Source organism: Solea solea, chromosome 15 (genome assembly GCF_958295425.1).
Source record: "Solea solea chromosome 15, fSolSol10.1, whole genome shotgun sequence".
Lineage (NCBI taxonomy): Eukaryota > Metazoa > Chordata > Actinopteri > Pleuronectiformes > Soleidae > Solea > Solea solea.
In genome coordinates, this window is record NC_081148.1 from 12,084,130 (window position 1) to 12,220,744 (window position 136,615).

Consider the following 136,615-nt stretch of genomic DNA (forward strand, 5'->3'; position numbering starts at 1 on the left):
CCATGGTCGAAAAACACCTACTCCAGTGATTTAAATAAGTCCATACCTGCCTTGTTTTATTTTAATAGCCTTGCCTATAGGCACCACTGGTAGAGTTTAAAGCACAGTTCTCTAGAATTAATCAAGGTGATATATGTGAGAAATGTATTATATTAAGTTACAAATAGACCAGAGATTGAGGAAACATGTCAAATTAAAACACTGGCTTCACTGATAACAATGGCGCCAACAGTATAGTTACAAAATACCTTTTGATTCGTGGGCCACAAACTGTGTTTATGGTCAATGGTTCACAACCGGCTGCCAAATAACACAGCTCGTAGCACTTCAAGATGCCATGGAGCTGCCAGCTGCTAGCATTAGAAATGCTTACTGGATTAAGAAAGCCCCAGTGCCCCTTTCTAAAATGGCTCCACCAGAAAAAAGGAAAAACAAGGGTCTGCAGTGGAGATGCGTTAGAATACAGACATGAAGGTGACTGACGACGAGTGGCTGCAGACCCAGGGCATAAGAAGTCGAGATTGAGAGCAGGTGTGCTCCCGACGCAGGTGAGGTGATTGCATGCAGGAGGAGACGCAGGCGGAGACAAGGAGGAGCTTGACAAAACAAGCTTAAATTGTGCTTAAAAATTGGGGCTAAAAGAGGCAAAAAAGTTTCTATAAAAAGGAGAACTCTAAAAGTGCAAGCTGAAACAGGGGAGTTGGATGATGTGCCCATCATCTGTCCTGGGGAGGGCACGTTGGTCGACAGTTCAGCGTCTTCCACCCTCTACCGCACTGTGTATCCATCGGGGATGTGTGGCTGGGCAGAGCTCCTCACATCAAACCACTCTGGCTTTTCTTCCACTCCACTGGCTGGTGTCTCGTCCCGGATGCCTCTGTGGTGGCCTGGTCTACAGCAGTATTTCTGAATCCTGGTGCTGGGGACCCACTGCCCTGCATATTTAAGATGTTTCCCTGCTCCAACACACCTGATTCAAATGGTGAGCTGGTCAGCAAGCTCCACAAAAGCCTGATAACCAATTCATTTGAAACAGGTACGTTGGAGGAGGGAAACGTCTATAACATGCAGGTTGAATCAGGAAGAGTATCCGGCTTAAAAATATATTTATAAACTTGCCTCCAAAATTGGGAGCAGCTGAAAGAAAAAGCCCTCTTACGTCTTTGGCAAGTATCCAACTGCAATTCTTCACTAATACTTCAAAACAATCACTAATACATGTCTTATTAAACCTATAGTGCTATTTTGGACAAGATGGGTAACATGGCAAACTGATTTTTATTCCCTTTGCTCCCTTTGCACTGATCACCCTCCTCCTGCCTGTGGGGTTAACAATAAGACAGAAAGGTGTGAAGGAAAGTGTAAATTAAAATCCCTGTCACCACACTGTGCACGTCTGTGTGTCATATCTCCAGTTGGGTGCTTTGTTGTTAGATTCAGGAAAGTAGAAACGTTTATTCACTGCAATATTCATCCTGATTTCGAACTTGTTTCACAGGTGCACGTTGTTTGGGTGGTGTGCAAACATCATAGAGTGAGACATGGACTATAATACTGCCATTGGAAAAATGTAAGCCAAGTATTTTAACCATCGTTGGACTCACCATCACACAAAGAAACATTACCTGTGGTTGCCATGGTACTCAGTGGCAGTAATTAATTAAGGAGTGACACAGACTAGGGACCACTTGTATTTTTTTTGCTGAATGATAATATGAGGATTTACCCTGTGATCTGTATTTAAATGTAGAAAAGAGAACAGGTACAGTGTCATTGAAGGTCTAACAAGGAATTAGCATTAAAAAAAAGAAGTGCGTAGGTCGAAACAAACACAGCGACTGTAGCAGTGAGCTCTTGTGTGTTGATAATGTAAGTCAAATAAATTAGGGCAGGGACTCATTTTGTGCCTGTCTGACAATTACAGATGCCTTGGGATTCACCCAGTGATAACATCAATGTCCTCTTTTAAATCCATTAAACACGAGCAATCATCCAGACTGACACAATGAGTGCTCGTGGAAAAAAAAAGGAGATCATGGCTTCATGTTCGCTTCAGTTCAGCAACCTCAATAATGTTCAATAATATTCTGGCGGTTTCCGATGAAGTTTGACATTTCGGGGAATATCTCTCAGTTTCTAAAGGTTTTTTATTGAAACACAATGGTATGGCCATTGTGTTTATATCGAGGGTTGCTTTTTATCTTTCTGTGTCTCTGCTCAGCATTATTACCCCCTGCTGACTGATGCTTTAGTGTCCACATGAAAACGAGTCTAGGTGAATCCGCTGAAGTTTTTATCGTATAGGCGTTTTATCCACAAGGAAAAAGCATTTTGGGAGCCCTGAAATGGCATTTTTTGAAAACGAGTCCCAAAATCTCAAAATACCACCATGCGCTTTTTTGTGTAGACGACCAATCTATACCACCTCTGTCTTGCGCTTGCATTTGCTGTCGCTTATCTTCGCCATCATCATTCTCTTCGACTGTTTGGTCTGTTTACTTTATGATAACTTTTATTTTATTTTAGTTCCCCTCACTTGCTTCATCCTGTCTCTGTTTCTGTGATAGTAATTCTAATGTATAATTATATACAATATATCAAATACAATGCTCAAAAACTTCAAGGGTTCAATGGAAACATTTTGTAACAGTTTATACTTAAGTTATTGTTTTCTGTTGCTGTAGATTTTCTGTTGTTATTTCCAGTTTTGTTTTGTTGCCCATATATAACTACCTCTCTTTTCAAGTCACTTCCTTTCCTCCCCTCCTGCGTCTTCCTGCCGGTCTCTGTCTTCCCCACCTGTGCTGATTGTCTGCCCCGCCCTAATTACCTACACCTGTGTCTTGTTAACCGTCCTCCCCTGGTCTGATTGGTTGAATATGCCTCAGTGTTTTATTGGATACCTCATCTTATTGGACTGTCTTTCTGTTTACCAACCTTATAACACCGAAGCCTCAAAATGTCCGTCTGGACTTTTTTTTTGCTTGTTAAATCTGCTAAAATTTCCTGTGACTAAGTGCTTTTGTCCATTTTTCCAGAATAATTTTCAATATCTGACAGTTATTTACAATTTACTACATGTTAAAATAGTGTATTAACACTTTTGTTTTATTTGGAAAAAAACATTGTCGTTGTACTTTTGCGTGTTTATTAGAAATGTGAACATTATAACACATATTTAAAATAACAGATACCGATAACGTGTTGTCTGCGTTACGCTCTGTGTTAAAGGGTTAAACTGACTTATCTGAGCCTTTGTAGTCTGTTGACTATCAGGGTGTCTGACGAGATGCTGCACATTAAGTTTATGTACAGTATGTCATGTTCCATTAACTTTCCTGATCTGTAGCAACACCATAAATCACATAAGCACCCCCATTGTCACAAAGTAAATACGTATTAATGTTACCAAGGGAGTCTATTGCTAAAGATCATGGTGAAGTTTTAAAAGAAACCACTGCAGACTGTAGAAGGAGAAAAACATGATTTCTTTGAATAAAACTCCAATTTTGCTATGCCATATTAAACCATCAAATCACAAACTTTGACACCAACTGTCTTATCTTGTTACTTTTGCAAATTTGGTATTAGAATCTAACAATACCATTGACTTATAGCATGTTGTCACCATCTTCCTGGTGGTAATGTTGCATTAGTGCCATATATAACATTTTCCATTATCCATTGCTGAGACCTGTTAATTGGCTCTGGCTTTAACACATTGACAGTCAGTGCTGCACAGTCACTGATTGATGTTCTGGAGCTGCTTAATTTTTGTGTCTTTAAGCTGTTTATTCTTGTTTGCGGTCCTTGCTGTGTTGCCTGTGTAATGTTGCCTAAAATTGTTGCTAAAGGCTCTGTTAAAAAGTAGTAGCAGGGCTTGAGCGATTCAAGCGCTCGACTCGTTTATAACACAAGTTATGTCGCAGTTTTCTGGTGAGGACGGCCTCGTTATAAAAGGCAGGGGCTCTGCAATGATCAAGAAGTGATGCAACAGTGACAATGGTAATGAAACAGACTAGAGAGTTTTACAATAATCAAACGTGGTGCAGTAAAATAATCCTGTATTTCACAACTACTCGTCCTCCCCGGAGCAAAAGTCCTTGTCCGTCACAGATGTGTGTTTTTGTCCAACGTTTTTCTCTGACTTTCTCTGTAACTGTGAGCCTGCTTGGCATTTCCTGTCCTTCCCAACACCATAACTGATTAAATGAATTGTCAGATTATCAATTAACACACGGCGTACAAAACTCTTGTTTGAGGAATCTTGGCTTTTAAAATTTTAAAATTTTGTATGCTTGTTATGCACCAATGACACCAGAACAAATTCCTTATGTGCAAATCATACTTGGCAATAAAGCTCTTCTGATTCTGATTCTGATTCTTTTAGAATCTCACTGACTCCAGTCAAATCTGTTCACTTTAGTAGAATTTCTGGCTTGGGTTTTTGAAAAAGCTTCTTCATAGAAATATTATCAACTGGTTCAATCTTTTTTTTTTTTTTTCTCTTCTAATCTTAAGGAATGACATGTGGCTTGGCCTTACAGGTCACCAAGCACAGGTGTTTATTCAGCATGAAATGAGGTGAAGACTAAAAATACACTGGGGTTGAGGGTGGTGTGTGGGGTTAAATGGTTGGCTCTTCATTCAAATATCCACAGAACGAACAGCACCACCTCATTAGCGGGCCGATATGGAAGTAGGTCCTTCTGGAATAGCCGGCAGAGCAACTGGAGAGACTGGGACAGAAGAAGGTTGAGGGTGGGGTCAGAGAAAGATGGAGACACGCTCACCACACACTCACACACAGGCTTGCACACTTGCTCTATACAGTCAAGAAACATGCAAAACCTTCTTCACTACACACAGACACAATAGAATTTTCTTATTGTCATATCCTGTAGTTGTTACTTATATTTTTTTTTCCCCCATGATTTATGTATGACTTGATGCAAAAGTGCAATCCAGTAGGAGAAGAATGTGTTTCCTCATGGTTTCGGCTCTACTCAAGGTGAGGTCAGGATGAGTTCAAGTGTAACTGTATGAATACATGTATGGAATGGAACTCGTCAATAATGATCACTGCACATCTTTCTCTTAGTGTCACTGAATGCTGTCATTTGCATTTGTTGTACCTTATTTAAATAAGTACGAGTTAGTGATGCATTTCTAAATAAGTTAGATTTTTTTCACTGGATAAAATCAATGCAGAGGCTCCTAGTTATGGCTCCACAAATCCTACATTTCCCATAAATGCAGCCGACAACATGTTTTTATGAGACTCTCCCTGCCTGTAAACTCAGACAAAGACACTGTTCGACTTTACTTCCTGGACTGAATAATATTCAGAACTACTAAAATTCAAATATAAAATTGCAGGATTTACTCTTTGAGAAATTAATTGTGTCTAATTTAAAGTTCCCATTTGTATAATATTTAAGACTCGGAAGCATTTTAACAATTAGGAAAGCAATTGACTATTAGGAAAAGCTCATTTCATTACAGCTGTATCCTTTAATGCAGACGTGCAGGCACGTACAGTGCATGAGCAACTGCTCACGCTGAAAGGTAAGCTGTGCATGAACACATTTGTACAAAGACGGATCTCTTCCCCCTTGCCTGTTTTCTGCCACAAAGCAGAAAGTAGAGGGATCAGTGTGGTGACATGTTACAGCAGATGGCTCATCTCCTCCTTCTAATCCTCTCATTCCTCAGCTACCTGCGGAGGAGGACACCCACACTCTGAAACGTCCGCCCTCGCTGAAATCTAAGGATGCAGGTCATTTATCATGAAGGGAGCAGGTCACCTTAAATTAAATTTTGTTGAGTGCGTGTGCCCGATCCTTCTCATGCTAACGCAGATGCAGCACATCACTCCATGTCAGACCGAGTGAGTCTGAAAGTCACGGCATCGCTGATAAGAATTTGTCTTTGTGAGCAAATCTCTGTTCCCACAAACTCTCAATTTCATGTTTTTTTTTCTTCAGGCAAATTTAAATGGGCTCGTGTTTTGCAGAAACTCCGTGGAAACACAGCAACAGAAGCCGTATATCAGCTTCACTTCTCTCCGGCTGAGCTGACGTTGTGACAGGCCTTGAGAGGCAAGGATACGGCATGTCCTTATTCTGTCACCCTCCCCTATTGGCTTTGACTGGCCCCAACACATGCATTCAAGCCCTCACTGCACAGCCAATAAATCACTGTCTTCTGATACAATACAAGAAAAAGTTTGCCCGAGGAGCTCGGCACAGACATTATCAGTGTTTGGTCCCAATCTATTTTAGTCTTCTGCTTTTCAGTTGCTAGATGCCTGACATGAAAGGATAGATATGCCAATGGCTCAAACTGTGATGAAAACTGTGATGTTCTTTGCAGCACTGACAGTTCGGATAGTAATCACACGGATCCAGTTCTGCGTCTGCTCTGCTTCGTTTTTAGTATTTCATTCACAGATGCTTGCTCTCACCTCTAAGGCATGTGTTCACACCGTTGTTCACATTACACACCTACTCACTCATCGTCCATCACAGCCTTTTGTCGCATCATTTTCCAAGGGAAAAGTGACACTTCATATTCTATCTGCAGGCCGTCTCTAGGGAAGCTTTATGGTTGACGCATGCTCCCCCAGGTGCATGTGTCCTCCTCAAAGAGTCACCCATTAATCTTTGAGCACTGCCCATCAATGCAAACCCTCCACCCACCATCAGCTCTTTCAATCCACCCCATAATATGCGCAGTGACAAACTGTCAACGTTACAGCGTAATGACCTTACGCCATTTTTTTTTTTTTTACAATGCAGTGTATTCGTGTTACGAGACAACGTGCTCTTGGGCTTCAGAAGGCCCCCACAACCTTTTTGGATGTGACAAGACACTCAGACAAGGAGAAAAAAAAATGCAATATGAATACAAAACGATGCAGCCATTTTTAGATCTATTTTTGTGATCATTCAGCGTTGTGATTGTTTACATGTATTTGCATTTGTGGGGTGACAAATCAAAGGTTGTGGGTTCAATTCCCGCCTCTGCTAATCTACATACGGATGTGCCAATTTGCTCCTGAAGGCTCTGTCGGCAGCGTGTGAATGGTTATGAAAGATGAGTGATAGAAATGTAGGATATGAAAGACTAGAAAAGCACTATATAAATAAAACCCAGTTGACTTTCAAATGCCGGACTACAGTTACAGCTCTGTGTTTATTTGGAATTTATTTATTTTACGACAGGAGAAATATCACTTTCAGGAAAATGTGAGGGAGAATTAGCTAAAAATAAATCTCTAGGGGCCTGAAAATCAGCATTATCCTGTGATCATATTTTAGGAAATAGTTACAATTCTCAGTGTATTCAAAACATAATTAAAAAAAATGCACAAATAAACCTAACCTAGCATAGTATTATGCGGTAAAAAAAAAGTCTGTCACACATGTAAAGTACAGTCAGACATCAAAAGAGGAAAACAGGATAAAACAACAGCATTACAATTACATATATATATATAGATTACTTGATAGGTCTGCTGGGGAGTGTCATGGGGCCTCAGTGCCTGATAGATGTTTGCATACTCGTCCACATGCTTATTAAAAGGTTGAGAGTGAGGCACAGACTGAGTAAAGACCCGGCTGCTATACCGCCAAAGTGTCAATATAAAGATCCGGTGCCATGATTGATCTGGCTGAGTTAAAAGAATCAGTATCAGACACTGATTATCAAAGGCTTTCGCTTGCTTGCATGTCAGTGAGAGAGAGAAAACTGAGGATTAAAATGAGAATGATGGACATTTGTCAGGATATTGAGCAATTTTATGCAAATTCCTTGCAAAGAATTTTTCACGCCTCTGTCAACTCAAGTCAGACCTCAGACATCAAACATGCAAAATAGGGAGTGTCTGCCAGAATGCCAAAGGCCATCATTTGCCTAGAAAATGGCCACATGTGATTGGTTGAAAGAGAAATAAACAAATTAGTTAGATTTCGCAATTTAACCAAAGCTAAAACTATATCTCTAGGTGGAATTAAACATTGAAATCATTCAGTTGTTTAGCTTGCTTTGGTAAGGGAAGACCCCTCCAAAAACACAGTTGTGTATGAAGTTAGTATGTCACACAAAAAGCTTCCCTGATTGTCCCAAACCATCTTCAAACCTCTGAGATGCTCAACAAAAAAAAAAGCATTTTATTTACCAAAGCCATCAAGCCGAAAATCTGGTTTTCGTCTAGAGCACAACAGCTCTGAAACAGGAGGACCAGCCTATCTCCAGATTAAAGAAACGTGTCATTTATCATTCCTTATATCACACTTTGTTAATCTCAATTACATGACATTAACACTGGTGGAGAAACATAACACCGGCATTTGTTAGATATTTGTTAGATTTGTTACCATTAAAAAGTCATTTTTTTTATTCCTTATGTATTCCGTAAAACTAATGAAAACTAAAATGTATGTTTATTTATGTGCTGTCCAAATAAGTGGTTGCATTATACAATAGGCAATTAACACAGATCACTGGGGTTAAGTGTTTAAGTACTCTCGTAGAATAATGCATTATTATGTGTGCACAGCGATCTCGTATTGACGGAAACAGTAACTGTGTTCTCACTTAAAATTGCGTGTGAGACCTTGCAAATGAATTGCCCCATCTGCATTTAATTCTTGGCTTTTTCAGCTAGACAAACAGTTTAGAGATCCCAAAGACCAAAACAACAACAATGTGCAAGTTCTTAAAGTGAATGCTACAGCCTGTAAATCCCTTTACACTGGTGAATATTTAATGTGAAAATAAAAAGAAATCCCACGTGCACTTGAAAAACAATTAAGAAAAAGACAGCAGGACAAATGTAAATGTATTTAGGTCAGCTTGATTTGGTTTTACTCTGGAGGGATCGCTCATGTTTTTCTTCTAAGGTAAAAAAAATAATCTTTATCTTTGCAGTGGTGTAGCTTGTGTTGGATCTTGCTCCCCCTGATTAACACTGCAAATTTAAAGTTTGTTTTGAGTCAGCTAGGTTGAAAGAGCAGCGCGGCAGGAGAGTAAGAAAGACAGAGGGGTTAAAGGAGGAGAGGAAAACAAAGAAGGGGAAAGGGAGGAGCCCAGGTCAGTGCTGGACTGTGCTACTTCAAAATCTTTAAATAGTGTATTTTTACAAGAAGGCCTTGCGCTCATCTATCTCTGCTCTCATTTAGGCACCATGGGATAAACCAGAGTAGGAGCATCGTGGGAAAGTGGGTTGTGTGTGTGGACAGCAGGACGGTGTGTATCACCGGATAAACTAGTCGGACTTACCCAAATTGCTCACAAGGATCAATAAAATATCTTCATTTGGGGACCTTGAAAAATAAGGATACAAAACAACTGTCATACATAAAACATAAGCCCAAGTCAAAGCAATATGAAAATTGATGTTTTATGCACCCGAGCCAAAGGCGCTTCCAGTGCCAAGATCCATATTCTTTACGGTTAGCAGACTAATTTACCTTCCGTCTGGATTCTTCATAATTTCCCAGTGAAGCTTAGTGCCTCTTATTTCAGCTCAGCATCTGAGGAAGGGGACTCATTGTGAAACAAGAGCGGCGGCTATGGGTCTTTTCATCACAGAATGCCAGCTAAATAAACTCCAGTGGACGGAGATTTTAAATGGAGGCTAAATGGCGATGCCAAACACTCCTCCATCTGACGCTCATTACCCACCTCCCGATTCCCTGGAGACCTGGCTCAGCTTCATGCTGAGCACTTTCCTGCCAGGAGGAGGGTGATTACAACATTTTGCTCAACAAAAGCTCTCCTCCCCCTCACTTTTCCCACCGTTTCCTGTTTTTCTCTCCCTCGCCATCCTTCTCTCGCCGTCTGTGGTCACCCTCTTCCCTCTTCTGCTTCTCTCTGCACTTCTTTTACAATCTCCCTTTCTTTCCTGCACTGTAGCGGCTCCCCGAGTGATGCATACTCCGAATGCTTCCTCTTTGTGCCTCTCCCTATAATTGCAACACTTACACCGAGCGAGACAAGAGTGACAAAGGGGTGTTTATGTTGAAAAAGACAATAGTGAATAAGAAGTATAATGAATCACACAGCAGACAAAAACAGCAAAAAAATAATGGCACATAAGTGTATAGAAATCAAAAGCTATTTGGAAGTGAATCACAGCAGAGCCGAGCAAACAGATGGGAAGAACACTGATGTAATGCAAAGGGTATCATCCAGGCAGGAAGGGAGGAGCAGAGGCCTACGCATTTCTCTGCCATGGCTCAATGTACTCGAGACCCAGATGGGCAAAGATGTCCTTTTCAGTCTGTGCTGCCAGGAACTCTTTCTGGAGAAAGGACAAACAAACAGAAAGTCAAAGAGTTGGGTGGAAATGTGCAGGATTTTTTGTCTGAGTGACACCAGAGCACATGCACAGATTTCCGGCTTCACTATTCCTGACGATACACACAATCTTTGACTGCGATTGTATTTTAACTCCATCTCAAACTGTGCATTTCAATTAGACTTTTTCTATTCGCCCACTTTGTACCACGGCCCACTCGTGCTGTGAGTGTGTAGACTTAAAATTGAGCGTCCACCTCCCCTCTAAGCCTTAAACACTCCGGAGCAGATAAGTATTTTCACAGACAAATCACAATGAAGCTATTATATGCTGGACATAGACCAACGGCATGTGATGGGTTATCTCTCTATTGAGTGGTGACGAGGCTTGACTCACTCTGAGAGTAAGAAGGCTGGAGAAAAAGAGAGAGAGGGCTGCGATTCTGACACATCCTGCCTTCAAGTGTTGAACTAGACTGGACATAATGCCGAGAGAAGGCTGAAAAACCTAGAGCACGTCAGCTCCAACTGCCAGCACATAACCAAGAGCAAGAGCACAAAAACACTCTTTTTTTGAGTGTTACTTGGACTATAGTGCAGTGTTGATGTGATCTGATAGGGTGAGAAAAATTGGTATTTGTATGAGCAACCTAAACCTAACTATCTAATCACCATTTCAAAAGTGTGCACACAAAGGACTGAATATAGACTTATTTACAGAAAAACAATGGACCAAGGGAGGTAGTATGTGTCCTTGAGAAAGTAGCATCAACCAGCATTGGTTTGCACCACTGAACGATCAAGTAGACAAATCCCGTCCTCTCGTCTCTCAGTCAGTCAAATGTCTCCAATGATCAGTTGAGGTGGAAAGCTTTAAGGAACGCAGGTGTGAATGTTTCAAAGACATGCTGAGGAGGTAACGAGATGCTGGTTTTGGTGACATTTTTAGCAGTGTCGATAATAGGACAGCCTCATTAAGGCTGAAAGTATTTTTGCATCCCTCTCCCTCTCTCTCTGTGTTTCCCTTGTATTGATTTATTTTGGGACACCAGACAACATCAAACCAAAAATATTGATTACCTCATGCATTTTTTTTTTTTTTTTTGTGTAATATTTCAAATGATTAAAATGTCATTTATTCCTGGCCTTTATGCGAGAAAACGTCCTAAAGAGGTGACAATTACAAGCACACACACAAAAACACATACACAGTGTTAGTGAACACACTCCTAGACATAATGCATCCCCTAAGTGCCTAACCCTGACCTTTCACCTAACCTAAACAAATCACAATCATATTTTGTCATCATAGTCTACAATAGACATGAGTATACACACACACAGACACACACACACAAAACAAACCTGTCTGGCATAGTCCGACCGGCTAAAAACAACAACGCATTTGTTTTTGGTTGGAATAGTAAAACGATGCATGTGTTTATTTGCATATAGAGTGGGAACGTGAAGTGATCACTGGAGACACGTGTGGAAATACAATGTATAATGCCAGGTGTGAACTAACATGAACCTGTCCACATCTGATGCATGTGAATGTCTGGTCTCAGCAGAGCTGCACACTGGAAAAGGTAAGAAAACAGTCTGTTGTATCAGAAATACAGGTCAAATAATTACTGTATGCCAACTATTATGAGATTACTAAGAAAATAAGTAGAATATATGGTGATTATTAGACATTATTGTGTCGTTTTAGAATTGCTCTGGTAGGAATTGTCGATTTGATACGGTTATGGAAAAACATTCTGGTTCAGGTTCAAAGAGTATCATATTTATGATTGCTTGTATTCTTTGCTTTTAGAATTATTTTTTTTTTTATTAATCCCCTTAGGGAAAGTATTCCTCTGCATTTGACCCATCCTAGCAGTGGGCTGCCACACTGAGTAGTGCCCGGGGAGCATTGGGGGTTGGGTACCTTGCTCAGGGGTACCCCAGCCCTTTTTGGCCGGGCCGGCGACCCTCCGGTTACAAGTCAAGTTCCCTTTCCACTTGGCCACGGGCTGCCCTATGGACCTGATGGTGTAATACCTTGGGGTTGATAGACAGTTTGGCCAAAACAAACAAAAAATAAGTTCAAGAAATGTGTGGATTCTGAGCCGAGGTGAATATCTGAGGTTACTCCTGTTTGTTTTCTCCTGCACGCAAACACTTTTCAGCGCTGTCCTGGGAAACATTATCAAAAAAACGGTGAAACTATATTATATATGAGCCAAACTATAGACCACACTTTAGTGCATAGTAGACTGGCACAAACATGAGAGCAGGCATAACATATTTAGGGGCTTGTCATAGTGACAGCTCCCCCTCGGATGGCTGCAGATTAGAGTCCAAGGAAATTAATAAAAATATCTCTTCTGACTTTGTCACCCCCCAAGGAAAATGCGTTACTAATCACCTTGCCAAATTTAAATGATTAAAAGAGTTGCTAAGTGTTGAAAAATTTGGTTTCAAATCGTGTCAAATTCAGCAACATTCTGCGATCTGAGATGCTGGGGGGGCGTGTCCACTGGAGGAGTTCTGTCCTCTCCTCTCTTAAAACAATAATCTCACACACACACACACATACATACACACACACACAGGCATTTGCTCTTTAGTGGGGACCGACCATGAGCTGCTCAAATCATCATGCCACATTTTTCTTTATCTACCAGCAGCCTATGAACACATTCTGGGAGTCAGTCTGCACCACCTGAGCTGATCAGATCCTCTACTCCATCTCCCTCTTTCCACAGAGTGCACAGACTCACAGACACATCCTTCAGATCTAAAAGGCAAGGTAACAGGACTCATGGCGGCTGCTGTGGTTCAGGTTCTTCTTCACCTCCATCGGTAAGTTGTTCTACTGCTGCTTCAGATGAGAATTAAAAAATAACCAGCAAAGTGTCTCACACATTAGTGTAATCTTGACTTGATCTCAGCAATTGTTTGTATTGCAACCAAACATCACGTAGGACTATGTGCACCTGCTGCATCACCACCAATCATCTTCAAACCTGACATTGGCTCATTTCTTTCAAGCTCCTTAAGCTTGTGAACCTTTCATGGAGGAAGATCATTGTTATTCTGGTCACCCACAAATAATTAACTGTAACTTGTTCAAAACTTCTTTTAAATCAAACAGACCTATTTGCATCATTGACAGTGTGTTATAATTGGGAAATGGAAACGGTTTTAGGTACAAATGTAGATTTAAAACAATCTTAATTGTATTTGCACGAAAGCCAGTCAACTGTAAATAAAAGGGCTTTGGAGTCAGTCTTCACATCTTGGAAAAATGTACATTTCAATAAGAAAAATAAGGCCATACCTAACCCAACAGGCTACCCAGCTCTTAGTAACACCCTGCTACGCTACAGATGGTCTTCAATCGGCCTAAAAGAGCACATGTCGTACCTGTCTATCTTCAAGAAGCTCTTGAAGACCCAACTCTTCCAAGAGCATCTTCTGTCCTAGCACTTACCTTACCCCCTCCCCTGCATGATTTCCTTCTGCACTTCTGCATTCTCACCCTCTGTCAGTCCACTGTTCCTTGTTCCTAGTTCTTGTAGGTTAGTCCTCTGTTAAAAGTCGCTTTAGATAAAAGTGTCTGCTAAATGCTTTAATGTAAATGTACATTAGTTTGACAGAGAATGTGCTTGATTATAATATTTCTGTTTGGCCCTGACATCCGAGGATCTGTGCATTTAATGAATAAATGAAAAATATTAATTTCTGCTTATATTCAGCAAGTAAGAAAACTGAAAAAAAGGGTTGAAGGAGGAATGGAGAAGAACAGGAAAGGAAGACACTGTCAAAGGCTTTGCAGAAAATCCACATTTCTAACAACACAGCTTATGGTTCATTGGAAACTCAGGGTCCAGATCGGATTCTCAACATTACCATTTTGGCTATTGTCTTGGATCAGTGCTAAAGCCCTCTCTCTGCTGCACTGTCCACTTTGCTCAATTCCTGCAATCCTTACGCTCCCTCGGGGAGACGCCACTTTATTTACTTAGCACAACACAGTGTGGCTTCTCTAAGAACTAAATCCACAAACATGGTGTACCTCTGAGTTCCCACTTTTGGGTGAATACAAGCAAAGTACAGTTGAAATGGCAAAATCGGCTTTTATCCCACAGGATAAAGGAGCTGAGGAACAGAGCAATTAGACAAAAAGGTCTTCTATCTGAGACAGTCGGACAGTGACTGGCTAAACATCGGCACTGTGGTCGTGTATGGTGGAGAGGTGTATGGTACTGGGAGCCAGTGTCCTTGACTCAATAAGCTGCTAATCAGCAACACGTTTCTCTGTCCACATCGTAATGACATCCCTTATGGACGTGAACACAAATCAGTCCCCGCAAAACATCTGCCCAGTCTCTGCTGCCCGTCATCCTCTCTCTGCCACCCGGGCCCACTGCATGATGGATGGAGCTGATGGACATGGCTGTTTGCCTGACTCCAGCCTGACTCATCTGACACATCAAAGAGAGAGAACGAGACACAGGGGCAACGTGGAACGCTGTTCAACTCTATTAGCCAAACTGCCAGCAAATATGGACAGAAACATGAAGGCTGACATGATGACTTCATACTGAATTCTCTCAAATCCAAAAACCTCATATTTAGCACAATATAAATACATCTTTTATGTTTTTTATGTCACGACTGAGGTTGGAAAAGTGCCTTTCTGAGGTGTAAGAATGAATGCCATCTAATGGTAAGACTCCAGAAGAAAGAAACAGTGGATTCCTCATCTCACTCCTCCATTGCCCAAGTGCTTCAAGGTGGCTTTCACAAACGTGAGGAGATGTTCTGGTAAATCTCTGTAAAGCATGGTCCTCGCCTAAAAAAAGGCTTATTCTAAGGTCATGATAGCCATACAATATTTTTCTTAAAGCCATTACACACATAACATAGGTATGGGTAGCCTCACATATTCAATTTCTGCCAATAAACCCCCATAAAAAATAAATTAAAATATTACACACTGGACGTTTAACTCGTAAAATTAAGTTTCCACAGTTGCCTTGCGATTCCCAATCTCTCATTAGCTTTTAGAAAATGTGAACAAATACGGAGGAAATTACCTCATACAGACACAAATGAGCCTTAATAAAGCTAAAGCATTTCATGGCCATTCAATGCCCTCAAGCGCTCCAGCTGCCAGTCACTTATCATTGTCAGTGAAGAGCACTTACATCCCCAGACCCTGGATGTCCAAAATAGTTTCTTCCACTTCACATTCCCCAACTCCAGATGGATCTATCTTGACTGGCAGGTTGAGGAGTTGTCACAAATTATTAGAGCTGCAGTCATTGGAAGTAAAAACTGAGCCTGTGTATTATGCTAAACGAATAAACAAAGTTCAGTTCTGCAGCAATATCATTTTTAAAGTTAAATGAACCTGCGGTGAAGGTGATCCATATTTATTTCAGTGATTAAATTAGATGTATGTCTATACAGGGATTCAAGTCCACATTAGCTTTACTAGGTTAACGAGATTTTTTGTGTTTGAATGTTAACATCTGGTGCCGACAGCTCAACTGAACAAATCATCATTTAATATTCATCATATATTATTCAAAAAAATGTTATTGACAACAGCTGCACCGTACTATGTCCCATACACCTTTTCCAAGTCCAAATTCAAGCCCTTTTTACATTTTTCCAGCACCATACAGCTGTGATATATGATGTACGGTACTTTAAAAATACATTCATACTCCTTCTTACTTTTTTTTATTGACTTTAAAAGAGAGGTTAATATGCTACAGACAACCATAATCATGTTTTATAAAAGTCGCAATCATCCATGCCAGCAAGGTTTTATTTAGACTGGCAAAGCATGTTTTAGTCCTCCATCTAATAAACAAACTATTAAGTCAGAGAGCAATTTGTTGTGAAAGACAAAAAGTCCATAGCTGGAGCAGTTTCATGTACTACGTCTTTTAATCTTTAATCCAAGTACCTTTCATTTTCAAGGATTTCCGTCACTCTGATGAACTGCGTCGATTCAAAGTTTAAAGTGCATGATTTTTTTTACGTAAAGACACAGGGAAGTGGTCAGGCTTCCTCACAAACAAAGAGCAGTGCGCTACAGATTTCTGGAGGCCATATCTGAAAAGCTCTGCAATTCATCAAGGATGATTAAGCATATATTGTATTTTCACATTAACCAGCTTTGTGTGGGCACACTGTAAATGCTGGATGGATGCTAATGATTTTTTTTATATAAAGTAAACACATTATGAAAACAATATTAGTCACTGCAGATGCTTAAAACATTTTATGGATGCAGATCGTAATTAAAAAAGGGTGCTAAACTCTCCTTGATATCTTTAACAGACTCGACGGACACTTCGAAAGCCAACTGTAACAATGAAACAAAGGTTAAACAAATTTGTGTTGTGAATTGTGTGAAGAGTGTAACTTTAACTACAAGACAAAGAGACGCGTCTTTTGAAACTAAAAGAGAGAGAGCCAGACAAAAGGTCACACAGAGCAGTGTATGCAAACACAACTTGAAAATCCATGCAAATGTAAACTCAGTGGTAGGAAAATGGATCCGAACAACAACAAAAAAGCCTCTGTAAGTGTGCTATCCTCTCACTTTTAGCTCAGTCTGCTCAGCCACATCAACCAATTACCTGTATCGAGAATGTGGGTGTGGAGGTCACGCTGAACGGCAGACACAAAATTTCAACGTGGTGTTAAAGTGAGTGTTGATTTCACAGTTTTTATATATTGAATTGTCTGATGGCATGAAGGAAGTGATTCTTCCTTCCGGTTATCAAACACAGATAATGTTCTCAGTTTGCTTTTTTTTTTATGTGGACTTTCTTTCTCTGACAGTTAAAAATATATCACTGAGGAAAAAAAAAAAAAAAATCATCTGATTGCCTCTAAGTTAATTTGTCTTTATTGCAGCACACAAGAAAGGGCTGACAAGGGCAAGAAAAAGTGAGAAATCGATTAAGCCCCCGTGTCTTCCTGCTGTAATGATCCACTGCACACCCACACGTCCCCTGTGCTCCAGTCTGCAAGAGCTCAGTTCAGAGGACACGCAGAGTTTCCAGAGAGGGCACAGACACCTCACTAATCACACCAGCAATTAGTGCAAGCATCGTAAAGCACCACTGCCTATAAAACAGCTATTGAGTTTAGTGTTATCGTCATTACCTATCCTTCCCGGCTTGCTAATCAGCCGATGCACTGGGCAGGGAGGGAGACAGGTCGCAAATAATGAATTCTTAATCAGAAACAATGGGATCCTTAGCCAGTGTCTCTGGTGTTATGGCTCTTTGCTCCTGTGGAGGGATAAACATTTGCAAATTAAAGTTTTTTAGGTGATTAGGCTGCCCAAAGGTAAGGAACAGTTACTGTTTTTTTTTGGGGGGGGGGGGTCCTAATCATTTAGATTAGGAATATTTTATCACCATATTGTGTTGTTGTACAACAGTTTCTAGTATCTGTATTTTTTTAGTGTATTTATGTTACTTCAGGTGTTTTATTACTTTAATAACAACCTTCAAATGTTCTTAACAAGGTCAATGACTATATAAATCGTCTGCACCTTCCCTCTGATACAACCCACGGGAGCACTTCCTGACTTAGTGACCCTACAGCAGCAGGAAGTATTGACTCAGGCACGAAAAATAAAAAGCTCTTTTTATATGTGGTTAAGATTAGTTATACTGAAAGACTGTACCTTTCAGCATTGTGGCTACAAAAGTGAGGATGTGGTCGTGGTTAGATGGAAACAAACATCAGTTGCCAATGTTTTGTTTGACGTATTCATCCATTTTGACCTGCTGCGGAAAAGTGTAATTATATTAATAAGTAGATTTACTTTTTTACTAATTATGTTAACAACGTCGGCATTAATTACATTTAATTCATGTAAATTATGACTTGTAAAATGCTGAAACACTGATACTGACATGTATTTAAGTCTAGTTCTCAGTCAGATTGCCTAAAGCTAAAAGACAGTTGAATTATTGATCACTTCTCCATTTTTAATGCATTTACTTTAAATATAGTATTATTCGTCCTGAACACACAAAATATGTCAAGTTCCTAAAGTTCATTAAAATCCAGAGGCATCTTGTGAACTTGTGATGTGAGACTGGCCGTCTGCCACAGATGTCTGAAGTTCTCTCTAATCTGCAGAGCCAGTAATTGTAGCCCGACTCTTCTTCATATGGACACAAACAGAACACTCTTCTAATGATAACAATAAATTAAGTTTCTCTGCTCCTCCGAATCCCATAAATAATTAATTGGTTTGTTAAAGAAGAGCTGGTTCTGCATGACTGATTTTTTTTTTTTTCTTCCTGCACCAGAGACGGTGCGATCAGATGCTGCTTCCTCAGCAATCATTCCATTCAGCTCAATTAAAAAAGCACAATGGCAAAATATGAGCTTTATGTGGGGATTTCTACATTAGGTCTTCTTATTGATATGAACCTGGATGATATTTTGAGTCACACCACTGGAGAGGCATGGACTCATGGGATGCTACAAGGTTCGACATGGAGGATGTGGCCAGCAACAATACTAGAAAATAGAAACAGTAAGATTCTGTGTAATAGTATCATATTTTGATGACATAAAAATCTAGACATTACCCTATTTCAAGAGTGAAGTTTGTCTGAGGTGCCTTAACGTCTCTCTCTCTCTTTGGATGAGTAAGATTTTGTATAATTCCACTGTTGCAACTGCACATTTTGGAACACTGTCCTGTAAACTGTGTGTTTGCCAGAAACCAGACTACAGAGAAGAGAGGTTTACAGAGAGGAAGGAGAGAAAAAAAAGAGCTGGGACTTGTCATTATAAAACTGATTGTATAGTTTAAGAGTAAAAACAAAAGTACATCATCTATCCATCATCTACCACTTTGACCCTCCACATAAATGTCGCAGGGCCAATCCGAGCTGACTTAGTGTGAATGAAGGGTAGACCCGGGACAGGTCACCAGTCCACCACAGGACCAACACAGAGACAAACAACCATGGTGAACTTAAGAGTGTCCAATTAACCCTTTGGACAGTTGGAGGACACCGGAAAACTCGGAGAAAACCCATGAACACACGGGAGAACATGTAAACCACTACTCCGCCGTGTGGCCCACCAAATTACGCCATTTGTGTTTACATTACTCTCCTATAAGCATTGCTTTCACTGATGTTTTCTGAGAAAAAATACATCTCTGAATCCTAAAGAATTAAAAGAATAGCATTCAACCTATAGTCTTTTCATGAAATGACATGACACAACATAACACTGGCTCTTTGTCTCTGCAGAAAAATGTCCTTACTAGTGTCTCACTACTGTTGCATCAACCACAAGGGAAACAAAGGTTGTCGTTGCCTCTTTATTGAGCGGCGATGCAGGTTATTGTAGCTGAACTCAAAATGTCATCATTTGCACACACTATGGGCCTTTTTCATGGGGTCACGGTAGGAAAAGCACAGGCATAAATAATTACAGTTAGTTATAGTCAGTTGTCAGCGATGTCAGCTGTTTTTTGCACATGTTGGGGGATTCTCAAAAGGTTTCTCCTAGATTTTGTTGCTGACCCTTGAGACAAAACACTCTGGATCAGTGACAGCTCTCGATATACAGATCTATTTAACGCATGTTTTTTTAAAAAGTGTTTCACTGACATCAGCTCTAAGCCATCAGCTATAATCATGCCAACTGAGAGTAATTACAGAACTTTCACATCAGGCACCTGGAGGTAAAACTTCAACATTTATTCATGTGACAGAGGCAGTAAATACTGTCTGTGATCAACCCAAATATCAGCGCTCCCCCACTGTCAGTGCATTTGTTCAGTTTGTCTCTGGAAACACAAAAACTGGAGGAAATGAGAGCACGACACACACACGCACGCACACACACATTTTCCATTCCCTGGAATTTGTGGAGACACTTTTTTAGATGCACTGTTTCTTGATGGCACTCATTTTATACTTTAGTAAGTTGCTATGGTCACTGTGATGTGAATGAGCCACTGGGGTGTCAAAGGTGCAATATAGTATGTGTCAGGAATAATCAAGCAGTGTAGGGTAATTGCTGTGTCGGCGCCCTGAGACTTGGTCAGAGTGTAATGATAGAACAAGCAGTCATTTTATGTGTTATTGCTTTACCATGAATATCAATTTATTCCTAAAATAAACATGTGTAATTTTCACCACTTTACCTTTTTTTTTTGGCTGTGCTTTTAATGACTATCATCAGACACAGAGAAACTTTGTAAAAGCTGGCAAATGCCACATGTGTTTCAAAACACTGAATAATTCCCTCCACTATGAAACTGTTACTCTAATGCTTTGGGAACATTGTGATATCTGCTCCCAAACCAATTTAATTTAAATAGTCAGCGCATTCAGAGCACCCTGCTTTTACAAAGGAATCAAAAAAATGATGATTTATTTGTCATGACTCAACAAAAGTCCCAAAACCTGAACAAAGTACTTATTTTATCCCAAACCACATCATCACCACCAGCCTGAACCACTAAATGGGCGTCCCTGCTCTGAAATGGGATCATAGGACATACAGGTGCCTCTGCTACCACAAGATCTGTATCAATGAATGTTGCACGACAAGCAGTCCATTCAGAAAAAAAGGTCAACGACAGGGCTGGTATATGCTGATCGTCATTCAGATCGGTGTTCACAATTCCAATCGGAACAAATCTTTTCAGAACGAAGACATGGTTGCACTTGTAAACATAGTGAGTATGTTGAATCTTTGTAACAAACATTGTGTGTTGAGGAGGAGGATGGAATAGTGAAGTACAGTGAGTGACATGGAAGTACAGAAAGTATGATGAAAGAAAGGCAGGTAGTAGAGCTGAAGTAAATAAAAAAATATCTTGCCCACACAATATTTATACAATAATTCTAAAACTCCCTCTCCCCTAAATGTAACCACTCGTCTTTGGTCACCACTTCCAGTACATTTTGTGCCACATCCCCTCCTCTATCATACCGCCCTCCCCTCCCCTTCTGTCAGGATAAAGCTGTCAATATGATTTATCATTGATGCTAACTGATGTGGTTGTCCCACTATGAAGGCTGATTAGCTGACCATTCTGCTGATACAGCCCCCATCATCACTGATAGCAAGCGGCGGGAAATGTGACAGAGCCACCGTGTCTCTTCCTTTCTCTTTTTCCGTCACTCTGTCCGTTGTTGTCTCTCTCCTGATTTATCATCATCGCCTTCCTTTATCACATTCTCCTACTCCACTGGCCTTTTAAAGCTTCACTAGGCAGCTGTTTTGTGGGAAAACTTACTTGTGCTGTCAACATAAATGACAATTCCCGGCTTCTTCCTTTTTTTTAAATGACCCTTTCCCTGTGATGCTATAAAGTTGCCCCATTTGCCCCAGAAAAAGTGCTGTGTCAGCCACAAAAAAAAAACATTTTTCCATCTAGAGAAAGTGATGAGTTGAAAAATAAGGCAGACGCAAGAACTGTTTGGCAAAGAGCAAAGATAAGCATTCCATAAAGTTGAAGTCAGCACTCACGTTTTTCAGTTCCATCCCTTTACTTACTCACACACTATATGCTACCAAGGCTACATGCTATCACTGGTGCTTTTACGTGGAAGTTAGAAATCAGAAATGTTCTCTGGAACATGATTAACATTTCACCAAATTCAAAGTAAATTCATCAAATTCAAAGAGAATAAAAATAAGTCATTTAATTAGCATAAAACTGAACCTAGCGGACATTTTACTGACATCACTAAGGCATCACTCATGAAATAAGCCATCGTGCCTCCACATCAATTTAAATGTCTGCAAGGATTCCACTCGGCTTCCATTTTACAATCGGAACCTCTAAAGACCAACTCGGGGATGTGGCAGAGAAAATGTCCAACCTGACGTGATCAAAGCAAATCCCTGAAAATGAGAATTCCTTGAACATTTTTTGACTGGCAGACAGAAAAAGGAGGAAATATGTGCACATTTTTTGTAAGTCTTTGTAATGCTGAGTGGCAGCTCCCTCAGGGGAGAGCGTTTTTTTGGGCTTTTTTTATTTTGCAGAATGAATGCAAGAAGACACTCAGACCGGTTGCATGCCTCCAGCACTGACACAGACAGAACTGAACACTGCAGCCGTGTAGAAGAGATTCTGATTATAGCACCGTAACTGTACCGTAAACAAGTAACTGTCAAAGACGTGATAATTGAACAAACAATGACTTTGCTTTCGTGTTTAAGTACACAATTTAAATGTAAGTATACAAGAGTATACGCTCTGTTGTAGTCAGCTCTCTTAACTTAAAAGCTCTCTTAACTTAAACGATAACTTCAAAGAGACCTCAATGTTTGATTGTGCAATTATCATTACAGTGAACAAGTAAATAATCCATGTTTTGACACAGGTGGAATACCCAGATAAAATGTGTGACTGGGAATAAAAGAAAGCAACAAAAAAAAACACTTCTCTGTTCAGTTCTTCTTGACCAGATTTGGCCCTGACATGTCGCCACACGTCAGTGCAGTGACTCAGAAAGAGTGTCCCACTGTTTGAGCGCATAAGGGTTATATGGACACAGAAACCTGATCTTCAATTCAGACTTTCAAATCATCATATGTGTGTCACTCCAGCATGTGGTCCTCCATCAGACATATATCCATGCTTTTAAGGCAAGACAGTCCATGTGCACGCACTGAGCACTGGCAGTGCAACCAAACCTCCCTGTGTAGCTACATCTCACACACAGATGCTCCAATACCTTCTATTTCTCACAAAGGATCTCACAGATGTGACATTTCCTGTTGTTGACACGTGCAAAAAGGTATCCATACGCACATCCGTGCCACAGAACACTTGTAGTAATGCATGTGGATCATCAAATCTGATCTGTAATGAATCAGAATTGAATCTGATTTAAATTTCAATGTGGCTGATGAACTGAATATAGCCACAGTTGATGGGAGGATGCTGTTTCCATGGTTGAGATAGATAGATAGATAGATACTTTATTCATCTCACAGAGAAATTCACATTGCTTTGTTGTCCCGAAGAATAGACGCCACTGTCGTATGATATACGGGAACAGTACTGCAGTTTATACGCCGTCTCCTTCTACTTCTATTACTTCTACTACGAAGACCAGGCAGGAAACTTTGGTGAATGTGCAGAACGCCAAGTCCCACTCCAGTCCGACTAAGCGCATTCATGAAGGAGTAATCGGACTATGAATCGCATTATCCAGGTATGTTAGTCCGACTAAGCCTAGTTCGATTTAGTCAGACTAAAGTGTTTACATGTGGTCTCCAATTCAAGAAAAAAAAATGTGTATTGCCTGTTAGTGCTGGTAGAAAAGACATCCGGATATAATTCACGTGTGTTGTCCAAGTAGGAAAGATGTTTTGCAAAGAGACACAGTTTGAATGGGACAACACAACACAGCACTAGCCATACACGGTAAAATCCTCACAAAACAACAGAAAACAAATAACAGAAGTATCACCAAAGCAAGCATCAGCTTAAGAAAAAAAAAACATAAAATAAGTATTAAGTGTTTCCTGCTCTTGCAGTAAAACCAACACTTTGTGGTTTCCACACCAGCAGAGCTCTTCTGTCCATCCACATGTTTCTCACTTTTATTTTCCTCCACAAATTATGACTGCAGAAGGATTTTAACTGTTGGCAATCCCTGCTTGCTTTGGGTCTGTCACCAAACATTCCTAAAAATGCAATGTTGCAACATTATAAATGGTCCAATTTTGCAAATCCTATTTACAAATCCACAGGAATCTTCTAATCTGTAATTTCCTGTTCTTATCTCATAACTCGATGGGGGGGGAGCTCCTCTTGAAAGTAAAACAAGGTTTTATGAGAGAAAACCTAGAGCGGACAGCCTGTAAATATGAGATATGTTGAGATTCTTTAAATCCTGCAGTCTGATCCCAGCTTCAGAAAGTATACTTCACATCCAGCTCAGCTCTGCTCTATGATGTCTTCCTGCAGTAAAGCACTCTTTTATATATATACATATATATATATATATATATATATATATATATATATATATATATATATATTTCTGGAGAGTGCCGTCATATCACTTGATGATATTTTTTTACAGTTTATTGTTGGCTGCGGGGATAATAATCACACATTTATTTTATGTGAACAGTTAATACCATTATCACCTTGGATGACATTTCTACCTGCAGTGATGACATCGATTGCCATGGTGATGACATTTCACATTTGCACCCACGTTCATAACTATTCTATCCACAGCCAGGAGGTTTCCAGCCACAGTGATGACATATCTGCATTGCATTCCCCTGGCAAACAAGTGATCCAATGCAAACAGTGATACAAATTTAACTCACGGCTGTGACGGAGACTCAATTAGTGAAACAAGCTATGAATGTGAAGTGAGTGTCTTCGGGTTGGGATAGAATCTATGTAAATAAAGAAGTCTGATAGGAGTTCAGAAATGATGTGTTTTTGTTTGTTTGCGTGTTCATTTGTTTGTACACCTGACTAATTTTACATGTTGGACATTTCATGTGCTTTCTCTCATTTGTGAAATATGTAAAAAAAAAGTAAAAGTCGTGTGTGGCTCCAGATGGAGCTGATAATCTGATAAATATCTCCAAGTTATGTCACTTCAATCAATTGATTTGAGCTGAAGACTAAAGCGCTATTCAAACAGGATTAGTTTTACATGGGGAGGTGGGGTAAAGTTTCAGTTATTTTAGTCCCGTCCGAATGTGCCATGTAAGTAATCATTACCCGACGATGTCAGTAAAGATTACGACTTCTACCTGGGGTAAAAAGGTAATGCTAATGTCATGCAAATAGACCAGCAGTAAATATGTGTGTAAATATTCCACCATCTCCTGTTTACAAGAGGTTTTCCAATGATTTTCATGCATGAATCGAGGCGCTATCAAGAAGCAGTGTAGTAGGCACATGACAGGAGTTGACGGTGGAGCATAAATCGAGTGGCACTCGATGTCCGGGAAGTCGGGGTGAAGTTGTTTGTGGGTCAGGGATCACCATGCTACCCCCCTTTACCCTCCCACATCAGGGCCCTTGTTGGCACCCTGGGTTACTGGGTGGGACGACAGAACTTGTCGGGGGGGGTCACCCGCCGCTGGAGTGCATGGAGCTGGTCATAGGCCCAGTAAAGGGCTCATGAGAAAGATTTACTCCGATTTACACCTCCCAATTGTGGTAGTTTTACTGAGATTTTGTATCAGTGCTAACTGACCATTGACATTACAGATGTGCTGTGGTAAAATTACATTACTCCATCTCCCCATGTAAAACTAATCCTGTCCCAATAGGGCTTAAGTTTGTAAATTGAGAAAATATGAGGCAATTATGGAACAGGTGAGTTATTTAACCTCACCTGTACCATAACAGCACCAGCCCTGCCTGTGAGAGACTGTGTGGACTCAAACTCACCACCAGCAATCTGTCCCACATCCACTCATGCGGTGTTGTCGCAGAACCATTCCCTCGGTCGGTCAGTGTGTCCGACTGTTGTAGAAACCTTGTTTTAGTTTGTATGCATCTTCCAGTGAATGGTAGTGTGCTGTTTTGTCTTCAATCGTCTACAATGTCTTTGACTTCCAGCGTGTCTCTCGCTGTGACACGTCAGCCTTGCTGGCTCAATGCTGTTCATTTCCCCACTCTCACAACCCCACACCAGGTGAACCTCGTCTGCTAAATTAGCTGTCAAGCCACGCCTCCCACATGTGATGTCTATAGGTCCCTCACCTCTGCCTGACTAAAAATAAAAATGCATAAAAACCTTAACTCTAACCATAACCCAATCCAGTCTTGTACAAAATCTACCACTAACCACTAAAATCTGCCACACACAGCCTACAATAAAACAGACCATCCATAAACTCGGAGGACAATTACACAAAGAAAGGAAAGAAAGAAAAAAAAAAAACTTTAATTAAATTTTTGTTCCTGAAAATAGAACAACCAGTGTAGCAATTACCAATGTGAAGTTTCTGGAATACGCTTTCTTTTACAACAATAACACAATAATCAACTTGTAATCCACTTACTGTGCTTAATGAGACACTACGTACGGTTTGTATCTATGCAAACTCTCTCTTCGCCTTCTACATTCATCTTCTCTTATATTTCTCATCAATTATATCGTGTAAACACAGGGCAAAATTTGGTCACACGTCTTATTTTTAGATGACTAATTCTTCCTGCATTATTGGTTGCCTGGAATGTCAGAAATGAACTGGAATAATTAAAGATATTTTTTTTTTATTGCACTGGATTAAATCTGTCTATAATGAAAACCGAAAGAATGATAAAGTAGCATGAAATGTGTTCTCTCATAATCACAGGCAGAGGGGGTTGGTGGTGATATTACCTTCATTAATGATTCTCATTTACTTCAGGGAGTTTTACTGTGTCTCCATTTAGAAGCTAAAGATGGTATATGTGGACAAATATATCAAAATATATGCAAAATATCTCTTCTGTCAGATTTTCTGTAAATTGATTAGCAACATATTGCTATCTATAAGGGTGAAGTTATATCAAGCAGCTAACTGGATCCTGGTGGACATGGAGGACCTGCTAAGTGATAATTATAGGGTAATAAAACATAAAATTCCTATTTTTCCAGGCAATAATACATGAAATGAAAACATAATTTTAGCTATGGAATTCAATTGTTGTTATTAAACATAATGTTTACTTACTGGCCCTTTAACTACTAAGGCAAGGTTGAGAATTTAAAGCTATTTGATTGTTTGAAACAAGTATGCATTTTAAAAAAATTGCATAAAACCAAATTGAACAATCAAATTGCAGTCTTTACAATTAGCCAATTAGACTGATTTAAATTGCAGTTTTAATTTGAAAATGATTTACTGTTCAGACCTAGTGCAACATATTTGTTGGAGTGCACCAACATGTGTAAAATAACAAATATCCTCTCCTAACATTTCCTCCTTTTTGCCATCATCACATGTAAAAATGCCGCGTGTTGACAGCTCTGAATGAACCGCATGCATGTTCTGACCTTGAAAAGGCAAAACATCAAGATGCATTCTTCCTCTTTAAAATGCCGCCACACCAAGTCTATTTATCCGACTCTGTTAATTAAAATCCAGCAGACATGCCACCAAGGTCGAGAAAAAAACACATTTGTAAATGTGCGTACTTATTGAACAACACAATTCCCCTCCCCCGCCTTCACTCACTCTGTACACACACACACTCACACTTCCACTGCACATATTACTCCGTTTATAAATCCCTGCTCACCAAGCCCACCACCAGGATGTTTGGAGGACAGAGACCGCACCTTCTTCAGCTCTCTCGTCTGTCACAGCGTAAGCTCACTCGGGTTGTGTGAGTGTGTATTACAGTATGTGACACCCTGAGGGTCCCTGTGCCGCCATCCACTGCATTTAACTCCTCCGCCCCTTCCTCTGCTTGCTGAGAGGGGCTTCCTTCCATTCTGAGCGCAAACACTGCCCGTGTGAACGTCAGCTGGGGAAGTGTTTGAAACCACTTCTCCCCAAAGCCCAGTGCAATTGCCCCGTTATTGTCCATTCATCCACTGCTCAGAGGCTGATGGAGGGCGGGGGTCATAGAAGCTATGAGTGCTCTACATCCAAAATAGTGTAATTGGACAGAGCTTCATATAAATTCTGCCAGTGGACAGATGGTGAGAGGTAGTCGTGGTGGAACTCATCTTGGTGGTATTTATTTTTGACTATGCTGTCACTTTTAATTTTGATTATTTGGGATTTTCAGGGACAACTGGAGGAACAATCTCAAAATAATATTCCTTTAATTTATAGATTTGTTTATTAAATAACTCACTTGTTACAATTAATGTTTTTTTTTTTTAAATATTAATTAGGGCTGAAACAATTACTCGAATAATCGATGTATTGGTTTGAGGGGTTTTTCATTATTAAAACAAGATTTCTGATCATTTCAGCTTCTTAAATGTCAATATTATCTTTGGTTTTCTTGTTGCAAATAACAAAGGAATCATTAACTGAATAATTGTCGTTTGTGGCCGAAACAAGACATTTGAGAATGTCATCATTTCCAGGTTTGACACTGATCAATATTTTCATGGACCAAATGATTACTCGATTAATAGAGAAAATATTTGATAGATTAATCGATTATGAATACAATCGTTAGCTGTAGCTCTAATATGGATGTAAAACATCACAATTGGCAAATTGCAAAGGCATTGCGAATCGTGCCGTCAGTGAATGACATAACTATTTCACTGTAAGAAATAGTTTAAAGCCAGGTCCTCTATTAACACATTCACATCATTTGTAAAGTTATATTATTTTTGGTGTTTCCGTGTTCTATACCAATAAAAATGTAAATACATGCTGGAAGCAATTCCTATCTTAACGTTCTTAAGTTTGACACAGTGGGTTTTTAACAGAAACTTGATCCGAAATCAAATAGAAATTGCAATATCTCCCAGAAAAATCTAAAGTACATATTGTCCCCAAATCGTTCAGTCCTACCTCTTAGTAATCCCTGTCTCACAATTGAATGCAAAAGCTCCAAAGCTTCTTTTTTTTGACAAATCAAAGTATAAAATTGGTGAAAAACAGAAAAACTCACCCTCCTTAAGATTTCTAGGGGTTACGGTGTTAAAAATAAATTCCTTTATATAGAACACACACCTAAAGGCCAAGAGTCACTGATCAACTGGACATGCATGTGTTTTGTCTATTTCATATGAATAATTATGTAATCACTCAAGATTTGTGAATATATGCTGCTTTATACAGGCCTTTTGGTTTGTTTATGTATATATTTGTTAATAGTAAGCACAATAGAGGAATGTGGATTAAACAAATGTCAGTCCTTTTTATCTCAGACAAGAAATCTCATGAATGCCCATAGAACGGTGTATGTTTCTCATAACTGACGCCGCAAAGGAGAATAAGAACGAGGCAGTAATGCAATATTATGGATGCAAACCGCTGTAAAACAACAACAACAACACCGGGTTCATCAAAAACCCACAGTGGAGTGTCAGGAAAAGATTGAATAAGGTCCTCTCATATCTGTAACTGGGCTTCAGGACTAAGGCCAGGGCATCTATGCTCAAAGCCTTTTGACCAGAACCTCATTAATCACACTCCAACCACATGACAGTGAGTAATTACCCTGTGGGAAAGACACATAATGAAACACACACACACGCAATATATAGCACCTTTTATACACAAGGTATATGAAAGTGTGCATAAATAGGCAGAAAAATGACAGTGAACTGGCATTTACACAAGCACATTTTGAACAGATGCAGGTTATGCTTTGCAGTCTGGGAACACCTAAGCTGCACTGCTGAGTATATTACCACACACACACACACACACACACACACACACTGAGTGAGTTTCAAGGGTAGATACTGCCACACAGAGGGTTGTGTTTTTTCAAGGTGTTGGGCAGGTCATCAATGTCTCATGCCTGGGGAGGGAGTCAGTCTGTCTAAGCATGATGAAATCCTCCACCTGTCCTCATTCATCAAGCCCACTACACATATTAATTATTACAAACCCTCGGACTTACAGCAGAGGACACGCGGACCCTCCCATCTCTGTCAGAACTACACTCCGGTTAAAATTCAACGGTGGTTCCCGGAAACCGATGCTGGTCAGCGGTGTATTTTCAGAGGACACCTAGATGTCAGTTGTTGCCAGCAGGGCATCCCAACCCAAAACCTGCCAGTGCAGGTGCAGTCATCAATCACACCAGGCTGGAAACGCTTTCCTGGGTTGCAATCCTTGTATTTTGTCCAGCAAAGGGAAAACCAAAGCGACTAAGCAGCTTATTTATCGGGAAAGCATTATAATTATGAAGCAATATGTGGACAATTAGCAAACACTAAAAGCTGTCAGCCACAGCTAGTGTAATTTCAATCACTGTTATATCGAGCGATTGCCGCAACAGTTCCCATTCGCCCCTTACAATTAAGTGATTGAATTTCGCTGGACTCTATTTAAAGAACTGAAATGTGTTGTGTTTATTGTATTCATTCCCTCGTATGTCATCGTAGACTAAGGAAACGTTTTAAATTGAAATACTGGCTGTGGCTCATCGCTAAGGTTTTACACACAGCCACCTTAAGAACTACAGATCTGACATTTAAAAAAGAAGAAATCTGCTCATTACAAAGAGTCTCAAGGTTTGCTTTTATCTTTACACAGGATCGGAAAGGTTGGAGGCCATTCTCACAGGAGACATTCTGTCACAGGGGAAAAAGTGTGAGCGATTGTATTAACGTTGGCTGAATTACATTTAGCTGCTGCCGCTGTTTCAGATTCTTGACATTCGACACGCTCATTGTCACACTCTCATGCCTCACTGGGCCAAGTGAATCAAAGACAGCCATTGTTAAGGTTTTTTAGTAACAGCTACGCTTTCCCTTCTGTGACAAGTCAATACATCTGTTGTGGAAAAGTATCTAAATCTTGTAATTAGTGAAACACATTTCTGATGCATATGCAGAAAATAGTCTTAGAAGAGGGATTTATCACTTAAACATTTCACATTACATGATGGTCTAAATCTGCAGCTCCCCTCAGCTTAACAGAGATTTATGGTGAACTTCAGCTGATTGTAAGATTGTAAAACACTGTCTTACAACTGTCTCTCTGCTCAGAGGATTATTTTCTAGTAGTCAAAGAAAAGGCTGAAAACTCTCTGATAAGGTTAGTAGCTATCTGAAAAAAAAAAAAAATCAAAAGATGAGCCTGAAGAAACCCTCATTATTACAGTTGAAATTGAAGTTGTTGCAGTATCTGTTGTTCTGGTATTTTCAGCTTCTTCAACTAAATGAGTAACTGACAAACTACACAATCATTGGTGTTGCTTTGTGTTAAAACTGCCTTTCTGCAAACAAAAGGTTTCTGATTTGGCTTGAGCTTTGTATTTACTTCTTTTTTCACTGTCTGGTAAAAAGAAGAAAGAAACTGTCAGGAGGATTTAGCAGGAGAAGGAAACAAACTCAGCCTGGCATCACATTACAGCTGTAGTCAGTTTACTTTCAAAGAGCTGAGAACAGTGCTCTTCCTTCTATTGTCTCAACACAGGTTTTAGTCTGCTTATTTTGCTATGCAAGGCTTTATGAGTATGAGAAACTCCGGCTGTCACCGATCCCCTCCTGATACCCATAAAGCCTCTGTGTTGTGGGGCCATTCTCTGTAATTAGTTTGTATTATACAGTACGTCGCCACAACAGATCAGAACCTGCAGCTTCAGCCATTTCATCGCTATTTTTTGGGTGTTCAAATAATAAAAATGTTTTCACCAATGCAAGCAAACTGAGAAACAGCAAGTGCTTCAAAGAGGAGGGGAAAAATATGTCTGTGGTGCATGAAACTTAAAGTCATTGTTGCCGTGTGACAGATGTGTGACAGCCTCCTCACAAAGCGACGCAAGGATTCCCCCTGAGCCTGTTCTTAATTGGGAAGAGATCATTAGAGTGAGTGTAGCCCTCTGATCTTTTTTTAAGCATTTTATAATAAGAACAAGACCAGCGTGTGTCCGCTGAGAGCCTGTCTGCAGCCCACAAAATGAAAGTCCTCTAAATGACCGTCCTGACGTCCAATCCGAGATGTCTCCAAGTCCTGCACGCATCAGTCCGCATCGCTCCGCTCGTTGTCTGGTATACCAGCCACATGAGTTTCACAGAATCTCTCCAAAACCACTGGGCAATTAGAGGAGACGGGGGTAAAAGTTGAAAGCGCCATCATTGCGCCGCCCTAAGCTGTACACTACATTAATTAATGACGATGAGTGCAGACAATAAAAAGGAGGGGACACTCATCCTTTCCTGTCCAAGGCAGTCAGCATTGTGTGAGGGCGGTGACAGGACAGACACCGGAGCAATTGATTGATCTTCAGTATGTTAATTACAAGGGTGATACGGAGCGAGGGATGAAAAACGGGTCACACCGTTGGGTAAGTCTCTTTACATCTTTACATTGTCTGCTGACCTTGAAGCTCGCCTGGGAAAGGATGGCACAGCTTAAGGGTGGTGTCTATTTTACTGCACTTATCGTCAACCTCATCAAAGTTGACAGTTATCTGCTTGAGTCTCCTGTTTTTTTCCTCACATTTTTTACCCCCCCCCGTCACAAATCACGTAAAGGGATCGACTGCTTTACTTTCTCGACTTAGACTCAAAACACCAGCAAAAATCATGCAACACGTCTGCACGAATGAGCGCGTTAGTGTGTGACTCCCCCGTCCACTTCAGTCCACGGATGCCTGCACTGTCAGCGAGCTATGCTCTGCCCTTGCATTTTAATAAACACCATCTGAGTTGGCTGTGTGTGTCTATCTGTCAGGAAGCTGCCACCCAGTGATCCCTGGGACTCTGACCTCTGCCCACAGGGAGCCAGTGATTGGACATCACAAAGACAGGGTACTTTCTCCTGTCGATCCATGCGATGATACGCCTTACACCCTTGTCCCGGTCCACTCACAACTCAAGCAGCATGCCCGCTCTACCCTATGCATTGGAAATGAGATAGGGGGGGAGGGGGCTGCCTTACAGGATGCGATGAATAGGCAAAGGGATTGGATAAACACAAGCTTCAGAGAGGTCTGTCACAAAGATTGATGCTTCCCTGAAAATTTCTTGTTGTCTTGCCAGTACTATAAACTTTTCCTGCTGAATAATTGAGTTCTTCAGCTGAATAGCAATGTCAATCTTTGCACTCGGGCACTTTCATGAGTGTATCTCGTGAGAACAGCAGACAGCTGAGCTTGTGCTATATTCCAGGTGACGTATGACACACAAGACGAGACGACAGGAGGCAAAAAGGTATCGAAACATGTCAGACGTGTGTCCCTTCTCTCCGCAGATAGCTATGTCTTAATAACATGTATATTGCAGGCTATTCAACCTCTCTTATGTGTTGCTTTATGCATTAAAACTGTAAAAGTCACAGCTATCAGTCACCTTGTGCCTTCAAACTCTTTTCACCTGTTGTCAAACCTGATGAGAGGGGAAATACAACATCAGTTAGTCTATAAGGTCACTTTATTAGCTACTGGGTTTTATTAAGGCATGAGCACAGAGTGGTGAGATGGACCTTGCACGAAAATAAACCAGACTTGACACATAGGTCCAGGGAGCCAATAATCCAGGCAATCAGCAGTCTCCTGAACTTCAAGAGTTTGACAACCCCTAACAAATCATCTGTATGTGATACAACTTAAGAACATTCACTAATAAAGTCCTTTTCTATACTTCTATGTGGTAGAGAATATGATGTTCATCTTTATGAACTGCAAAATTTGCTCAATTGACCTCAAACTTGCTCCAGTCCATGTTCAGACTTCACACAAGCCAACATGCACATTTTTTTGGAATAATAGGGGTTCCTAGTCAATGACCCCATTACTTTAGGGGTTGTGGGGTGGAAAGTTTAGGAACCCTGGTTGTTAAGGAGCAAATAGGAAAAATGAAAGCTTGGGTTGTGCACTTCCAGCTATAGCATACAAGGACTTGGATTAAAGAATAACCTGCCAAACAAATGGTTGCAGCTAATTTGCGTATCAATTCTATCACATGTTATTCAAACTCCTTCACTTGCACGGAAACTGTAAAAAAAATCCAAGCCATCTGTCACTGCTGCCTCCAAACTCACACCTGATATCAAAATGGATTTTCACACATGGAAAATGACTTCTCCACATAGCTAAAAATACCAAGTATGCTGTGACTGAATGTCTGACTTTGTCATAGGTTAGACCTTTTGACAGCCCATCTTAACATAACACTGTATCCCAGCTCTGCATGAGGCTTTCAACCACCAGAAAACACACCAAACCCCTGCTTTATTCCTCCTGAAGGCAATTATATATATATATATATATATATATATATATATATATATATATATACAGGTGTTCCCACACACTATCTAATTAGCTTTTGCCAGGTTATGATGTAGGCTAACTGCTTTTACCACCTTTTAAAAGCAGTTTAAAGGTGGTAAATGCACTAAAGTATTGCGTATTTGGGGCGATGGTAGCTCAGTGGTAGAGCGAGTTGTCCTTCAAACCGAAGGTTGTGGGTTCGATTCCTTGCTCCACTAGTTCGGCAAGACAGTCAACCCACGTTGCCCCCCTGTGCAAAGTGATAGGAGTGCACTTTATGAGTGGCAAAACTATAGTGTAGAGCAGCTTTGAGAGGTCACCAAGACTAGGAAAATGCTATATAAATACAGAGCTGCATCAGGTGTTTACTATAGAAACATGTAGGTTAAATCCACATTGCGTTACCATTCTATTTATAAGCCTATACTGACAAATTAGCCATGTGTGTGTGTGTATTTGGTCTGCTAACCCTGTCGACCTCCCATTAAGCATGTTGCTCTTGAACTTTGAACTCAATCAAATTGTAAACGTCACTGTACAGAATTGTATTTTTCCTGCATGCAGGTCCTAATCTTTAATAACCTTTAAGGACTCGTGCTTTGGCAGTAATTCACTCACATTCATGAACACACACTCAGAGAGGGGAGATGTTGTAAAGCCCAACTCTGCGGGAAACACTGACATGATTGCCTTTGCTCTCACTACTGCTGCTGCTGCTGCTGCTGCTGCTGCATTTCAGTTCACCCTCTATTGCTATGTCTTTGTGTGGTATATTAACACTTTATTAACAATTAATTAGCTGAGCTGGTAAGCTCTCATTACTAGAAAAATGTGTGGATACATTATGAAATCAAATAAAAAAAAACATCTAACCTAACTGAGCATTGGGATAGACCATAATGCAATTACTGACGGTAGCAGCTGCTCTTCCAGTGTACTGGACACATGTTTTAAGTAATAAGTGAATAAACTGCGTCTAGTTAAATAAGGTATGCTTGTTTCGAGACACAGTAGAAAAAAATGTCCTCATTAGGTGAATAAATGAGTACCTTTGTTTTGTCGTACAGGGTGTGGTTGTCCAAAACCATCTGCCGCTCAAATCGAGCAAACCTCCTCAGGTCTCTCTCAAACTGCTGTGGATGAGAAAGATTAACAGTCTGAAATCAAACATCTGTTTTAACGGCAGTGAAAGGATATGGACACACGTTACTCTTATAATGCTGAAAACATACAGGAAATATCCTAAAAATCAATTTGTTATTAATTTACGTTCAGGGTGATCGGTGCAACCTTGACTTTATCGCACACTGTTGGCACACACCATGAATAACTTATAAACATAGCAACTTGGACTTGTTTTGTTTTTTTTCTACTCGTGAAATCCAGCCGCATGCAGCGTCATTCAGTCTCTATAATCCTTCATACCCTGGAGCCGGTCCAGCCCAGTAGAGCGAAAGCATAACGATCCACAGGTGGTGACACCAAGTCGACACGCACCGCCTTCCATCCCCTGCCGCCCTCCTTAGATCTGCTCAAACCGCCCTCCACTTTGCTTCCCTCCAGCTGGAGGATCAGGAAGCACTTTGCAAAATGGTCCATGGCCTCAAATCTCAGGCAGGGAAGCTTGGATATATCAAGGGTGGAGGCCTGGTAGTCACAATAAAGCAAAATGCCCTGGTAGAGAGAAACAAACAAGTATTAGGCTATAGCATAAATATCTGCAAAGGTTAATTTTACATCTTTTAAGGGTATTAGTAGTGAATACTGTATTACAATACACAACAAGGAACATGACATGACTGTGAACCAGCGTTATACCACAGCGTAAATCATTATTCAAAAATATGCAGGTGACAGTCTGACAGAAAAGATATGTTTATTAAAATGAGTCACATTTACTGAATGTGGCTAACCCCTTGAATTTTAGTATTTATTACCCAAATTAAATTGTGCAAATTACCCATTTAAAAATGACTTGTTCAGGGTCTATTTCATTGTTTTAGCACACTAGTTTTGTGTATTTGTAAAAAAAAAAAATAAAAATAAAACTTGATGATGTTTTAATCAAAGAGCCATTTGTGAGGTGCAGCAGTAAACCACATTGACATGTGTGAAAGTAAAACAGGAATGAAAGTCGAATCAAAAGCTCCATAAATTAAATTTCAAAACTTGACCAGTGAAAAGATAAGGACTATACTCTGCTGAGCCTCGTCAACACTCTCATTTACGGTGAGTGAAGAAAGAGGATGACTGGGTGTTGAGTTCCAATACAGAGATGAGCCTCCAGTCAGCCATAGTAGATGACTGAAGTCCATTCCCTGGCAAATGGCTCCACTCCTTAGATAATGGAAATCTGTGCCAATTGAGATGTCAGTGTGTTGAAGGGGAGAAGAAGTGAGGGCCACAGATGAGAAACTAAGCCGTCAGTGTGGAGAAAAGTGAAATGGAGTGAGCGTGAGAGAGTTAGAGAATGAAACCCGTGAAAGAATATAAAGAAACAGGTGAAGGCGTAGATTGCGGGATCGACATAAGAGAAGAGAGAATGAAAAGACAAAAACCTGTGAATGGATTTAGCTCCAGGCCTCACCCTGACTGATCATGCCTCTCCCTGGATGCGGGAGTATTAAAACGATTAAGATGACCACTTGTCGATTTAATCCGGGCGCCCATTATAACTGTATGGATACTACTCCGGTCTCCCTGGTCATGAATCTGCCACACAATCCTTAAAGAGCAATAATTAGAGAAGCAAGTGCACCAAGTAGCCACTCTGTCTTTCCGGGCCGATGACTTCGGTTAATCACCAAACGTCAAACACCTTGTCAGCACAGCCTGTGTAGCTGCCAACAAACTGTCCAAATGCACAAGTTATCGGATGAGGACAGTGTTTCCCGGAGGGCACTGATGGAAGGAGATGAGATGGTGGTGGTGAAAACCCTGAGTGACACAATGAGGGAGCAGATCTCAAAGAAATCACCACCCCCTTCTCTCGCTCCCTCCTCTAATTATCTTCAGGGGTGGACTCGTTTGTCGTGTACTTGCAGGCAAAAAATATACTAGATGTCACCCTCCGCTGCACCCGCGGACCACTCTCACTCTGCAATTACAGATAACCACTCACCTTTCAATGGTAGGCAGGGGGAAGGATTCTTTAAGTTCCCCTCACATTCTGTAATAGCTTAGCTAAAGGCAGTGTCAGCGCCCACTCAGATAATGAGGGAATGACAGCATAAAAACCGCTTAAACGCTAACTAATCTGAAATTAAAATCCCCTCGAGTCACACTTCAGACAAGTTTAGTGGGAGAAGGTCTACAATCCATCTGCTGTGAATGTAGGTCACTTCATATAACAGCGCTCCAGCAGATACTATAGTTAGGTCTGTATGTCAGAAGCCCTGGTTTTTTTTTTTCAGGTTTTGACTCTTATTGACGCCCTCAGAGAAAAGCATTCCAGTTTGGTTTTCTTCTTCCAAATCCTAACAACACTGAAGACACATTCAGACAAACAAAATCCCCCCCAAAAAACACACTGTATTTACAGGAAAGTTTTTGAATGCCAACACTAGAAAACACTCAAAACGGAATAATACATTTTCTGCAGGAGCCAAGTAGAAATGTATAGACAATCGTAGCAGAATATTTACCAAAATGAGATAAGAATAATAACTGTAATGTGTTATGGTGACAACAGCGTAGACCATCGAGTACTTTAGTTTAATGAGGACTGTACGTGCTGCGGCACAATGCCACGCTCGGCCTGATACACATAAATCCACCATAAAGACCGAACATCATGAAGTTCCCCCCGTCGCAGCATCGCTGGGGGCTGTTTAGCCCAATAGCTCTCTGTAATCATCTCGCACACAGCAGGTAATGTCAGCGAGCATCTGAGAGGAAGCTGATTCCACCAAAAACTGTTTATAGAGGGAATTACAGAAGAGGACAGCAGTACGATAATCTTTCCCCCTGAAGCTTCGCCTCTGAAAAAAGAAGCAAAAAAAAAAGCCAGATGTGAAAGCTTTTATCTCTTTGATTATTTACTCCAAGTCATTTCTTGTGAATGTAAGAAGAGCGGTCATAGCGGCCTACACAGCCGTCTGCATCCACAGGACGAGCGTGAGGTGCTCCGATCTCATCTTGCATTCTCTTTTAAACAGAGAGAGAGAGAGAGACTTCAAAACTGCCTTCAAGTCGCGGATTAGTGTGTGTTAGCCAGCACTGCTGGAACTGCACTTTGACTTTGATTCACAGCTTCGCCAGAATGAAGGAGACTGATTGCTGGAATTGAAGTGCGGCAGTTAGTGTGTCCTCTCACTGTCAGTCAAAGTAGTCCTTGCTGGTCAGACTTTATTTCGTTCTCCGACTGACTAACTCTGTGTGACTGCCAAATAATCTCAGCTGTGCATGCAGCTCTGTCTAAATCACTTAGTTAACCCGAAAGGGAAAACACTCAGAATTATGAACTGCACTGACTCAGACTAAGCGCAGAACAATTAACGCGTGAGCCGAATGGCATCACATCCCGGGCCTCTGGAACGAGACACTTATACAGTATTCAGAGACAGCGATGACAGATGCATGGAGGATGAAACTTTGCTCCCTTTGTCTTTCTCTTACCATTAAGAGGGCCAAGCTGAATCTCATCTGTCTGCCACAGGAGCTGGTGACTGACCTTGCTCTGCCCCCGAGTTATGCTTTCAGAATATCAGCAGGGGGAGTAGGAGGAGGAGGGGGGGGGGAAGTGATGAGCCTAAATTTACAAGGACGTTTTTCGATAGATGTATTTTTAACTCCCTGCAGGCAGAAAGGGGGTACTGAATGTGTGAGGGTATAAGGGTGCAGATGATATTAGGCCTGAGTGAAGACATGTGGGGAGCCCCAAGGGCCTCGGTTGCAGATGACAAGGTTACACGACTTAAGAGTCGACCTCTGCTACCGCCACTTAATCATGATCTCTTGTGTCCACGTCCCTGCAGACCGGTCCTCTCTCCATCCCCGTTCCATCAGCCTGCTGAGAGGAAAGGCTTCCGGTTGTATCACACTGGCCCTTCTTAGGCTGCTAAAGCCTTTTTATCACCTGCCCCACTTGCCTAATTCACTGTCTCACATCCATTCTGCCTCCTCATTCCCACACATTCTCACACGCTTGCACACCTTCACCCTGTTCCCCGTACCCATAGTAAATTGAAGACGCAAGAGCGTCCCGTGATAATGTGGGAGGTAATTATCATCAGGATGGACCTCTAAAGGAGCGGAAGCTGGACAGAATGTGTAAAAGGAGGAGGGGCCGAGGACTGGGGGGTTTATTTTTAAACCCGGCTGATGACAAAAAAGAAGCCGACAGCTAGACTAGACAGCCTGGCCCTGCGCTTCATCAAACCCTTCCCTCATCTCGTGACTGTCTCCAAATACACATTCATCTGAGGGAGAAGTCTGTGTTTTAAAAAAAAAAAGTTCTTCCTCATCCATATGCTCTGTGCTTTTTTCTGTAAGTGATATTGTCAATAATGTATTTTCATTTGGCTTTGGAGATCCAGTTTTGCTGTATCATTATGTTGAGTGGAAAGTGAGCGCTCTGAAAAGTAAAGGGTATTTTTTATGTGTAGAAAAGAGTCTGTTTTTAATCCCAGAATCACTGCCCAAATGTGACACTGTGCTGTTATCTGGACTTCACCGACCGAAATTTTTATTTAATTGACTTCCATATTTTTATCATTATCAGATTTGGCTCTTCTGATATTTTGAACAGAGATAATCTTAGATCTTAAAGTCTTCTGCTGGCTGCCAAAGAATTTGAGGCAAGACACACACGAGTGAACGAATAATTATAATAAATCAGTCATTACGACAGTCTTGCTTTGCAGGTCACCAACGTCCCTCAATAATGAATGCAATTCTACTTCCTCAAAATGATTACAAGTTGATAAAAATGCAATAAACATACAGGATGTGTTAATTTGGGTGTGACATTCTGGGAGCATGAGAGAGACTCATTTGAGGTGCAACCGTCTCTAATCCCACTGAATTTTAGAGATCACGGTGGCAAAATCACCATCATGGATGAAAAACAACCATCCATATTCATATTGAAAAAAAAAACTCTGGTTCACGTTTAATGAATATTAAATATGCATTTCATTAATCGGTGTAAAACTGAACCATCAATATTTTTTTTACACAAACTCTGATTTCCCTTTTCAGTCAAATGTAAATGCAATGCATTTTCCATCCTAATAAATACCTTGTGAAACCGGCCGGACTGTTGTGTGCACAATTGTTAAGACCTCAGTTCAATGTAATTAATGTGTCCACACGTACCGGGTCTTAATTGGACACTTCTGAAGCACATTGACATTTGTCACACGAGTGTGATTATTAGCAACAAATAATTGTCATCATTTAAGTGCAGCTGATAATTACACCATTAGCTGTATGCAAACATAGCCTCTCATTAACATCGTTTGTGTTTTATCTCCAGTTCACACGTTTCCTCACTCTTCTCACTTTCTACGTGATTTTTGTTTTCTCTCGACTTCAACCACCTGCTATCTGTCTCTCTCTCTCCCCCGTCTCTCTCTCTCTCTCTTCCGCAGTCATCTCCTTCTTCTCTCCACTCGCTCCATTAGAGGATCCATTTTCCCGCCCATCGTCCTTGAAAGCACTGATAAAAGTTGCTTTAAGTAATCGCCCAAATTGTATCACTTCTCCTTCACTTGAATCGCTCACCTTTGCACACGGTCTTTCCATTAAATGGAGCTCACTACACATTTTTTAAGTGAAGGCTACTGTAATTTTCCAAGGACAAGTTTATGAATGAGGAAGAAACACAGGATACCCTTAAGGAAACTAGTGCTTCATGTTTAAAGCAAGCGAGTGCAGAAGTGAAAGTACAAAGGAGTTGCGTTAATAAATACAACCAGCGAGTCATGTCAGTGAAGCATGACAACAGCAACAACAACTGCACAAACAAACAAAAAGAAGGCTCCTCACAGAAATAGTGTTATCAGGAGGGTGAATGTGAACACACGGCGTGTTTTTATTTTATAAAAACTCCTACTGTCTCACATGGTAGAGCAACTTTTACAGTGCAACTCATCAACAGAATATAAAATGCAAAATTGGTTCTAAAAAAAATGCTAGAATGCTAGAAATCAGACATTAGACAATTGAGCCAATGTAATAAAAACAATATACACGGCTGTCATAATGTGCAATAGATTGAAGGGTTTTAAGGTTTATTTTTACCTTTTCCTACCTAATTATTAACCCACACAATTTGACTTTCCAAACTAGATTCAAATTAAATTCAGTGGTTTGTATCGAAACCATTTGTCATATATATTTATTTTCAAATTCTAGGGAAATGACTACTTTCAATGTATTCCCAAAAGGTCAACATCCTCTTTACTTCCATCTGGTGCAAAAATAAAAATAAAACATACATACTTCTTGTTTCAGTCTTTCAATGATGTCAGGTAGCAGACTATTCTCTCTCCCTGGTTCTGGTGTGGTCACAATAAAATCCACATCGTGACCAAACTCCTTCCCCCTGGATAAAAGGGATAAAAACACAGCAGTTACACACTGATGGCGTCCAGGAAAAATTAAAATAATCACCTTTCAGTCACAAAAGGAGCAATTAAATCCCACAAGCTCACCTAATTACATTGATTTTGCATTTTCTGCATGAATTGAATTAATTTCTGCTAAGTTGTTGAGTGTAAATCCTCCACTCAAATAACCACTCATTAGCATTCATTATCTCTGAATGCACAACGCGTTAAACCTTAACGGTGATATATACTGTATGTAAGAAGTTAATTTTCAGTAAGGGAGAACATGCAAACTCCACGCAAGCATAGTTTCAATGTTTATAAAAATAATATAAGACAGATATGCGTCTTATTTCCTTCTTTTTTTTTGGAGAATCTGGCAACCACGCCCCTGCAACGTTTTCATTTGGGATTGCAATAATTGTTTTAGATGACAAAAGCGGTTGTACATATGGTGTACATGTACTCCGGCCCTGTGTATCTCTAAAGTACTCAGTGAGTGTATTTACCAGGTAATAAACCCACTGAGTTTTCACAATGCACTAAATGCATGCCCTGTTGGGAGCTGACTGAAAGAATTACACAGCCAACGTACAGGCAGGTTTTGTTGAGCATACATTCCAGGAGTAAACGCTGTCTGTGTTCACAGTAAAAGATTTTGGACATTTGCAACAAACCAGGCCAATGTGATTTATCTAAATCAGTCAATAATTCACAATCAGACGGAACTCGCTTATAATCTGATTCAAGCAATAAGTCCAATGTTGATGGATTTAAAGTGGAGGCCTATAGGCCCAGGTATTCATCCAATGCGCACGGTGCGCATGATGCGAATCGCGTCATCAACACTCAGATTTTGGCAACAGAAGAAGTAGTCGCCAAGGATAGTGACCAATGGTGAATTGGGATACTAGGGGACCCTGACGTATACCAAGGTCAGCGACATGCGACGCACACTTGGGCCTTATGACAAAAGCACAGTGTTTGAGCTGGGTACAAAATGTTTCAAATACATTCACCAGCCTCTTTGTCAGGTACATCTGTTCAAACCGAGTGTGAGAATGGGGGGAAGAAATGTCAAGTTGAGTGACTTTGAAAGTGGCTTGGTTGTTGGAGCCTGATGGCCACGACAGAAAGGCAGCAGTTATTCAAATAAGCTCTCTTTAGAAGATAATCTCTTAACACACATGTCAGACCTTGAGGCGGGAGGAGGAGGGGGGGGGGATGCTACAACAGCAGCAGAAGACCGCACCGGGTGCCACTCATGGCACTTAATTAGCTGTCCGGTGACCGGTGACCATATGCAAAACAACACGATAATCAAATCTTCAGCGCTCATCAGAATGGAGACTTTCCTAATTGAGATACCAGTGTCAGAAACAGCTTGTAAACAAGCTGGCATCACCTGCACTATAGGAGGCAGCTTTGAAGAACAGGAAGCCACAGGGTAATCATTGTTCACCACTAGATCAAAATAGATGAGAAACAATAGTGATGTGTTAGAAATTGCATTAAGCATAATTATCCAATCCAGCTGACTTCAGGACCTATTGACTTCTTTTATGACCTTTGCTTTAGCAACGTGACAACGACAGGCTACTCACAACGGGATGTAAAAGTGGCATAGATAGTTTTGTTATGATGAAAGGAGAAAAATACATGAATCACTGCTTAATCACAATCAAAAGGTCATTAACCTCTGACACCACAGACTGTACATTTGGGAAGATTGCAGCCTTAAGTTTTACAACTAAATGCTCAGGGAACATAGTTGTGCTTTGAAGGTCATAAGAGAAGCTGATGCTTGCTGCAACTCCACCTGCTCATAATGTATTCCTCCTACTTGTCTTATTTTCATCCTGTTGGAGCCACTTCTCCAGATTGATCCACGCCGTGCCAGGATTACACATGAACCTCCAGGCGGCACAATTATAAAACAGCAGTTGGCCACACCCACCTGTGGCTACAAACTGAGCTTGGGTATTTCGGACACCCACATTCATGTAAACAAAGCAAAGAAGTTGAAATTCTCAAAGAAATAATAAGTTGGCTTCATTTGTAATTTGGTGCAGAAGAAAAAAAATTAAAAAAGCGTAAAAAACAGCAAAATCAAAACCATGTAACTCAAAAAAACTACGTCTGTGTGCGACAGACAGGCCACCTGCTTCTCACACGCTACATAAAAAGAAGACAGAATGACTCAAACAGCAGTCAGATGGCATGATGAAAAAGGACCAGTGGGTTCCTGTGATTACAGTAACCCAACAACACAGGCTCATATGGCGAGTTCACAGCAAACACCAACAACCAGAGCTGAAGTTGCCCCACAAATGAAAGAACTTTGCTCCTGTTTGTACGTGCAAAGGGTCAGGCATTACAAAAACACCCTCACAGACCGTCATTAACAAAAGAGGCAGCAACAGCAGCAGCAGCAGCAGCAGCAGCAGTGAGTCACAGAGATTGATTTATCCTTGTCACTTCTAAGGATACATGGACACATAAATTCAATGTTCCACACGACCCAAGGCGAGTGCACCTCCAGTTTAAGTCCATGTGGACATTAATGATGTTCCCTATAGCACAATACCTCCCAGTCCAGTTGGTGGTGCTCTTTTTTGTTTGGTCAAAAGAGACAACAAAGACAATGGTAACCATGGAAACTTATTTGAGGTTACATAATGGAGGTCTGCTGGTATCCACACTACAACTCCACAGTAAAAGTTAAAGTAAGGACATACAAAAGATGGCAAACTCATTGTGAGGAAAGTGAATGTGACAGCCAGTGCATTTAGCTAAAGCCGTAGTCCAACTACGACAGGCAACCGGACAACTTGCCAAGTCTGAGTTTAAACGTGGAGGAGAAAATGGATTTATTGGCTGTGTACGTCTGACTCCGCCTCCGTAGGTGGCGTGGTATCTCTCTATAGGCTAGTGCATATTGGATCGCGCTGTGGTTCTGTATGTTTCCTACCTGCTGTACATGTTAATCCTGATATAAATCAGATCTCTTGTGGTTGCTGTTGTCCGAATAAAGACGCCACCGCCATATGATTCCGGCAACTGTACGTCTACTCCTTCTACGACTAAGTGTAATTGGACTATGAAAAACATTACCCAGGCATGTAAGTAAGTCCGACTAATTCTAGTATGATTTTAGTCGGACTAACATGTTTACATGACATGAGGAAAGCCAAATTATTGTCTTAGTCCGACTAAAATCAGACTTTTAACATGCATGTAAACTGGGAACACGTGTGTGGAACGCTAGACTGACGCAAAGCTTTGTTTTAGTACGATAAAAAAAACACAGGCATTCAGAAATGCATAGCAGCATTCTGCAAAACACCGTATGTAAGTATGACCTGGCGCTCACAAATAAGACAGAGGAACATTAAAGGAATGGAGGGAAGCACAAATGGCTTTGGGAAAGCTTCAAAGGTCACCATAGCTTTAAGGAGGAAAACAGTCATTATAACTCCACGATGCTTTATAATGTTAATGTTTAGTGAAAGTGGCTTATAGATTCACTCAGCAGATGGTGCTTTTGTCACAGACGGTGTATAATGTATTCTCTATCTAAAATAATACGAGATATGAGAGTCTTCACTCATTTTTTTGGTTGGACGTTTGCACGTCTTTAATCAGTTGACTGGTAGCTGTTTAAGAATGCATCACAGATTTCCATGTGCTGAACGAGCACCTTTCCGCCATCCCTCCTAACTGGCAAAGCTGAGATTCTGCAACACTTACAGCTCGTACGGGGCACTCGAGTTGTTGAGTGAACATCGCTGCTAGCCTCTGCTGCGCTGGCAAAACTCACTCATGTGCACTGCATAAATGTGTGCCGTGAATAGCAAAAAAAAAACAAAAAACAAAGCAGAAGAGACACAGACCATCAGCATAAATTCAGCTTACCACCAATTAGCATTAAGCAGCCTGATTTCATCACAGTGCGGTTGCATAGAGCAGGAATCAGTGTTTTCAGTTCCTTGCTGCACCACACCAGCATGTGTCAAGACTCTGCATGCTCTAATTTAACACCCTTCAGAGGAAATTAGACAACACCATGTCAGATATATTCTCTGCAGCATGGTGGGTGTTTTTCTTCCTCTCTGCTTCTATTGCTGCACCTTTACAACACTGGGTTTTATTCAGCCTTACTCGCCCTACACTCCCCTCAGCAGGTGATATACTAGCTGGGGAGATTCAGCTGAAAATATAAGCCTTAATGGAATGTGCACATATAAACACTGCCGGTTGTGTTTTGTTTTATTCTTAAATTAAGTGCTGCGCCGAGCTGAGCAGTAGATCTATAAATGTCTGGTGTGAATTTAGCCAGTCCTACTCTCTCTTTTATTGTGCCGGGGAAAAAAATGTTAAATTATTAAATGCTTCTGCACAAAGCCCATGAAATATACATGGTTATTTACAAATTTGTGTGGACGACAGTGTGACATGTATGAATAATACAGATGTGGGGCGTGTTGTGTTGATGCAACTGGAAATTTCACAGTATGCATTCATCTGCCGGAAGCACAGGGTTCAGCAGAAGTTAAAAGTAGCCGGTCAGGAAAAAAGAAACAGCCTTGTTTGTGGCAAATGCATTTCACCGTCTTCCGTCTTTGATCCGGTGGTATTTAGGACAAAGCCGCAGTTTGGGCTCATTACCAGGGGGGCACGTTGGGCTCTTTTGTCTACACGGTGATGATAAACGGATAATAGACTTCTGACTGACAAGGATTACTTATCTCATTTATTGTTCAATGGAAACAATGCTGCGAGACTCAGCCCCAGTTTGAGGATTTGAAAGCTGACACCATCAAGCCCCTCATCAGTGTCACTTTGAGTCGTATTCCAGACAATCTGATGTTAAATAAGATCCACACTGGGGACTTCTTACAGGAATAAATACAGTGCTCCGCTGACACTGCGCGAGCTTCTCACACATTCAAGCCTAATCTATTTTTAATCCCCCCCTCACCCACTCCGACAAAACATCTTTAAGAATTGTCACCCGCCTTCCACAGCTGTCCTTTCAATAATGTCGGCGGCGTCGACGAATAACCGCCATGTTTTTCCTCTGATGTGGGTGACAGATGGAGTTTACTGGGGAACGGTGCTTATTTAATCAAACTTTGGAGAGCAGAGTTATTTTGTAGTGCAGCGATGAAAGACAAGCCAGCGCCAGATACATCTATTTAAAGAGGTATGGGGAGTTTAAGTGTATCGCTATGTCTGACAAGGGCTATTGGCCGGAAAAGATGAAGCCAATAAGAGACTCTACATCTCGCTGGAAATTATAGTAATTAAATTGAGCTTTGACAGGCCTTTAGAAGTGAACATTTTCAGATATGTCTCACAGAAGAGAATTAGAGGGTTATTAGTGATGCTGCTGGCATCCTGGAAAGCATCCCCCCCCCCCCTACATTTAAACCATGTCTGGAGAATCAGCTTTTCAACAAAATAAAGGTAAATGAGTTGCTTACTGACTGATAGCGTACAAGTCATCGTTCTTCAATTATAGCTCTGCATGAAGCCAATTAGGTCTCACGTAATACTCCCCGAGCCTGCATCAAACATGAGGTGGAATAAATGTCTGCTTCATTGGCCTGAGTTTGCTATAAAAACCGTCTCACAGGCCCTTTACACTGTGCAGCAGACTCCTGGCCCCTAAATCATACACACTTCCTCCCCTTCATACTTGATGTTAACTATCAAGGATGCACTAATCACTTTCCTCATCCCTTTTACAACATTTTCCTCTTGAGGAGCAGTTGTTTACATAATGAGATATCATTCTCTGACGGTTGAGACGAGAAGTAAAGTGAAAGGTTGAATTCAGCGCCAGTAAATCATACATTGGCCCAATTCAGTGTGTTGTTTAGTCAGGCAAAGTCTTACTACACAATAGCTCTCAGCAGGTTTTGGGCGTTTGCTCTGTTTGTTTCTGAGTGAGACAAATAGCATCACATTAATGAAATATTTAAAGTTACAGACTATTCTTTGTCAGTGCACACAAGTGAGTCAATTCAAGAGAATAAGCTAAAAAACAATACAGTAGTGTGGTGGTGAAACTGCTCTAAAAACACTTCACATAACAACTCTTTTTTCTCTCTCTCTCTCTGTATAGTGTGTTTTAAAGTAGCAGTCAGTGTGAAAGAGAGTTCTTGAAAATGCACCAGGAAATGGAAGCTGTTGGAAGCCGACATAGTGTTAGCAGCTTGTAGCTCCCACTCTGTGATTACTAATGTGTAATCAGGCCCTTATAGTGTCTCTCTCCCTCACAGTGTCTGTGTCTTTTAGAGGTGTATTTATGTACTCTCTCCCTGAATATTTAGTAAACCTAGTGCTCCAGCTGTTGTTTGCTTGTTGTGTTAACCTTACTTGACTCCTATCTTTAAAGTGTTGCATTTCCAAGGCAACCATAGCCGACTCTTACGTGAAATGAAAGGTTTATTTTTGTCACAGTCCAAGATTTACATAGTTGTCATAACCTCCTTCACATACTGCACTGCCACTGGCTTTTGTTGCACTTTTGTTTATTGAGATTGGTGCCAGTTTATTCTAAGGCTTGTTGCACGTGGTTAAAATGGGCCTGCTTCCACACATACATACTTTTCCCTCTAGAAAGAGAGTTCGGTTTTATGTTTGCATGTAAAATGATTGCTGTATATCTGTATCGCTCTGTGTGTGACACTGTATTTTTAAATACTTTTAACACCACAGGCGCAGTGGTGAGGGTAAGCCTATATCCATGCCCTCCCTGATTTATTAGAATTGTGAAATTCAACTGAAATTGGGTTTTGTCTGTTGGTGTATAGGTGAGACTGCTCTTCACCTAGTATTATTAGCATAATGGCTTGGATTAAATCCATATCAATTTAGAGGTAATCACCACTGGTTGTGTTAAACAGTAGTGATGTCGCCCATAAGAATCTGAATTCCTGTTTTGAAGGCTCGAGATTTGGCCAACACCATGTCGAAGTTTTGCAAATGGAAATTCACAGACATCACGTGCAACTTTAAGAACTATATTATGAGCTTTCACTCACATCCGCTCATATGTTTCTCTATTTTCCTCTAAATGGGAAACAAATTTACAAAATTGACATCGTGTTCCACCGAACACGCCATTCGTTCTAATGTGTAGTGTTAGTTATCTGCAACAAAGCGTCATTATCATTTTGGTAAACGGAAGAGACAAAACTTTCAGAAAGTCTTTGGAGTAAAAAAAGATATCTTTCCCTGGCAACATGTAAACGCTTGTAGCCCCGGCTCTATTAAAGATCGCGAGCTGAGCCGAGGCAGCTCTGTCACCCCTGCTGAGAGACAAGCCCCTGTCCTTACTGCCAGACTGCCTTTGAATTATTTACCACACACACCACTGGTTATGGCTGGATTTTTTACAACACCACACAGCAGAGTGCCCCGTACTTACTCAGGCTCAAAGCAATGCACTTTTTCAAAAAAAAAAAAGAGCTGGCAATGTCGGCACCAGCTGTGAACGACCAGTCACACTCAGTGGGTTGCTTCACAAGAACACACTCAATGACTGACGATGTAACGCATCTATGCATCTCAGTGCTAAGCATGAGCGACCTGGGCACTCCAGTTTTGACCTTTTATGATTAAGAATAAAGTGACGAAAATAACATGCAGTGTTACACCTGAGGTAACACATAAGTGTTATTTATTTTTATTTTTTTTGCTTATTTTAACAATAAAAGGACCAGAAAATGTCCTGTGACTAAGTGCGTTCATCCATTTTACCAGAATAACTTTCAGTATCTGGCAGTTATTTACAATTTACTGCATGTTAAAGTAGTGCATTAACAATTTAAAATAAAGAAAATACACTGTCGTTGTACATGAATGATACATTTGAAATTTGAAACACTATAACACATGTTTAAAATAACATTTGTTTGAGTTTTTGTCTCAATGTCAGCAAAAACAGGTCAAACTATGCACACGTGTTCTTCCAACTCTCCTCTCTGGTGACAAAGACGCCGCTTCACCGGAACAACCACACGTTGGCTTTGACGTGCAGCTTTTTAGCCTGTGCTTGCACAAGTGTATTGTCTGTGATACCCTTTGTTTTAAAGAGTTAATTAAATGTCAATAAATTGCAGACACCACACACACACACACACACACACACACGTACAGTAACATGCATGCAGTGACAGTAGGACGAGCCACACAGGGTTTCAAGCAGACCTCCTGAGACCTTACTGATATCTTTGCATCTCCTTGTGCAAAACCAATAGTTAACAGCAATGGAAGAAGAAAAGGTGTTGTTCTGTTTCAACTACTTTATCAACACTGAGCAGAGGAGACAAGTCTTGTACCTCCGAAAGCCACCTGTCAGTGCTAATATGGCGTCCGGTGTGACCGCACGGACAGCTTCGTCAATAATGCTCCCCAGTGCTCGGGCCTCTGCCTTGCTGACAGCCCTGGAGATGTCTTCATAATACAGAAAACCTGCAGGGAAAAGACCACATAGTTATTAGTCTGGCAGTCAGCCATCAATCATAGCCGTTTGCGCTGGGGAAGTGAAGCGTCATGGTGAATTAAAAGTAAGACTCCTGGTGCACATACGCTGCAGACACAAGGAGATTATGGCCAGTGCAGAGACAGAGCTGAATTCTGATTTATGGACAGATGGGTATCTTGTTGATCTCATGCATCTTGCTTTGTGTTTTCTCATTTTCCGAGCAATATAAAAAGCATCAATTTCCTTTTTTTCAACCCCCCCCCCCCCCTTTAGGACAGACATAGCAACACCAACGTGATATTTCTGTCTGTGCTGCAGTAAAATAAATGGGATGATTCATGTTTTTGCCCTTTTCAGATTTACAGAATACAGTGGCGAGATCAGGGTACAAACACATTTTCCATGTCAAGGAAAAAAAAAAGAAAAGAAAATCATATTATTTCCTTCACACGGCAGGGAGACCGCACTGTTCTGAGTGATGGATTATGACCCGTTTGATGAACATGTCCGTCAGCATAATGCATTACAAGACGGAGTTTCACAACTGAATGGGAACCTGCGAGCGGTGTAATATAATGTTTTGAATTACATCCCTGTGCTAGTGCCGGAGTACAGTATGTGCGACCAGCAACATCCTCAACAGCAGAGGAAGCAGAGAAAAGATGAAAAGCTGCACATCAGTGTGTCCCTTTGAGCCATTAAGCCACATGCTGTATGTAACACGCTATGTGCGATTTCTATCAGTCACAGCAATTGAAGACGATGTTTTCTGTATTGCTGTATTTCTGTTCGCCGAGCTCTTAGAATAATCACTCCAAACGTGCGGCAGAACAAACGGCACTGTGTAAATTAGTGACATTTACGCACAATAGAATGCAGAAACAACATAGGTTTATATTTTTAGTCTGTACAGTTAGCTTAAATTTTATTCTAGTTTTTTTAAATTATATTTTTTCTGGTACTGTTTTTTTTTTTAATTGTTTACTTTATATAAATATTTTGTTTTTGTAGTGATTATGGGGAACGTGCAAATTAAGACTTTCATTGTGCAGTGTGACAGTCTGTTTTAACTAAACATATGTCAATAAATATCTTGAATCTTGAATTAAATTCAGTCAAGTGGAGACGGGTAAAGCAGATGACATCATAAAATGGTGACATAAATGAATCGGTATATTACCTTGAATATTTATATGGGTTTTAACAGCGTCGGGAATCTTTTGGCTAATTTAAGTGCACTACTCAAAAATAAATCTAACAATATACTTATCATTTTTGGGTTTTGTTACCTTAAAGAAATCATTTTTGGGGTTTTTACTTCAGCAATGCTCATTTGCCACAGTCTGACCCCGACTTCTGTTTTGTCTGTTCTGCCATGTTGCTCCAGGCTGATACATATCTTAGCACCTGTTTCATATATTACCGTTACATTTGTGTACAGACGTTCATCGTCTCCAGAAGATGAAGCTCAAAGGCTGCGTTGATATCCTGACTCTCCCTCCAGTGACACCAGCCGGTTGAGCGAAATTGCAAAAAAATTGCTGTATAAGTGTAATGCTGCTTTTTGGTGTGACTGAGCCAATAGTTAAAAGATTTCTTCAGAAGAGAAACCAAAGGGTTTGGTTGAACCAATACAAAATTAAACAGCTCCAAAGAGAACGTGTCAGCATATCAGAGTGGATTATTGATGTGACATGTTACTTGGGGAAAAAAACACTGTAGAAAAAGATTTCAAAAATGTTCTCTCTGGTCTGCGATAAAACAAACATGCGCAGGCCAACGTGTGGGTTTGATGAAGGGAGCAGTCGTTGTCTTTGCTGCACAAAAGCCTAATTCAATTATACAGGAAAAACGTTTCCCTATTCCTGCTTTGCAAATAATATTCTTTACAAATCATAACTCTCTCACTGTCTACAATAATACAATAAGTATTCACATTCAAAGTCACTATTTGTTGATTTTTATAAAAATAAAAACCTGCTGCCATATGCATTATGTTGTCACGTTTCATCTGGGATAGAACTTTAAAAAAAAAAGAAAAGCCAAATGATATGCAGGCCTCCCCGAGAGAAATCTTTAGATTCAGGTCTTTGAAGGAAACTCGATTTGTCCTTTTCAGTCTATCATAAGTGAAGTGGAGAATAGACGCGACGTTGATGTACCCATTTGCTGCATCCGGTTCAGCTGAATGCCGGGCTCCGTCAGAACGTCGCTGAATGAGCGCAGCCCCTGGCGGTACCACTTGTCTGCCGTCTTAGGTCCAACCCCAAACACACTCGTGAACAGCTGGCAGGAAACGAGGTAAGGAGGTAATCAAGAAGACATACTCTGAAATGACAGGCTCTTCTCAGAAGTGGTTAGCGTTTAAAAAGTTTTGAAGAGCTTTATGTAAGAGACAGCACAGATTTCCTCAGTGATTCCAAAAAAATAAATGTTGTTCTTCATTTACTGACCTTCAGCGTTTGATACTTTTTGTCAGAGAGCATTCTCTCAACTTCAAACGAATGCCCATATTGAAGTATATCCTGCAAAATATGAAAGCAAATGATATGAAAAACACTGGCATCAGCGTTGGCGTGTTTCCCACTCACTTTCTCCTCCATCAGCAGATGACAAAATGGCCTAAATTGCTGCACATTTTAAAAACAGTTTCTGCTTGAATCAGGTTTCCTCATGTTCGTTTCTTTTCAGGAAATAATGACTTTGTTGTTGTGAAACCTGGGATTAATACTGATTTTATGGCATTCATAAAAAGCTGAAGGTAATGTTCCCCCCCCCCCCCCCCCCCGCTTTTATTGTTTGCTCTGCAACAACTTTCGCTCGGCGCTTAATTGTCTGCCGTTCTCAGCAGAGCACAAACAATTTGCTGGTCACATTTTAAATGTCTTCATTACGTGAAGGCATAAAATGAGACAGTAGTTAGCTGGTTAATATCAACCATTTTCCATGGGGGGAAACTGGCGAGGCTGCTGATGTTGAAAATGAACGCGCGCCTTTGTGTGTAAAAACGTATCCGTGTGCATTTTAAGCTTTGGCATGAAGTGATGACATCTTCAATGAAGCAGTGAACTTCAGATCCAGACTTTTGAGTACAGAGCAGCCTTCACTGTTCAATGATGCAGCCAACTCTGCTTTTCAACCCTAAAGCTAAGTCCAACCTCAAACACAAGGATAATTCTTCAGCACACTCCCTGCTCCAGGGAACACACACACACACACACACACACACACACGCACGCATAGAAGAAATACATTCTGTCTATTCATTCCCAATTCTGCCTCAATGCTCCCACACTTTCATCTCAGTAGTTTCATATCTTTCCCCCACTTTGGATGTTCAGTCCACAGTTAGCGGTTCAGTCGCTGCTGACAGTGTCACTCCGATGTTCAAAGGCATATCAGGTGTTTTGTTTTTACTCTGTGCTTTTTCACGTCATGTCATCTTCTTGTTTTGAGCAGTGATCTGTTCAAAGAGACAACCAGCCCAAAAAAAAAAAAAAAAAAGTTTTAAAAAAATAAATAAAACTGCCCCCCCCCCCCTCCCCGGGGCATACGTCTGAGTCACGAAAGAACAAAAACAGTGAGAGGTCATTCACGGGCAGTAGAATTTGGCCTGCCTGGCGCGTTCATGTTGCTTTGTTTAATAAATCAGCCGGAGTGGTGAGAGATGTGACAGATTTCGCAAGTCTGCTCTGAGACCTGCTGTGCGAATGTTAGCTCTAATGTTTCGGCGAGTCAGACTGCAGGGCTCACCTTGTTCTCCACCAGGAATTGAGCGTTCTCTCCAAGCAAACATTCTTCAACACTTTCCCTGACAACCTGCCATGATTTCTGCCCTGAGCGTCTCTGTCGGTGATGGGATGATTGCCCAGCGACCCAATAAGAACCCCCCCGCCCCAAAAAAATAAAAAAAAAAGATGAGGTAAATTTGTGTGATGCGTGTCAGTGTGTGCTCGAGTGTGAACATCGCTGTAGCAAGTTTGGTTAGTGTTGGAATATCAAAACTCTTCTTGACATTTTTTTTTTGTAGAAACATTGACTTCAGCTTTTATTACTTTGCCCTCCTTACTCCTTTCAGTATATATTCAGCGAGATGAGATGCAAGCTCATTGTCCCAGAAAGCACATTTGTGCGTGTTGTTATCATTGATGAAAAAAGATCCGTAGCTATGCACCGCTGGGCAAAATTTAAAGACATTCTTCCCCAAAAATCGGTTTGTTTGGTTGGTTGGTTGTGAAATACTTTTTCTACGGAGCCCCAGACATGACATGGGAAAAAATAAATACATTTGTGCACATAATATTAATAACAGAGAGCTGCTGCAAGTAAAGCGAGCGAAGCGGAGCTGAAGCTTCAGGGTGGAGATAGTGTGATTGAATTTTATTTTAGGCTGAGAAGGAGTTAAAAAGGTATTCTCAAAAGCCTAAAATAAAACTCAATTACACTATCTCTGTCCATCCCGAAGCTTTAGCCCTCTTGGCTCACACTACTCGTGCAGCTCTCCCGGTATTAAATGAGAACGTTATTAATATTATTCATATTCGTGCGCACATCATACCTATTTCTCCCCGTGTGTGCGTGTGTTTTCTCCGGGTTCTCCAGCTTCCTCCCACAGTCTAAAAACATGCAATGTGGGGACTAGGTAAATTGGATACTCACTAAAATTGACCATAGGTGCGAGTGTGAGAGTGGATGGTTGTCTGTCTCTATGTGACCCTGCGATGGACTGGCGTTCTGTCCAGGCTGTACCCCACCTATCGCCCTGTCAGCTGAGATTGGCACAGCTCCCCCCGCGACCCTCATGTGGAGGATAAAGCGGTAGAAGATGGATGGTTGATACCTATTTATACCTATACACCTATTTCGTGGGAGTTTTTTTCCCATGTCATGTCTGTTGCTCCGTATATACAGTGTGTTTAAAAAATAAGGATGTTCAGTACGTTGCAAACAGCATAGTTAAATGTATTACCCCAGCATCATAACATCTCCTGATTATAGTCGGTGAACCACATAAGGTCTAGCTGACATTTTCTCCAATTTCTAAACATTTGCTTACTTTACTGTCATATTAATGACAAGTCATGATAAAATACTGCAGATAGATGCTTTTGTTGTACAGAACTACAGAATGAAAGAACACGATTTAATTAAAACAAACAGTAATTAAACCTTTATAGCCCACTGTTGTCTATTCGTATAGGTCCCGTATTGCACACACGTTGCATGTGTTCCTATTACTCTAAATCCCCAGCACAAATGAAGTGTGATAGGAACATCTTTGCAGCAGCATTAAGTGCACGTATACATACTTTTTCCTTAAATTACGATTAAAAAAAGTGGTCAGTGTTTTTATTTTACACTGAGAGTTGGTCACTTCTCGCAGCACTGCGGCAGTTCATATCAGTCAGCAATGAAATCGGTCAATAAAGGTCACAGTTTATTGCTACAATTAACAGCCGTCCCATTGGTTTTTATTTTCAAGGTGGGCTCTGATTTCAGCTAATTTCATAGGAGTGTGAAAATGAAGTTTATGTGACCCTGAAAGTTGCATCACGAGCGGTCGTGCAGTACACAAAACCAGAGGTCTCAAACTTGCGGCCCGGGTGCCAAATGCAGCCCACCAATCGATTTCATGCCACCTGCTGCTTAACCCTTTAACACCTACCCTTCAAAATGTCCATCTGGACTTTTTTTTTGCTTATTTTAACCGTAAAAGGACCAGAGAATGTCCTGGAACTTAGTGCTTTTGCCCATTTTTACAGAATAACTTCCAATATTTGTTTAAATATGTTTGTTTTAACAAAAACCTATGGGTTTATTTAGAAAAACACTGCCGTTTTTGCGTGTTAAATTTGAAATTTGAACAGTATAGAACATCCTTTTTTGTTTCTTTGTCTCTCAATGTGCAAAAACAGGCCAAGAAATGGAAACTATGTACAGGTGTTCTTCCCACACGCTGATTTGATGGCTTCCTGAAACAGTGCAAGTTAAATTACCATACTAACCACAGCTTTCACAGCTCTCAGCTTTCAGAAACCGTCGGGATTTTTCCGATAGCGCAAACTGTCACATAACTACGGTAATGCAAAGTGCGCTTGTGCAAACGTGTATCTGATCTGACCAACTTTCAGTCACATCATTTCAATCCAAGATTTGACAGACATAAAAACAACAAAGCTGGAGTTGCACAGTGTTGTATGTTAGTTATCGACAGGCATAAACAGTGAACAGTATTTGTATAATTAATAATAATACATTAGGCGGTATTTATCACATTATCAACTGTACTACATTACATCCACACAAGGTTATTTATTCAATTTTTGATTCTTATTTCTGTCTAGTCTTAGTTCTGTTATTTATAGATTCTGCTCCATATCAAAGCAAAGCACTTCATTTATTTTCATTTTCATGAAATATCATCATTGTTGCGACATCACGACGGAAGATTGTGATAGAATTTTAAGCGCTCATCACGCACCTCTCCTAAAACAGTTGCTATTTCCTCAAACAGTGGGATATTTCCTCACTTGACTGATCAAACTGAACTCTCCGTCAAACCCCTGCAATAAACACTGCAACAATTAGCGTTTTCTCTTGGTTAGAAATATTGAGTCAGCTCAACTCTCAGAACCAGACAAATTCACATATTGTATGTTGTCAAAGGATGAAAAGAATTTAGTACTATTTTTATGGCCTATCAATTTGTGGCTCCCAAATTACACATGACACCATGTTTCAAACCATTACTGTCAACTCGTACAATGACTGGCTGTCATTGCAGCCTTTACCTCCATCACTGCTTTAGTATGTTCTCCTATACAAGGCAGATCTCGGATGTCCTCCTGACGCCGCACCTCACAGGGGAGACTCTTCAGGACTGACGCGGCTCTCCTGAAGGCCAGACATTGACCCTCAAACTCACTGAATTCATAGCTCTCTGCCAAAACCTCGAACGCATCCTATAAAGAAAAGCAGAGGAGAAGCAGGTTGTTATAATGTTTACATAGTAAAAAAAGAAATTTAAGGCACAAGTCACTAGTTCAAATGTACTTACACAAGAGAAGGGAGGAGAAAAGCATTGAAAGTAAGAGCAAGTAAAACTGTGTCAGGTGTGACCCCGACAGAAAACCAGACACGGGAAAAGCAGGGACAAGTCCCCCCGTCCCCCGTCCCCCGTCTCCCCCACAATCATCCCCCCGTTCTTCCCTCTTGTCTCTGTCACCATGTCGTTTTTCTTCTGGATGACTGGACAGAGATATTTGAGGCTGACGAACACCGAACTGGAACCTGTCATTTTCCACTTGTTCACATCAAGGCTCCCCAGACGGGCAGCCGCTGACTTTCCCTTCACAAAGGCACCACGTTTAGAAAGTTTGGCGAATGAATGACAATTATATGCCTCGTCAAATTTGCCCAAAATGTCGTGCCAGTGAACATTTAACACAATAAACTGCACCACATTGATGAATAGATGTAGGATTTCAAAAAAATAAAAATAAAAAAAATAGTTTTAATTGCACAGGTAATTGATTTTTTATTTTTTTATATAAAAAAAATATCTATGAAGTTACATTTGAAACATCCTGGTACTAAATGTGGCTTAAAGGGACGACGCAATGAAAAACAGTACAATGTGAAATGTCTTCAATGTGTGTATATGCATATGTTTTTAAGAATTTAGAGATTTCTTTATTATTTTATCGTAACTTTTTATGCAGGCGGATTTTGCAATGATAGGACTGCATCCAATTGTGTTGTACAGTGTGAAATATATTGTATTCTATTCAATTATTTACTTTAAATTTAAGGCACTAGGGTTGTTATTGCAGAGAAAACACACTTCAGGAAACAAGTTCTCTGTCACACTTACTGATATTGGCATGCAGCTGAACATTTGGTGCCATGTTCGGCTCGACTGCTTTCTGGTTTGCTGCTGCTGCTGCTGCTGCTGCTGAAGTGATGAGCTACTGTTGCAGAACCAAGTGAAGGAAAACATGTCTCCACAGGACAGTTGGATCATCCCTATCACCATTCATTGGCCAAACAGGCAATACTTCGGTGGGTTATGACAAAATAATTCACAATTAGAATGAAATTTGCTGTCTGGGTGTCTCTGACATGGGAAAAGGTTGTTCCAGTAAGAGATAAAGAGCAGCTGGTGAGCTTTGGGCCTATTAAACTGTATGATGAGAAGTTTACTGAAAAAGTATCTTTTTTTTTATTGGAAAGAGAAAATGTTTAAAGGGCTGTTTCACCCAATTCAGATAGGATTAGAGTTGAATTGACTTATTTTTTCAGATCTTTTACTCATAAAACGTGTTATAATTGACAGGAACACAGTGAAGAACAGTGTGGGGCTTTTATTTTCTTTGAAGGCAGTCATTTAGATGTCAAATAACACATTTATCTCTGGAAATTAGTAAAAAAAAGTGATGAAGTGGCCTTTACCACTTACCTCAGGCCCTAATGAATTGGTGCCTGAGTTATAGTAAAAGCAGATTTAAAAGTGATAAACAACAAATAGTCATAACATTAAGGACATTAAATATTTTACTCAAAGTATTCAGAAAAGTCACAATTTTAAGGAAAAAAAAGGGACTTTCCACAGAAAATGCTAGTGTCAAATGACAAAAAGTAATCTTGCCAAAAACCCCAAGCATATTCGTGTTGTGAGCTTTTCTAAATGAGAAGACATGTGATACCTGACTGAAAAATTGATGCGCTATATTAAATTTGGTATTTTTTCCCACTGTGAACGCCTTATACAAAGATTCTTCCCTGACCTGCAAATTTTATAATTAACTTCAAAGAGGAAGAAGGGACCACTTTCTTGCCACTTATCTTCTTCGACTTCAATATTCTTCTTTCTAAGTGTTTTTTTTTTTTCTTTTTTTAATCTCTGTGAGGTCAATTTCCATGAGCAGTATATTAATAATGTTTGAAACTTCTTGTGTATGCCACAAGTGCTTTTTACGCTCAGAGTCAAACTGAAAGAGCTGAATTAAATGACGCCCGTCATGGTGACGGATGCAGATAATTGAACAAACTCCAAACTCTGTGATACAGTGTAGTACCAGTTTACAGACAATATTCACACTGCAACATGCAATGCGGTGCTCTTACACTTTGAAAACTGTGTAAATGCTAAAATGCAGCTGGAATGCCAACATGTGCGAGGTTTCCTGCGTCAATGAAATAATATTTACACACTTTTTTTGCAGCTCGGCCAACACGTAAGGCGAAATGAACTTGTCAACATGGACGTCTCACTGGAGTTGATTTATTTATTAATTTTTGTTAATCTCTGAATATATGTCAGTTTATGTTAAGACATGCCATCTGTTCAAATGTAAATGTGTTCAGAATGGCCACATGGAGAGGAGCGTCAAATAACTGTGTCTCTCCGGAGGCATTCATAAATAGTCTCCCGTCTACTTATGTGCACAATAGAGAGAGAGAGTTAAAAATGTTGATTTCAGAAAAGTTTGAAGCGTTCCAAAATATCATTCTTTGTATGCATTTTTCATTTGACAAAATGTGTGCCTACGTGACCCAAACTGTATCAAACAGAGAAATGGTGTGGGTCGCACAGGTTTGGTATCAGCTCACTTTTCCATCACCACAGCCCAAGGGCGTAGGTTTGTCCCCACCGTCCATACGACATGTCCCCGCCAATATTTGGAGGGAGCCAGATTGTCCCTACCAACATTAGAGGCAGGACAATGTCTACGTGCGCGCGAATGCTGTGAGAGGAGAGCGAGGGTGAGTGAGTGAGCGGATTTTACGAGCCACAGAGGAGATGAGAGAGCAGGTGCGTGCATGTGCTGTTTTCTGACAACACAGCAGTGAGTTTTTAGGGCCACAACACCCCTGGTTTTTAGTCCCCTTTTTAAAACCTGCAGACTTCTGCACCAACTAACACTATAACAGACAGACTTTGATGTAAACAAGTGATGACATTTCAGTTCTTCTTTTAAGTGCTATTACATCCACTAACTCTGAGGAAATATTTGGCTGTAAAGTTTGATTAACTTAAAGCCCTTCCTATTCAGCCTGGACGGGTATTTATACAATCATCATTTTCCCAGTATATTGAATAAGAATTAGTCATTTTGCACACACACCAATTAGTGATTAGTGCATTTTACCAATCCTTACCTTATTGCACACCAGTAGTGAACACATACAAGCCTTCCAGTAATTTGAACCGGTGACCTTCTGGTTGCAAGCCCAATTCCTCTCCACTTGGTCATGGGCTGCCCATATTGCACAGTATATATAACTGTGGCTATTTGTTACTATTCATGTCTCTATAAGCCACAGCAGTTTAAATGCACAATGCCAGAACCCTGAAACTTAGCCCTTGAAACAAGCGAAGATTTCTGTCATCCATTTAGTTTATTTTGTTTAGACAAAATTTTGTCTAAAATATTTTTTCTGGAGCATGGTCTGTAAACTATAGAAATCCATGTGGAAGCCTTGACTACTAGACATGCTTACAAATCCAATTTGAGCCTTAGTGAATAGATAGAGTCAATGATGACTGCAGGGGTTGCTGGTGTTTTGTTGCTGAGATGCAGTCAGATTGATTCTCCATGGGATCAACACTACTAGCGTTCCTTTACACAACTTTAAGAAAAGGGAAGGAAATGAAAGTGTGTGCGGTATCTTCTAAACCTGCACAAAGCACAAGAGGCTTAGAAATGAGTCTGTAATGTCTCGTGACATTAAGGTCAGCATTTCATATTATGCAAACTCCACCATGCAGTGACTTTGCCCCTTTTGCAATTCATAAATAAGTTATCTTTAAGAACAATAATAAGAAAAACAGAAATATATTTGTGCCATATAGAACACTGCTGAAAGGACAAATGCTAAAAAAAAAAAAAAGTCTGTACAGGGACTGAAACAGAAATTTCTAAGTCAATGACCTGAACTTGGTGCAGCCCAGCGTGACCGGCGCTCAGGACAAATTCAGCCATATTCATGCCTCAGTTTCCTCTCCTGCAGCCAAGCCACACTCAGAGGTCACTGCACCAGCTGCAGTCCTGTGCAGACATGCAGCCTCAGGTCAGTGAGCAGCAGACAAGAGTCCAGCTCACCCACGAGACGCACTGACCCGTTTACTGTGACACACCGAGCGAGAACAACCCTTTACATCCCAGAATGCTCACACACACACACACCTGGGTTCTCCTCACAGCATGAGACAGATAGAAGAAGCTAATTTTAACTCGATAGGTGATAGGGTACAGGTTGTGTGTAGGGGTTTGTCTGGAAACCACACTGATTTACACCACATGTTAAATTAGGGATACTCATAGATAATGTGAAGTTAAACTAAACGCAGTAGATGAATGACCAGGCGTATGAAACAATATGTGGACAATGTAATGCTAAGCACTCGCAGATTAGCTATTGTGTTAGAGGATGTTTCACAGAATCACAGGACCTGCTGTGACAGTGTTCTACTACGATCTAAGAAAATACTACTTAAGCTCTAACTTCACGTACAAAAATGAGGTATAAATACCATCTCACCGAAAAAAAAAAGGAATTTAAACACATGCATGCGTGCACCCACCACAGCCAAGTCTGTCAACTATCACGCTGTCATAGCAACTGCATGAAAGAAAAAAAAAAACCACAGTGTAGATGCGTTTATCTAATAAATGAGTGAAGGCTGTGAGGGGGGACTTGTGGTGCAGGGACGTTGATCGAACACACCGATTTACCCCCTGCCATTGGGTAACACACACATACCCGCAAGTCATGTTCACGCAGCGGCACGTCTCGCCGCGTGTGCAAAGTGAGAGCATGAAAGGAGGTCAGAAAACCAACTGAGAAGAGTTTTAACGTGATTAACGGCTAGGAGGGGAATTTTATATCTAATGAATAAGAGGACATCGTTTTTTTTTATCTTGTAATTTTACGATTGTTGGAGGCAGTTTATGTGGTCCCGGCAAAAGTACTGACGCCGTCATACATCTTTTCAAAACACTTTCCTAAAAGCAACAATGTGTGACCCTTCTCTGATGTTTTCTGTTTGTTAGTTCTTAAAGTTGTGAATGCTAAAGCCTCTGGGGATAGAAAGAATCAATTTGACGCCTTAAAGGTTCAGTGCTCCCATACTCCCTCCACCCATCTCCTCATCCGTGGCATGTCTGCTATCACTACGCTGGAGGCCTCGTGCTGCAGGGAAACAAATTCAGGATGTTTAGCCCTTTCCCTCTGCACCTCTAACTTTTTCTTTTTTCTTTCCCTCCCCTCATTAGCCTGGCACTCAGCACTTGTTGTGTATTTCTGGCACATTCCATGTGTGTGTGTGAGTTGCCATCAGAGAAAAGGCATCCACTGCTGCGTGTCAATCAACCAAGACACAAATGTCAATATCTGTGTGGAAGTGAACCGTGGTAAAAAAGAAAATATGACAGCAGAAGTCTCAAGGCTAAGCAAATGAAAAAAAAAGAGACGGCGTACGCTTGACTTCTGTGTGTGCTTGCGAAGACGTGCGGATTTTCCAGTCACAGCGAGAGCAAGACGGCAAGAGACAACGACAGTGAGAGGAGAGCGCACAGTTTGAATGGCCGGGAGAAGTGATACAGGAGTGAAAGAGTGTGAGTCAGAGACACTGAGAGATGAGGGATAAAGAGGGCGCGAGGAGGAATAAATCAATAGTGCATGGCCATGGAATGAAGGGCCGTTTGCTGCCAGTATGTGATTGACACCTCACTGGGGTGCTGTTTTGGAGATGATGCTCATCTTCACTTCCTGATCCTGACACCTCTCTGCACCACCTACTTCCTCCTCCTCCTCCTCCTCCTCCTCCTCCTCCTCCTCCTCCTCCTCCTCCTCCTCCTCCTCCTCCTCCTCCAGCACATCCTGGATGCCCCTCTCCTCTTCTCCATCCTAAAGCAATCTTAGGTTGTTTCCTCTGGTTGCGTGCACATATACAGCATAGCAAACACAGCAGTGCACAATCACAAGAACCACTCAGCGCATTCCCATGCACAGCTCCAGCTCAACTATGCCGTCCTTGTCCCAGTGTACAAGCACTAGTGGGGAATCAATTTGTTGAATAAAGTGTGTCTGCTTACCCTCAGCTAGGGGGTGAAACGCTCCCTTTCAGCTTGTTAGTATGAGGCGGTTTATGGTTTAGCATGCTGCTACTTCTTAGTGTGATGTTCACCAGAGCATAAAATTGTTCTCCTCATCAGTCTAATGGTCTGATTTTTGCCATGTTTTTGTTATTCTTCTGTGTACTGGCTTCTTCTATTATTTTTCAGGTAGTAGCTGGAGGTGGGAACTGTGGCCAGACTGAAAGTATAAGTACGTCAACTCCCAATCTCATTATGTGTAGCTTTCGTAGGACTACATCTAGTGCAATCTCTCTCTCTCTCTCTCTCTCTCTCTCCCTCTCTCCCTCTCTCTCCTGGGAATGTCATATTTGATGTATTTTACATTAAAATAATGATTTCATCAAGGGCATAATGAAATGGAGTGGGGCTGCTAATTATGAAGGAAATGCTGTGGGAGGAAACATGGAACCGGCTCCTGCCCACGGTGAGACCTGTGTAATAGTCCTGAAGAGAGGTTCAATCCACGCGTGATACATGCACACGTGTGAATGTCTACACACACGTTTGTGTCCACCCTTACTGGGAGGAAGAAAGTGATAATGAAGCAGATGTCTAACCAGCCTGAGGTAAGCTGCGTGTAATAGATGTTACAGAAGCTCATGAACAGGTCTCAACACTCCCACACAAACACACACATTCATGTCAGTGATGCTGCACGTCACAGACCTACAGTTTCATGTTTGGTGCCAACTATGGCTCTGCGACAGGACGAGAAAAAGCAAAAATAAACGAATTAAGTGCAACTCGTTGATTATGTGTTTCTTAATATGTAGTGTGTCATGTTTACAGGTGATTATTGTTTTCATTTTAGAATAATTTGTCATTTATTTTCGACAGTGACATCTTCATATTGCTGGGTTTGTTTGTTTTGAAAGCCCATAATCCAAGACAGTCCACTTAATAATTACATTAAAAAAAAGCCAGAAAACACTGACACTGAAGAAGCTGGAGGTGGCCACAGACTGGAATTGTTGCATTTGCAATGCTATTATTGATTAATCACTCGGCAAAAAACTGTGGCGTATATCTTTCCAGCAGTTCAGAAACATCTCAAAAGCACTGTGTGGAGATGTACTGTTTGTTTGGTTGCATTTATACACGCTTGTTTCCGTTTTCTTGTTTTTCACCTGCAGCGACACTGCCATCATTTCCTCTTTCTTTGTTGCTCATTAACATCCAAGACAATCAGCCAATTATCCACTTCCCCATTTCCCATGCAGGAACCTGAGCTTCCTCAACCACCCCTCTCCCCCCCATCACTACCCAGCAGATGGCGGCGGGACAGATCTATCATTACTTGTGAGCAGCGTCACGTCTGTCACCCATCTTGGCGAAGCGTGCAGTGCCTCAGGGCATGTCCATGCCACCACCTGTGCCAGGGATCATGGGCATGTCAGCTGTTGCACCTCCAGTTGCCACAGCTGCAGATGTTACTCATTTGCAGGTTAATGCATTTTTTTTTTTGTAATGCATTTTTTTTGTGTTCGTGTGCTGGTGAGTGAAGCAAACCAGTCGTCCAATTAGAGGAGAACAGATTAGGGAGCTTCCTAGTGGGGCTGGGACGATATGCTTTGATTGATTGTATCGTGATACTATAGAGCAGTGTGTCTCAAATTTAGCTTGATTTTTTGCAAATTGTAGAAGTTTCCCTGCTCCAACACACTTGATTCAAATAGTCAGCTCATCAACAAGCTCTGCAAAAGTCTGCTAACGACCCATTTATTTGATGAATCAGGTGTCTTGGAGCAGGGCATCATCTCAGGGCAGTGTGTTCCCGAGAAACACTTTACTAGTGTGTTGATTTGATTTGTCTTGGGATTCTGATTTATGACCCTACCCTAACCCTAAGTATTGCAATGCAATAGTATAGATGATTGCAGTGTTATTTTCCAACTCAAACCAAAACTCAATTACACATTTTTTTTGAGACAATGCAACTTTGCCTACTGGGCTAGTGCTGTAAAAAAAAAAAAAAAATCAAACGCTGGGCCAAAATGAATGGAGACTCTCGAAACAGGACATAACACAAATGAGAGTCTTTAAATGAACACGCTTTAAAGGAAATGTCTTTTGTAGCTAACACAGATAAACCACTTTATATGCAAACTGTTTCTGTTCATCAAGCTGGAGAAAACAGTCTAAGAAAGTTGAGATATATCTTTTTTTTTTTTTTTTTTACATGGTTCAGTTGGCACTACAGCTGCATGTTAAAGTGCAGTTATGTCCCGAGTAATGTTAGAAAACAGCTTCTTACGGTGAAAATGCTGTTGTTGTTTTCGATTGTTGTCCGTCTCTGGCAGGCGTACTGAGAAACCATGGCCACGGAAGTGGGTGTGGGCCCTTCACTGGGCAAGGTGTCCTGTGTGCAAAGACAATCAGAGATGCATAACCACATACAGTATATTTGAGCGTATGTGCACTGTTGACAGGCTAAATGTGTGTAGGGTTACTGCTGATAGCACAGAGCTGAGCGTTCAAATTGAATTACATAAAAATGTAGCCATTTGCCATGGAGAAGTTATTTTCATGACTGTGTCTCCAGGGCAACAGGCTAATGACACTCATCTCACAGTCTGGTGGCATCCAAATCCATTACACTACCTAACCCATGGCATTACAAATCTGCTTGCCATCATCCAATTTGCCTCCTGTAAATTGCCTTTTCATTCTGCGGAGAAAACAGTCCCCCATTTGTAAAATATGTGTCAAAAGGATTACCAATGTAATATTAATATTCTTGCAGACAATTAGACACCACACAAGGGAACATTGTGTCCTTAAAATTACCCATGGAATAGGAGGGAGGCACGGTGTAAAAAGAGAGGGAGGAAGAAGAGGAGGGTGGAGTGATTGTCACCATACCAGATTGACTGGAATCAATGCTGCTGAAGGAACAGGAGTGTCTCAAAAAGATAATGAAAAGAGCGACTACCTCTCACAGTGCTGGGCTGAATCAATCAGTAAAGGGATTAAAAAGTGTTCATCATTTATTCTATGCCAGGAGCACTTCCTGTTTTTCCAAAAAAAAAAAAAAGAAGAACTGTCTCTATATTTCACATCGCATTTTCTTTCTGCCAATCACAAGTAAAACTGCCTTAGAGATTCCCTAACTGAGCTCCATGTAAATACAACAGGAATGTCTCCCTCACTGGCCATGGTTATTATAGAGACCTATAAGATTGTGGAAGCTGATGCTCTCAGACAGATCACAGCGGCAGCTTTTCCCTATGGTGTCCTTTCCTCTTCAATGCAAACTCATGCATGTGGTTTACATTTCTCAACATCTGCTTAGTAGAAAAAAGGTACAATGTGTGCAGAACATCACCCACTCTCCTCATCACTATAGGAGCCGCAAGCCTGTGCTTCCCTTCCTGATAATGCCTGTCACACTGGCAGGAGTGCACTCTAATGAGTAAGTAAAATCCTGCCGGGCTGCTGAGCAGGTCAGACGTTGCAAAGATTTCACAACTTTAAAAAGGTCCTACGTGTAAGAATCAGTAACATCTAATGGTGAAACTGCAGATTGCAACAAACGCTTGCAAACTTGTCCCTTACTGCAGGAAAGTATTGGCCTTCACATAACAGAAAAGCAACTCTTGCCGTGTCTCTGACGTTCGATGTCTACAGTAAGCTTGTGCTTCATAATGTGAAATGCACGTATGTTTGACCTGCTGTAGAAACACGACAGTGCAAGTCTGTATAAAAGGCTCATTCGAAGGCTATAAAAGAAAACAAAACTTCTTTTTTTCCAAAGTGATTATACACTAACTTGTGAGTAGTATATTAAATGTTTGGCAATAAACCCTCCTAAATGTTACACACTAGACCTTTAAGGAAGGCCCTACACCTATAATAATTATAATATACTGCCTATTAAATGCATTATTATTACTACTACTACTACTACTACTACTATTATTATTACTACTGTAGTAGTAGTAGAATTACACTTACTCAATCCGTCTCTCTAATGCATCCCTGTCTCCTGACTGAGGAGGTTTCATAAACCAGATGCAAAAATCTAATCATTTAAATTAAAATCCCCTATCGACTTCCTGTAGGATATGTATGATTGTGAAACACATTGCATCTCGAGACACTCAAACAGCTGGAGGCAGAAGTCGGAAGTTGGTGGAACATTTGATCTCTACATGCTATCTTAAATGGATCTATCTCCACGCATTACCTTGTTTGCGTCAGGGAGGAAAGGTATCACAAAACCCGCAGAGAATAGGGTCTATGGTTACCTGGGGAGATGGGTCAATAAATGGCAGCACGGCATCATTAGCTTTGCCACTTATTGATGCAGTTAACTACAGTGGCGCTACTAATGGGTCACACTCACATGGTTATATGGAAACAATGCTACTGCAAGACAAAAACACTTTCGCAAGGTATTTCACAAAGCATAGAGCCAACAAAACAAAAAAACACAGCAAATGCCACAGTGACTGTTAATGCCATCGCTGTCTTGTGAAAACATAGATGGAACCTGGCAAGCGTGACTCCGGGAGGTGAGTGCTTTTCCCTTTCCTCCATGGAAAGAAAAAGAGACAACATTCATTTCTTTTATGTTGCGTCCATATGCTGCAAGGCCCTCATCATGCCATCCACTGGGGGAGAAAAAAGGGAAGCTGGTGTGTTTCGGTTAGTGGGCTGCTCGGAGCCATGCCATCCAGCTATTTGACACTCTTGCGCAGTTTGGGTATGTTTCTGTTGCTATTAGCAAGGTGAAATGTGGTGTGCAGAGTGAAGACGAGTATTATATTCAAATACATATTTGTTTGGCATTACTATGGAAAAAATGTCCTGTTTGGTTTGCATTTACTGCACTGTATATCTGCACAGATGCATCCCACACACACATACCTGAATAAGATGTCTGGTCTCTACAGCAACAGGCCTCCCCTCTCTCATGCTGTCAGTGAACCAGCTGATGTTTAACACGTGCATGTCGGGTAAATTCTTCAGATCACACCCCCGGAGCCATGACCACAGTGATGAAGCCTGGTGATCCTCTGACACAACGTGAGTGACCACGTCGCTGCAGAGAGGAGGCGAGAACTGTCAGATGCTTCCACACGGTACAGCAATTGTTTCTAATCCTGCACTGAATCACTCACAGTTTTCACATGAAGGAAAATTCATCGCAATTATAAAATATGTAGTGTGGTACCTGTAAACTAGCTATAATTTATTTTTTGTTTTTTTGTTTATTGGGGGTAGTTGGGAGGGGAAAAAAATCTGTGTACATAACATTAGCATAGTATTGCCATTGCCTTTTATGCTCATGAGGCTCATTATCAAACAACATAACAGTGTTTGAGCATGGTACAGACACAGAACATCATTAGCATTTATTTGGCTCCATTCTCAATGGGATCCTGCCAAATGTAACTCTAATTTGCACTCTCTTTTTACTTCTGTTTTGGTCTCCACCAACTGCTGAATTAATTTCCACTGTGTTTCTTGGTCAAAATACCTACCAGCTGTGTCAAAAAAATATATAAAAGATGTGGAACAGAACATGAAAGACTCAAAAAAATTGAAAATTCAATAATGAGTACATACATAATATGACAATAGTGGTTTTACCAACTGAAATATCATGTAAAGCTTGTTGTCACATATTTAGACAGACACCCAATCCAAGACTGAGCAAAGAGCAGAGACAAATATAGAACTCCCTATTGTGAAAAAAAAAACCCCAAAAGTGTTTTAACTTAACCAGTAAATGCTACGTTCGAGTACAACCAAACATGCACAGTACTGTCTAAGCAAATAAAAGCCATGAATCCATATTCAGAGCTTATAAGATTTGCTTCCCTGTTAGATTTATTAAAGTAGAACTATTGCATCTTGGCCTCAGCAGATTTAGAGAATGAGAAAAAAAAAAAGTGCAAATGATACTTTTGAAATGCTGCTCTGATCTCAGTATCACGGTCTCACTAGTGCTGTTTTGGGATCACCACTGTGCGAACAACAATCAGCTCAGACCCGCAGTGCCTCCCTCCTCTGTTTGATAACTCAACTCATTCAACCAGTGCTCTCTGTGCAGCTCTGCAGAGACTTTTAACAGACCTTTTATCACACTCTCCTCCCCTCTGCTTCCTGCAACAGTGGTTAAGTACCGTAGCCAATCAGAGCGCCCAGCCGTGCATAATTACCCTCAGCATACTCCTCCTCTTCCTCTCTCCTGATGTGGGTAAATCAGTAGAAAGACTCCTTAGGGGAAGTCCCAGCAGAGCTCAGGCTGAAGCCTAATTGACCAAATCACTGATGAAACTAATCCGCTATCTGCTTGGCATATCATTTGAACCAATGCTGGTCCATGTTTTAAAATGAAAAGAAAAAAAATCCCTTCCCCTACGAAGACATTGACCTCTAATATAAACATAGTTAAAGTAGCTAAAGGGCAAAAATCCTAAATTCGACAGAGATTTGGCTTTGAGGTTGATTTTCCTCTCAGCTCAGGTGTGGAGTTTCTATGCTGGAGCAAGATTGAAGATTTAAAGTAGAAAAAAAGCACTCTTTCCTCTTGCTATGTTTACCAAGATGTATGACTTGGATCCGTATCTTAATACATACCCACAAAGAATGTAAAACAGCAGATTGGCATGCAAATGAGCTTGAATGGAGCCAAGCACCAGATTGAATCAGTGGGATTCTGAGCCCAGACACAAGGGCAAGCTAAAGTCAATGGGCTTTGATATGGAGAACTGTCTTGATCTCATCTCCTTTTAGCAGCTAACCTTCTACGTGTTCCAAAAGGGCAAAACAACAACCAAATCAAAGACAGTATGTCCACAACAGCAGGGTTTTATCATTATGCCTTCAATGTGGCTGTTCCCGTGTGACACATCTTGGAGTGAGACAACATGATTACGGTAAGAGTGTTAATGTAAAATCATTCAATAGCAAAATATCTCAACAGAATAAGATTAAGACAGATATACACTGCAACTACACTACTATATAACAACTAAAGAGCAACATCTTTGTTTTTAATCACTGGAGCTGCACATAGAGCTCCGGACGTCATGTGAATCAGTTGTTATAACGAGACGGGTGCTGCTCCAACCTGTCAGAGTTCACTGCGCACTTTAAATCCACAGATGGGTTTTCTGACGTATTGTCTGATTGATGTGCTGTCTAGTATATACGTCTATAGAATTGAAGACCGTTGTTCCCTGCCAGAGGGCGTAACCTTAACTGTAACCTAGCGGCATGCAGATCCTATGTTTCAAAACGAGTCACCTGAATTTATTTTATTATATTTTTTTAAAGTAATGCAAAAGAAAGTGAAAGTCCAGTGTGTAAGAATTAGTGACATCTGATGGTGAGACTGGCTGGCCTTCTGGTCATTGTAAATTGTTTGGGGAGTAGCTAATAGCGTGTTTCCACCGGCTCTATTCGCCTAAGGCTGCAAAAACCAAGCCATTTTTATTTGTATACACTATATTATATTTTATATATTATTATACACTGTATGCATATTCTGTTTCTTCCAATTTATCCTCTTAAGACCAGTTCAATTAACTACTAGCATTAGCTGTAACGTGGGCAACTGTTGCCAGCTGGAAATGACAAGTCTGCTTTTGTCTAGTCCTTTTTTATACAATTTGAAAAATCACCAACATTTAAGAGCAGTGAATTCTTTTTGCCTATACATCCACCATAAACTAAATAGCGTACTGTAGCCTACAACCAAAATCTTGATGTGCATTTCCTGTGACTAAAGGGGAAGGGACTAAGCACCAGTTAATTATTATGATCCCCACACCCCCTAAATTAAAACGCTAAAGAGTGATGATTATATTGTAAATTGTGGCTACGATGCTAAAGGCCACATGTATGTGTTTTGCCATTTATGAAAGAGCCTTTATTGCAGCTCATCAATCAGCCAGGAAAAGTGTGTCAATATCTGGATCCAAGTTCATGTGCATTAGGGCCTGAAATGAGGCCAAGTGGAGAACGGCATGTGACGCGTGTGTGGGTATGTGAACGCGAGTGCACTCCTTCAGACACACACTGTATCAGACATATGTTCAAGGCAGCGTGCCTATGATTTGTGTAAGGCTAGAGTGGGGACGTGTTGTTATCAAACTGCAGCTGATATGAGTTTTGTCGGCTTGCAGAATTCATGTCAGTTTGAGGCTGGCACGCTCCACTTCCTGTCGTTGGTTTCAAACAATCATATCTAGCCAAGTGTAACCATAGGCGAGCTCAAGCTGTGTTTCTGGGAATGTTGCCACAGCCACGCTGGTACACGGCTGGGAGGACATGCATTTAAACACTTACACACATACACCTGTTGGTTATTCTATACTCCAGAGGACCCTTCATCGACTTCACACAGACACTTTAACATCTTAAGGTTAATTTAATTTGGGGAAAAACTGGCCTCGCTGTTAAACGCACACATTTGCTCAACAGTGGAGATTAAAGTTATTTTATTTTTTTTGCCTCTGAGATGTTGTCAAGCTACAGGCTTCTGCTGCGTTCACAGTTAGGATTTTAAGAGATACTTTCAATTAGAGACAGGGAAAAAAGGCCCATCGTTTCCATAATTACCTTACAATAGATGATTCATCATAGCAAGAAATGAGCTCACTAAATATCTCGCCTCCTGTGCAACTTAACAGAAAACTTTCACCAAACTCATTAAAAAGATTATGTGGCCTCTGTTCCTGCTTCCTTCCAGTGTTTTTCAGTTCTCTCACTGCCAACAAGCCGTGGCTCGTTCAGCTGCAGCTTAGTTCAGCTCTAAGATATGGCTCATGGGGGAAACACTCTAAGGTGTAGCAGAGGCAGGATGGATGCCCCAACTCTTCTTAATTAACTATTCATGAGACAACAGTGGCTTTATAATTAGTCAATTGAGTCCAAACTTCATAAAAAAAAAGCTTTCAAATAAATGGTTTTTAGATAATGTCAAGAAGTAATGTTGACTATCTCACTGGAGGACTTTGGTTTTAATAATGTTGTGAACATTTTATCCATATAAAAATTGTCTCCGGTTGGAATTTGATTGTTAAAATTACAGACATGTCCATTCTATGCCATTTAGACTGCTTTTACAGACAATTGTATGATGTACATAAGCGCAGTGGGCCCAGGAAAGTGGTTACTAGTCTTTTATTGGGATCCAAACGCCAAATACATGCTACCAAAAAAGTTGTCCTAATAGCCAACATCAAACCACATGGTTGCTACTTAGTTGAAGATCACAAACCCAGAAAATTCTCCCCCTGCATCCCTCCAAACTCTACATTAACATGAAACTATACGCTTCACATTCAAAAACTTTTAGAAACCAAGCCTTTTTCAGTCAGTGGACAACAAAATTGAACGCTTTTTTCCAACCTGAGGATGTCGTTCACAATAAAGCCCTTCGACCTGGCCAGTCCGGTTAGAAAGCTTCTCCTGCTGTGTCCCATTTTCCTCTCCACCAGGTACAATCTGACATTCTTAAACTTCACCTCCTCACACCTGGGAACACTGGCTTCTACTGGTCTCGGCCTTTTCCTCAAACGAGGCACAATGGGAGTGTGGAACATTTCTCTGTTTGACAAGCTACCCAAAGTATTCTTGAACCACTAGGACTTTCTAGTGTTGTAAGCCTTTTTTGTATCACTGTGGTGCTTCACTTTCTAAAAAAAAAAAAAACACCCACGCTGATAAAGCCACAGTTGTTTATTTGACAGTTATAGTTTTTCTTTTTTTTTTTTTCCTATGCCCTTCATGGGACTAGTTGTCAGTTGAAGCAGGGTTGGTGAGAGTTGGCAAGTAGGAAATGCTTCTGGCAACAGGTGTTGAGGATTTGGTGTTTACCAAAAACCACCTGCTAACTTCAAATGACTGAGGGTGTGGAGGGAAAAAAACATCCTGTTGGCATGATTCAATTCCATTACAGTAAAGTTTTTCTGCATTTAAAGGAAGTAAACATGGCCTTGTCTAGTCGGTTCTTACGAAGCAAGTGAACAATTCCATGCAGTTTTAACTCCACTCCTCAAAGATGCCTGAATTGTGTCACCTCCGAAACCCCTCACAGCTGTCCTGCCATGTCCAGTTCGTCTCGCCACTCACCATCTCATTATGTCTGGACCAAGGCTGCACCATCTGCTCTACTGCTTTAATTAGCTTGACCGTCTAAAGTGAGTGTCTTTACCTGAGATCCTAAAAACTCATACAGCCCTTTACACACATACAGGTATTGTATATAATGAGCCACCGATGACCAGGGTAAGGAACTGCGTATGTGGTGGTCAGGAACATGAAAAAAAAATTGGATTTAACCAGTTTGTCTTGCCTTTTGTTTCTAAGGTGAATAGTAAAATGTGATGCATGTGCTTCAGTAATCCAAATAAGAATGATTTGTTGATTAAGGTGAAGGAATAAAACATCATTACGGGCCTTGATTACACACTACATCTAATTACCACTCTTTTATGCAGTTTAACAAGCACACCTTGATTCTGTCTGCTACACACAAAATATTACACAGCTCTCATTAGCACTGAGTTCTGAGGGTTAATGGGTGTCAAAGGACAGACACAACTAATTGTTTGACGATTTAGTGCCCAATCACTCAACTGCGTGCGTGGGCGCTGGCCTGCATCCAAACAGAGTCCAATGAAAGTGTAACATCCCTGAGACAAATGGTTCTCGTGCTGCCAGGAGAAATCACTGCAAGGGAAATTTTTAATCTATCGTTATACAGTAGCTCTGTGAGTGCATGATAAAATTGCATAATAATTATAATCCACATAGAAAGGACAACGTGTCAGGAAATGACTCAGCTAAATGTCAATTTTGATTAAAAAAAACCCAACTTTATATAAAATAGGATATTTGGGGGGGAAATGTGAACAAAATTATCCTAAAGAACCTGAGGTTGAGTGAATATTTCTAGATAATTATTCAGTACTAGCACAGTGTAGCTAGAATAAGCTAAAATAGAGGTTTTATTTGCAGGCTCTTAGGGTCAGCAGTACCTCTATTTTATTAATAATTAGAATCCATTGTAGCTCTCATTATACTTTGAATAGAGAGCAGCATCATAATTAAGAGTAAATAAGGGACCCAAACCAGAACACACTGACTCCATGAATGAAAGGTAATGTTAAAGCTCCAGTGCAGAACCTCTAACGCCCCCAGTGGACTTCTGAGTAAGTACCAAAACACTGCAGTCTCTTTCTGTGTAATTAACAAAACATAGTGAGCTCCATGACCCAGCTTTTCTCCACCAGTCACACAGAGAGACAGAGACAGAGAGAGAGAGACAGAGACAGAGAGAAAGAGAGAAGACAGAGACATACAGAGACCTTTTACAGAGTTTTTTTCTACAGCACTTCTGTAAGTTATGTGTAGTTTATCTTTTACCATAGTGTTACTTGTCCAGACTGTGTGCTGAAGACATGCAGGCACAGTGGTGCAGGTATACAGCTTATACGCACTAGAAAAGGTGCACGATTTCTGTATAACCACTTAAAAATGTGCTTTGGTACGTATCAACTTTTGACAGAAATTGGAAATAATGTCGAGATGACTGTCATCTCCATTTAAAACACTAATGAAATATAATACAATTCACCGTCTTTTTGTACGTTATTGCGCTGCCCGTCTGACAACCCATGCTGTTTTGAGTGTGCTTTTTTTTTTATGTGACTGGGGGAAAAGTGTTCTGGACTCGACATGTTCGACCACTGCACTTTACTGTCCCCACACGCTAATGCATCACAGTTATAAACATAGAAGCAATGGGGGAAATGAAAAGGAAGCAAGTGACACTTTTTGAGTGTTTTTAACAGCCTGTTCCCGATTCTAAAGACGTTTTAGAGCAATACTAGCTGCTGAAAATACATCTCTGCTGCAGCTGCAACTAAAAATACTCTGTTATTTGTTATGTCCACTCCATAAGCAAGCTAACACTATGCAGACACTACACTCGTTATTACTTTATATGATCGTAACAAATGATAACTAAAAAGTGAATTCATTTGTCTGGCCCCCGTCTGTTTGGCCTTGTCCCTGCGTGTGCGCGCAACGCTTGGGCTCCACCAACAGAGCACTGTTGGTGGAGCACACATTTTCAATATCGGACAATAACCGAAGAAATACAACTGTACTTAAGGTCTAGGTTTATTTCTAGCCTTATGCCCAAAATACATAATAAATAAATAATTATCTACATTATAGAAAGAATCCTTGCAAGCCCAGTGTGCTCCTATGTCTTCGGTCGGTAGAAATATTGCTCGGTGTGTTGCGTTTACAACATATACAGAGTATTTCCGTGCAAGAGGTACCATGAGAAAACCTAGTCTCGTGACTCCAGCTGCCCAGCTGTGCGGAAGCGGGCGGACGTGAGACGCAACCAGTGTATTACGGGGGTTAGAATCCACCTCTGAAAGTTTTAATGCTTTCAGTCCTAGTGCTGCTGTATAAAGGTGTCTTGCTTTACTCACTTTCCTTGCTTAAAAAAACAAAAAATGTGCCACTCTGTGTGCAGCATGTGTCGCAAATGTCTCCACAGACGTGGAAAAAATCCTATACTGAAAAACACAACGAGTCGTGTGGAATCGATAGGCTTCATCAGCATTGTGCGAACTCATTCCACAATGGATTGCATGTAAAAGTTACGTGTTTATATTTAAAAGTTCCAAGCTACAGCTTTAATATGTTACATGTAAATAAGCCTCAATTTGCAACTGACATCTGGCTCTTGTAAGTCATTTTATTTTCATTAAATACTTTTAAGTCAAGGGTCTAATTGCCTCACCTGTATGAGCAATGCAAAGGATGCTACCATAAAAACACATTAGCAATAATCTACAAAAAATACCACACAATACAATAATTTGTTGGCTACCATGAGGCAGCAAGACAAGCCAACATAAAATGATTAAGCATTTGATGAGCAAAAACCTGCTGGAGTCAGTGCCACATTATGTCAGTGTTATTCTAATAGGTCCATTATCCAGGTAGTGATATGCATCAACATGGTGCGAAACTCGCATACATTCTGCTTGTTACACACAGATGGTTGACTTTGCACGTTCACTTTCATTCCTCTGCAGACAAGCGCTCACCGTTAGAACCCGGGTGATGAAAGAAAACCTCAATAGCTGGAGTTATTCATCTTTGACAGCGCTGTTTGCTTAACAGTTTGTTCCCATAGGCGTCTTGCATTAAATATTGTTAAATCAATAGCCAACGTGGCATCAAACCAGACAACACACCCTGAAGGTGAGCCGTCTTTATAACAAAGGTGTAGACTGCACTAAAGAAATGCCCATTTTAAAAAAAAACATGTGATGTCATGATTCTCCTTTGTTTCATTGGATAGAACTTTAAATCTATATACTTCATTTTAATGTGTTTTATCACAAGTGCAAACTTTATACGTATGACTTCCATTAGACTGCAAAAATAATACATGCATGACTAATTACACACCCTGTCAGTGTGCCTGAGTGGGAAGGTGTCACAGTCTATTATGACATTTCTATGTAGAGTTTGAGGAAGTATTTTTCTTCCTCTTTGTGGCTGCCTCAGACAAATCTCAATCAAAGTTAAACATTTTTAGAAAATACCATGAATGGCTACATCACGATGGAGAGCGAGAATATGTTTTTGCTCTAATGAGGCGACCTCCCTGTGTGTACTTCACCCTGCCGAAGCTGGTTGGTGTGCTAGTGCTGTGATGCGTGACGGGTCAGTCTATTACTGTACTTCCAGAAGCGCAGTCCTGCCCAGAGGTTCCCTGCTGAGACCGAAATGAACTTGCCATCCAGAGAGGAGTGCGAGGGCTGGGACCAGGCACAAGTAGCCTCCTTCTTGTGCCAGGTGAGTACATGGAAAAATGGGAGACACAATAATGTACTATCAGGAAAAAAGCAGTGAGGATGGCTGACCTGTTTTCAGCAGTGAATCATGTGTATACTCCTCTTCTTGTGTAATGTACAGCACATATTTCAAGCAAAGATGATGCTACACTGTCATGCATTTTGGATTAAATCTGTGTATGTTGTTGTCTCACAGAGCTAAATCATTATGTCTATTGCCCCCAGAACAAAATGCCAGAATGTGCTATTACCATAAAAAAAATGAGGATTAATGGAAAAAGATTTCTGGTGAGTTTTTCTCTTTTTACATTTTCTCACACCACTGTTTTTTAACAACACTGATTCAGGATTATATCGGGCCATGGTTGCTATTCTATTTCAGAACTGCCTCAAAAAGGACAATTATTATATTATATTACATTATGTTTTATTATATTTATACATTTAGTACATATAAGTACATATTTTTACAGAATTTACCCTGAAATGCTAAACTGCTATTTCTTGGATAAATAGAAGAATAGGCTTGATTCACACGTCAGCTCTAATGCAACAGTAAAATGTTCACAGTTGAAAAAAACAGGAAAGAGTCGACAGGATATGATAAGTGGCTTGCATTATTTGTGGGGTCATTGAAATCTGGAAGTGATCGTCCTGTCTGTTGCAACTTCTGCTTTGATATTTCTCTCACAGCTTTGTAAAGGTGTAGTCCAGCAGGAGTGCAAAAGAACAATGTTTGACAGCTGGTCTGCTTCAAGTGAGGAAATCAAACATTTACAGTCCACATAATCCAGTAGAAATAAATATATTAATGCAGTCTGTTGACAGATCTTGTCACCACAATAGTGTGCAGACACAACATTCTTCAGCTTTGAGCTCGAGATCAAAAACAAAGGTCACATTTGAAGGTTGTGGTCTAGCTCCTAAAGACTGATAGTCCTATATATATATATATATATATATATATATATATATATATATATATATATACACACACATATATATATATTTATATACAGATATATATACACATATATATATACATATATACATACACATATATATATATACATATATACATATACAGTATATATATATATATATATATATATATATACACACATACACATACATATATATATATATATATATATATATATACATATATATATACACATGTATATGCATATATACATATATATAAGCCGTTCCAAACAACTCTGCATAGTTATACCTGCACACCATCGTCCATATTACATGTACAGTCTCTTAGGGCCGCCCTATGTTTCCGAGAAACACTGACACTGTGGGCGCTGCAGGAACTAATAACTGTGAAATGAATCACTGGGTTATTAAAGCTATGATCCCTCCTTTTTTTTTTTTTTTTATTTAAAGTTAAGTATCATTAAATCTGTTTCAGTTGAGAGGTGAAAGTGGATTTCGTGTGGTGAAATAACTTAAGCATGGGTTCATAACTTCCTAAAATTTAGTATTTTAAAGGTTCCCCATAATACTTGCATAATAGCTTAGCTTCTGTGCACCAGCACTGGTTCATATACATCTTATTAGTGGCCACTCATAAGAACTTCTTGAGATAAACAATCTACTTGGGAATTCATTATTCACTGACCCTAAAATTATATTCCCTCACTAAAGTACTGAACTTCAGTCAAAGTCATTAATGTTTCAGTAGACGAGGCTTTGATGTGCAGGTTACCAGTGCAGTTATGGAAAAGACATATACTGTTCATACAGCATGGGTATTGACAAATAGATTGCATAGCTTCAGATCTGCCAGAACACCAAAGCTCCTGATAACTGCAGGTACACACACACTGTTGTGTTGAACAAGTATATTTCAATCTACCTGTGTGTAACCCCCACTTCAGAGTTTGGAGGCAGGTTCACGGTGGATAAATGAAGTGAGCATAGACCTGGAACATACACATCACACTGTCATGACCTTTAGACACCCATGCCTGGGTTCTCCTGGTGCTTTGATGTTTTTAGAAATGTAGTTTTCATTTTCTGTTTTACTTGCATGTTTTGTTGTTTTGTTTTGTCCACTTTCCTCCCCGTGTCCCTTTGTTTGTTTAACATCCTGTCTGTTTTCCCTCCACTGTGATTGCTTGCCACGCCCTGATGTGATTCACCTGTGTCTTATGACACTCACCTGTGTTTAATTATCCCTATGCAAACAGTACAGGAGGTAATAGTATGACTATTATCTCTGACTGACTATTACCTGTACTGTTTCCATTCATTCTGGTCTATTCTTTCTTAAAGACTATTTTTGCAATCCTGCATTTGGGTCCTTAACTTTGTAGCCCTGTCAAACACACAATTTTTCCCGGCCTGCCAATTGGCCAGTGGTGCCCATATGCCAGCATTCAGAGTAGTCAATAGGTAATAAAAATCTATCCCAACCCTTTTACACCTAACGCTCAAAATGTCCGCCTGGCATTATTTTAACCATAAATGGACCAAAAAAACATCCTGTAACCAAGTGCTTTTGCCCATTTTTCCAGAATAACGTCCATTATCTGGCAGTTATTTAAAATTTACTGCAATTTAAAATGAAGAAAAACAAAAAGGTTTATTTAGAAAAGCACTGCAGTTGTACATGAACAAATCTCAATGTTTCTTTGTCTCTCAATGTGCAAAAACAGGCCAAAAAAATGGAAAACTCTCTCCTCCCTCGCAAACAAATATGCAGACTCTCCGGCTTCCTGAAACAGCACAAGTGAAATTACCGTAATTACCACACGTTGGCTTTAATGTGCAACATCTCAGCTTTTAGAAACTGTTGGAACAAACTGTGCTGTAAAGTAAATGCATCTTACCTTCCATTTAGGGCTGGGAAACATGGCCAAAACATGATCACAAAACAGTTTCAAATTGGATAAAATGTCAGACAGATTTTTGCTCCTGAGTAAAAGTTGAATGGAACAATTAATTGTGGTTTTAAACAGAAAATAACAAAATAACTTGTAAAACGAGGAAAATGTTCACAATTCTGAGGCAAAATAGTCATAGCAATCACATGTTGGGTCATACATATATTAAAACTTTGTTACGTTGACACCGAACAAAATTATATTGCAATATGCTGTGTATTGTTATTGAATATTGCCTAAACCGACCTCAATAATATTCATTCAAATTTGTTTAACCCTGTGCAGAACCTCAGCATACATGGCATGCCAAGAATAAATTATCTAATAAAAGATTGAATTGAATTGCTGTGAATTTGTCTACGATATTTATGGTCTTGACAGGGTGATCCCCATTACATTTTCAATCACAATATATATTAATATTTTAATTAACAAATTGATAAATGTATTTAATCCTTATATTTATTGACATTTTGTGGATAAAACACTTTGAAAATAATGTATTGTTGTATAATTTGGTCTTGTTGTCCTTTGCATGACATAGCTGTTTTAATATTCACACACATTTTGCCTCTAGACCTGAAAAGATATGAGACAAGTTTTATCTCTGCTTTTCAGATGATGGGAGTGACTTTCAGTAGATGGTGGTCTTTACTTATCCAAGCATGAGTGTTGTTGCTCATTGTAATTATCCAGTTCCTCTGGAAAGAAAAACAGAAGTGCTTGCTTATTTACAGCTGCCTGTGGCTGTGAAATGTCACTTCTGTTACAGGATGATTTCACAAGAGCAAATATACAAACTTTGAGGCTTTGGTTGAGATTGAATCGATACTCTGTTACAGAGCTGAGTGAAAAAAAAATCAGATTTTCAATTCTGTATATTTACATGATTGTTTTCGCCAAGAACTTAAAGCCAACTTCCTTTTAAATGTGTGCGCTTCACTTATTTGACAGGGTCAATCATCAAATATTCTAAACTTCTGCACATGAGAGTTAGTGAAAGTAATGCAGGTTCCACAGCGTGCTGAGAATAGAAGCGCAGCTACAAACTGCATTCAAGAAACCTCTTAAATATCATCACTTCTGCAAACACACATGCACTGCACTAACTAAATGCTTGCTGCTGCTGCTGCTGCTGCCACCTTATGATAATAGGTGTACCACAAATTTGGTCAGTTGGAGGAGAATTTCTTTAATGAATGCAATTATTTAAATATAATTACGAGTAGTCACGTTAACTGTATTGTCTGAGCTGAGTTTTTTGTTTTTTTTCCTTTGTCATGATTCAAGGGAGAATGGTTTTATATATTTTTTTAAAATCTAGAAATAAAACCACTGAATTTATATTATTGTATGTTTCTGCACCAATTCTATTAAGACACATTCCTGTACATGAAAAATGAGGAATACTTTTTAATAGATTTTGACTTATCGTGGGTCAGCTGGTGTGCTACACATGAGCCTTTGACTTTCTTTGCACATTCATATGTTTATATATTAGATCGAGCAAAGATCTTGCAACTCTTAAAGCTACTGTATAGGCAGAAAATGTTGGCATTATGGATCAATAACTCCATAATAAACTTTATTTATCTTTGTCCATAACCATTTATTTATATTATCTTTTTACATTAGATGGTTCAAAGGTCTTAAAATCCTTACAGCTACAGTAGACAAGATTTCTTAGGCATTATTGGTGCCATATTCCGCATAATGTAAATCAAATGATTTTAAAAAAGAGCTACACTTTTGCATCTACTGTAACTATATAGGCTCTGTTTTCAGTCTAGTTCCAGTTCCATAACTGTGCACTGCATGCAAGTTCTTTAAGTGAAATGATCATGACTCCAGCAGCAGCAGAAACTGCCAAAAAAAAACTTTTTAAAAAGAAAAAAGTCTCAAAGAGAATTAGGCAGTTAAACATGTGTCACTATGGGATGAACCTCTTCAGAAAAGAACAGATTGCCTCAGGCCATCAGTTGCATATGAAACAAGTGGCTTTGTCTGTGATCATCTAGCGAGACAAACTCAGGACAGGGAGCTTTGCTCCCAGGACACTGGTATTTGACCAACTTATGGATGAAACTCAACAATCCTGCCTATTCTAGCTTTAAATAAATAGAAATCAGTTAGGCGGTAAAGCAGCTATGGATTGCTGTCAAAAGACAACATCAGGCACCTCCATCACCTTATACCTGCAGAACGGTATCTATTAGAAACGCAATCTAATTCTGCATGAGTGGTGGGTGGAAGTGTAACACAGGGTACTACTGTGAGAATGGAAGTGACAGTCAGAGAAAAAGCACAGATAAAGGAAATCTCTGTCTTTCTGATCCCATATTCAATCACACAGGTAGACAGATTAAAAGCTACATGTAGTCGATCAAAACAACTGTGAGCCTCCATCTCTGTTGACACTGTAGCTGGCTGAAACAAAAGTGACTTTGAAATGAGATCAACGCTACAAACAAAGGCCACTCAAAAAGGAGTATACGCACACGTCTATAACAATATACAGTATATCAAACATGGATTGCTTTGTTGCTGGTAGCAAAGATCTACGGGAACGTAGAAAACAAATGTGCGTTAGAAGGGGAGGTTTTGTAAAATGTGACAATTGTTCAAAAGAGAGAAAAGGAACACAATTCTAGACTGAGATTTAGGGCCGATTTTTAAAAGAAAAAGTTAATAAAGGGTTCAAAAAGGTTTTGCTAACACTCCAAATTTAAATGTGTGTTATGAGGCCACGATGTGTCATCTCCCACTCCTTTTAAAATCCACCCGTATTAGCTCCTTGTCAGACTGAATTTGCCAGGAAGTAACCAAGAACGTCTTTGCAGAAGAGTGGAAGTAAACATGCAGTAGCAGACCATCTGTGTAGTGCACTCGCCCCTCATGTGTCCTATGTATGTGTAATATAGCTTTGATAGTGTGCCAATCAATTAGCAGGTGATATAATGTTATATAATATACCACGCCACACCTCACAAAGCGAACACATCCACGGGTGCTCGGATCAGGGCAAAGACAGTTGCTGTTTAAACACTCTGGATGCTGGAGGGTAGGATAACAGCTAAGCTGAAACACAGTCAAAGAAAACTCAAAGGCACTCTCTTCAAAACTATTAGAATGCCTTTTATGTAGTGGCATAGTCATGTTCAACCTCTTAGAATACATACGTATCAATCACAGCCTCAGGCCTTTATCAGGGAATCAAACAGATCTGATGGAACAAAAAGTCATCTTAAAAAGTGGTTTTCCTCTAATTGGATTCTCACACTTTCACACGCACGGGGTGGTGGCCTCCAGAGGGGGTAAACATAAAAAATTCAAGTGGAAAGGCAGCAAGTTTGGCCCAAAAAAACATGGTAAATATTAAGAAAAGAAAAAACAATAAATAAATATTTACAAACAGCAAGTGGGGTTTCTTGGATTTTAAATCTCAGTTCACAATTAATAATTTCATCACTTGCAAAACCGGGGCGTGGAGTTTTTTTTACACTAGAAAAACTCAAACTTGCAGGACAGAACGCAAACATACAATTTTTCTGTGAACTTTTAACTGACGTTTTTTTAAAAAAGATAACTAATTAGTGCTATCTAGTGCTATCTTTTTATAATAAACTGCAGTTGTTTTTGTGAATATTTTGTAAATACTGACTTTTCCCCCCTTCATTTCCCATCCAAAGTGCACCTGCTTACAATCTAATATGAGTTTTTACTAACGCTGGTCTGAAACTAGCAAACAAACATCATGTTTTATACAATAATAATTTATACAAAATTAATGAAAAGTATCTACATACTAGAATTAAAATCAGCAGAGCAGGTTATGTTAAGGTCACACTACTACTAACACAAATGGATGAAAAAGTCAGACATTTTTAGTTGTTGTGGACTGCATGAAAGTTATATGTTCATGTATATTTGAAACAAAAAAAACATGATTGAGTGTTGATTTACACTATAATGAGTAAGGGCTCCTGGCATATAGTACAAAGGAAAGTCTGAAGCTTGTAAGATTGTTGTCTCTCATTGGAACAAGCACAGACAATCCTATAAATAATTCAATGTGGGAGCAGTGCCTGACTATCCACTGGGGCGGACTATTTGATATTTTATTCAATGTCAAATGGCAAAGTCTGATTTTATAAAGATGTGTTTTTTTTCCTATAAGCCAGTGGGATGATCAAGTGTGTATCTGTAAGGCCAAGGTTCAGTTCTTTGAAAGAGGTAAAGTCTTTCTTATTAAATGATCTCAGTCTCTGATTTGCAAATTATTTGAGTGCCCACATTCACGCTAGTAATTACTCTCCTGGTAGATTACCTCAAATAAATCATAAATAGCTCCAAAACCATTATTACACATTTCACAAGAGACTGCAGATAAAGGGCCATCCACACATTATTCATATCTAAATTAAGTAGACCTGTACCTCATACATTAACCTCAATTAATACGTTCCTACCCATTTGTTCACACAATATTTTACAACTTAAGACAACAATAAACAGATTTTTTTTAAATAATAATAATAATTTCTTGTCATCAATCTGCATTACATTACACCAAGTATAAAACAGAAGAGGGACTGTGCTAGGAATGACTTAGGGTAATGAATTATGAATGAAGAGGGGGAAATACATAATTTAGTGGGATTTGTTGCATATTTTATGGTAATCATTTTCCTTTCATTTACAGATTTTAGTGTAACAGACCTTAAAATGCAACAAGAAACTACAATGCAGCAGAAAATCAGAAAAATGTTTGTTGAAACTGTGTCGTATGATGTAGGTTATGTATGTCTTTATAGTCTTTTTAAAGATTATGCCTTCTGTTCTGTATTTTACATGATATTGACTCCCAGTGTGTTCATATACACATTAAATGAGCTGCATATGTATATGTATACATATAAAGTCCAACATGGAGGCCATTCTTTACTCAGTGTCAGTCTAAAAGTGTAAAAAAAATGTGTTGTTGTTGTTATATATAATATAATCTATTAACAAATGCAAATATATCTGCCCGTGCATCTCAGTTGGCTCTTCTAAAAAAATGATTTGTAATAGCCGTCAGAGAGATGCTGCCATCTCCTGTTAAATAAGAGGTAATGCAGCACTGGGTGACAGTTTTGGGATCATTTCTGCTGTAAAAAACAAAACACAGTTATCTAAGAACTCTGTAGTCTCCTGGTTTACCATGTGTTTACGTTTTGATTTCTCTGATGCTTTCACAGAACATGTTTGACAGCGACTTCAGCAAGTTTAGTCTCATTCACCAACCGTGAGTAACACTTTAATACCACTGTCATCACCTCACTCCTCCGGTACCTTTCTCGTCATTATATTACATTATATTATACATTATTTATCTATAGTTACTTTTAAATAAAGAATTCTACATGACAGGAGGTGGGTAAATGTAATGTCATAGTACAAACCTCAACGTTTAATAAAATTAGAGGAATGTCTGGGTGGGTGTGTATAAATGGACATATGCTTTGTTTGTAGTGCTACACACAAAGCTGCAGCTGTGGGTTTCAGGTCTGAGTGCACCTGCACATTTGTCAGCACATGTTTGTTCATGTTTGTGCAGTATGTTCCTGTTCATGTATTCCCATGTGCATCTGTGTTTGCGTGGATGTGTACATTTATGTGTCATGTGAACAGAGACAATTATATGTGTGTGCGTGTGTGCATCAGTTTTACACTTGTTGACATACAGCATTATATTTTTTCATTTAAACGAATGTGGTTACTAGGGTAAAATTACAGACTGACATTAAAAACACGGGTGCTTAAATGTACAGGGCAAAAAATAAAAAGTGAGGTAAAGTGTTGTGTAATATTTCCATCAACATGCCAGTGAATCGAAGTGTGAACAGTACGCGGCAAATTCAACTGTTTGTCTTCCTGAACCTCAGTAATACACTTGTTGAACCAGGAAGTTGCATGTCTTGCTAAAGTCAGCGTATGCAAACTTAGCCACTGAAAGCAATTGAACTCATTTCTGTAATTAAAGCTAAAGAGGTGAAAAACACAGCATGTTAGTTTGTAGATGTCCTGAGTAATTTCACATTTATTCCAAAGTGGAAAATCCCAGACTAAATAGTGAATCATACACAGCTGGTTCCTCAAAAACCCACAGCTGTCTCTTTAATTCTGTTACTGTGCAGACATTTCTTACCACAGACAGCATGTTGGTATATCTTTATTCTGTTGTGTTCCACATTTTTGCCATATTTTGTTCGATATTTTGCCATGGTGCCATCTCTATCTGCCATCTCTATCTCTATCTCTGTCTCTCAAGATAGTACATCATCCACCTGCCAGTCTAACAGGAAACATTGCACAGTTTTGTTAGACTTCCTTCTACTTTATATAGAAAATACTCAGGATTACAAAATGGTACGGTACTTTCTGTATCACATCAAGCATGACCTTACACATACAAAGACTTGTTTTAAAGCCCTGGGTGTCACGCAGCAGTATTTATAAGAAGTGTCTTTGGTGAGGAGGAAACATATAGAAATGCAGTTCTATTTGCAGAGGAAGGAAAGATAAATAGAGATGAATGTGACTGCATACAGATGAGGTGAACATTATATGCAGAGGGGTCAAAAGGTCTGAGACCACGCACGGTATAGCTTTTAAAAACGGCAACATGTGGGTGGAAGTGCAACTGAAGAGTCAAGAGAGCAAGGCGTGATTTAAGAAGTTTGCTCAAAGTGTGGTCACTGTGTCTGCGTGTGTGTCAGAAGGAGTGGAAAAGAGAAGTGAATGTTTCTTACAAATACGGGTATGAAAAAAAAATTCCCTCCCCTGTGTGACAAGGACGAGACTCATAGCAACAGCGTTCAGTTTTGCTGCCGCAGTCTATCTGTCAAAACAAGCTCAATGGTTGAGGAGCCAACTATGTAAACTAGCAAGCTTAACATGAACATGGATACGTTGGGTAAACTCACTGCTCCTGCCACAGCAAAGATTCGGTAAGTCATCCAGTTTGTTTATGTTATTTTTAATTGCAGCAGACAATGACGCATTGTCATTTTTTGCTAGTCCTTCGTAATATCTGCTAAAGGAGCAGAGTGTCTTTATTATATTTAAATTGAAATGCATACAATGTTGTATAAATGTTTGGGGGGTTTTTTTGTTTTTTTTTTAAAAAAGGTAAAACATACAGTTTTTCTTCATAAGTAACCAAAAAGTTAAAACTTCTCTAGAGATGGGATTTATGGCTCTTTGAAGGGAGCCGGATCTTGAGGAGCCGTTCCTTTCGAAGAGCCGTTCAAAAGACTGGCTCACTATTTTGGATCTTTGTATAAAATGTGTCATAGTGTAAATAAAGCTCTTCTGACTTGTTAATCATTCCACACCTTTTTATTTGTGGCACAATAATAAAACTTAGTAGTCTTAGTAGAACTTCTATGCAAAACTATACTAAACTTAAATATATATATATAAATACTAAAATATATTAATATAGAAAACTTTTACAAAACAAGTTTCAAGTATAACCCTGCAGAGGACTCCTGAACTGTCCTTGGTAACATTAGTACACATTTTAGTAAACAATATTTGAGACAGGCTTGAAAGAAATATTATTTTGGGTTTTGCTTTGCCCTTCTTTTCATCAGAAATGCTGCTGTGCTTCCTTTGGCTCATAGCTGCAGTCTGACACCCCGCACCCAATTTGCATATCAAATTGGCACATGCTATGTGCGTGAAAGTGATTTAAAAAAATAACTCTTAAAAATAAGAGTTGTTCAATAGATTTGGTTCATTCGTGAACGTCCCAACTCTAAACTTGTCAAATGAGCCATTTTATCAGGGAGTGGCAGGTAAACACAGGTATTACTGATCACATTACTTATGCCTAAATAGAACCGTTTGTTAATGGGATAATTAACAACTGTGTTTAACTACCATTTCAGGTCAAAACGGTTATTTCAATTTAATTGAAGTGGCTTTTATTTAAAGCAAGTGTGAGAAACGTTTTATTACTATCACTATTTAAAAAAACTCCTCCTGGAGTCACATTGACATATTCTGGTTTTAACCAGAACAACTACTTGAAAGAAATGATTACGTGATTACGTGTAATAATTCATAGAATGGCTTGTTCATTATTTGTCCATCCCTAATTTGGAGAGGATATGGATTTATATATTGTTAATTTTGAGAAAACGTTTGGATTTCCATCCATAATTTTAAGATTTGCAAACACAACTTTTGGTTTTGCAAAGATAAATTATTGAAAAAGAAAAAGTGATCACAGTATTTTTTTTTGCAAATCCTAAAGTTTTGGTTACAATTCTGACAGTGAGGTTAGAGCAGGTGTCTCAAACTCAAATGGGGGTCACTGAGTGTCTAGTCTGGTCAGTAGGGGGTCGGTGAATTAGCGGTCGACCGATATGGGTTTTTCTATAGCCGATGCCAATGTTAAGAAGTCAAGGTTAGCCAATGGCCGATGTATGCTGCCAATGTTTGGGCAGATAATTGAAAGTTTTTACTCTATGTGCATGATAAAATGTCACACTAATGCACATTACAACAAACAAACTAATACATTTTGAGGGAAAAAAACGTTTATGACTAACGGTGTACATACAAGATTATAGTTTATAATTATAGTTTGGCAGCAAGTTTGACGGAGGCCCGCTAATGCAGACGCACGGCGCTCACAGTGCCCGGTACAGAGCAGCGGTACCTCGGCATGTCCTGTTGAAATCAAACGCTGGCTCAGAACTCAAATTAAACATTTTCTGTATCTAAATTAGTCATTTAGAATTTAAGAATATGGTTTATGTATCAAGGTAGGACACATTTATAGTTTGGCAGTGGGAGGTACAATGTGGGAAGTGAACAGCCCCGGGGTTACATAGTGCAATAGTGTTTTTGCATTATAGGCCCATCGCTAAATTTAAGCCTCGTTTTCTCCCAGGATTGTTGAAGGCCTTTCCATAACTTCTGGCTTGGGGTCTTTCACACATGGCAGCAGCACAAGTTCCATCCATCAATAACACAGGGCTGCCCGCGGAGGTGCCTGACCGTAAATCGGCGTTGTTATTTTTTTGGTTAAACAAAATGGTAAATATTGGCCCAATAAGTCGACCTTTACAGTTAAAAAGTCAAACTTTTGGAGAAAAAGACATCAAAAATTAAAACATTTATGAAGATATTTCACACAATTTCAAAATAAAAGTGATTTTTCATATGGAACGTAAACTACTGAACAATATAACTGTATATTTGATGCAAAATGAATACTAATGATATTAAGTATGGGGCGCATGTGTCCTGCGGGCCGAGGGTTTGTGACCTCTGGGTTAGAGTAAGCTGTGAGCTCACTTCTTAGCTTAGCATTTATCCTGGTTAGCTGCGACTCACCTGCTTTAGCTGCGTGTTTTCATCGAAATGACGGTGGAGATTTTCATCCGTGCGACTCCGTCACCCCAAAGCTGGGTACACTGACTTGTCTATTGCTTATTAAAACAATGTGTCCACTTGACGTGAAAAGGGAGACATGGTATTTCTGCTTTATTTTCCTGAGTCAACACCTGTTAGGAATAACACGCTGTATATGTTTCCTACACCCTGTTCGTCGCCTGACAGGCATGGGTTTGTTTGTTTGTTTGTTTGTAACAATAATGTATGACATGGCATTTTATTTTAAGAGTATTTATAATAATGTGGCTACTTTTAATTTATGAATTGTCTCAAGGACCACTCAGCCAGGATGATACCCACCCTTTATTTTTGCATAAATCCAATACAATTAACTTGAATGTTGCAAAAGGCAATAAATTATATCAGAAAGTGTCTTTAAGCTCTCTCGAAATGACAATGCCAAATTGTGTGTTTTCCAGGCAGCTTCAAAAGATTGTTCAAGACATCAAAAGAAAGGATGGCAGTTTACTGAATAAACTGAGAAGGTCAGTGTCTAAGTTTACACATCTTGGTATTAATACAGTTCAGACTACTGCACAGGAAAGGCACACAGGTGTCTAAATTTGTTCTGTGGAAATTTGTTCTGGGAAGTTTGGTGAACAACGATTCTCGATGCCACGTGTCTGTGTGTACGCATCAGTAAAAAATGTCAATTCCTCTTTCACAGCCGTTGGAATGAGAGACCCACAAACCAAAAATAACTTCCACAGATGTTTGTTGTCTCACTTTCCTTTCCAGATATCAGTCATTTATAGACACAAAAGGATAGATACAGCAGTGACACTTCTAACGCCATTAGTTCTCATTCGTTTTATTTTGAAATATCACTAAAGTAAAACAATCGATCATGTTGATGAATGAAATCTTGACATCCCATGGAAATGTACATCTTCTATTAATAGCGATAACATAATATAAAAATGTCAATCTCTCTCTATATGGCAGACTAAAAAACAAACAAATTCCAAAGGTACCGGCGCGAGATTATGGAGGTAAGATCTGTGTCTTTATTATTATACCTGTCATGATGTTAATGAAGCAGCAATTAATCACCATCTGTAGAATCTGCAGATTTTTTTCCCCCTAGTATAAAATGCCCATCACCAAGGTCTGTGACTGAAAGATTTGACTGACTCAAACTGTCAGTGTATTTCAGAACAATGGATGTTGCCTAATCTTCCCCATGTGTCTCTGTGGAAAAGGTTTTAGCAATGCCAGTGACCAATAAGTGAGTTCACAGAGTGAGTTCACATAAAAAAAAAGAGGGGTTTTACGTAACTTTCCAGACTGAGTGATGATTCTTCATGTCCAACTATGCAAATACATGAATTACTGCATCAGAGCAAACAGTTATCTGCTGTCAAGCTTCACCTCCAGTTAACTTTTTGTTTGTCAACTACTGCTTGATCTGATTGGGTTTCAACCCAATCAACTCTCAGAAACTTTGTGCTACGATCTTAAATCTGCCTGTTTTAATGAAACAAAAAAGGTCCAAAGGTCTGAGAATTCTGGGAAACACTACTAAACTACATACAGTATAGTTAAATAAATAAATAGTGTATATGATGTCTCTCTTCTGTATCAACTCTCCCTTTACCTGTTTCCACAAGTTCTCAACACCCTGCTTAATTATGTGACACTTCCATTAAAACAGTACACGGAAAATTGTGGTTTAGTAACTTGTTGAAAGATTGTTCAACAGTCTGTGACATGAGGAGACACGCGTCAGTAGTTCCTCAACTGAGACACTAACTCGAAGAGGCTTTTTTCTAAAATGAGAAAAACCCATTTCAGATTAATTTTACTCATTCATAATAAAACCCACACATGTTTGTTTTTTTTGTAATATAATCCATTTAAATTCCTGTATTTACAGGTGATGAGGATATTGATGATCAGTTCTCGGAACCCGATTATGTAAGTGTAAAATTGTGAGTAATTATGGTTTGTCTTCATCTGACATATTTGTTTAAAACACTGTACGTTTGTTGTTCCCAGGATAATGACATGTATGAAGATCCACATGCTGACCAGGACGACAGCTATGAACCGCCACCCAGCCACAGGCCCTTCACAACAACATCTTCCTTCCCAACAGGGGAGTACCTTGGTGAGTACAGGCATTTGAAATGAAGAACTGATCATTATTCATTGCTTCTTTTTTTTTATTGTTATTATTGCATTACTTCTTCTGGTTAGAAAATAAAATAGTTTTTATTCTCCAGAGACAAATTCATTTATCGTGCCCTTTCAGTTTCAAAGCCACAATACTCAGAGGGCATCAAATTAGTGCTTCACTGCCAACGCTGATGTCCTGTTGCTACTTCTACTTCTCCTTTCCAGACAGCTGCCGTAACCAGCCTAAACATTTGCCCAGGAAGCCCTTTCGTCCGGACAAAGCCTCCAGACAACTGCCCCCAGAACCCACCCACATGGGGAGCGAAGACGTAAACCAACTTTGACCAAAGCTCTCTCATAAATACAGATTCAGCTTTAGTGTGGATAACCGCCCCCTTTTACACAATATGTTGTTTTGTAGGAAGACTACATGAATCCAGACGGCAATAATGATGATGACAACTACATAGAACCTGCAGAGGATCTACCCACCAGTAAGATATACGTCAAAATCTGGGGTGGGGGGGGGGGGGTAAGTAAGTACTATAATGTCTCATGTCTCTCCTCAGATCCTTTGTCGCTCTGTAGAGGCAGAGCACGGAAGGAACTCCCCAGGTTGCCTGCAACGTTACCACAACCTCGATCCAGTCCTGGTAGGTACAACAATAAACAGCCACACTGAGCATAGCATTCTAATTAGAGAAACCACTCTTTCTATGATCGTAGATAAGTTGTTAACTTAATTGTCTCCTGTACTATGAGTCTCCAAGTCTGGAGAGGTCAGACAAGTTTAAAGGCATGAATTTGATTATAAGGGGGAAAAAAAATGTATGCATATATTAACGTTAGTGAAAAATTTAATTTTGGAAATAGATAGTAGTTACTGGTGATTAAGACATTACATTTGTTTTTTTGTATTGTAACTCTAATAAAATCCCAAAATGAAGACATATTTTCAGAATAATAATACCTTTAATCATCTAGAGTCACCTTCAGTCTTTTCTTTCAGTCAGATTTTTTGTTTTCCAACTCAAAACAATAACAACTGCTGCTTGGTATTTGAGCCTGTCCTCTAACAAGCCCCATGATCTTGGACCTGCAAACATAAGATGCAAAACAATTTCAGTGTCTGCCCACATTCCTATGACTTGCAAAGATTCCACTTTCATTTTCAGTTTTCAGCACATATTATTCTCTTGTCACCTCATTTCTGTGGAGTCTTTCTTCAGCGTATAATACTGAATATGTGTGTAAAAGCCGATAAGGCAAACACCTTCTTTGCTTGGTGGGAGACACTCAGAAGCTGACTGACCAAACACGAAAATGCCCAAGGCCACTGTCACATTTTTAAAGCAATAACAACATGCAGCACCAAGTGGAGGCTTCCAACATTTTACTGTCTGGTTGTCCAATTTTGTCTTTCTTTTTGTTTTTGTTTTTTTCAGATTTTTATGAAGTCCCAGACAAAGAGGTAAACTGGTAGTGTTAAAAAAACAAAAAAACAATGTAAGTGCTTTGAAATATGGAATTTAATTTAATGTGTATCTTATGGAATATTTACAGCAAAGCTCATTATCGTCTGCATCAAACAGGTCAGTTTTGCACTATACAATATCACAATATAAAATGACACTGTTTTAGAAATTTGAAATGGAACTAACCGTTTGCTCACATCTGCCTTATAGACGGTGCACAATCTCCTCAACGCTGTTAAATTTGTTACCACCAAAACCCTGCCCCAGGTATTTATATTCCTGAGAGATTTGTCATCAAATGCAAAGAGAATTTTATTAGGTGTTTATTTACATCTGCTAGAAAGATCAGTATACCAAAGGCCAGAATGTTGGTTATTGCATTTCTTTGCAATGACTGCAACCAATAATGACTTTCTTTTATCTTTATTTTAGACAGAATATCAGGTCAGCTCCTACTGTAAGTGATGACTAATGTGCATGATTTTAAAACAGACAATCTGTGCAATTTACTGTATGTATATGTATATGTTCCGGTGGGATTTTGATACACTGGTTTTGTGATTTTCGAAGGTCCAGGAACCAACACAAGACGATGAATATGAAGTTTGTGATCGAGATGGTAGTGAGTATTTACTCAGTTTTTTGTGATAAAAACTTAGTGATAAAATGTCACTGCATTCAAATACTAACTGGTAGATCCCGTGTGCGTTCCTATAGATTGTAGCAATAAACCTGCAGAGAGTCGTCCTCCACTCGTACCAAAACCTTTGCCCAGAGAGTAAGCATCGATCAGCAACATTTTTCCAGTATAAATGTTAAGAAGGTAATAATTGTTAGACTGATCATCATGGTTTTCTTGCAGGAGGTCACCAAAGCCACCATTTAGACCGGTAGGGAAATTTTGTTTATTAAAAATTAGGTACATGCAGTCAAAATGGAACATGTCATTTTTGTTGTAAGGTATTTTAGTTTAAATCATGTTGAAATCTATATGATTTCTGTTGCAGAGGCCGGATTTAATAGCAAAGGGCTTTGAAAGTAAGTTGTTGTTTTTTTTACATGGTACTAGTCACAGCAGATTGTGCCGTTAGCGCCGTCCATTTCTGTGATATTCTGTCTTTCCCTAAAACCTCAAAATGTTATGAGCTCACATTTCATTGACTCTACATTTTTGTAAATATATAACAAACTAAATCTCCATGTGAGGTAATAACGTGGACTCTTTCATACAACACACAGATGTTTATCGATGCCCACTGATTAGTTCAGTTGAAGTAGGACTTATTAGGACTTGAAGAATCTCCACATTCTCTGATTAAAAGTAAATAAGGCTGTGATTTAAAGAAGCCTTCAAACAAGTGAAAAAGAAACTACATTTAAACTGAACATAGATCATTTGTTGCATGTTTGGTAACCACCTTCACTTGCACTACTGGTGCAAGTGCTGGTGGATTGTAATATTTACAGGTATTTATATTCTTACGAGTCATTTTTTGTATACACAATATTCACTATATTTATTTACGCATCGACGTGCAACGTGCAATATTTCTCTAGCCTTCATTCATTGTATATAATGTCCATAACTTTTTCTGCACATAATGCACAGAGACTATAGTCCTTTTTTCTTTTTCTGTTTTTACCTTTCTTTAATCCCTTGCTTACACGTCTGTCTTAAATGTTTTTGCTGCTGTAATAAGTGAATTTCCCCTTTGAAGGATAAATAAAGTTGATCTTATCTTATGATTTCCACAGGCCAAAAGCTGCCTGTGATACAAACTGAACACACAACTCCTCCAAAAGCTTCCACACTAGACTTGTCAAGACCAAAGTAAGAATTGCATTTATATATATATATATATATATATATATATAATTTTTTTATTTTTTAAATCTAATAGAATTAGAATGTATTTCATCTCAGCATTGAACTATCTTTTGGTCCCGGTTGCAGAATTCCTCTTCCACAGTTGACCTCCATGAGTAAGTTGTACCTTTTTGTGTCTTTTATATGGATCGACTCAAACCTAGACAAAAAATGATCTTTCAATCAAAGCTGTATTGTTAAAAAAAATTTATAATAATTCTGTTAGTCTCTGAAGCAACAGACAGAAGAAGTGTCTCTACTGAAAATGGATTGATAGAGGAAGATGAGGTGGGCAACATTAAATAGACACTGTAAATATTACTCAACAGATGTCTCTATAGTAATGTGGTGGGAAAAACCTCTTCCATTCCTCCCCATGTCTTCTTCTCAGAATGCAGATGTCTATAAGAAACCCTGGTATTCCAGCACGTGTAACCGCAAGACTGCTGACGATGCTTTGCTCCGCTCAAATAAAGTGAGAATCATCGTAACACACGGCCATTAACGCAACGGAGCAGTGTGTGGATTATTTTCACGTGACGACGCGTTGGCATCTGACATCTAGGTGTTTTGTTTCAGGATGGAGCGTTTATGGTGCGGAAGAGCTCTGGTCACGACACACAGCAGCCCTACACGCTAGTGGTGCTTTACAAGGGCAGGGTGTACAACATACCCATCAGATTCATAGCAAACACACAGCAATACGCGCTGGGAAGCGAGAAGAAAGGAGAGGAGGTATGGTTTCACAAGCTCAATCATCTCTCATTGCATTTCCCACGCACAGTCGCATACAGTTAGGTAAGCATATGTACATAGTCTTAAGAGACATTTTTTAATTACTGTTCACTCATATATGCAAATTTCATAATCTCCTTCAGACAGGCCAAGGTAGGCTCTACTGCACCTTATTCTATATTAGGCCATTTTGTCACAGCATTAAAGTACAGTATCTCGGTACAGCCATAGTGAGCACGAACATTATAATTCACATAAAATACTACACTGCTTTACTTCAGTTGTGAAATTTGCACACTCAATATAAATGGGGTCGAGGCAGATGGCGGCACATCTTTGAGTCTGGTTCTGTCAGAGATTTCTTCCTGTTTAAGGGGAGTTTTTTTTCACTCCACTGATGCCTAATGTTTGCTCATTGTGTGAATTGTTGGGTTTCTCTGCTCTGATGGATGTTGTCTATGTACAGTGCCTTGAGGTAATGTAGGTTATGATTTGGCGCTATACAAATGAAATTGAATTGAGTTGAATTGAATGTGCCCCCCCCCCCCCCCCCCCCAAATGAATTTCATGCATCTCACCACTTAATATCAAGTTATGAGTTTTTTCTGAATGGATTTTTTATTAATAGATTCCTTTTGCATCATACATACATTTCTGTTGTGAACTATTTATTGTTCTATGTCAAAACAAACACTTTCATTATGAAATCATGTGAAATATCATAAATATTGTTATTTCGGTGTGTCTTCTCAAAAGGTTTGACCTTTTGTCATTTGAATTTGAGCCCCCTGGAGCAGAGTAAATAACGATTTTACAACCCAAAATAACCCATTTTATATTAATTTGTTACTCAATACTCACGCGTGAGAAAAAACAGGAAATGATGCTGTCTAACAGACCTGGTACCTGTGATTTGTGACCTGTACCATTTCTGCATGGCATACAAACATCCCATAAACCAAATTTTAAGATTATTTTTAAAAGATGTGTCTACAAAATGTAAGATTTTAGCAGATTATCTCAACGAGAACGACTTCTTTCTGTGGACTAACCCTTAAACCTCCCTTTTCAACCAGCACTTCAGCAGCATCTCCCACATCATCGAGAGCTACCAGAAGACTCCATTGGTGCTGATCGACAGCCAGAGTAACAACAAGGACGCCGTCAAGCTGTGCTACCCTATAACACCGAAGCCGAGCCCACCGACAGCCAACTGATTAGGCTGCATCGCAACCTGCTGTGTTTACTGTCAAGACTGAACAGAACTGATTATGTCATATTTTTTCCCCCCCCGACGATTTCTAAGGTGCTGTCAACAGGACTGCGTGAAGGTCATTTGGGTTACAAGCAGAACTGATTCTGAAGACTTTTTAACTCTTGTTTTTTTATTAAGATTCTTTTTTTAATGCTCTGTCGGTAAACAGTGTATCAAAATTAATGCAAGGAATGAGACAAGTGTTGCAGACGCAGAGGGAAGCAAGACAGACAAATGATTCGCTTACGACAGCAGTACATTGGAGAGCAAATAAACACAAGGTTGTACATTTTGTCTCAATAAAAAAAACTTCTTGTGTTGTAGACGCAAGTCTTCAGTCATGAGAAAATACCACCAGGAACCACGACAGTTCCGTTTTCTTCTCTGTTCCAACAAATAATGTTACACTCATGCACATTGGTTGCAAGGCACTTAGTGAAAATTCTCTGCTAATATTTTACAGTACCTCTACCTCCACTATATACAGTTATAAATCTTTTGTCTAAATTACAATGAAAAGAATAATGTGTGTCACCGACACTCCAGATCTGGGGAAACGTATATAATTTAGGTACATCTGTCCAATTTTCCAAGACACACACACAAAGAGCCAGTGTTTTCCTTTGTCTGCATAAGGAAGTGTTTTGACACAGGTTCAGATTGTCAAAGACCTAATAAGTGAGGTAATGGGAAATATAAATCCTCCTTTCATAGTGCAATTAAAAAGATTATCATTTCAAGTCAAAAGAGAGGAAATGTGTTTTTGGTTGTTCTTTTACATAACAAAAATGACCAATTCTTCCAGGCCTCTTCATCATTAAAAATCCAGATTTCAAAAGTAATAATTTTGTTAGTATTTGATCTATAACAAAGATCAACAGTTTACTTCTCAAAAATGAGTCATGTTTATAGGGTTATCTGCTCCCACTGAAATATCTTTTAGCATGATTTGGAGTTCACACATCAATTGTACACAGATTCTTCCAAAAGGCCAAAGAAGCACAAAGAAAAGCATATAAAGACTAAACCTAAGGTCATAAATAAATGTTGAATAAAAACAGCTTATTGTCCTTTTTTTTTTCTTCTTTTTCTTTTCTTTTTTTTTTTTTTTTTTAAACACAAACCTTTTGGTATAACCGAGTAACCTGTGGGTCTCTGTGCCCCATTGCAAAAACATAAATATTATAGCTACCACACTGTATAGTCTACCCGTACATAGATTGATCCATAAAACTCAGATGGTATGGCAAATATACATATTACAGTGTTCTATAAAATATTCCATGACAGTGTACATAGATCACCTTAAATAAATCTATTTGCCACAGAAGAAATACAAAAAAAAAAAAAATACAAAAGGACTAAGTTGTCAACTTAGTCCTTTTGTCCTTGTGGCTGTTCAAATAATTACTAATCTACATAGGGTTTGCATCGAGCTACTCATACTGGGAGACAAAGGTAAATGTTCAAATCACCCTGAGAACATGAACCCTCCAGGAAGCATGACAATGATTCAAAAACAACCACTCATTAAGACCTTAAAAAAAACAGACGAGACTGGCTATCACAGCTTCCATTATTGTTTTTGTTGTATTGCAAAGTCATATTTTTCCAGACAAGTTTTGGTTTTTCCATCCAGTGTGTGTGACATTCATGAGTTTTCACAGCTTGGCCTTTTCCACTCCAGCAGATGTCGCTGCCGATGGGCCATCCACATTTCCTGACTCGCAAAGACCCTGCCACAGAACCAGCAGCGAAACTTTGTCGCGACCTCCCTGCTCGCAGAGACCGCGCTCACGACTTCATACTTTTTCTTGTTCAACTTGCGAAATTTCAGCTTCAAAATGAACCTCTCTTTCACCACGGCCGCAGAGTCAGGTGGGACCTCTGTCGGGTCATGCGTCTTTGGGGCCTCACTGGTCGTGGCTGAGAGAGCATTCAGAGTCCTGCGGGACAACATGACCTTCTGCACCTCTCCTCTGTACCTGTTGACGACCTCCATGATCCTGGCCACCTCAGGGATGTCGACGTCTGGGTGATTTAGCACCACAACGGGCTGGTCTCCCGCCGGACGCTTTACCAACTGAGATGGATTTATGGCTACTAACTTCAGGGTCCTCTCCTTGTGTTTTGGGACCGGATGCCGCCGGTGCCCAGAGGCTGGTGAGGGCTCCTGCTGGATGGCTTTCTCCACAAGCGAATGGGTACTGCTTAGGGGATCTGAGCAGGATTCTACAGGCACTTCTCCGTCTCTTATCCCTTCAACACTGTGGTTACTCTTCTCTAAAGAAAGAGCAAGGCTTGAATCATCACCTGTTAAGGGGGAAAAGATAAAAAGAAAGCATGATTGCTAGTGCTGTTTGTTCTAAAATGTACACCAAGCATTAAAATGCTAGTGTGTAACATTTTTAACTATTATTTGCGCGTATAAACAATAATTTGCCATCTTACCCTGTGGTATTATAACAGGTTGGGAAACGGAAGAAGGCGACTTGCTGCAACTGCTGAGAGCACTCACTTCTTCTGCTGACGTCTTCTTATTGTCTGACTCATGGTGGCTCATGTCACTGCCTGATGTTTGGAGCTGTTGTGCGTTACTGGAGCACATCTCTAATTTGGTCTCGGCATCAGCTCTCAAATTTGACTCCATCTCAGCAGCTGAACTTCTCTCGTCATCTCCTGTTTGAGAGAACAGCAGCGACTTTTCCAAGTCATCTCTTATTTCCAGCTGGGCTGAAGGCATTTCTTTGATGCCAGGATCATTACTGTCCATATTTTCAGACCCTATTGAGCCTGAAGTACAATCAGACATGAGGTCTTCTTGCTTTGATTGTGGAATAGGAGGGATGGCTTCAGCCAGGTCACACAAATCGGTCTTAGAAGCTTCGGTCAATTTCTGCTGGTGAACCTCTGATAGTAGACCATTTTGAAGAATCTGTGCTGCCGAATCTCTACCTGATGAAGACGAAGACCTTTTTGACACCCATTGCTTCCCCTTCACTGGATTTTTCTTCAACACAATTTTTAGGGGAAGTCCTCTGGATCTTGTATCCACTTTTTTAGACGTGGTCTTTCTTTTACATCTCCGATTTCGTCTTCTTCTCGGTTTGACTTTATTGATGCGTGTCTGCTTTACACTTTCATTTTTCAACTTCAACTTCAACTTCAACTCACTGGAAATATTAATAATATCCTCTTGCACTGGTTCCTGTTGTTTTTTACGATGTTCCTCAATTTCCTGATCCGTCTTTAAATCCTGATTTTCTATATTTTCTTCCATTTGAGTGCACTCAGTTGTCTCACTCTGGGCTGACACCAATACATCATTGTGGCGTTTGGTGTCAGTCTGTGGACAAGGTAAATAATCATTCACAGTTGACTGACACCCATTTTGGTCAACTATACAACGAGCATCCTCAGCAGCACTTCCAGGCAAAACTGTTTCTTTATCTGATGCCGTCATCCTTCTCAACCTTTTAGCAAATGCAGCACCGTTCTGTGCTACAGTGATCTTATTTTTGACTGTGAGGACAGTGAGGTCAGACGTGTTCGACATGATGCTATTCTCCGACTTTGGGTGAAGATTCACATCTTGAGGGACATTCGACAAAACAGTTTGAAGAGCCTTGGTCCATTTTTGGTCACCAGTTTCCCCAGCGACAGATTTCATCAAAAACTGTTGCGTCTCCTCTAGTGTTGTTTGTGGATCTGACAGATGGCAATATTTATCCAGGAATTCTCTCCCTGGCAGAGACAGACAGTCCTGTGTCAGCCAGCACATTTCCCTAACTGCACTTCTTGTTAATCTTGGCTTCATTTTTGGGATGGGGTCATTTGGTTTCATTGCTATGGAATTGACCTCCTTTTTCTTCCGCCTCTGATCACCATTCTGGCAAACATGGATAGTTTTTATGTGCTTAGTAAGCAACCATTTCTGAGATGCCTCATAGCCACAGTGTTGACAGCTTAAAGTGGTTGGTTTTGGATTCTTGTCCTTTGTGTGCAGCAATAGATCATCATGTGCTCCTTCTAGACCCAAATTATGTACATATATGTGTTCTAAAAATACTCCAACTTCGCTTGTGGAGAATCTGCGACATGTTTCACATGAATATTTGCCATTCTGGCAGTGACACATAGTCAAGTGTGCGCTGAACTCAGGCCATGTGCGTTGAACGCCATCGTTACAAATGCTGCAACTCGAAAAAGTGTCCTTGTGGCTTAACAGATGAATTTGTAGGTAAGAGAACTGGTGTGTATTAAAAGTACACATATGACAGGAAAAAACTGGTGAACTCCCTCTGTGTTTATGCTCAAAGTGTCTCACTAGGTCTTTGGGACCATATTCCAAGTTGTCGCTGCACTGAGTGCATGAGAACTTCTGCAAATTCTCACAGTCATTTGTCATGCGCCGACTTTGTTGTGCCTCCTTGGGGGTCCTCTTTGATGACGGCCACACTTTGCTTTGCTCCCACTCTTTTGCTATCTTCTTTGGTCCACACTTATCTTTACTTTGCATAGTCGGGGGCTGAACGGCAGTCTTCCTGAGGTGTGGTCTTTTGTGCCACTTCCTACCCTTCTTGTTGAGGCGCCGTTTTTTAACTCCTGTGGAGGTAGCTGCAGAAATATCCATTGGATCCATGGGTTTTCGGCTTTCTGAAAGAGCCGAGAAAGAGATATAATAAACTAAAAAAGACTGCAATAACCTTAATGGAAAAACCATCACACAATGAAATGATTTTACTCAGTTTTATTCATAAGTGAACAACACATTATGCTTGAAAACAAGAAATTATAATTTGCAGCAGCACCAATTACAAAAGCATTTCACTAAAGTGTTCCAAACATAACAATAATCAAACAGCAAATAAGTGTTTATAAGACTGCAGTAAATCATTTTTTTATATGAAAGAATGAAGAGAAAATAAACTGACTGTTTATCTTGATTTCAAAAAGGGTAGGTAATCTCTTGGCCTTAACTTGTCTAAAAAGATAATATTAATACATCAAAGAAATTCACTTATTTTCCAAATATATAGAAATGGCAGCCTTATGTCCCATTACTTCTCAATTGACAATTGCATATCTACCTGGCAGGACAGTGCAGTTCAGCTCACCTCCTTAGAGTTTGATGAAGGTACCACAACAGAAGAATGCTAAAAAAAAAAACAACTTCTGGTGGTACAGATCAGGGCTGAACAATTTGTCGAAATTTGATCAAAATCGCAATACAGCCTAGTGCAATTTTCAGATCGCATGAAGCGCAATATTTGTCAAAGACAAAATGTGTGTCAAAATATAATTTAAGATTCATTATTGTCTTGATCTATACACATCTTCTAAAAATGAGATTATTTATGTAAAAATTACCATTCCCTCGTGAATCAAATCGCAACTGCACATCCTGTCAAAATAATTGCAATTAGATAGCAGTTATTTTGGTATCCTTACAAACCTTTGATAACCGAAATGCAAATAACTGTGTAACAGAGCAAATTGAACTGAAATGTACTGCTTAATGGAAGAGATTCTGTATCGTCTGACCCACATACATAACTGCATTTTAAGACAAAAACGTGTGTAAAAACACAGTTAATAAATACCTATATACTAATATGAATAAGGAATCTTTTATGAATAAGGGTGTGTAAATATCTGAGCACCAGCTGTACAATAACAGTGTAAACATGCTCCTGCAATGCTGAGTCAACGCAAATGCAGCAAATGAATAAGTGATTGTTTTGTCACTCAAGTTTGTTGCATATGTGCAAAAGAGCATGCATGTGCTGCACTGCTCCTTCTAAATAAGCAGATGCTGCATTCACGGTCCTCCTGTGCATGTATATTTCATTTAGCGTCCACCTGTTGCTGACCATAGTAGAAAGTGACTCCGCACGGACATTCGTGTTCACATTTGGATTCAGATACAAAACGAGGAACTCCGATTGTTATCAGCCACCAGGTGCAGAAAACTGCACTTTAACTCACCTGCTAACACTGTAGTTATGAACTTCATACTCTGTCAAACCAAATCCGCTATGGCAGGAGGGGTGGTGCATACAGAAAAACACACGAAAACGAACATATGCACGCATAAAAAGACGGGAATAATATCAGTTGGCACTTTTTGGCAGACAACAAGATTAAAGGGGGGATCGTGCGGCCATCGCTCTGTGTGAATTGACCACAACAAAGTGATGAGACTGCTTTTGTTGTGAGCAAAACGCCTTGGGAATAGCGAAGTTACGACAAAACTACGACACCGTGACTACCCCGTCTACTTGCGTGGACAAACACACTGTTGTGTACCAAGGGAGACAACCGAAGTACCGTTTTACGAAGTCGCGTTAGAGTCATTTGAATTAACGTGACGCACAAGCGCTTACAAAGACGAAATAACTTGGCGAATAAAAAAAAAAAGCGTGGCGACCAAAGTTACCGAAGGTCCGCTATTTTCACCCTTGCGTCGACTTAAAAATGCGGCCAAGCGCGAACGGTCGGAACAAACAAACTGCACAGCTGTAGTCGTTAAGTGGAGTTGTGACGGGTTTTTTTTTTACCTTTTCTTTTGTGGGGAGCTTGACAGCTCAGCGAGTGGCAGCCATGATGGTTTCATCCGGGGATTACAGCCTCTGAGCTTCTTTAGCCTTTAGCCTGGTTCCTCTAACTGAGAGCAGAGTGCTGTCCGTGCCCGGGCCTACCTCTACACACACACGAAATACCGACGTGTTTTGTACCCTCTCATGCACAAGTGGATAATTCACTCGTGCCAGCATGTTATAAAACATCACCAAATTGCTGTCAGTGCTGCATTTCAGCAAGGATTTCCTCACCATCCAGCATGGTGCAGACACTTTTTAATTGTGCTGAAGTAAACAGTTGGACTAAAATATGCATAATTGGCATTTAACTAGGGTTAAATGACCAGATTAAGACAACAGTCTGAATGGAAAACTATGATGTAAATTCTGACTACTCTGTGATTACAAAACGGATATAGATCAAAATAGAAGATCACATCTAGGAGAATATCAAACTGTGATCCTGTGTAAACCTGTGATGTTATGATTTGGATTGTCATCCAAAGTTTCTGACACCACAAGACCATGACTGTCTTTGAACCTCTATCACAGTACAACATTGGCCTGCTGATCCATCTCTGTGGTTTATTAGGGTTTTCACAGGGGTGGACAAAGGCCCCCTTTTACACATTTGCATTCAAATGCGATTTATACGATCGGATTAAGTTGGCCAGATTGTTGTCCAATCTGTGAAACCACTTTGGGAGGTGGTTGGAGACACATTGTGACTGCATTGAACAGAAGTGCAAATGTGATGCGTCTCTGACGCGTCTCCACTCCACCCACAACAACTGTGGGTGAACTGAAATACGTAATCGAGCTGTAAATAAATAAATTGCTTAAGAAGCCGGCAAGAACAACAACAACCATTTGTTCTCAAACATGAGGAAAATGGAGGATTGATGATGATAGAGCTCCGAGGAGACGAGGTGTCTGACCTCTATTTGTTGGACAAAAGTGTACTGGCAAAACTTGATACATCATATTGTAACCTCGCCATTTTCGAGGAGATACCCAAGTCCATGACAGACAATGGATGCACACGCTCCTGGCTACAGTGTCTGCGGAAATATAAAACATTTGAAACTGGCATATAGGAAAGTCAAAGACAGCAACAATAGTGTCATGAGTCATTATCTGACTAGGTCAATGGAAGTGTGACTGGATTATCCTTTTGGCAACTCATGTGAACATCAGAATCTAATCTAACTTGTTATTCAAAATAAGCTCAACAGTCCTTAGTTTTGCAGGTGACCGCCTTCGTTCAGCCACATTGTTCACAGTTCACATTCACAACTACACGTGGCAGGCAGTCATCTAACCTTGATGTTAATATGACTGACCTTTGACATGGCGGCGCTGCCGTCACAGGTCTATGACGACAACACTCAGTTTCTTGTATGACTGATGTCAAACATTTAGCATGGTCATGTAATAGCACTGACTGTTGGATGGATTCCATTTTCCACATGGCCCTGGAAAAAAATCATATCTGAGTCAATGGAAAAGAATCAGACAAGTCACTTCTGTAATGTGAATGCAATTTTCCAACAGACACAGACTGTTCAGTGTGAGCACTTCCATCACATTGACGATGTTGCTGTATAGCAGAGTAACATCACATTGATGTTACTCAGCAAATACCTTCAGGCAGACTTTAGAGGGGGAGTGAGTGTAAAACCCATCTGTTTCTAGTTCTTATTCATTCCAGTGCCTATCACATTGTTCAACCAAGTCTGACATGCACTCTGATAAGCACTGGCACTTGAGTCTGGCATTTTATTGTCGCCCAGTTTGGACTCTGGTTTACTGTTTTTTAACAGTGCATTGAAGCTGTTGCAGAACATTTGACCAGGGGGAAAAAAAATCCCTGTGAGGACAATAAAATATATTTGATTAGTCCGATTATTGATGTCCATGTAAACATTGTCTGTCAGCTACTTTTATTTTATCCATTTGAAGACTCCTGTATTTTAATATGACTACTTTAATACTTACACATACTGTAGGTAAATCCAGAGGGTGTTTAACCATAAGGTAGTAAGTGAAGTGAAAATACAAACACAGCAGCATCGAAAGGTAAAGGGTTAAAGGCTGCTGGACATCGTACCGTTAACAAAAACTAGTACAGCAGTTAAATTCTATATTATAGAATTAAGTGGAAATAGACAACCTTTTGACTTATACTCATTAATTAATTATGAATGTATTAATTACCATAATTAACGATCAAGAATTATGCTGTGAAAAGTGACAGCATAGTGTGGCTTGACAGTGCATCAAATACTAAGTTTATGACCATAATTGAACAGAAAACTGAACACACTCTGTGTTTAGTGTAAATAGGTCAACAGGGATTTTGTAGTTTTAATAAAATATTGTTTTTTATCATTTAGTTATAGTTTTCTTTCTAATGCACATTCTGTTGTGTGCCTTGTCGTTAATCCCAGGCAGATAAAGTGAGTTACATAAAGCACATTATCCTGCCAAACACATGGGAAGTCAAGTTGTAGCTCTGGTATGCCTGAAAGAAGCAGAAGTCTGTTCAACCGTTCACAAATGATAGAAACACACAGGGACGTTCTACTACACAGTAGTAATAACAGCCATGAGCTTGCTTGGTTTGACCTCTGCACTTTACTGCAGAGTTGCAGATTTATTTACAGCAGTAAATAAATCTCTTTTTTTTTTTAATTCGGCATCTCCCGCTCTAGGATCATGTAGTTAAAAATAAGCTTTTAAGAAATTATCTCACTGATGTGTATGTGTCGGACCAACTTAATATTTTTATTGTAACATGACCTTAAAGTGTACTTTATAAATAAGCTTTATGATTTGCTATTTGCTGTTAAAACATATGCAAGAGACAAAATAGGCAGAAACATTTTTGTGCTGCCAGCAAAGTGGAACAGAATCTTTCCCAAATTATGCTAATGATTCATAATTTCCCTTACAAAGGCAAAGAAGAAGCTTTAGAGTTTAGTGCAGATAATCATGATTTTAATGTAGGAACCAAATGTCACCAACCATCCTTAAAAGCTTTTTTTTCTTAGGAAAACCATTACACTCTGACTGACCATTTAAAATGCCGCCTTTGATATTTCTTTGGTATTTTTGTCTGTTCTAAAGAACAGCAGTGGGCTGTTCACACTTCTAAAGCTGGTAATGGCTGATAGCTGTCCTCCACCAAGGAACTGCATGACACCAGTGAGAAGAAAGGACAATGACCAGCTCCCTCCACCCAGGACACCCTTTGTTTCCTCCTGGACATACATCCAGTCCATTAAGAACAAGACTACCCACCACCTCAGCAGCCTCTACCACAGAGTGGATTACATTACCAATCCACTTAGACTCACCCCTGCATGCTGTCGCACCCCCTGGAGAGTCCCTGCTCTTTTTTTTTTAGTCATTTCCCATTGAGTTTTAGACTTTTCGTGTGTTTGCAGACACATGAAAAGAGCAAGTATTATTGTTAATATTAACAATAAACAAATATTCCAACCATAAAGTAAAACTGGATACAACTTTTATTAGTTTTTCCCTCTTTGTTCTATGGATTCAAACCCTTTTCTTGATCCACTGTTGCCTACATTATTAAGTTCAATTGTGTTATATTGAGACTTCAGTGTGAATTTTTTTTAATGGCACAGCGACCCTCGTGTGGAGGACAAAGCAGTAGCATAAATATTTTCATCTTATTGCAAGATCAGAGGGAAAAACATTCCCATAGACACATATACGTGGTATACGTTTCCACACCACCCTCATGGATGCTTACATTTATGGGGGCATTTGTGTTCACACAATGTGAAATCTTTAAATCTCATCTGTAATGAATCAGGAAAGAATAGGATTAGAACAATGCCACTGGTAAACAGAATTTATTGTACACACTGAACAATAGGGATGGGACGACATCACTTTTCTTGTGTCTGATTCAGACATTTTAGACCATTATTTATTTATATATCTATATATACATATTCATACTTAAATATATATACTTAAAAATAGACCGGACCTCTGGACACCCTATTTATTCATTTCTTATACAATTCCTTTCAAATAATTGTTCTTTGTTGTCCTTCCCAGTTAAATGTCTGTTATGTTATGTTTACGTATGTTCATGTTTTACGTCTAATGTACAGCGTGTGCTGGATAAAACCGGCGTCAAAATCCTTGTATGTGTTCACATACTTGGCCAATAAAGCTGATTCTGATTCAATAAGTTCTGTCCATAAAACAAGTTTTCCTTAATTACAGACATTCACAACATAAACACAAATCCCAATAGAATCCTAAATACCAGTCAGTTCAAATATTGTCATGTTTCAGGGATTTTTGGTCTCACATGGACTGTTATGACTTTACTGTTCCCTTTCATTGGGTATTGGCTGCATGATGCATCTGGCTTTCAGCAGTCTGTGCTGTGATTGGACATTTGGCAGTTTCTTTACTTACTTGTAATTGGCTGCGTCCCGTGTGCTCCATCAGTCCCACCAATGGAGTGATGCTTTTAAGTGCTAACGGAAAAATCCCCGCTCCATTCAGCAGAGCAGCAGAAACACACTCCTGTCCTGGTTGAAATCAACATTCCACAGAAGAATATATAATATATATGTTGAAGTTTGAAGATTTTTGTTCCCTCCTTTAACAGAATACACGACACATAATGAGATGTGATACATAATGCAGCCTTAGCGTCAGTTCGGCTGCTGAAGGTAGGAAACTATTGTTTCCGACAGCACTCAAAGGCAGCATTGGCATTTGCTGAGCTCGTGCTGGTCCCACACCTCACAATTACAAATGAGTGGAAAGCAGGCATGCCCGGCTAGTGTGAAAGGAAGTTTACTTCAGTGAAACTGCCCGTGACATTCACTGCATGTTCTCAGCGGGTGAGTCCAATTCTTACGACCCGGTAACAATTAAACACCTTTGTTTTGTTTTTCTTTAAAAACACAAAAATGCCTGGCCACCGATCGATCACGGTGCCCACTCCTGATCAGCATTGTTAACGAATGCTGTGCGACACAACAGCAAGAGTGCTGATAACCATAATAATACTGATGATTAGAGTTAGTTTTTCCCTGTGTGGAGAGCATGAGCTGACAGAATTTCTTTTACAGGTTTCCAAAGGGAACCAAATGGAGTTGGAGGACCAATGGTGGAGAGGACAGCTGGCCACAGATATTTACCAGGCGCTACGGTTCAGAGTGAGTGATCATGCCAAACATTTTCATTCATATTTTTCTTTTTTTATGCTTTATGTTTGCAGATTCATACATACTGAAGGTGTATACATCACGGGCGTCAGAAGCATTTGTAATGTGGAGGGCACATAGGTGGGCCCCCCGTGGGACCTCCCCCAGAAAGTTTTAAAGAAGTATGGCGTTTTTCCACTAGTGCAACTCGACTTGTCTCAGCACAGCATGGTTATTTTTGCGCTTCTATGGGTACTATGGGTGACGTCGCCAGCCTGCATAGTGGAGAAGAGTAGTAGATGCCATTCTGGTATATTTGAACAGGTTGGACGGTAGGTGGAGGATAACGTGGTAGATAATGGATAGGATGGATGGATATTTTGGTACTCCTGTATCATAGTGTCTTGTGATTCATGCCTATCAGCTGACCCACGCCAATACCTAATCTGTGATGACCTTATAGCAGCCAAGTCCAATTTATCGGTATAAAGTTGTCAATTGAGTATGTTTTTGCACCAGGATTTTAAATACAATACGTTCTCTAACAGGAACTCAAGTTGCCTTCATACAAGGGCCAGTCCCCTCAGCTGAATTTGAGGCGATACTATGCAGACCTCATCGCAGTCATCAGCAACCACTTCAGGCTGTGTCCTGCAGCCCGACACCTGGCCGTCTACTTGCTGGACCTCTTCATGGACCGCTATGACGTCACACAGCAGCAGCTTGCCATGGTTTCACTTTCATGTCTTCTGTTGGCCAGTAAGTGCATCGTTGACTTCCCTCTGCCCAGTCTCCAGATTGTTGTGTTTTTGTGACCCATTGAATATTTCTCTCTGCAGGTAAGTTTGAAGAAAGGGAAAGCCGGGTTCCAAAGCTGGAGACCCTGAACAGCTTGCACTGCATAAGTTCCATGAATCTTGTCCTGACCAAGCAGGGTTTACTGCACATGGAGCTGCTCCTGCTAGAAACCTTCCAGTGGAACTTGTACCTGCCTACAGCTGCTCATTTCATAGAGTACTGCCTGTCTATTGCCATTCATGAGGGAGACCTCCATGATGGGTGGCCTTTGACCTCCCTGGAGAAATCGAAAATATACTTGGCCAAATATGCAGATTACTTCCTGGAGGTTTCCTTGCAAGGTAAGTATTGTCTCAGGTGGACCTCAGTACAAATGTTTTCTGCTCATGCTGATGTCGGTCGGCTGGTTTCCATGTTGGAGACAGTTGCTTTACAAATCACACATCACCAAATCAATGCAAAGTTATCTGCTTTGTATATTTATCAACATTTTCATGGAATGTTATTTAAAGTTTTTCCATTACAGGGGAGTTACTTTTTTTCTGATTGCTGTTTTCTTTCTTTCTTTCTTTCTCCAGACCATGTGTTTTTGTGTTTCGCCCCCTCTTTACTGGCTGCTGCGTGTGTGGCGGCCTCCCGCCTTGTCCTCCACCTGTCCCCTACATGGCCGTCACAACTCCAGTGCCTCACAGGTTACACGTGGGAGAACCTTGTCCCGTGTGCTGAGAAGCTACTCATGTGTGTATCCGTCAGTTTCAGAGAACGCCTAATGCATACATTTGACAGGGAATTAAATACTGGGACGTATAATGACAATTAGAAATACATATTGATAAAATTCTGTACTTGGATCCAACACATGTCAAAGGTTCATTGTCCATTTAAGCTGCTACAGAAACTAGGTATGTCTCCATAACTCAAATCCTACTGATACTAATGTCGGTATGATACAGTTCTTTTTACGGATTTTAACAACTTGGCTTTTTACACATAAATGCTGATGCATTTACCACCCAGCTATAACAAGTTGGAAGTGTGGAAGACAATGCCACAACCTGGCCACATCCTTTTATATTCTGTTTTCTGTGCTTAGGGAAGCATTTATATCATATTCAGGCTTTATGGGTTGTATCAGATTTCACTTTATTATTTTTTCTGATTCTGTCATTTTGTCATTTTATCTGACTAATACCAGTACTAAGTTAGTATTTTACTTAACATATATTCAGCCAGGAAAAATCCCCCCTGAGTTTAAGAACCTCTTTTTCAAGTGTGATTTGGCCAAGACCAGGTGCAGCAAAACTAAAACTTCAACTGAAGACAAATAAATATAAATATAACATGGCAGTGCAACAGGGCCTCTGTAGAACAAGGCCCTTGCATTAAGTACAAATTCAGAGTTTATTGTTATGCTACAAAAAAATTCCTCATACACTTACGCAAACACTTTCATGGGCTATAAACCCCCTCTAAAAGTGACACACTGCACTTTTAAATGCTAACATATCAAGCTACTCATTCAACGATAGATGCATTTCAATACACGCCCTATAACACTGAATGTCTTCATTTCAATAATCATCATCATCTTTGTGTTTTTTTTACACAGCGCACATGATGGTGATGTCAGGGAGGCCAACAAGCAGAAGTGCCAGCAACAGCAGCAGCAGCAGATGGTGTTCCACAGTTCAGGTCAGACAGCCACTGTGGCCCAGTACCTGCACCGACCCGGTGTGCAGTTTTCCCAGCAGGCCAACAACAGGCCAGTCTCCTACCTCAGCCACTCCAGTGGCAGCTTGCAACCTTCCAATGGCACCCAGCACGTCAGCTCCCAGGCGTCCCTGCCTCACTGGACCCAAAGTCCAACATGGCCAACAGGGCTTACCACGTCAGCGTGCACTACTCCTGCACTGCTCCGTGCTTTGACCGATGATGGAGTGTCAGGATTTAGTCATTTTCAGGGAGGAAGAGAAATGAGACCAAAGTCTGTTTTTCTCCGACAAGTAACAGAATACACTTGACTTGAAGAAAAAATGTGTGTTTTTAATTTGAAGAGACTTGAAATTTTTGCGGCACTTTGAACCGTAAGGTGTACACGATGTGCAATATGCATAGTATAGAGAACCTGCGTGAGGATTTTTTTTTTCAAGATGTTTGAGAGAACTGGAATGAATGTTGATAAGAAGGTGACTCCTGTGAGAGTTTGCACCGCTGCGCTGACCAGTGTTACTGTATAATTAAGCTACAGGCCAGAAGTCTTGTATTTAACTGAGCCAAAGTACCTCAGAAGTACTGTACGTATTTGCCTCGTTCCTCTAGTATTTAGGATCATTACTGTATAGTAAAAGGGCAGGATTTACGTTGGTGCCTTGAATTTGCTTTTGTTTTGTTAAGCATCATTTGTGGAACTGGGAATAAATATACTCCTAGGTGTCACAATTTATTTTTCAGAGTAAGTTGTTGCTGTTCACAGATGCTTTGAGTCAGTGCTGTGCACTTCCATAGTGATAGTTTTAAATAAAAAAAAAAGACAAAAATTATGTTTGTTGAATTGATATTGTTGTCCTGTTGATTTCTTTGCTGTGTCATATTTTAATCACCAAAAATGTGTCTCTGGTTGTCTTTATTTTCACCCCAAAACTTGACCTTTAACTTATTATAGTCTCTTTGTGAGAATAATGGAAAAGAAAACGGTGTCATCCCGTGCAGCTGAATCAGTGGTGGAAAATGACTACTCAAGTTCTCAAACCTGCTGAACCTGTCCCTTTTTAATTATTTGTCTTTCTTAATGTTGGCTAGATTCTGTGTATGATTGAACAATACATGGTGACCATGATGTAATTTAGGTTATTTTACCAGAGAGCACTGAACCACACCTGTAACACATTCTCCGCAGGTTTTGTAATATGAGCTCCATGCAGTATGGTGTGAAGCAGAATTACTGTAACAGCTGACACCCAGTGACAAGTCAATTTTCAGGCTGCAGAGGGCAGTGTGTGGCAGATTACTGTCAAGACTTTCATTTCTAGGACTTTATAACTTTAACTTTAGCACAGTGCACTGACATAAGGCTCTGACAGTGATTTTACCTTCGATATTAGCTAAAGAAAATAAACATGTCAGCAGATGATGTTTCTGATTTGCTGCTCCTGTGCCTCTCAACAATAGTTTAAAAAAGGCCATTGTTTCAAGAGCTTAGAAAAACCTGTATTGCTATTTTCACTAAATTATGATAAATTGAATTTCCTTATCATAGGAAGGAATTCCATAAATTCCTTCCACTTGGCTGAACCACATGCCCTCACACAGAGGAGCACTACATTAAGGTAACCTTGCCTTAGTTATATAAACCTCAAGGCTGTACTTAGAGTTTGGGTCAGTTCCTGGTAGGTTGTTTGGTTGGTGGTTGCGTTTTTACAGCCGTTGGCACTCATAATGTTGCATTACTGCCTCCTCCTGAGTTTAATCATCCATTATTGTTTTTCTCTCTTTCCTTTTCGTCACAGTTCCTGTTTTTAAAACAATGTGGTTTAAGCATGTCATGATGTCGTAGAGCTACTAAAATACCATTTCCGTTCTGGAAATATACACTGCTGAACTTCCTGTGTGGGAGAACGCAGACCAGTGACCATAATGACGAGGGAGATAGTCTTCTGGCTGTTTATGATTTGCTACGTCCCTCTCCCAAACCCTGCAGATACAGTATATGCTCAGTAGCCAAACCGGTGGGTGGAATAATATTTATGAAGCCATCCACAAGCAGCTTTAACACACTGCTTAGCCAACTATTTATCCTAAGTCCTCTGTTGTTGGGCTAGAGTAACTACTCATTTGCATGGCTCTCTGTTAGTCCTCTGTTAGTTTCAATGTGTGCTCAGGGCAATGCAGGAAAACCACAGTTAAGGCATTCAACGTATTCTACCTGCATAGGGAAATGGAAATGTTAAGTTACATTTCCATATTAAGAATAAGAGAAAAGCAAATATTTAATGACATGCTCTATTATGTGGCTGCTGAAAAATACTATATCAAAAAAACTAACCATCTGTTAAAACAAGCACTAGAAATAATTCCGCAAAAATATTCCACATTCAGAATCCACATACACTCACCAGCCACATTATTGAATACAAAAGGACACTTTATTACTGGCAGGAGTGGCACCCTGTATGGTCTTCTGTTGCAGAACCCCATCTGTTCAAGTTTTGACATGACATGAGCGTCTCCTCCACCTTGGAGACATTATTATTGCCTTTCTATCAGCTTGAACCAGTCTGGCCATTCTCCTCAAACCTCTGGCGATGCATTCCACCCAGCTGCACATGGAATTTGGACCATTCTCTGTAAATCCTAGTGATGCTTGAGTGTGAAAACCACAATGGATCAGTAGTTTTTGAAATACTCAGACCAGCCCGTCAGGCACTAACACCTGTGCCACGTTCAAAGTCATTCAAATCACTTTTCTTCCAGATTCCGATGCTTGGTTTGAACATTGTGGTTCAACTTGCATGGCTGCCTTGTGATGTGGCTGATTAGAAAGTTGTACTTACAAGCAGGTGAACTGGTGTACCTAATAAAGTGGACATACAGTACATGTAGTGAGTCATACTGTGAGCCATATGACTCCAAAAGTAAAGAACAAATTCAGATCAAATTTTCTGGAGATGTGGGTAATGGCCCAAGAAAGTATCCTTTGTTTCCTTTAAACACACATATAAGAATATGTGTTCATGCTGTCATAATACACCATACAACAGACACAATTCAGAAATTCTATTAGTCACCAGAAAGGGACATTTGAAAGAAATAGCTTATCAATAGAGTTGCATTGGACAGCTTAATCTGAGACTGAAACTCCATTATATTCAAATGAGATGGAAAAACCTGATATGTACATTGCATCAAACCATTTTGGGCTGCAGCAATGGAAATGTCTGTTGCCATAATTTGATAAGGTGTCAGCTGTATGCTTTATGATCAGACCAATATATATCTTTTTTATAAGACTGTCTTCTTGACGTTTCTATGAAAACCAAACTTCTTACAGAACACGTTTGCAAGCTGAAGCTTTGTCTAATTTTAAACATGTGTGGCTTCTAGATTCTGCAGCCAAGACGTCACTAGGTGAAAACTGCGTCAGTTCAGTTTAAACCGGAACATGCATCAGTGAAAATTCTAAATTGAATGTGTGCGATATTGCTGAGCAAAAGCCAACTGTGGATAGGAATGTGGTAGGCGACAATAAGCCCCAGCTATGCTCATGTCAATCTGTAAGATTTTCTTAATGCAGTCTGTATTGAAAATATCTGTATTTTAAACAGTATGCAACACTAGCTTTGTTGTTTTTATGTCTGTTGAAAGTTGGTCTTATATATTACTTCTTATTTTCCAAAAGCATGTTGATAATTCAATACTGTCATAGCTTTCACATAAGCACACATGGTATTCCACACTGTGAGGGCATGAGCTTTTTTTAGACATTGTGTAATAATGTTTCATAACCAGAAACCCTGCAGACACGCAAGGTGCTTATTGTGTGATGATATCATTTTGTTGTCAGATTCTGTGCAACTGATTTCTACAGTGATGCTTTCATGGGGTGATGAAAATGGTGTTAGATGTTAAGTCCATCATGGCTCTGCTATGGTATTCCTCTAACACGTCAAAAGCATGCAGCATTCCCTCCTCTATATGACAATTTAATATTTGTGTTTACATAACAATCATAAATCAATGTTGGATATGTTGCACACGTAAAAGTAAAGTAACACCTGCACCTGGAAGACAACGAATAACCCTTTAAACAACATTAAAAAAAAGGTTAAAAATGCATTTGTGATATTTAATTATCACATTTCCCTTCTGCTTATTTGAATTTATGAGAATAAAATCTATAAAATGAATTCCTCTGTGAGTTAACCTACTAACATACACAGCTCTTTCTATTTTTGTCCCAACACTGTCATGCATTATACTGGTGTCCTGAAACCACAAACGAAATTTAGTTTAAAAAAATAGCATTACAGCAAAAGTGAGACTTCAAAATGACATTGTTGCAACACTTGGACAATAAAATACACATTTTATTTGACTCAGGAGCAGGGTTCAGTTACAAGTGAGCAGCATCGACACAACCAACCAAAAATAATCCAGTATTCAAATTCAGCTTAAATAATTACATCCAACTTGCACAGGTACAATCGATACACAATCACACATATCTAATTTAGTCTATTAGAAGTCATCTTGATAATTATAGAGGCCCCATAAAGTGGGCTTCTAAAGCATTCTATTACATAGAATATAAGGCATGTATGTGCTTAAATATTGTATTAGACATAAATAACAAATAGCAAATAACAAAATGAATTCACTGTTTTATACCCAAATTTGAGCCGGCTCACATAATTTTGATAATAATATAAATATAAATAATATAAGAAAAAATATCAATATATGTTTAAATTATGTACAATATACACTTTTCATGATGAAAGGAGCAGTGGCACATGAACATTTCACAGATTTATACCACTACAGACCGAAGTAGATGTGCTGCTTGTTTTCCCCCCCCTGTTCATATATTGTATTATCTTAAAACAATATTAAGAAATATTTTACAAAGAGTGATTGAGTGAGATTGAAATGTATCCCATTTGTCTCCCTTTTTTTTCTTTCCATCCGTTTCCCTTTTTAACGTGCTTACTGATTGGTTCGCCCTGGTGCCTCTAGCCAATCAGCTTCCGCCTGCTATGGAGGAAGGAATAAATGCAAGATGGCTCCTCATATAAAAACAGTCTTCTTGGTCTCCCCCAACGTGCAACAAAATAACTCTTTACATCTTACGAGGTTGAAATATTTATCCGCCAAGAGCGCTGAAGGGTAGACCGAGCTGTAGATTGATATGCGTATGGTACTCGGCGAAATTTTCCCGGAGAAGATATCGAAGAGACAAGGAGAGGGACAACTTTGAAGCTATGAGGTGGTGGTGAAGCCGCTCCGCTCTCCTCGGCAGACAGACAGACTTGGTGTGGTCAGGCAGAAGCCTGGGCCCCGGCTAGTTAGCGGTAGCTGCTAACTAGCTTAGACTTAATGTACTGCTGTCTGTCGCACTGGAAACGGTAAAACAGCGTAGAGGAAACATCCTCAAATTACTGCTCACCTTTTGAATGCGGGGCGTGAGAGGCCATACAGTTTTTGACCATGGCTGTATCGAGGTAAGTCTGTATTATGCTCACATGTCACTGTTATAGATGCACCGACTTAAATTAACAATTGGCTAGCTAACTTGCTATGCTTGCTATCTTTTTTTTATTTGGTAAAGAATGGAAAGGACGGCAGCTTCCAAGCTAACAGATTGTAACGTTACGTGGTAACTTAGTGGTGATTTGGATTCGGTGACATACTGAGCGTATACAGTAAATTCAGCTTCTACTTGTGCTTCCTGCAGGTGCTAAAATACAGCTCAAACTTATTTTTTTTATTTCAGCGTTTCGTAGTTTGCTAATCTGCCTTTAAATACAGTTATCAAGGCGATGTCTCTCGGGGAAACAAACATGAAAATAGAATCTCTGGTTAACTGTGCAGAGTTTAAGGGTTTTCTTAGAAACACTGTGGTTTGACAGTGTATTCGCTTGGTAAGTTTTTACCCTGGTTTTATGCTTGAACTGTGGTCATTTTTGGACAGCATTGCTTTGATGTGGTATTGGGGAGAGTTGTGCTTGTTTTGATGATTCCACGTGGTGTCGTGTTTGGCGTCTGTTTTTTTTTTAGGTATTACTGATACCCCAGCTCATGACCTGTTAAACTCTAATTCACTCCACACTTTATTAATAGACTGTTAATTACTTGAGTGAATGACCTGCGAGCGATTTCCTAAACATGGATAGCTGATTAAACCCATCATGTACACGTAAAATTCAACCTGCCATGTGTGGTACATACCTGAAGGTTGTCGTGGAACATTATTCTTTACCACTAGTCTACTCCACAACAGGCTAACAGTCCATCTTAAATACATGATATTGATACTATTGCACACACAAGTTGACATGTTTGACTAATGTTTACCTTCAGTGAACACTTGTGGTTTGGTCTCTTCACTCTGACTGTGCAGTGCACTTGGATTTTTAAGAGAAATCAAAGTATAAACTTAAAATTGAATAGAGGTCATAAATAAACTAAACTTTGTCAAATAAAATTTTGGATGAAAAATATAATTTTAGTGACTTTAATCAAAGTTCTGATAACACACATGTGGTACATACATAATCCATCAATTAAACATTTAAACATAAATTGGTCTTATTAATCATAATTAACTGACATGCCAGTTTCATCTTGAGTAGGGATAAAATGCGTCGAAAGGTGTAAATATGTATGCATCTGAATGACATGAATGTGACTTTACTCAGGCAAACCATCTATGTGAAATATACAAAGTTAAGTTAAACTAATCTGGCAAGGTCAAGCTTGGCTTTCTTTGTAATCCTGCATTGTGTAAATCTGCCATAGTGAAATGGCACCTACTTTTATTACAGGATACCTTGGTGCAAAGCTAAACAAGTAATGACACAGAATGGTCTAGTCCATGCATGCACATTGTGTCACGAGAGTGTTTGTCATAATTTATTATTAAAAGGAAAACCGTGATCATGTTATTGTCCACTAACAGAGATTAAATTAGAGAGGGCACTGCTTAGTTTCCCACTGTGACTAATACTTTCTCCTTTGGGCTAAAACCTGCATCCCCAGAAAATGTCATCACAGTTGACCTTTTATATTTTCAGTTGTGCCACAGACAAAAGTTTCTTGGTAGAGGTAACACATTTTTTCTGATTGGCAGTGGTCCTTAAACACTAGCTCATCAATGGTACACGTGGAACCACAATGTTTATTTAGTGCTGTGGATTATTAACAGTCCGTAAGGTCTTGATCATGTTTTATCTGTCTCTCTAATTTAGACTTGATCGTTTGTTCATCCTGCTCGACACTGGAACAACACCGGTAACGAGGAAAGCAGCAGCCCAGCAACTTGGGGAAGTGGTCAAACTCCACCCACATGAACTCAATAACCTCCTATCAAAGGTGTGTGTTTGATACATACAGTACGTGTTGTAACATTTGCTCACATGCCTCCATAAAATAATGTCAAATTAGGGCTTGGCAAGATAGAACAAAAAAAAAATCATCTCCCATTACATTTTGTAGACTTTACTATTAACAGCTCCACCACAGCATAGTATGAACGGTATTGTGTTATAACTTTAAAATTGAGCCAATCAAAATGACCCCCATAATAGCTTGACAAATAAGCAAACGGCAAGGGCACACATTTAGTTTTGAGTTGGCTGTTTTACTTCCCTTAACTTTTAGGTCAGACATTTTCCTTAAAAGCTCAATGTGCTGTAAATTAAATCTATATTGTCAATTTCAAGGTCTTGACCTACCTAAGGAGTCCCAACTGGGACACTCGAATAGCAGCAGGACAAGCTGTAGAGGCCATTGTGAAGAATATTCCAGAGTGGGACCCGGCTCCCAAGCCTAAAGAAGGTGAGCTCCTAGGCATGTTTACAAAAATACAGGTATTGGGAAAATGTACTGTATATATTGCACATATTTTTTAGACTATCTTTATCACACATGTGAAGTTGTTTATCACAGCACACTCTTGACATTAGACATAAGATAGATCTTAACAAATATGTTGACTGAATATATGATGCTATGCCCTTAAATATTTGTTTGAAAATGCCCGTCATACAAAAATAACATTTCTGAATGTTTTCTCATCCTCCTGTCGTTTAATAATGTAACGTAATGTTTTCCTGTAGAGTCTTGTGAAGACTTATCCCCTGATGACTCCTCCTGTGACCGTTTGAGTTTCTATCACTTTGACATCTCCCGCCTACTCAAACATGGGGCCTCTCTGCTGGGATCTGCTGGGGCTGAGTATGAGCTGCAGGATGACAAAGCTGGTTTGTAATATTTATTTTTGTTTTCAGCTAAAGTATCATCCACATTCTTGTATTTTAACACACGCATACAAATGAAATGGACTGTTGCACTGTTTTAATACGTGGTATTTTAACTAGGGCTGAACAATTTTGAATAAATATTTAATTGCAATTATTTTGACTGAAATTGTACCATGATTCGCAATATCGGAGGGAATGGTAATTTTTTACACAATTATTTTCATTTGAAAAACATTTTAAAATGAATACTGTGTGATATTGGTGCAGATCTACGTGATCACAATGACATTGTTGCAACACTTGGACAATAAAATACATATCTATCGCCCTATGTAAGCTGAGATTGGCGCAGAACCCCCGCAACCGACATGTGAAGGATGAAGTGATAGAAAATGGACTAGAAAACAGCTTTAGACCAACTTAAGCATGCAATTTACAATTTTGTCAATTATCAGTTGATCGGTTGTTTTCTTGATTAATAGATTAATTGTTTGGTTCATAAAATGTCAGTGTTTCCCTAACCTCAAAACAAATGTCCACAAACTAAATGTTTTTTCTTTTCTCATTTTTTTGTCATGTGGGGTTAATTGGCCAGAAAATAAAAGCTGAACAACAAATAAAAACAACTATCTGGCCCATTTAATCAACCATTAAAATAGTTGTCATTTAAGTAAATTAAGTAAATTGCTAAATAATCGCTTGCAACAGCAAACGATTATTTAGCAATTATTTAGCATTTGTTGCAGACCTAATCCATATGTGAACAAACTGGATTTTTTATGTCTATTTTTCCAAACTGCACTCGTGACCTTTGTCACGTTTGCTTAACCACATTTGTACGTTATTTAAAATGTGGGGCTCATCATCAAGCTGCCTTTTGTTCACACTGACCTTTACATTCACGTACACAAACTCTGTACTTCTCACTGATCTACTGTGTACTCCTATCTGATTGCTGAGACCTCTTGTTATTTTTCAGGGGAGGTAGACCCTAAGGAACGCCTTGCTCGCCAGAGGAAGCTTCTTCAGAAGAAATTGGGTTTGAACATGGGTGCTGCCATGGGAATGGACACAGAGGAGCTGTTCAATGATGAGGACCTTGACTACAACTGTCAACCCAGTGGATTTGCAGCACATGGCAGCAAAGCAACAGTTGGATTCAGCTCCCACAACCATGTAGTAGGTTTAATTTTTGTGTCTTTTTCTTTTAGTCAGCTCAGTCATTTAGCATCACTCTGTGTCCTCTGTTCCTGTAAGGTTCTGAGTGCACCTTTAGATTCAATTCAACTTTATTGTCATTGTAAAGTACAGAAATGCAGAATAAATAAATAAAAAGTCAAGGTTAATGAGGAGCTCAAAATATGTATATACAATATTAATACACAATACTTGTGTATTCAAAAGGTGAATACAACAAATGAAATATACAGTGATTAATGAATGTATAGTTGTGGATGTGTATTATTGCACCAGTCCAGTGTGATGTGTATAATTGCACACACCACACGGCTGTAAAATTGTGTTATTGTCGTCATTCAAAGTTTAGAAGACGCAGCTGGGTGAACAAAGCTGTTGGTTCTGGAGCAGAGGCTCCTCTATCTCCTACTTGAGGGGAGCAGAGAGAACGGTCTGTGGTTTGTCTAGGAGGAGTCTTTTACAGAGATGTTGATAGGTTTTCAATGCAGTGAGTCCTGGGATCTACAGGTGCTGGTTTGTATGGGTCCCTGGGAAATTCAGTGGGTGCCCAATACAAATTATTATTTTTGTCAAATTGTACAAGTTCAAAACAAATTCTTGAGAAATTGTATTGTTTAACTCCTCTTTGATGCTGGTAGCCTATGCTGAATAATAACGTTGTGTTCATTCTTTGTCTGCTGCTTTATCCTCCACATGAGGGCCGTGGGTCAATCGTGTTCATAACATACAATAAACTTAAATCCTGATTTTGGACAGGTGTGATTGAGCACAGGTGTGTAATAACTTGCGCATGAATAAATGGGGAAAAAATTTATTGTAGTTGGCCTGTTTTGAGCTGTTGATTTGGAACATATTTTAGATTCATGACTGTTGACTTCAGACTTTGTTTATTAAATGATTAATTAGGTAATCTGTCCATTATTCTGTTGCACTGCAATGTGTAATTATCTCCTTATATTTGTTTTCAGCCTATTCATGCTGCTGAGCTGATTGATTCAGAGTTCCGGCCAGGCATGAGCAGTCGTCAGAAGAATAAGGCTAAGAGAATGGCTAAACTAGTAGCAAAACAGCGATCCAGAGATATGGATCCAAATGAAAAGAGGTATGAAATGCAAACCATGCACCCTCATCATATTTGACTATGGCTGGAGTTTTATCAAGCATCTACAGTACACTTGTTAAAAACTATACATACAGAAAGATCTCTCTTAATGTTTAGCCAAATGTGTATTTGTTCCAAAAGATTGAACTCCTGTAATCTTGACAAATTTGGGTCCTTTGTGTAAAAAGTATTTATTGTAATGATGAACTCTATGGTCTCTCTGTGTTTTAGTAATGACAGTTTTGAGGGTGAACCTGAAGAGAAACGAAGGAAAACCACAAATGTAGTTATTGACCAACCAGCGACGGAGCATAAAGTCTTAATTGACAACGTTCCAGATAATTCCAGTCTTTCAGAAGAGGTAAGAAATGCTAATGACTTGTTTATTCCAGGTTCATTGCTCCACATTTGTTTTTTCCAAGTACCACACATGCTAGAAAGTTGCAAAATGTACAGGAATACATTTCTGGGAACAATAAAAATTGATGAAACATGTTTCATCCTTATTTTGTGTAAAGGGAAGTAGGAAGTACACAAGTTTATAATAATTGTTGCTTCAAACTGTATGTACTAGTGATGTCCTCATTAAGCATTGGCCCTAATCCTGATCTGGGATCACCGTGCAACCCCTCAGTGACCATTAGTGTCATTATAGTGGTATCAGCCTTCTTTGTTTGGAAACAAATGGACACAGTTTGGGCTGCATTTTGTAATCCATGATGTTTGCACACATGCTTTTAAATACATTAAGCATGTATTTATGGTTACCCACAAATGTGAGTAAAATGTATACTCTTGAGCTCTAAACTATAAATGACAATGTATAAATAGTGCATGTTCTATAAAGGTGATGTCTTGTTTTCCTTTAGTCACATGAATGGCCTCTAGAGAGCTTCTGCGAGGAGCTCTGCAATGACCTCTTCAATCCTTCCTGGGAGGTAAAAACAGCACTTATTTTTAATTGAGATGATACTATACATTGTGTTGTATTAGATGACATTTTACATTAATAAATGTAAACAAATTTAATTGTTTTATCTGACTGTTTACAGATACGTCATGGTGCCGGTACAGGTCTCCGAGAAATCATCAAGTCCCATGGGGCCGGGGGTGGAAAGTTGGTGGGAAGTACTGTAGAACAGGTAAATCTGAATCCCTTTTAGCTTTTTCGTAGCTACTTTGCGAAATAAACGCAACAGCTGTGTGATTTTTCTGTTTAGATGTTGCGGCAACATCAGGAGTGGATCGAGGACCTGGTCATTCGGCTGCTCTGTGTCTTTGCCCTGGACCGTTTTGGGGATTTTGTATCTGATGAGGTAGGTCTTTTTAAACTGGGTGAAGCTCCTAAAAAAACACCATACCATCCTCCGATGGACATAATGGAATATGCCACAGTGTGATTATTGTGATCAAACAACATTGTATGTAGTGAAAATGTGCAACTGATAAGTACTGATAATGTACTGTCAAAGTGTAACTTTTTCTAGCTGCAATTGTTTTGTGTTATCCAACCCATTTGTGTTTTGTTCATCCTCAATCTCTGTCTCTGTTCAGGTGGTGGCTCCTGTAAGGGAGACGTGTGCCCAGACACTTGGCGTTGCCCTTCGCCACATGAATGAAACTGGTGTTTCCATGACGGTGGACGTGCTGCTAAAGCTGCTTAAAGAGGACCAGTGGGAAGTCCGTCATGGAGGTCTGCTGGGAATCAAGTATGCACTGGCTGTGCGACAGGTACCACCTGTTTTTGGTATACATAATTAGATGCTGAATAAACACAGCAGGGTAATACAGTGTACTTGATTTGAGCCATATGGTCATGATTGAAAACTGTGGGGGGGTAACTGAAGGTGCATGAATGAAAAGGGAGAGATGCCAATCTTTCCAATCCGTCTGCATTGATCTTCATGTGTGTGCTCCTGTGATGTGTTTCTCAGGATTTGATCTCTATCTTGCTGCCTCGGGTGCTTCCTGCCATCACTGTAGGCCTACAGGACCTAGACGACGATGTCAGAGCAGTGGCGGCTGCATCCCTCATCCCTGTGGTGGAAGGCTTGGTCCGACTTCTTCCCAGTAAGGTCAGAGAAACAAAAACAATACTCTTCATCAGGTTTTCATTTTCTGCTGAAGTTTGTCAACTCTAAGCAGTTGTTTACCAGACAGTCCTTGCTTCATCCTAGTTTATTTGTAAAATCTCTCTCTCAGGTGCCCTTTATAGTGAACACACTATGGGATGCTCTTTTAGACCTGGATGACCTCACTGCTTCCACCAACAGCATCATGACATTGCTGTCCTCATTGCTCACTTATCCCCAGGTTCGACAGTGCAGGTCAGTCATTTAAGGCCATATGCTGTCTCCAAGTGATTCTAATTGAATTCTTGAATGATGAGTGGGAGACAGGGCCAGCTCACTAACATTAAATCTTGTAATGATGATGTTCTCCTAAGAGAGGATACAAAGTTAGAAGCAAAATGTCAGGTGGATATTGTTGTGGTTGTGTAGACTACAAAACGACTTGATTTTTATACCAAAGACGGAATTAAGGACATTTGTATTTTTAAATCAACATCAAGTGAATGTAGATTTGGTTACTAGTGGGTTAAACATATTAGAAGACATGATCGTGTGATATTTATGTATTGGGATCAAAAGCATACTATGACCTAATATTGAGAAGCTCATCTATTCTGTCAGAAGGCTGAATGTAGGCAAATGTTGTCCTGATTTATATAGGCAGTGTGTTATTACTAGGAAGATGGCCCAACTTGATTTACATAAAAGCGCACAATCTGTAGCAACTCTGTTCCGTGGTGGACATGCACTAACACAGTTGGATCATTTCAAACCATATGTATAAATCCTGTATTCCTTCTTACCTGACCCCACTGTCACACTATCACTTTGCTGCATTTTCATACACTTTCTCATCCTCTCCAGCATGCAGGAGTCTTTAACCGTCCTGGTTCCTCGGGTCTGGCCATTCTTGAGACACACTATATCATCAGTGAGACGTGCTGCTCTGGAAACCCTTTTCACCCTGCTGTCCAAAGCTGACCAGGTAAATGAGGGTGAATGAACATTGATGTAAATTATGCCAGAACAATTTGTTGAAACTGATGTAGAAAATGTATTGTTAATGTTTTCAGGTGTCGTTACATTTCTTGAATGCTTGTTAATATCTCTTGTTTCTGATGAAGCAGTGATTTTATTTATTTTGTTGTCTAGAGCTGTGCAATGTGGATCAACCCCATCCTACAAGATATGCTGCGGCACATCTTCCAGTCCTGCATACTGGAGAGCAACGAGGAAATCCTTGAACTAATCCAAAAGGTTTGATTCATGCCCTACAAGTGTTAAGACTAATAAGATAGGTGACACAAATTAAATTTCTATACTTTAATGTTATGCTGTTTGTTGACGTGTTTCCCTATGTACAGGTGTGGATGGAGCTGCTGTCTCAGGCTCCCCAGCAGTACATAGTTGCAGCCAGTTGTCCATGGATGGGTTCCTGGCTTTGTCTCATGATGCAGGCCTCACACATTCCTATAGACCTGAATATTCTGCTGGAAGTGAAAGCTCGCTCCAAGGTATCACTCTTTTCCACATAGCAAAACTTGAATGGAATTGTATCCTTATCTTCTGTTGTCTTAGGATAGTTGTGGGCTTGTGTTGGGTTTTTTTTGGGGCCTTTTTTGTTCACTTGGAACAACATTTGTAGTGTCGCATGAAAATAATGTTTTATTTACTTAAAACATGATAATTATGTTGTTTTCTTGCAACAGGATAAGGCTGGTGCGAAGGCTCGTCAGGGCACCATCCAGGTGAAGGAGACAGTCCAGGAATATATAGCGGGTGCAGAGACTGTGACTGATGATCCACTGACAAGAGACTATGTTGTAGTTCGAGCTCGCCTCATGGCTGCCAAGTAAGTTTTCAGTGTTGCATTGGTAAGAAGGTTATCTGTGCTGCTCTTCAGGTTAATGTGTGATTTTGCTTTTTAAAAGTAAGGAAAAATTCAGTTTCAAGATAATTTTAGGAGATAATTTTATGAGATGCTCGCAGTCCTGACGGAGTTTCCCCTGCTCTCTTATCTCTGTATTCCAGATTGCTGGGGGCTTTGTGTAGATGTATCTGTGACCCTCAGCTAAACGCTGCATCTCAGGAGATCCGACCAGCTGAGTCTTTAGGCCAGCTGTTGCTCTTCCACCTCAACTCAAAGTCTGCCCTGCAGCGCATAGCTGTGTCTCTGGTGCTTTGTGAGTGGGCTGCAATGCAGAAGGTGAAATGCTTGACCTCTGAATTTGTTTATTGTAAAATTGTTTTTAAATCAACACCTTTTTGGATTTAGAACGAGACCTAAAACATATATGTAATACTCCAATATCTCTCTTTGCATCTATCAGGATTGTCAGGTGGTGGTGTCCATAGTGCAGCCTCGTCTTCTGGCCATTCTGTCAGAGCACTTGTACTATGATGAGATTGCGATTCCCTTCACACGCATGCAGAATGAGTGCAAGCAACTCATTGCATTGCTAGCTGATGCCCACATAGACCTTCAAGACCGCCTCAGTTGTAGCGTTTTCACCATTGACCAAGCCAATGAACTGGTAAGTCAGTCACATCCACAAACTAAACTTCACTCTTGCAACTTCTAAGGAATCGTCGCACAGGGGAGTCCCTCTGTCAAGTGTTTAAAGTTTAATGAAATAAATTGAAAGACTGAATATGTGCATGCCAACTGGAACAAATTGTCCTTGGAAGACCACCAGTAACACTACTCTTGAAACCTAATAAAGTAACACAAAGTTGTCGGAGTATTTGGCTCCTAATCATCTCAGTTAAGTTTTCCAACTTTAATTTGTTCTGTCCCTGAGCTACCAACTTTAATACTAATGGTTTTGTATCCTCCGCTCCAAAGGTTGATAGGTATTGCGGATCTCTTTCATTCCAGGGACTCACTTTCTTCTCTCACTCTTTCCCTAGGTAACCTCCATCTTTACAGAGTCAACAGCAGGTCTGAATGTGTCAAAGCAGTGGCAGGCCCTGGACGGTAAACGGCAGCAGGCTCAAGCAACAGTGACGGAGACCAGTACAGAGTGGCAGCAGCTGCATCTACGTGTCCACATGTTCACCGCCTGCGCAGTGATCAACCTGCAAGCGCTTCCTGACAAGCTCAACCCTCTGGTCAGGCCTTTGATGGAGATCCTTAAGCGAGAGGAGAACACCCTGATTCAGGGTTTTGCTGCTACTTTTATATCTAAACTGTTGCAGCAGTGTGCTGGACGTTCCCCATGCCCCAACCCCAAGATCATCAAAAACCTTTGTGCTTCAGCCTGCATAGACTCTTTAGTCACACCCTCATCTGCCTTCCCTGTTCCCTCCACACAGGAAAATGCAAAGGGTAAGAGCTGTTGAAGCGTGGGCTTATATTCATCAACGTTATCGTAATTGTCAATCCACTTCTGTAAAGTCAATGCTGCTGCAAGAGTGGCATTTACTTCACTATATGGTGACTGTGCTTCCGGGTTTCTGAGCATTTCTGTCTCCATTTCTTTTGCGATCAGGTGGTGGGCTGGAGAAAGATGGCATGTACCACACGGTTAACAAAACCTGCGGCATCATCACACTGTACCGTCACCAAAGAGCAGCGTTTGCCATTACCAGTAAGAGAGGACCAGCCCCTAAAGCCCCAAAGACTCCCTCCACAGAGCTTCCTCCTGGCAGCACCATCAGCACTGAAAATGATGAGGTACAGAGGTTTACAATTTAACGTGTAGCTCGTACTGGCTACAAATTGTTCTCACCCTTTCATGTGCTTTCTTCCCTTTTTAGAGCAGAAAGCCATTTCTCGTTCAAAGAAGAGGGGCAGAATTCTGCCTAACAACTGTTGCCAGGCACTTTGGTGCAAACTTCACCAAATCTCTACCATACCTCTGGGAGAACACAGTGGGACCACTGAGGACAGTGGTGACTGAAAATCAGTCCATCGGTATGTATATTGGTCTTTAAATATCTGGTAGAGTGTGAATAGTGCCACTTTTTTTTATTTTTTGTAGTTTGACTTCACCGAGACTTCAGTCTTTTTAATATACTGCTGATGTTAAGTTAGTCATGTTAACACTAAAAGGGTTGGCATCCTGACGGATAAAGTGAAACCTTACAAATTCAATGTGCTAAGGCAAAAGAGTCTGAAGGACAAAATGTGAGTGTTTATGTACTTTCAGTTGGGGTGATAAAATGTCAGTATTGAGTGGTTTTCTCTTGTATGTTCCAGATAGGAAAGTCCAACTGGAGAGGGGAGACACTGCAGCCCAGGAACTGGTCAACTCCCTGCAGGTCCTGGAGGTTATTGCTGGGGCCATGAGTTGTGAACTCAAACTTTTGGTATGCTTGACTCAACACTGCTCTGCGCTCTTTTAACTAGTTCAATTACAGGAATAGTTAGGATGGTATCAGGGTTTCCAAAATCTAAAGTGGTGAGGGCATCTTTGAAGTTGAGGAATTTAAGCCAACCTTTGAATAACCCTTGATTGATTAAACTTCTTTCATTGTGATGCACTGTAGCTACTCGAGCACCTGCCACATCTGTTCACCTGCCTGCAGCACCCATACACAGCGGTGCGTCACATGGCTGCACGCTGTGTGGGTGTGCTTAGTAAGCTGGCAATGCTGGAGACGATGAACAGTTTTCTGGAGTGTGTACTCCCCTGGTTGGCTGCCATTGAGGACCGCACCAAACAGGAGGGAGCCATAGAGGCTCTAGCTTGTATCCTTACCACAGTTGCTTCTATTCAGTTTGTATCATCATATAGTGCAAATTCATTGCAAAACAAATTTGCAGTGATGCGGGTTCATAAGTAATGTAAAGTTGTTGCTGTGTCATTTCCGTACACTATTCTTTCCTTGACCACTGCGTTCACCAGGTGTCATGGAGCAGCTGGATGTAGACATTGTACCTTACATCGTGCTGCTTGTTGTACCGGTTCTCGGCCGTATGAGTGACCCAAGCGATAGCATTCGTTTTATGGCCACACAGTGCTTTGCCACACTCATCCGACTGCTGCCACTGGAGGTAGGAGCATCCAAACCCAAAGTTAAAATGCAGTTTTATGCAAACTAAATATACCAGTCACTGAGTTTCATGGTGGTCAGTAATTAGTGTTTCACTTTTGTCATATTGTTCTCCTCTTGTTGACCAGGCTGGCATACCAGACCCCCCAGCCATGTCAGCTGACCTTATCCGCCAGAAAGCCAGAGAGCGCCACTTCCTGGAGCAACTGTTGGATGGAAGAAAGTTGGAGAATTATAAGATTCCGGTGCCTATTAAAGCTGAACTCAGGAAGTACCAGCAGGTGTGTGTCAGTTTTCTGGTTTCACTGCATCTCTGCGATACCCCCTCAAGCAGCAGTCAAATAATTCACACCCTGATATTTTACACATTTAAACAACTCCTGGAAGACTCGAGTGTTTGGTGTCTGCCTTGTTTCTATACCTCGAGCATGAGCATGTCTCTGCCAGATTCAGGAATTGCCTTCACTGCTGCAGGCTGGCAAGGTAGAATACAAAAGACACTGACAAGAAATGTTTTTTTCCTGACAGGATAGGTTTAAAGCAGTCAAAGGGAGATGGGGGTGGGGGGGGTGGAGGAAGGGGGTGAGCAGCTTCAGTCTATACATTTTGATTGCTGGCAGCTCTGCTCAGAGCAGCCATCAATCTCTTTAATAGAGCAGTGCTGAAATCTCGTTAAAAAGCTGGTGCCAATGTTGGGCATCACGTTGCTGCCATGTCCTCAACAGCTCTTCCTTAATTGACTGGGAAGTGTCACTCTGAACTCGCCGACTGCGGTTCAAATGGATCGGCTGCTCTTATGTCTGCTTTAATGAACACATTTGTGTGTTGGTATGTTCAGTGTCAACTTATCTCATATTATAGGATGGAGTGAACTGGCTATCCTTCCTGAACAAATACAAGCTGCACGGGATCCTGTGTGATGACATGGGTCTTGGCAAGACGCTGCAGTCCATCTGCATTCTGGCAGGAGATCACTACCTCAGGTACAGAGTCCTAACAGCACTGGTGTTTCACTTTTACAGTGCCAGACACGAGCATCACTAATATGGCCATTCCTCCAGAGCACTTTTGTGTTTAATGTAAAATATGTGCTTGATATGCTTTGCATATAAACTGTTAAAGTACGTGTCAGATACTGATGTTATCAGTGTTGCAGCTGATGTTGTGAAGTCTTTCTTTCCCTGTATTTTAACCTCGCTTGATCCACATCTCTTTGTGAGGGTACACTTTTCATCAACATGCGCTAATGTCAGTTTTTAATTTGGCTACAGTTGTAATTGAAAGAACTTGAAGCTAAACTAATTGTGTTAAACACTGAGTATGAAAAATGGTGCTTTTAAACTATGACTAAATGTCAATAACAAATAGTCAAAGCAGAGTTTAGCAGTTTATAAATCAACAGTGATTTGTCCCAGTTCTGATGCACTGGTTTGATATTGTTTCTTTCTTTGTCATTTGTTATATTTAAAGTGCTGTGTAAGTAAAGTAAACTTAACTAAACCTTAATGTGTGATGACGATTTCAGGGTACAGGAATATGCCAAGACTAAAGCCGCAGACTGCAGCCCCCTGCCCTCTCTGGTGGTCTGTCCTCCCACACTGACTGGCCACTGGGTGGACGAGGTTAGCAAGTTCTGCAGCAGAGAATACCTCAACCCACTGCACTACACTGGGCCTCCTACAGAGAGAATGCGGCAAGTGTCATTGCAGTTTACTCCACGGGAATGATTCATGTGCTCGTTTTTAGTGCCACAGAACAAAGCTTGTTTTGTAATGACTGGGGTTAATGTTATCTCATAAATATTGTGTTATGTGTGTACAGCAAGAGAACTCACTGATCACAATCTCTTTTCAGGTTACAACACCAAGTGAAGAAACACAATCTTGTGATAGCCTCTTATGATGTTGTGCGGAATGACATTGACTTTTTTAAGTGAGTACTGTGTCAGTTACAACAATGAGCATTTTTTGTCTTACAGTTGTAATCTCGTTGTATAAACAAATCTGTTTTATATTTCAGAAATATCAAATTCAATTACTGTATTCTTGATGAGGGTCATGTCATCAAGAATGGGAAAACCAAACTGTCCAAAGCCATTAAACAGTTGGCTGCCAACTTCCGGGTGATCCTGTCAGGAACACCCATTCAGGTAAGACGCCATCTTAGATCTCAAAAAAATGGTACTTGGAGTTTGTCCTTCTTTCACTGTTGGTAAATTGACTTTTTCATTTCCTTTTCAAGAACAATGTCCTAGAGCTCTGGTCATTGTTTGACTTCCTCATGCCAGGATTCCTTGGAACAGAACGGCAGTTTGCTGCACGCTATGGTAAACCAATCTTGGCTAGTCGTGATGCTAAAAGTTCTTCACGGGAGCAGGAGGCAGGTATGTCGGCTATCTGTCGCCAAAAACACAATACATTTGTTTTCCTTTTACAAATGTTTCAATTTTTTACGAAGAGGTGTGTAGAGGAGTCTAGGATATGAACACTGAATTCTCCCATTAGGTGTCCTGGCAATGGAGGCCTTGCATCGACAAGTGCTACCCTTCCTTCTCAGGAGAATGAAGGAGGATGTCCTGCAGGACCTTCCTCCTAAAATCATTCAGGATTATTACTGCAACTTAAGTCCTTTACAGGTTTGTGAAATATCAAAATTATTCCGTGTCTAAAGGCAAACGGCTGGTCCATCTCTACTGACACATTTATACCCACTATTGCCTAATTTTCTTGCTATTGTTTGTTTTGTAGTGAAAGTTTTCAGGTCATTAATCTGAAGGCAAGATAAAGGCAGTCCATTCAAGTTTACACAACAGTAGCCTTAGTTTAACAACTTGGTATTTTTCCTCACCACCTGCAGGTTCAGCTGTATGAAGACTTTGCAAAGTCTCGAGCCAAGGCCGATGTTGAGGACACCATCACTGTGCCCTCTACAGAGGAGGAGGAAAAACCCAAATTGAAAGCCACAGGCCACGTCTTTCAGGTACAGGTTTTTCAGTTAGAATCAATGTTCATCACAGGGTCACTGAATGTGAACATAGCCTGCAACAACAAAAAGGTGAAAAGGTGCCCTTCTGACCATGCACTAATGTTTTCCCTCATGCGTAAATGTTCAGGCCCTGCAGTACCTGCGCAAGCTGTGCAACCACCCCAGTTTGGTGTTGACGTCACAGCATCCAGAGTACAAACGCATCACCGAGCAGCTGGCAGGTCAAAACTCCAGCCTGCGGGACATTCAGCACGCACCCAAACTCTCCGCTCTCAAACAGGTAATGTGCTGGAAAGTCTGCATTTATATTCACCATGCCTCACTGCTGCTGACGTCATCCCTAATGTGGAGTTGTAAATATTCTAATCATGTCCTAGTGTTAAGGGGTTATTTGCATGTAATCACATTCCCCCGATGATCATCTCTGTTCTCCAGTTGTTGTTGGACTGTGGTCTTGGTGGTGGAGCTGGATCAGAGGGCGGCACTGAGGCAGTGGTTGCCCAGCATCGTGTGCTCATTTTCTGTCAGCTGAAGAGCATGCTGGACATCGTAGAGCACGATCTGCTGAGACCCAAACTGCCCACCGTCACCTACCTGAGGCTGGATGGCAGTGTGCAGGCTGGCCTGCGCCACTCCATCGTTTCAAGGCCAGTGGATTTATTTATTTATTTATTTATTTATTTATTTAAATAAACACAATGAAGGATTGCTCTCAGGGTCCCCCTAGAGTTGAGAAATGGTATTGTTACAGCTGTAGTAAAATATGTCAAAGTAACATGTGCATTTAACACATTTGCCTGTTTTTGTGACATTCAACTTTTTTTTCTCTTTGCTTTTGTTTCATTGACACAGGTTTAACAACGACCCATCCATTGACGTGCTGCTGCTGACCACGCATGTAGGTGGTCTTGGTCTGAACCTGACTGGTGCAGATACTGTGGTGTTTGTTGAACATGACTGGAACCCGATGAGGGACCTGCAGGCCATGGACCGTGCCCATAGGATAGGACAGGTACTGGGTTTGATACTGTTGGTATTAAAAAAAAAAAAAAAAAAAACGTGTTGTGTTTCTCAGCTTAGTGAAATTTCAATCTATTAAATAATTTCATATGCTACTGACACTGAATCCAAGATGCTTCTGCAGCTGCAAAGTAGGATGTGTGGATTGTTCATCAGCGTTTCCTTAATGCATTATTAAACACAGCCTTTTGAACCACATTGGATTGTGTGACATTGCCGCTCTTGTCTGAAGCCAGTGATGCAAATTGAACCAAATTAAACTGTCAGGGAGGGAGATTGTCCTACTCCTTTTAATATGTCCCGCTTATTTTTGGCATTGTGTTTTGCTTTGTGTAGAAACGGGTTGTGAACGTGTACAGGCTGATCACACGAGGAACACTGGAGGAGAAAATAATGGGTCTGCAGAAATTCAAGATGAGCATCGCCAACACGATCATCAGCCAAGAGAATGCCAGCCTGCAGAGCATGGGCACGGATCAGCTCCTCAACCTCTTCTCTCTTGATAAGGTAAAAACCTCCAAGTCTTTCTATCTCTGGGGACAAAGACTGGACAGTTATCATGAACTCACCATCTCTCCCCTCAATCTTGCACTGTTGGTTGTCTCTGTACGCCTCACTATTGTATGATTGACATTCCTGTGTATTCTCATCATAACTCACACACCCTCATGTCTGCTTCGTCTCCACATGTTTGGCTGAACTTCCTCCTGTGTAATTGTTTCAGGATGAAAAGGGCGATAGGGGTGAGCAGACACCATCGACCTCAGCAAAGCCCTCCATGAAGTCGGTGCTGGACGGCCTGGGCGAGTTATGGGACCAGCAGCAGTATGACACAGAGTACAACCTGGACAGCTTCATGCACTCCCTACAGTAGCAGCCTCCATTTGCTGGCCAAATAGGACCTTGTCGGAGACCAAGGAGACTTCCTACTGCTGCAGTTATTTGCCCTGTTCCCAAACCCCACCATCAGAAAGTTAACTATAAAGAGTCACTGATGGATTATTGTTACAGTACGGGTCCCGAGCAATAACTAAACACAGCCCAAATAAGAACTGAATTTATATTTTAGTGTGTGGTTGTGGTAAGTTATGCTGCAGCAGTGTTTAAACATTTTTCTTGACATTTCTGAACATTGTCAGAGATTTAATAATTCCCCAAAAAAGTCAGGTTTTTCAACAAACCTGTTACAAATCTGAATATAAGGTACAGTGATGATGTACTGTGATTAACAAAGGTCTTCAGTGTTTGTTTGGATAAAAGCAGCCTCACCACTACGTACAGTGATGTTATGCTATCAAGCTCAAAGTGTATCGTACTTGCATAGTAATGCTTTCCAGTCACAGCGTCAGGTGCTACTTTTACAGCCCACTGCACTTCTCGTCCTTTGCCAGAGTATACAGTGTTCACTGCTTCAGACAGCATTACCCAGTTGCACCTCCCTCCACTCTGCCCCTTCCGTCGTCACAAAGTCTTAAAAGCACTGCTGTACCCACACACGCCTGTCAACGAACACCTCTGTTTACAAACATGTTTTGTATGGCAAAAGGAAATGGAGCGATAGTGCTAAGTTTGCTGGGGAAACCACAGGATGTCCATCAGTGTTGGGTCAACTCAGGAGCTGTTTGTGCTCAACAAGATGACTTTAATCCACCAGGTGGTGCAGTTCCTTTTCGTACGTTCATTAAAAGAAGCTGTTCCCTGGACCTGTGGCCGTCATGAGGCTGTGGTGGAGAACTGATCTGTGTGTGTTGTCCAGTGTAGTAATAGCCTGGAAAAGCACTGCACTTGAAGCAGCAGTTTCAGCTTTGCTCCATGACCAGTCAACTGGTACCTGAAACTTGTCACAAGTATTTTAAAAAAAGAAAGAATAATAGGCTTGTACATATTTCTGTAATTGCTGCTTTTTGTTTATGATTGTGGAATTGTAATAAATTCTACAGACCTTTGAACTACGCCTCTATTTTTTTCCCTTATGCATGTTATTGGTGATGACCAGTAGATGGCACAGTTGTACATTCAAGAACAAGAAATATGGTATGGGAAAGGATGCATGCGAAAGACCACAATGTTTCACAGTGTCATACAACTATGTTTAATAAGATTTGCTTATTAGTACAGAAAAATGAAAAATTAAGATAGGGACTACAAACTCTGAAGTAGTAGTAAGCATTAGCAGCACTGAACTTCATGTTTCTAAATCACAGTTTTACTGCAAAAACTTCAACCATATAGATCTAAGTCAACAGTCTCAAAAAAGCCTCACCAACATAGAACCAGTGTACAAGTCAGGAAAGGAAACCAGAGAAAATGTAAGCACAAATGCCAAATAAAATTAGTCACAAGTAGTGGGGGATTATTATTTTTTTTTTTAGAAAAGCACATTACCAGTATTTTTTTCATTCATATTGAGATTGTTTACCTACCCAGAGAACACCCAAAACCAAAGGTGAATATACAGTTTACCATCAGGTCACATGAAAACCATGTTTATTTATGGAGTGGAATGTATATAAAATGGTTGCTCATCCAAATCATGAGCTTTTTCGTTTGCACATACTGTTTTATACTGTTTTATAGCATAAGAATAAAACAATAAGGCCAAGGAGTAGATTAACACTTGATGGTGAAGAATACTGAGCACTAACGAAAAGGAGGGCAACCAGCAGCATTGGTAATATTAGCCAAATAAAATTAGAAGTCAGAGTTTCTGCCTGAATTAAATTAAATGTGTATTATTTTGGGATATGTTTATTTTCTATCTTAATTGGAGTAAAATTAGAAAATATCTACACCTCTTTTCTGTGTATGATGCTAGGGCTTGAAGCAGGTTAGCATAGCCAGTTATTGTAGCTTAGCATAAAGACAGGAAAACAGCAAACTTTGCTCTGCTAAAAGTTTACAAAACCTGTACTGAACAGCAGCTGCTATATGACAGACCCCACTGTAAAATAACACATTACTGTTTTTATAACTCACCAGCCATTTATTTAAGTAGACCTGTTCAATTGCTCGTCAACTAGTTAGTTTTTACTAGTTAGAATTACTGTTAGGGTCACTTATGCCATTCATGTGTATGGGGTTTGTCATTATAGATATCTACTGTAGAGATGTCTATAATTCCACTTTCAGATATCTACATTGTCATTCTGACTAGTCATAATTCAAGTTCAAGATATGTTTAATTATCCTCAAATGAGGATATGTCCCTTTTTAGATATCGTATATTAAGTTTTAGATAGTCAACATGATAAACAACATACACGAATGGCAGTAGTGTCATCATTTCTGACTACTGAATTTACGAATATCTGAAACTGTAGTTTTGACTACAGATATCTACAAGAACAATTCATACGGACGTCACAGCTATCTGTTATATTATAGTAATTCCAGAGAATGTGAAAAAGGCTCGTCATTTGTACATATGTAAGACCTGCTGAAGTTTAAATTGAGAATGGGAAAGAAATATGTTTTAAGCTACTTTGAACATGGTATGTTCAGAGTATTTTTAAAAAAAACGAGAAAATATCCAGCGAGCAGCAGTTCTCACTGGACACTTTATTAGGTTTACATAACACCTAAAGGAGTGTATATTGTACTTGAAGAAAAAAACT

General features: G+C 40.0%; 5 protein-coding genes across 7 annotated transcripts; 3 read left to right on the forward strand and 2 right to left on the reverse strand.

Moving 5' to 3' along the window:
* Window positions 1–7,229: 7,229 nt before the first annotated feature.
* On the reverse strand, window positions 7,230–89,861 carry dntt (deoxynucleotidyltransferase, terminal). The gene is made up of 11 exons (XM_058651719.1): window positions 89,558–89,861; window positions 68,290–68,464; window positions 65,675–65,779; window positions 57,070–57,240; window positions 52,732–52,803; window positions 52,441–52,564; window positions 50,133–50,265; window positions 41,675–41,777; window positions 35,654–35,902; window positions 35,278–35,361; window positions 7,230–10,309 (listed from the first exon to the last, which is right to left on the reverse strand). Exons 2-11 carry the CDS (start codon window positions 68,371–68,373, stop codon window positions 10,223–10,225), a joined length of 1,212 nt encoding a protein of 403 aa, XP_058507702.1. The 5' UTR covers window positions 68,374–68,464; window positions 89,558–89,861; the 3' UTR covers window positions 7,230–10,222.
* Window positions 70,234–98,127, forward strand: blnk (B cell linker). Its single transcript, XM_058652144.1, has 25 exons — window positions 70,234–70,307; window positions 77,161–77,268; window positions 77,493–77,555; window positions 85,405–85,451; window positions 90,037–90,102; window positions 90,563–90,609; window positions 91,494–91,534; window positions 91,616–91,727; window positions 91,961–92,064; window positions 92,157–92,229; window positions 92,305–92,388; window positions 93,181–93,206; window positions 93,299–93,327; window positions 93,421–93,477; window positions 93,643–93,667; window positions 93,781–93,832; window positions 93,928–93,988; window positions 94,073–94,100; window positions 94,218–94,248; window positions 94,966–95,041; window positions 95,165–95,193; window positions 95,313–95,365; window positions 95,469–95,552; window positions 95,657–95,812; window positions 96,889–98,127. Exons 1-25 carry the CDS (start codon window positions 70,299–70,301, stop codon window positions 97,027–97,029), a joined length of 1,602 nt encoding a protein of 533 aa, XP_058508127.1. The 5' UTR covers window positions 70,234–70,298; the 3' UTR covers window positions 97,030–98,127.
* LOC131474017 (uncharacterized) lies at window positions 97,177–103,843 on the reverse strand. Of its 3 annotated transcripts, none has more exons than XM_058651717.1 (3): window positions 103,628–103,843; window positions 99,519–101,723; window positions 97,177–99,380 (listed from the first exon to the last, which is right to left on the reverse strand). In XM_058651717.1, exons 2-3 carry the CDS (start codon window positions 101,707–101,709, stop codon window positions 98,719–98,721), a joined length of 2,853 nt encoding a protein of 950 aa, XP_058507700.1. In that variant the 5' UTR covers window positions 101,710–101,723; window positions 103,628–103,843; the 3' UTR covers window positions 97,177–98,718. The 3 variants fall into 3 exon arrangements, with proteins under 3 accessions (XP_058507700.1, XP_058507699.1, XP_058507701.1); XM_058651716.1 differs by lacking the exon at window positions 103,628–103,843 and adding an exon at window positions 103,056–103,578; XM_058651718.1 differs by lacking the exon at window positions 103,628–103,843 and adding an exon at window positions 102,158–102,404.
* Window positions 103,844–108,254: 4,411 nt separating this feature from the next.
* On the forward strand, window positions 108,255–112,190 carry ccnj (cyclin J). Its single transcript, XM_058651928.1, is given in 7 exon segments — window positions 108,255–108,546; window positions 108,778–108,864; window positions 109,401–109,611; window positions 109,692–109,991; window positions 110,229–110,388; window positions 111,260–111,489; window positions 111,492–112,190. Coding segments are annotated over 6 exon segments (1,062 nt in total). The 5' UTR covers window positions 108,255–108,546; window positions 108,778–108,795; the 3' UTR covers window positions 111,584–112,190.
* Window positions 112,191–116,414: 4,224 nt separating this feature from the next.
* On the forward strand, window positions 116,415–134,950 carry btaf1 (BTAF1 RNA polymerase II, B-TFIID transcription factor-associated). The gene is made up of 38 exons (XM_058651672.1): window positions 116,415–116,867; window positions 118,614–118,737; window positions 119,088–119,202; window positions 119,484–119,627; window positions 120,607–120,806; window positions 121,793–121,926; window positions 122,158–122,287; window positions 122,796–122,864; window positions 122,979–123,068; window positions 123,147–123,242; window positions 123,481–123,657; window positions 123,861–124,001; window positions 124,129–124,253; window positions 124,863–124,983; window positions 125,151–125,255; window positions 125,363–125,512; window positions 125,708–125,850; window positions 126,030–126,204; window positions 126,329–126,532; window positions 126,909–127,326; window positions 127,490–127,674; window positions 127,758–127,914; window positions 128,200–128,309; window positions 128,490–128,691; window positions 128,849–128,997; window positions 129,125–129,277; window positions 129,858–129,979; window positions 130,522–130,689; window positions 130,851–130,928; window positions 131,016–131,145; window positions 131,238–131,379; window positions 131,501–131,631; window positions 131,853–131,975; window positions 132,109–132,261; window positions 132,417–132,628; window positions 132,834–132,993; window positions 133,338–133,508; window positions 133,726–134,950. Exons 1-38 carry the CDS (start codon window positions 116,854–116,856, stop codon window positions 133,873–133,875), a joined length of 5,571 nt encoding a protein of 1,856 aa, XP_058507655.1. The 5' UTR covers window positions 116,415–116,853; the 3' UTR covers window positions 133,876–134,950.
* Window positions 134,951–136,615: the final 1,665 nt, after the last annotated feature.

Coding starts and splice junctions, on each gene's coding strand:
- dntt (XM_058651719.1), bottom strand. CDS start 68,373: ATGCACGTGTTAAACATCAGCTGGTTCACTGACAGCATGAGAGAGGGG. Junction 57,241..65,674: donor ACAACAACAGCATTTTCACC/GTAAGAAGCTGT, acceptor TTTTCTTTATAG/GATGCGTTCGAGGTTTTGGC. Junction 50,266..52,440: donor GAACCGGATGCAGCAAATGG/GTACATCAACGT, acceptor TTTTCCCTGCAG/GTTTTCTGTATTATGAAGAC.
- blnk (XM_058652144.1), top strand. Junction 85,452..90,036: donor TTTAGTCTCATTCACCAACC/GTGAGTAACACT, acceptor TGTGTTTTCCAG/GCAGCTTCAAAAGATTGTTC. Junction 91,535..91,615: donor AGTTCTCGGAACCCGATTAT/GTAAGTGTAAAA, acceptor TGTTGTTCCCAG/GATAATGACATGTATGAAGA.
- LOC131474017 (XM_058651716.1), bottom strand. CDS start 103,083: ATGAAGTTCATAACTACAGTGTTAGCAG. Junction 101,724..103,055: donor CATAACTACAGTGTTAGCAG/GTGAGTTAAAGT, acceptor CGGCTCTTTCAG/AAAGCCGAAAACCCATGGAT. Junction 99,381..99,518: donor ACCTGTTATAATACCACAGG/GTAAGATGGCAA, acceptor CCCCCTTAACAG/GTGATGATTCAAGCCTTGCT.
- btaf1 (XM_058651672.1), top strand. Junction 128,310..128,489: donor GTTGTGAACTCAAACTTTTG/GTATGCTTGACT, acceptor GATGCACTGTAG/CTACTCGAGCACCTGCCACA. Junction 131,380..131,500: donor TTCACGGGAGCAGGAGGCAG/GTATGTCGGCTA, acceptor TTCTCCCATTAG/GTGTCCTGGCAATGGAGGCC.